At 37.5% G+C, this 144,179-nt stretch overlaps 5 protein-coding genes across 11 annotated transcripts; 1 reads left to right on the top strand and 4 right to left on the bottom strand.

Annotated features, from left to right (window-relative positions):
• Window positions 1–44,344: 44,344 nt before the first annotated feature.
• Window positions 44,345–47,936, bottom strand: LOC114161001 (thymidine phosphorylase-like). The gene is made up of 3 exons (XM_028044002.1): window positions 47,906–47,936; window positions 44,749–44,872; window positions 44,345–44,682 (listed from the first exon to the last, which is right to left on the bottom strand). Exons 2-3 carry the CDS (start codon window positions 44,864–44,866, stop codon window positions 44,360–44,362), a joined length of 441 nt encoding a protein of 146 aa, XP_027899803.1. The 5' UTR covers window positions 44,867–44,872; window positions 47,906–47,936; the 3' UTR covers window positions 44,345–44,359.
• Window positions 47,937–50,070: 2,134 nt separating this feature from the next.
• Window positions 50,071–95,832, bottom strand: LOC114160679 (SH3 and multiple ankyrin repeat domains protein 3-like). 6 transcript variants are annotated; one of them, XM_028043374.1, is made up of 28 exons: window positions 95,561–95,831; window positions 86,285–86,653; window positions 73,113–73,284; window positions 72,934–72,973; window positions 72,770–72,865; window positions 71,208–71,279; window positions 71,018–71,126; window positions 70,447–70,598; window positions 70,248–70,377; window positions 70,059–70,096; window positions 69,839–69,955; window positions 69,683–69,760; window positions 69,214–69,280; window positions 68,127–68,349; window positions 67,882–68,057; window positions 67,173–67,286; window positions 67,015–67,090; window positions 66,415–66,497; window positions 66,044–66,168; window positions 65,838–65,970; window positions 64,553–64,633; window positions 64,411–64,428; window positions 63,021–63,151; window positions 62,178–62,271; window positions 60,216–60,776; window positions 59,061–59,351; window positions 56,177–57,467; window positions 50,071–55,826 (listed from the first exon to the last, which is right to left on the bottom strand). In XM_028043374.1, exons 3-28 carry the CDS (start codon window positions 73,247–73,249, stop codon window positions 55,232–55,234), a joined length of 5,028 nt encoding a protein of 1,675 aa, XP_027899175.1. In that variant the 5' UTR covers window positions 73,250–73,284; window positions 86,285–86,653; window positions 95,561–95,831; the 3' UTR covers window positions 50,071–55,231. The 6 variants fall into 6 exon arrangements, with proteins under 6 accessions (XP_027899175.1, XP_027899173.1, XP_027899176.1 ...); XM_028043372.1 differs by having other exon boundaries at window positions 72,770–72,973; XM_028043375.1 differs by lacking the exon at window positions 72,934–72,973.
• A 10,674-nt stretch (window positions 95,833–106,506) lies between these two features.
• On the top strand, window positions 106,507–116,055 carry LOC114160680 (bestrophin-3). Its single transcript, XM_028043377.1, has 13 exons — window positions 106,507–106,921; window positions 108,242–108,336; window positions 109,062–109,149; window positions 109,641–109,786; window positions 110,109–110,263; window positions 111,421–111,498; window positions 111,614–111,766; window positions 112,389–112,469; window positions 113,855–114,006; window positions 114,117–114,207; window positions 114,824–114,942; window positions 115,024–115,284; window positions 115,683–116,055. Exons 1-13 carry the CDS (start codon window positions 106,770–106,772, stop codon window positions 116,047–116,049), a joined length of 1,938 nt encoding a protein of 645 aa, XP_027899178.1. The 5' UTR covers window positions 106,507–106,769; the 3' UTR covers window positions 116,050–116,055.
• Window positions 116,056–116,865: 810 nt separating this feature from the next.
• nots (nothepsin) lies at window positions 116,866–122,855 on the bottom strand. Its single transcript, XM_028043378.1, has 9 exons — window positions 122,717–122,855; window positions 121,811–121,991; window positions 121,154–121,271; window positions 120,833–120,951; window positions 120,547–120,746; window positions 119,674–119,799; window positions 119,439–119,583; window positions 118,433–118,531; window positions 116,866–117,345 (listed from the first exon to the last, which is right to left on the bottom strand). The coding sequence occupies exons 1-9, from the start codon at window positions 122,770–122,772 to the stop codon at window positions 117,172–117,174; spliced, it is 1,218 nt and encodes a 405-aa protein (XP_027899179.1). The 5' UTR covers window positions 122,773–122,855; the 3' UTR covers window positions 116,866–117,171.
• A 5,211-nt stretch (window positions 122,856–128,066) lies between these two features.
• On the bottom strand, window positions 128,067–137,918 carry cct2 (chaperonin containing TCP1, subunit 2 (beta)). 2 transcript variants are annotated; one of them, XM_028044180.1, is made up of 16 exons: window positions 137,795–137,918; window positions 136,409–136,483; window positions 136,229–136,294; window positions 136,030–136,141; window positions 135,437–135,513; window positions 135,256–135,368; window positions 134,220–134,422; window positions 134,041–134,141; window positions 132,848–132,975; window positions 132,185–132,288; window positions 131,951–132,070; window positions 131,303–131,431; window positions 130,725–130,828; window positions 129,273–129,372; window positions 128,364–128,505; window positions 128,067–128,285 (listed from the first exon to the last, which is right to left on the bottom strand). In XM_028044180.1, exons 1-16 carry the CDS (start codon window positions 137,795–137,797, stop codon window positions 128,255–128,257), a joined length of 1,608 nt encoding a protein of 535 aa, XP_027899981.1. In that variant the 5' UTR covers window positions 137,798–137,918; the 3' UTR covers window positions 128,067–128,254. The 2 variants fall into 2 exon arrangements, with proteins under 2 accessions (XP_027899981.1, XP_027899980.1); XM_028044179.1 differs by having other exon boundaries at window positions 136,409–136,484; window positions 137,799–137,912.
• Window positions 137,919–144,179: the final 6,261 nt, after the last annotated feature.

Here is a 144,179-nt window from a genome sequence, read left to right as displayed (position 1 = left end):
AAATGACACATGCTACACTATGACGTCAAAAATGACACATGCTACACTATGACGTCAAAAAACGACACATGCTACACTATGACGTCAAAAAACGACAAAAATGACACATGCTATACTATGACGTCAAAAAACGACAAAAATGACACATGCTTTACTATGACGTCAAAAACCGACAAAAATGACACATGCTACACTATGACGTCAAAAATGACACATGCTACACTATGACGTCAAAAACCGACAAAAATGACACATGCTACACTAAGACGTCAAAAATGACACATGATACACTATGACGTCAAAAACCGACAAAAATGACACATGCTACACTATGACGTCAAAAAACGACAAAAATGACACATGCTACACTATGACGTCAAAAATGACACATGCTACACTATGACGTCAAAAATGACACATGCTACACTATGACGTCAAAAATGACACATGCTACACTATGACGTCAAAAATGACACATGCTACACTTTGACGTCAAAAAACGACAAAAATGACACATGCTACACTTTGACGTCAAAAAACGACACATGCTATACTATAACGTCAAAAAACGACAAAAATGACACATGCTATACTATGACGTCAAAAACCGACAAAAATGACACATGCTACACTATGACGTCAAAAATGACACATGCTACACTATGACGTCAAAAACCGACAAAAATGAGAAATGCTACACTATGACGTCAAAAACCGACAAAAATGACACATGCTACACTATGACGTCAAAAATGACACATGCTATACTATGACGTCAAAAACCGACAAAAATGACACATGCTTTACTATGACGTCAAAAATGACACATGCTATACTATGACGTCAAAAACCGACAAAAATGACACATGCTATACTATGCCGTCAAAAAACGACAAAAATGACACATGCTATACTATGACGTCAAAAATGACACATGCTATACTATGACGTCAAAAACCCACAAAAATGACACATGCTTTACTATGCCGTCAAAAAACGACAAAAATGACACATGCTACACTATGACGTCAAAAATGACACATGCTATACTATGACGTCAAAAACCGACAAAAATGACACATGCTACACTATGACGTCAAAAATGACACATGCTACACTATGACGTCAAAAATGACACATGCTATACTATGACGTCAAAAATGACACATGCTATACTATGCCGTCAAAAAACGACAAAAATGACACATGCTATACTATGCCGTCAAAAATGACACATGCTACACTATGACGTCAAAAATGACACATGCTATACTATGCCGTCAAAAAACGACAAAAATGACACATGCTATACTATGACGTCAAAAATGACACATGCTACACTATGCCGTCAAAAAAACGACAAAAATGACACATGCTATACTATGACGTCAAAAATGACACATGCTATACTATGACGTCAAAAACCCACAAAAATGACACATGCTATACTATGACGTCAAAAACCGACAAAAATGACACATGCTATACTATGCCGTCAAAAAAACGACAAAAATGACACATGCTATACTATGACGTCAAAAATGACACATGCTATACTATGACGTCAAAACCCACAAAAATGACACATGCTTTACTATGCCGTCAAAAAACGACAAAAATGACACATGCTATACTATGACGTCAAAAATGACACATGCTACACTATGACGTCTAAAACCGACAAAAATGACACATGCTACACTATGACGTCAAAAATGACACATGCTACACTATGACGTCAAAAAACGACAAAAAATGACACATGCTACACTATGACGTCAAAAACCGACAAAAATGACACATGCTACACTATGACGTCAAAAACCGACAAAAATGACACATGCTACACTATGACGTCAAAAATGACACATGCTACACTATGACGTCAAAAAACGACAAAAATGACACATGCTATACTATGACGTCAAAAACCGACAAAAATGACACATGCTATACTATGACGTCAAAAAAACGACAAAAAATGACACATGCTACACTATGACGTCAAAAAACGACAAAAATGACACATGCTATACTATGACGTCAAAAAACGACAAAAATGACACATGCTATACTATGACGTCAAAAAACGACAAAATGACACATGCTACACTATGACGTCAAAAATGACACATGCTACACTATGACGTCAAAAATGACACATGTTATACTATGACGTCAAAAAACGACAAAAATGACACATGCTATACTATGACGTCAAAAAGCGACAAAAATGACACATGCTACACCTATGACGTCAAAAAACGACAAAAATGACACATGCTACACTATGACGTCAAAAAACCGACAAAAATGACACATGCTATACTATGACGTCAAAAATGACACATGCTATACTATGACGTCAAAAACCGACAAAATGACACATGCTATACTATGACGTCAAAAACCGACAAAAATGACACATGCTACACTATGACGTCAAAAACCGACAAAAAATGACACATGCTACACTATGACGTCAAAAATGACACATGCTACACTATGACGTCAAAAAAACGACAAAAAATGACACATGCTATACTATGACGTCAAAACCGACAAAAATGACACATGTTATACTATGACGTCAAAAAAACGACAAAAATGACACATGCTACACTATGACGTCAAAAAACGACAAAAATGACACATGCTATACTATGACGTCAAAAAAACGACAAAAATGACACATGCTACACTATGACGTCAAAAATGACACATGCTATACTATGACGTCAAAAACCGACAAAAATGACACATGCTATACTATGACGTCAAAAATGACACATGCTATACTATGACGTCAAAAACCGACAAAAATGACACATGCTACACTATGAACGTCAAAAACCGACAAAAATGACACATGCTATACTATGACGTCAAAAAACGACAAAAATGACACATGCTATACTATGACGTCAAAAAACGACAAAAATGACACATGCTACACTATGACGTCAAAAACCGACAAAAATGACACATGCTATACTATGACGTCAAAAACCGACAAAAATGACACATGCTACACTATGACGTCAAAAACCGACAAAAATGACACATGCTACACTATGACGTCAAAAATGACACATGCTACACTATGACGTCAAAAAACGACAAAAATGACACATGCTATACTATGACGTCAAAAACCGACAAAAATGACACATGCTATACTATGACGTCAAAAAACGACAAAAATGACACATGCTACACTATGACGTCAAAAAACGACAAAAATGACACATGCTACACTATGACGTCAAAAATGACACATGCTATACTATGACGTCAAAAAACGACAAAAATGACACATGCTACACTATGACGTCAAAAAACGACAAAAATGACACATGCTACACTATGACGTCAAAAATGACACATGCTATACTATGACGTCAAAAAACGACAAAAATGACACATGCTACACTATGACGTCAAAAAACGACAAAAATGACACATGCTACACTATGACGTCAAAAATGACACATGCTATACTATGACGTCAAAAAACGACAAAAATGACACATGCTACACTATGACGTCAAAAAACGACAAAAATGACACATGCTACACTATGACGTCAAAAAACGACAAAAATGACACATGCTATACTATGACGTCAAAAACCTACAAGAATGACACATGCTACACTATGACGTCAAAAATTACACATGCTACACTATGACGTCAAAAATGACACATGCTACACTATGACGTCAAAAATGACACATGCTATACTATGACGTCAAAAAACGACAAAAATGACACATGCTACACTATGACGTCAAAAACCGACAAAAATGACACATGCTACAGTATGACGTCAAAAACCGACAAAAATGACGCATGCTACACTATGACGTCAAAAACCGACAAAAATGACACATGCTATACTATGACGTCAAAAACCCACAAAAATGACACATGCTATACTATGACGTCAAAAATGACACATGCTACACTATGACGTCAAAAATGACACATGCTATACTATGACGTCAAAAATGACACATGCTACACTATGACGTCAAAAATGACACATGCTACACTATGACGTCAAAAATGACACATGCTACACTTTGACGTCAAAAAACGACACATGCTATACTATGACGTCAAAAATGACACATGCTACACTATGACGTCAAAAATGACACATGCTATACTATGACGTCAAAAATGACACATGCTACACTATGACGTCAAAAATGACACATGCTACACTATGACGTCAAAAATGACACATGCTACACTTTGACGTCAAAAAACGACACATGCTATACTATGACGTCAAAAAACGACAAAAATAACACATGCTATACTATGACGTCAAAAAGCGACAAAAATGACACATGCTATACTATGACGTCAAAAAGCGACAAAAATGACTCATGCTACACTATGACGTCAAAAAGCGACAAAAATGACACATGCTACACTATGACGTCAAAAACCTACAAAAATGACACATGCTACACTATGACGTCAAAAACCTACAAAAATGACACATGCTATACTATGACGTCAAAAAGCGACAAAAATGACACATGCTATACTATGACGTCAAAAAGCGACAAAAATGACACATGCTACACTATGACGTCAAAAACCTACAAAAATGACACATGCTATACTATGACGTCAAAAAGCGACAAAAATGACACATGCTAAACTATGACGTCAAAAACCTACAAAAATGACACATGCTACACTATGACGTCAAAAACCGACAAAAATGACACATGCTACACTATGACGTCAAAAATGACACATGCTTTACTATGACGTCAAAAACCTACAAAAATGACACATGCTACACTATGACGTCAAAAACCGACAAAAATGACACATGCTACACTATGACGTCAAAAAACGACAAAAATGACACATGCTATACTATGACGTCAAAAAGCGACAAAAATGACACATGCTATACTATGACGTCAAAAAGCGACAAAAATGACACATGCTACACTATGACGTCAAAAAACCTACAAAAATGACACATGCTACACTATGACGTCAAAAAACCGACAAAAATGACACATGCTACACTATGACGTCAAAAAGCGACAAAATGACACATGCTACACTATGACGTCAAAAACCGACAAAAATGACACATGCTTTACTATGACGTCAAAAACCTACAAAAATGACACATGCTATACTATGACGTCAAAAACCTACAAGAATGACACATGCTATACTATGACGTCAAAAACCTACAAAAATGACACATGCTACACTATGACGTCAAAAACCTACAAGAATGACACATGCTATACTATGACGTCAAAAATGACACATGCTACACTATGACGTCAAAAACCGACAAAAATGACACATGCTACACTATGACGTCAAAAATGACACATGCTACACTATGACGTCAAAAAACGACACATGCTATACTATGACGTCAAAAATGACACATGCTATACTATGACGTCAAAAAACGACAAAAATGACACATGCTATACTATGACGTCAAAAAGAGACAAAAATGACACATGCTACACTATGACGTCAAAAACCGACAAAAATGACACATGCTACACTATGACGTCAAAAATGACACATGCTATACTATGACGTCAAAAAACGACAAAAATGACACATGCTATACTATGACGTCAAAAAGCGACAAAAATGACACATGCTACACTATGACGTCAAAACCGACAAAATGACACATGCTACACTATGACGTCAAAAACCGACAAAAATGACACATGCTACACTATGACGTCAAAAACCGACAAAAATGACACATGCTACACTATGACGTCAAAAATGACACATGCTACACTATGACGTCAAAAACCGACAAAATGACACATGCTATACTATGACGTCAAAAACCCACAAAAATGACACATGCTATACTATGACGTCAAAAATGACACATGCTACACTATGACGTCAAAAATGACACATGCTACACTATGACGTCAAAAATGACACATGCTACACTATGACGTCAAAAATGACACATGCTATACTATGACGTCAAAATGACACATGCTACACTATGACGTCAAAAATTACACATGCTACACTATGACGTCAAAAATGACACATGCTATACTATGACGTCAAAAATGACACATGCTACACTTTGAAGTCAAAAAACGACACATGCTATACTATGACGTCAAAAAACGACAAAAATGACACATGCTATACTATGACGTCAAAAAGCGACAAAAATGACACATGCTACACTATGACGTCAAAAATGACACATGCTTTACTATGACGTCAAAAACCTACAAAAATGACACATGCTACACTATGACGTCAAAAAACGACAAAAATGACACATGCTACACTATGACGTCAAAAATGACACATGCTTTACTATGACGTCAAAAAACGACAAAAATGACACATGCTATACTATGACGTCAAAAAACGACAAAAATGACACATGCTACACTATGACGTCTAAAACCGACAAAAATGACACATGCTACACTATGACGTCAAAAATGACACATGCTACACTATGACGTCAAAAAACGACAAAAATGACACATGCTACACTATGACGTCAAAAATGACACATGCTTTACTATGACGTCAAAAACCTACAAAAATGACACATGCTATACTATGACGTCAAAAACCTACAAGAATGACACATGCTACACTATGACGTCAAAAATGACACATGCTACACTATGACGTCAAAAATGACACATGCTACACTATGACGTCAAAAATGACACATGCTATACTATGACGTCAAAAAACGACAAAAATGACACATGCTATACTATGACGTCAAAAAGCGACAAAAATGACACATGCTACACTATGACGTCTAAAACCGACAAAAATGACACATGCTACACTATGACGTCAAAAATGACACATGCTACACTATGACGTCAAAAAACGACAAAAATGACACATGCTACACTATGACGTCAAAAACCGACAAAAATGACACATGCTACACTATGACGTCAAAAACCGACAAAAATGACACATGCTACACTATGACGTCAAAAATGACACATGCTACACTATGACGTCAAAAAACGACACATGCTATACTATGACGTCAAAAAACGACAAAAATGACACATGCTATACTATGACGTCAAAAAACGACAAAAATGACACATGCTACACTATGACGTCAAAAATGACACATGCTACACTATGACGTCAAAAATGACACATGTTATACTATGACGTCAAAAAACGACAAAAATGACACATGCTATACTATGACGTCAAAAAGCGACAAAAATGACACATGCTACACTATGACGTCAAAAACCGACAAAAATGACACATGCTACACTATGACGTCAAAAACCGACAAAAATGACAAATGCTACACTATGACGTCAAAAACCGACAAAAATGACACATGCTACACTATGACGTCAAAAATGACACATGCTACACTATGACGTCAAAAAAACGACACATGCTATACTATGACGTCAAAAAACGACAAAAATGACACATGCTACACTATGACGTCAAAAACCGACAAAAATGACACATGCTACACTATGACGTCAAAAATGACACATGCTATACTATGACGTCAAAAAACGACAAAAATGACACATGCTACACTATGACGTCAAAAACCGACAAAAATGACACATGCTACACTATGACGTCAAAAACCGACAAAAATGACACATGCTACACTATGACGTCAAAAATGACACATGCTACACTATGACGTCAAAAACCGACAAAAATGACACATGCTACACTATGACGTCAAAAATGACACATGCTACACTATGACGTCAAAAAACGACACATGCTACACTATGACGTCAAAAAACCGACAAAAATGACAACATGCTATACTATGACGTCAAAAAACGACAAAAATGACACATGCTACACTATGACCTCAAAAACCGACAAAAATGACACATGCTACACTATGACGTCAAAAATGACACATGCTACACTATGACGTCAAAAACCGACAAAAATGACACATGCTACACTATGACGTCAAAAATGACACATGATACACTATGACGTCAAAAACCGACAAAAATGACACATGCTACACTATGACGTCAAAAAACGACAAAAATGACACATGCTACACTATGACGTCAAAAATGACACATGCTACACTATGACGTCAAAAATGACACATGCTACACTATGACGTCAAAAATGACACATGCTACACTTTGACGTCAAAAAACGACAAAATGACACATGCTACACTTTGACGTCAAAAAAACGACACATGCTATACTATAACGTCAAAAAACGACAAAATGACACATGCTATACTATGACGTCAAAACCGACAAAATGACACATGCTACACTATGACGTCAAAAATGACACATGCTACACTATGACGTCAAAAAACCGACAAAAATGAGAAATGCTACACTATGACGTCAAAAAACCGACAAAAATGACACATGCTACACTATGACGTCAAAAATGACACATGCTATACTATGACGTCAAAAACCGACAAAATGACACATGCTACACTATGACGTCAAAAATGACACATGCTATACTATGACGTCAAAAACCGACAAAAATGACACATGCTATACTATGCCGTCAAAAAACGACAAAAATGACACATGCTATACTATGACGTCAAAAATGACACATGCTATACTATGACGTCAAAAACCCACAAAAATGACACATGCTACACTATGACGTCAAAAATGACACATGCTACACTATGACGTCAAAAATGACACATGCTATACTATGACGTCAAAAATGACACATGCTATACTATGCCGTCAAAAAACGACAAAAATGACACATGCTATACTATGCCGTCAAAAATGACACATGCTACACTATGACGTCAAAAATGACACATGCTATACTATGCCGTCAAAAAACGACAAAAATGACACATGCTACACTATGACGTCAAAAATGACACATGCTATACTATGACGTCAAAAACCGACAAAAATGACACATGCTACACTATGACGTCAAAAATGACACATGCTACACTATGACGTCAAAAACCGACAAAAATGACACATGCTACACTATGACGTCAAAAACCGACAAAAATGACACATGCTACACTATGACGTCAAAAACCGTCAAAAATGACACATGCTACACTATGACGTCAAAAATGACACATGCTATACTATGCCGTCAAAAAACGACAAAAATGACACATGCTACACTATGACGTCAAAAATGACACATGCTATACTATGACGTCAAAAACCGACAAAAATGACACATGCTACACTATGACGTCAAAAATGACACATGCTACACTATGACGTCAAAAATGACACATGCTACACTATGACGTCAAAAATGACACATGCTATACTATGACGTCAAAAATGACACATGCTATACTATGCCGTCAAAAAACGACAAAAATGACACATGCTATACTATGCCGTCAAAAATGACACATGCTACACTATGACGTCAAAAATGACACATGCTATACTATGCCGTCAAAAAACGACAAAAATGACACATGCTATACTATGACGTCAAAAATGACACATGCTACACTATGCCGTCAAAAAACGACAAAAATGACACATGCTATACTATGACGTCAAAAATGACACATGCTATACTATGACGTCAAAAACCGACAAAAATGACACATGCTATACTATGCCGTCAAAAAACGACAAAAATGACACATGCTATACTATGACGACAAAAATGACACATGCTATACTATGACGTCAAAAACCCACAAAAATGACACATGCTTTACTATGCCGTCAAAAAACGACAAAAATGACACATGCTATACTATGACGTCAAAAATGACACATGCTACACTATGACGTCTAAAACCGACAAAAATGACACATGCTACACTATGACGTCAAAAATGACACATGCTACACTATGACGTCAAAAAACAACAAAAATGACACATGCTACACTATGACGTCAAAAACCGACAAAAATGACACATGCTACACTATGACGTCAAAAACCGACAAAAATGACACATGCTACACTATGACGTCAAAAATGACACATGCTACACTATGACGTCAAAAAACGACAAAAATGACACATGCTACACTATGACGTCAAAAATGACACATGCTACACTATGACGTCAAAAACCGACAAAAATGACACATGCTACACTATGACGTCAAAAATGACACATGCTACACTATGACGTCAAAAACCGACAAAAATGACACATGCTATACTATGACGTCAAAAACCCACAAAAATGACACATGCTATACTATGACGTCAAAAATGACACATGCTACACTATGACGTCAAAAATGACACATGCTACACTATGACGTCAAAAATGACACATGCTATACTATGACGTCAAAAATGACACATGCTACACTATGACGTCAAAAATTACACATGCTACACTATGACGTCAAAAATGACACATGCTATACTATGACGTCAAAAATGACACATGCTACACTTTGACGTCAAAAAACGACACATGCTATACTATGACGTCAAAAAACGACAAAAATGACACATGCTATACTATGACGTCAAAAAGCGACAAAAATGACACATGCTACACTATGACGTCAAAAACCTACAAAAATGACACATGCTACACTATGACGTCAAAAATGACACATGCTTTACTATGACGTCAAAAACCTACAAAAATGACACATGCTACACTATGACGTCAAAAAACGACAAAAATGACACATGCTACACTATGACGTCAAAATGACACATGCTTTACTATGACGTCAAAAAACGACAAAATGACACATGCTATACTATGACGTCAAAAAACGACAAAAATGACACATGCTACACTATGACGTCTAAAACCGACAAAAATGACACATGCTACACTATGACGTCAAAAATGACACATGCTACACTATGACGTCAAAAAACGACAAAAATGACACATGCTACACTATGACGTCAAAAATGACACATGCTTTACTATGACGTCAAAAACCTACAAAAATGACACATGCTATACTATGACGTCAAAAAACTACAAGAATGACACATGCTACACTATGACGTCAAAAATGACACATGCTACACTATGACGTCAAAAATGACACATGCTACACTATGACGTCAAAAATGACACATGCTATACTATGACGTCAAAAAAACGACAAAAATGACACATGCTATACTATGACGTCAAAAAGCGACAAAAATGACACATGCTACACTATGACGTCTAAAACCGACAAAAATGACACATGCTACACTATGACGTCAAAAATGACACATGCTACACTATGACGTCAAAAAACGACAAAAATGACACATGCTACACTATGACGTCAAAAACCGACAAAAATGACACATGCTACACTATGACGTCAAAAACCGACAAAAATGACACATGCTACACTATGACGTCAAAAATGACACATGCTACACTATGACGTCAAAAAACGACACATGCTATACTATGACGTCAAAAAACGACAAAAATGACACATGCTATACTATGACGTCAAAAAACGACAAAAATGACACATGCTACACTATGACGTCAAAAATGACACATGCTACACTATGACGTCAAAAATGACACATGTTATACTATGACGTCAAAAAACGACAAAAATGACACATGCTATACTATGACGTCAAAAAGCGACAAAAATGACACATGCTACACTATGACGTCAAAAACCGACAAAAATGACACATGCTACACTATGACGTCAAAAACCGACAAAAATGACAAATGCTACACTATGACGTCAAAAACCGACAAAAATGACACATGCTACACTATGACGTCAAAAATGACACATGCTACACTATGACGTCAAAAAACGACACATGCTATACTATGACGTCAAAAAACGACAAAAATGACACATGCTACACTATGACGTCAAAAACCGACAAAAATGACACATGCTACACTATGACGTCAAGAATGACACATGCTATACTATGACGTCAAAAAACGACAAAAATGACACATGCTACACTATGACGTCAAAAACCGACAAAAATGACACATGCTACACTATGACGTCAAAACCGACAAAAATGACACATGCTACACTATGACGTCAAAAATGACACATGCTACACTATGACGTCAAAAACCGACAAAAATGACACATGCTACACTATGACGTCAAAAATGACACATGCTACACTATGACGTCAAAAAACGACACATGCTACACTATGACGTCAAAAACCGACAAAAATGACACATGCTATACTATGACGTCAAAAAACGACAAAAATGACACATGCTACACTATGACGTCAAAAACCGACAAAAATGACACATGCTACACTATGACGTCAAAAATGACACATGCTACACTATGACCTCAAAAACCGACAAAAATGACACATGCTACACTATGACGTCAAAAATGACACATGCTACACTATGACGTCAAAAACCGACAAAAATGACACATGCTACACTATGACGTCAAAAATGACACATGATACACTATGACGTCAAAAACCGACAAAAATGACACATGCTACACTATGACGTCAAAAAACGACAAAAATGACACATGCTACACTATGACGTCAAAAATGACACATGCTACACTATGACGTCAAAAATGACACATGCTACACTATGACGTCAAAAATGACACATGCTACACTTTGACGTCAAAAAACGACAAAAATGACACATGCTACACTTTGACGTCAAAAAACGACACATGCTATACTATAACGTCAAAAAACGACAAAAATGACACATGCTATACTATGACGTCAAAAACCGACAAAAATGACACATGCTACACTATGACGTCAAAAATGACACATGCTACACTATGACGTCAAAAACCGACAAAAATGAGAAATGCTACACTATGACGTCAAAAACCGACAAAAATGACACATGCTACACTATGACGTCAAAAATGACACATGCTATACTATGACGTCAAAAACCGACAAAAATGACACATGCTACACTATGACGTCAAAAATGACACATGCTATACTATGACGTCAAAAACCGACAAAAATGACACATGCTATACTATGCCGTCAAAAAACGACAAAAATGACACATGCTATACTATGACGTCAAAAATGACACATGCTATACTATGACGTCAAAAACCCACAAAAATGACACATGCTACACTATGACGTCAAAAATGACACATGCTATACTATGACGTCAAAAATGACACATGCTATACTATGCCGTCAAAAAAAACGACAAAAATGACACATGCTATACTATGCCGTCAAAAATGACACATGCTACACTATGACGTCAAAAAATGACACATGCTATACTATGCCGTCAAAAAACGACAAAAATGACACATGCTACACTATGACGTCAAAAATGACACATGCTATACTATGACGTTCAAAAAACCGACAAAAAAATGACACATGCTACACTATGACGTCAAAAATGACACATGCTACAACTATGACGTCAAAAACCGACAAAAATGACACATGCTACACTATGACGTCAAAACCGACAAAAATGACACATGCTACACTATGACGTCAAAAACCGTCAAAAATGACACATGCTACACTATGACGTCAAAAATGACACATGCTATACTATGCCGTCAAAAAAACGACAAAAATGACACATGCTACACTATGACGTCAAAAATGACACATGCTATACTATGACGTCAAAAAACCGACAAAAATGACACATGCTACACTATGACGTCAAAAATGACACATGCTACACTATGACGTCAAAAATGACACATGCTATACTATGACGTCAAAAATGACACATGCTATACTATGCCGTCAAAAAACGACAAAAAATGACACATGCTATACTATGCCGTCAAAAATGACACATGCTACACTATGACGTCAAAAATGACACATGCTATACTATGCCGTCAAAAAACGACAAAAATGACACATGCTATACTATGACGTCAAAAATGACACATGCTACACTATGCCGTCAAAAAACGACAAAAATGACACATGCTATACTATGACGTCAAAATGACACATGCTATACTATGACGTCAAAAACCGACAAAAATGACACATGCTATACTATGCCGTCAAAAAACGACAAAAATGACACATGCTATACTATGACGACAAAAATGACACATGCTATACTATGACGTCAAAAACCCACAAAAATGACACATGCTTTACTATGCCGTCAAAAAACGACAAAAATGACACATGCTATACTATGACGTCAAAAATGACACATGCTACACTATGACGTCTAAAACCGACAAAAATGACACATGCTACACTATGACGTCAAAAATGACACATGCTACACTATGACGTCAAAAAACGACAAAAATGACACATGCTACACTATGACGTCAAAAACCGACAAAAATGACACATGCTACACTATGACGTCAAAACCGACAAAAATGACACATGCTACACTATGACGTCAAAAATGACACATGCTACACTATGACGTCAAAAAACGACAAAAATGACACATGCTATACTATGACGTCAAAAACCGACAAAAATGACACATGCTATACTATGACGTCAAAAAACGACAAAAATGACACATGCTACACTATGACGTCAAAAAACGACAAAAAATGACACATGCTATACTATGACGTCAAAAAACGACAAAAATGACACATGCTATACTATGACGTCAAAAACGACAAAAATGACACATGCTACACTATGACGTCAAAAATGACACATGCTACACTATGACGTCAAAAATGACACATGTTATACTATGACGTCAAAAAACGACAAAAATGACACATGCTATACTATGACGTCAAAAAGCGACAAAATGACACATGCTACACTATGACGTCAAAAAACGACAAAAATGACACATGCTACACTATGACGTCAAAAAACCGACAAAAATGACACATGCTATACTATGACGTCAAAAATGACACATGCTATACTATGACGTCAAAACCGACAAAAATGACACATGCTATACTATCACGTCAAAAACCGACAAAAATGACACATGCTACACTATGACGTCAAAACCGACAAAAATGACACATGCTACACTATGACGTCAAAAATGACACATGCTACACTATGACGTCAAAAAACGACAAAAATGACACATGCTATACTATGACGTCAAAAAACGACAAAAATGACACATGCTACACTATGACGTCAAAAATGACACATGCTACACTATGACGTCAAAAAACGACAAAAATGACACATGCTATACTATGACGTCAAAAAACGACAAAAATGACACATGCTACACTATGACGTCAAAAAACGACAAAAATGACACATGCTACACTATGACGTCAAAAATGACACATGCTACACTATGACGTCAAAAAACGACAAAAATGACACATGCTACACTATGACGTCAAAAACCGTCAAAAATGACACATGCTACACTATGACGTCAAAAATGACACATGCTATACTATGCCGTCAAAAAACGACAAAAATGACACATGCTACACTATGACGTCAAAAATGACACATGCTATACTATGACGTCAAAAACCGACAAAAATGACACATGCTACACTATGACGTCAAAAATGACACATGCTACACTATGACGTCAAAAATGACACATGCTATACTATGACGTCAAAAATGACACATGCTATACTATGCCGTCAAAAAACGACAAAAATGACACATGCTATACTATGCCGTCAAAAATGACACATGCTACACTATGACGTCAAAAATGACACATGCTATACTATGCCGTCAAAAAACGACAAAAATGACCACATGCTATACTATGACGTCAAAAATGACACATGCTACCACTATGCCGTCAAAAAACGACAAAAATGACACATGCTATACTATGACGTCAAAAAATGACACATGCTATACTATGACGTCAAAAACCGACAAAAATGACACATGCTATACTATGCCGTCAAAAAACGACAAAAATGACACATGCTATACTATGACGACAAAAATGACACATGCTATACTATGACGTCAAAAACCCACAAAAATGACACATGCTTTACTATGCCGTCAAAAAACGACAAAAATGACACATGCTATACTATGACGTCAAAAATGACACATGCTACACTATGACGTCTAAACCGACAAAAATGACACATGCTACACTATGACGTCAAAAATGACACATGCTACACTATGACGTCAAAAAACGACAAAAATGACACATGCTACACTATGACGTCAAAACCGACAAAAATGACACATGCTACACTATGACGTCAAAAACCGACAAAATGACACATGCTACACTATGACGTCAAAAATGACACATGCTACACTATGACGTCAAAAAACGACAAAAATGACACATGCTATACTATGACGTCAAAAACCGACAAAAATGACACATGCTATACTATGACGTCAAAAAAACGACAAAAATGACACATGCTACACTATGACGTCAAAAAACGACAAAAATGACACATGCTATACTATGACGTCAAAAAACGACAAAAAATGACAACATGCTATACTATGACGTCAAAAAACGACAAAAATGACACATGCTACACTATGACGTCAAAAATGACACATGCTACACTATGACGTCAAAAATGACACATGTTATACTATGACGTCAAAAAACGACAAAAATGACACATGCTATACTATGACGTCAAAAAGCGACAAAAATGACACATGCTACACTATGACGTCAAAAAACGACAAAAATGACACATGCTACACTATGACGTCAAAAACCGACAAAAATGACACATGCTATTACTATGACGTCAAAAATGACACATGCTATACTATGACGTCAAAAACCGACAAAAATGACACATGCTATACTATGACGTCAAAAACCGACAAAAATGACACATGCTACACTATGACGTCAAAAACCGACAAAAATGACACATGCTACACTATGACGTCAAAAAATGACACATGCTACACTATGACGTCAAAAAACGACAAAAAATGACACATGCTATACTATGACGTCAAAAAACGACAAAAATGACACATGCTACACTATGACGTCAAAAATGACACATGCTACACTATGACGTCAAAAAACGACAAAAATGACACATGCTATACTATGACGTCAAAAAAACGACAAAAATGACACATGCTACACTATGACGTCAAAAAACGACAAAAATGACACATGCTACACTATGACGTCAAAAATGACACATGCTACACTATGACGTCAAAAAACGACAAAAATGACACATGCTACACTATGACGTCAAAAATGACACATGCTACACTATGACGTCAAAAATGACACATGTTATACTATGACGTCAAAAATGACACATGCTACACTATGACGTCAAAAATGACACATGCTACACTATGACGTCAAAAAACGACAAAAATGACACATGCTATACTATGACGTCAAAAAGCGACAAAAATGACACATGCTATACTATGACGTCAAAAAGCGACAAAAATGACACATGCTACACTATGACGTCAAAAACCTACAAAAATGACACATGCTACACTATGACGTCAAAAAGCGACAAAAATGACACATGCTACACTATGACGTCAAAAACCGACAAAAATGACACATGCTTTACTATGACGTCAAAAACCTACAAAAATGACACATGCTATACTATGACGTCAAAAACCTACAAGAATGACACATGCTATACTATGACGTCAAAAAACCTACAAAAATGACACATGCTACACTATGACGTCAAAAACCTACAAGAATGACACATGCTATACTATGACGTCAAAAATGACACATGCTACACTATGACGTCAAAAACCGACAAAAATGACACATGCTACACTATGACGTCAAAAATGACACATGCTACACTATGACGTCAAAAAACGACACATGCTATACTATGACGTCAAAAATGACACATGCTATACTATGACGTCAAAAAGCGACAAAAATGACACATGCTACACTATGACGTCAAAAAGCGACAAAAATGACACATGCTACACTATGACGTCAAAAACCGACAAAAATGACACATGCTACACTATGACGTCAAAAATGACACATGCTATACTATGACGTCAAAAAACGACAAAAATGACACATGCTACACTATGACGTCAAAAACCGACAAAAATGACACATGCTACACTATGACGTCAAAAACCGACAAAAATGACACATGCTACACTATGACGTCAAAAATGACACATGCTACACTATGACGTCAAAAACCGACAAAAATGACACATGCTACACTATGACGTCAAAAATGACACATGCTACACTATGACGTCAAAAACCGACAAAAATGACACATGCTATACTATGACGTCAAAAACCCACAAAAATGACACATGCTACACTATGACGTCAAAAATGACACATGCTACACTATGACGTCAAAAATGACACATGCTACACTATGACGTCAAAAATGACACATGCTATACTATGACGTCAAAAATGACACATGCTACACTATGACGTCAAAAATTACACATGCTACACTATGACGTCAAAAATGACACATGCTATACTATGACGTCAAAAATGACACATGCTACACTTTGACGTCAAAAAAACGACACATGCTATACTATGACGTCAAAAAACGACAAAATGACACATGCTATACTATGACGTCAAAAAGCGACAAAAATGACACATGCTACACTATGACGTCAAAAACCTACAAAAATGACACATGCTACACTATGACGTCAAAAATGACACATGCTTTACTATGACGTCAAAAACCTACAAAAATGACACATGCTACACTATGACGTCAAAAAACGACAAAAATGACACATGCTACACTATGACGTCAAAAATGACACATGCTTTACTATGACGTCAAAAAACGACAAAAATGACACATGCTATACTATGACGTCAAAAAACGACAAAAATGACACATGCTACACTATGACGTCTAAAACCGACAAAAATGACACATGCTACACTATGACGTCAAAAATGACACATGCTTTACTATGACGTCAAAAACCTACAAAAATGACACATGCTATACTATGACGTCAAAAACCTACAAGAATGACACATGCTACACTATGACGTCAAAAATGACACATGCTACACTATGACGTCAAAAATGACACATGCTACACTATGACGTCAAAAATGACACATGCTATACTATGACGTCAAAAAACGACAAAAATGACACATGCTATACTATGACGTCAAAAAGCAACAAAAATGACACATGCTACACTATGACGTCTAAAACCGACAAAAATGACACATGCTACACTATGACGTCAAAAATGACACATGCTACACTATGACGTCAAAAAACGACAAAAATGACACATGCTACACTATGACGTCAAAAACCGACAAAAATGACACATGCTACACTATGACGTCAAAAACCGACAAAAATGACACATGCTACACTATGACGTCAAAAATGACACATGCTACACTATGACGTCAAAAAACGACACATGCTATACTATGACGTCAAGAAACGACAAAATGACACATGCTATACTATGACGTCAAAAAACGACAAAAATGACACATGCTACACTATGACGTCAAAAATGACACATGCTACACTATGACGTCAAAAAACGACACATGCTATACTATGACGTCAAAAAACGACAAAAATGACACATGCTATACTATGACGTCAAAAAGCGACAAAAATGACACATGCTACACTATGACGTCAAAAACCGACAAAAATGACACATGCTACACTATGACGTCAAAAACCGACAAAAATGACAAATGCTACACTATGACGTCAAAAACCGACAAAAATGACACATGCTACACTATGACGTCAAAAATGACACATGCTACACTATGACGTCAAAAAACGACACATGCTATACTATGACGTCAAAAAACGACAAAAATGACACATGCTATACTATGACGTCAAAAAACGACAAAAATGACACATGCTACACTATGACGTCAAAAACCGACAAAAATGACACATGCTACACTATGACGTCAAAAACCGACAAAAATGACACATGCTACACTATGACGTCAAAAATGACACATGCTACACTATGACGTCAAAAACCGACAAAAATGACACATGCTACACTATGACGTCAAAAATGACACATGCTACACTATGACGTCAAAAAAACGACACATGCTACACTATGACGTCAAAAAACGACAAAAATGACACATGCTATACTATGACGTCAAAAAACGACAAAAATGACACATGCTTTACTATGACGTCAAAAACCGACAAAAATGACACATGCTACACTATGACGTCAAAAATGACACATGCTACACTATGACGTCAAAAACCGACAAAAATGACACATGCTACACTAAGACGTCAAAAATGACACATGATACACTATGACGTCAAAAACCGACAAAAATGACACATGCTACACTATGACGTCAAAAAACGACAAAAATGACACATGCTACACTATGACGTCAAAAATGACACATGCTACACTATGACGTCAAAAATGACACATGCTACACTATGACGTCAAAAATGACACATGCTACACTTTGACGTCAAAAAACGACAAAAATGACACATGCTACACTTTGACGTCAAAAAACGACACATGCTATACTATAACGTCAAAAAACGACAAAAATGACACATGCTATACTATGACGTCAAAAACCGACAAAAATGACACATGCTACACTATGACGTCAAAAATGACACATGCTACACTATGACATCAAAAACCGACAAAAATGAGAAATGCTACACTATGACGTCAAAAACCGACAAAAATGACACATGCTACACTATGACGTCAAAAATGACACATGCTATACTATGACGTCAAAAACCGACAAAAATGACACATGCTTTACTATGACGTCAAAAATGACACATGCTATACTATGACGTCAAAAACCGACAAAAATGACACATGCTATACTATGCCGTCAAAAAACGACAAAAATGACACATGCTATACTATGACGTCAAAAATGACACATGCTATACTATGACGTCAAAAACCCACAAAATGACACATGCTTTACTATGCCGTCAAAAAACGACAAAAATGACACATGCTACACTATGACGTCAAAAATGACACATGCTATACTATGACGTCAAAAACCGACAAAAATGACACATGCTACACTATGACGTCAAAAATGACACATGCTACACTATGACGTCAAAAATGACACATGCTATACTATGACGTCAAAAATGACACATGCTATACTATGACGTCAAAAAACGACAAAAATGACACATGCTATACTATGACGTCAAAAATGACACATGCTACACTATGACGTCAAAAATGACACATGCTATACTATGCCGTCAAAAAACGACAAAAATGACACATGCTATACTATGACGTCAAAATGACACATGCTACACTATGCCGTCAAAAAACGACAAAAATGACACATGCTATACTATGACGTCAAAAATGACACATGCTATACTATGACGTCAAAAACCCACAAAAATGACACATGCTATACTATGACGTCAAAAACCGACAAAAATGACACATGCTATACTATGCCGTCAAAAAACGACAAAAATGACACATGCTATACTATGACGTCAAAAATGACACATGCTATACTATGACGTCAAAAACCCACAAAAATGACACATGCTTTACTATGCCGTCAAAAAACGACAAAAATGACACATGCTATACTATGACGTCAAAAAATGACACATGCTACACTATGACGTCTAAAACCGACAAAAATGACACATGCTACACTATGACGTCAAAAATGACACATGCTACACTATGACGTCAAAAAACGACAAAAATGACACATGCTACACTATGACGTCAAAAACCGACAAAAATGACACATGCTACACTATGACGTCAAAAATGACACATGCTACACTATGACGTCAAAAAACGACAAAAATGACACATGCTATACTATGACGTCAAAAACCGACAAAAATGACACATGCTATACTATGACGTCAAAAAACAACAAAAATGACACATGCTACACTATGACGTCAAAAAACGACAAAAATGACACATGCTATACTATGACGTCAAAAAACGACAAAAATGACACATGCTATACTATGACGTCAAAAAACGACAAAAATGACACATGCTACACTATGACGTCAAAAACCGACAAAAATGACACATGCTATACTATGCCGTCAAAAAACGACAAAAATGACACATGCTATACTATGACGTCAAAAATGACACATGCTATACTATGACGTCAAAAACCCACAAAAATGACACATGCTTTACTATGCCGTCAAAAAACGACAAAAATGACACATGCTACACTATGACGTCAAAAATGACACATGCTATACTATGACGTCAAAAACCGACAAAAATGACACATGCTACACTATGACGTCAAAAATGACACATGCTACACTATGACGTCAAAAATGACACATGCTATACTATGACGTCAAAAATGACACATGCTATACTATGACGTCAAAAAACGACAAAAATGACACATGCTATACTATGACGTCAAAAATGACACATGCTACACTATGACGTCAAAAATGACACATGCTATACTATGCCGTCAAAAAACGACAAAAATGACACATGCTATACTATGACGTCAAAAATGACACATGCTACACTATGCCGTCAAAAAACGACAAAAATGACACATGCTATACTATGACGTCAAAAATGACACATGCTATACTATGACGTCAAAAACCCACAAAAATGACACATGCTATACTATGACGTCAAAAACCGACAAAAATGACACATGCTATACTATGCCGTCAAAAAACGACAAAAATGACACATGCTATACTATGACGTCAAAAATGACACATGCTATACTATGACGTCAAAAACCCACAAAAATGACACATGCTTTACTATGCCGTCAAAAAACGACAAAAATGACACATGCTATACTATGACGTCAAAAATGACACATGCTACACTATGACGTCTAAAACCGACAAAAATGACACATGCTACACTATGACGTCAAAAATGACACATGCTACACTATGACGTCAAAAAACGACAAAAATGACACATGCTACACTATGACGTCAAAAACCGACAAAAATGACACATGCTACACTATGACGTCAAAAACCGACAAAAATGACACATGCTACACTATGACGTCAAAAATGACACATGCTACACTATGACGTCAAAAAACGACAAAAATGACACATGCTATACTATGACGTCAAAAACCGACAAAAATGACACATGCTATACTATGACGTCAAAAACCGACAAAAATGACACATGCTATACTATGACGTCAAAAATGACACATGCTATACTATGACGTCAAAAACCGACAAAAATGACACATGCTATACTATGCCGTCAAAAAACGACAAAAATGACACATGCTATACTATGACGTCAAAAATGACACATGCTATACTATGACGTCAAAAACCCACAAAAATGACACATGCTTTACTATGCCGTCAAAAAACGACAAAAATGACACATGCTACACTATGACGTCAAAAATGACACATGCTATACTATGACGTCAAAACCGACAAAAATGACACATGCTACACTATGACGTCAAAAATGACACATGCTACACTATGACGTCAAAAATGACACATGCTATACTATGACGTCAAAAATGACACATGCTATACTATGACGTCAAAAAACGACAAAAATGACACATGCTATACTATGACGTCAAAAATGACACATGCTACACTATGACGTCAAAAATGACACATGCTATACTATGCCGTCAAAAAACGACAAAAATGACACATGCTATACTATGACGTCAAAAATGACACATGCTACACTATGCCGTCAAAAAACGACAAAAATGACACATGCTATACTATGACGTCAAAAATGACACATGCTATACTATGACGTCAAAACCCCACAAAAATGACACATGCTATACTATGACGTCAAAAACCGACAAAAATGACACATGCTATACTATGCCGTCAAAAAACGACAAAAATGACACATGCTATACTATGACGTCAAAAATGACACATGCTATACTATGACGTCAAAAACCCACAAAAATGACACATGCTTTACTATGCCGTCAAAAAACGACAAAAATGACACATGCTATACTATGACGTCAAAAATGACACATGCTACACTATGACGTCTAAAACCGACAAAAATGACACATGCTACACTATGACGTCAAAAATGACACATGCTACACTATGACGTCAAAAAACGACAAAAATGACACATGCTACACTATGACGTCAAAAATGACACATGTTATACTATGACGTCAAAAAACGACAAAAATGACACATGCTATACTATGACGTCAAAAAGCGACAAAAATGACACATGCTACACTATGACGTCAAAAAACGACAAAAATGACACATGCTACACTATGACGTCAAAAACCGACAAAAATGACACATGCTATACTATGACGTCAAAAATGACACATGCTATACTATGACGTCAAAAACCGACAAAAATGACACATGCTATACTATGACGTCAAAAATGACACATGCTATACTATGACGTCAAAAACCGACAAAAATGACACATGCTATACTATGCCGTCAAAAAACGACAAAAATGACACATGCTATACTATGACGTCAAAAATGACACATGCTATACTATGACGTCAAAAACCCACAAAAATGACACATGCTTTACTATGCCGTCAAAAAACGACAAAAATGACACATGCTACACTATGACGTCAAAAATGACACATGCTATACTATGACGTCAAAAACCGACAAAAATGACACATGCTACACTATGACGTCAAAAATGACACATGCTACACTATGACGTCAAAAATGACACATGCTATACTATGACGTCAAAAATGACACATGCTATACTATGACGTCAAAAAACGACAAAAATGACACATGCTATACTATGACGTCAAAAATGACACATGCTACACTATGACGTCAAAAATGACACATGCTATACTATGCCGTCAAAAAACGACAAAAATGACACATGCTATACTATGACGTCAAAAATGACACATGCTACACTATGCCGTCAAAAAACGACAAAAATGACACATGCTATACTATGACGTCAAAAATGACACATGCTATACTATGACGTCAAAAACCCACAAAAATGACACATGCTATACTATGACGTCAAAAACCGACAAAAATGACACATGCTATACTATGCCGTCAAAAAACGACAAAAATGACACATGCTATACTATGACGTCAAAAATGACACATGCTATACTATGACGTCAAAAACCCACAAAAATGACACATGCTTTACTATGCCGTCAAAAAACGACAAAAATGACACATGCTATACTATGACGTCAAAAATGACACATGCTACACTATGACGTCTAAAACCGACAAAAATGACACATGCTACACTATGACGTCAAAAATGACACATGCTACACTATGACGTCAAAAAACGACAAAAATGACACATGCTACACTATGACGTCAAAAACCGACAAAAATGACACATGCTACACTATGACGTCAAAAACCGACAAAAATGACACATGCTACACTATGACGTCAAAAATGACACATGCTACACTATGACGTCAAAAAACGACAAAATGACACATGCTATACTATGACGTCAAAAACCGACAAAAATGACACATGCTATACTATGACGTCAAAAAACAACAAAAATGACACATGCTACACTATGACGTCAAAAAACGACAAAAATGACACATGCTATACTATGACGTCAAAAAACGACAAAAATGACACATGCTATACTATGACGTCAAAAAACGACAAAAATGACACATGCTACACTATGACGTCAAAAATGACACATGCTACACTATGACGTCAAAAATGACACATGTTATACTATGACGTCAAAAAACGACAAAAATGACACATGCTATACTATGACGTCAAAAAGCGACAAAAATGACACATGCTACACTATGACGTCAAAAAACGACAAAAATGACACATGCTACACTATGACGTCAAAAACCGACAAAAATGACACATGCTATACTATGACGTCAAAAATGACACATGCTATACTATGACGTCAAAAACCGACAAAAATGACACATGCTATACTATGACGTCAAAAACCGACAAAAATGACACATGCTACACTATGACGTCAAAAACCGACAAAAATGACACATGCTACACTATGACGTCAAAAATGACACATGCTACACTATGACGTCAAAAAACGACAAAAATGACACATGCTATACTATGACGTCAAAAACCGACAAAAATGACACATGTTATACTATGACGTCAAAAAACGACAAAAATGACACATGCTACACTATGACGTCAAAAATGACACATGCTACACTATGACGTCAAAAAACGACAAAAATGACACATGCTATACTATGACGTCAAAAACCGACAAAAATGACACATGCTATACTATGACGTCAAAAAACGACAAAAATGACACATGCTATACTATGACGTCAAAAAACGACAAAAATGACACATGCTATACTATGACGTCAAAAAACGACAAAAATGACACATGCTACACTATGACGTCAAAAATGACACATGCTACACTATGACGTCAAAAATGACACATGTTATACTATGACGTCAAAAAACGACAAAAATGACACATGCTATACTATGACGTCAAAAAGCGACAAAAATGACACATGCTACACTATGACGTCAAAAAACGACAAAAATGACACATGCTACACTATGACGTCAAAAACCGACAAAAATGACACATGCTATACTATGACGTCAAAAATGACACATGCTATACTATGACGTCAAAAACCGACAAAAATGACACATGCTATACTATGACGTCAAAAACCGACAAAAATGACACATGCTACACTATGACGTCAAAAACCGACAAAAATGACACATGCTACACTATGACGTCAAAAATGACACATGCTACACTATGACGTCAAAAAACGACAAAAATGACACATGCTATACTATGACGTCAAAAACCGACAAAAATGACACATGTTATACTATGACGTCAAAAAACGACAAAAATGACACATGCTACACTATGACGTCAAAAAACGACAAAAATGACACATGCTATACTATGACGTCAAAAAACGACAAAAATGACACATGCTATACTATGACGTCAAAAAACGACAAAAATGACACATGCTACACTATGACGTCAAAAATGACACATGCTATACTATGACGTCAAAAACCGACAAAAATGACACATGCTATACTATGACGTCAAAAAACGACAAAAATGACACATGCTACACTATGACGTCAAAAACCGACAAAAATGACACATGCTATACTATGACGTCAAAAAACGACAAAATTGACACATGCTACACTATGACGTCAAAAATGACACATGCTATACTATGACGTCAAAAACCGACAAAAATGACACATGCTATACTATGACGTCAAAAAACGACAAAAATGACACATGCTACACTATGACGTCAAAAACCGACAAAAATGACACATGCTATACTATGACGTCAAAAACCGACAAAAATGACACATGCTATACTATGACGTCAAAAAACGACAAAAATGACACATGCTACACTATGACGTCAAAAAACGACAAAAATGACACATGCTATACTATGACGTCAAAAACCTACAAGAATGACACATGCTACACTATGACGTCAAAAATTACACATGCTACACTATGACGTCAAAAATGACACATGCTACACTATGACGTCAAAAATGACACATGCTATACTATGACGTCAAAAAACGACAAAAATGACACATGCTACACTATGACGTCAAAAACCGACAAAAATGACACATGCTACAGTATGACGTCAAAAACCGACAAAAATGACGCATGCTACACTATGACGTCAAAAACCGACAAAAATGACACATGCTATACTATGACGTCAAAAACCCACAAAAATGACACATGCTATACTATGACGTCAAAAATGACACATGCTACACTATGACGTCAAAAATGACACATGCTATACTATGACGTCAAAAATGACACATGCTACACTATGACGTCAAAAATGACACATGCTACACTATGACGTCAAAAATGACACATGCTACACTTTGACGTCAAAAAACGACACATGCTATACTATGACGTCAAAAAACGACAAAAATAACACATGCTATACTATGACGTCAAAAAGCGACAAAAATGACACATGCTATACTATGACGTCAAAAAGCGACAAAAATGACACATGCTACAGTATGACGTCAAAAACCGACAAAAATGACACATGCTACACTATGACGTCAAAAACCTACAAAAATGACACATGCTATACTATGACGTCAAAAAGCGACAAAAATGACACATGCTATACTATGACGTCAAAAAGCGACAAAAATGACACATGCTACAGTATGACGTCAAAAACCTACAAAAATGACACATGCTACACTATGACGTCAAAAACCTACAAAAATGACACATGCTATACTATGACGTCAAAAAGCGACAAAAATGACACATGGTATACTATGACGTCAAAAAGCGACAAAAATGACACATGCTACACTATGACGTCAAAAACCTACAAAAATGACACATGCTATACTATGACGTCAAAAAGCGACAAAAATGACACATGCTACACTATGACGTCAAAAACCTACAAAAATGACACATGCTACACTATGACGTCAAAAACCGACAAAAATGACACATGCTATACTATGACGTCAAAAATGACACATGCTATACTATGACGTCAAAAACCTACAAAAATGACACATGCTACACTATGACGTCAAAAACCGACAAAAATGACACATGCTACACTATGACGTCAAAAATGACACATGCTTTACTATGACGTCAAAAACCTACAAAAATGACACATGCTACACTATGACGTCAAAAACCGACAAAAATGACACATGCTACACTATGACGTCAAAAAACGACAAAAATGACACATGCTATACTATGACGTCAAAAAGCGACAAAAATGACACATGCTATACTATGACGTCAAAAAGCGACAAAAATGACACATGCTACACTATGACGTCAAAAACCTACAAAAATGACACATGCTACACTATGACGTCAAAAACCGACAAAAATGACACATGCTACACTATGACGTCAAAAAGCGACAAAAATGACACATGCTACACTATGACGTCAAAAACCGACAAAAATGACACATGCTTTACTATGACGTCAAAAACCTACAAAAATGACACATGCTATACTATGACGTCAAAAACCTACAAGAATGACACATGCTATACTATGACGTCAAAAACCTACAAAAATGACACATGCTACACTATGACGTCAAAAACCTACAAGAATGACACATGCTATACTATGACGTCAAAAATGACACATGCTACACTATGACGTCAAAAACCGACAAAAATGACACATGCTACACTATGACGTCAAAAATGACACATGCTACACTATGACGTCAAAAAACGACACATGCTATACTATGACGTCAAAAATGACACATGCTATACTATGACGTCAAAAAACGACAAAAATGACACATGCTATACTATGACGTCAAAAAGCGACAAAAATGACACATGCTACACTATGACGTCAAAAACCGACAAAAATGACACATGCTACACTATGACGTCAAAAATGACACATGCTATACTATGACGTCAAAAAACGACAAAAATGACACATGCTATACTATGACGTCAAAAAGCGACAAAAATGACACATGCTACACTATGACGTCAAAAACCGACAAAAATGACACATGCTACACTATGACGTCAAAAACCGACAAAAATGACACATGCTACACTATGACGTCAAAAACCGACAAAAATGACACATGCTACACTATGACGTCAAAAATGACACATGCTACACTATGACGTCAAAAACCGACAAAAATGACACATGCTATACTATGACGTCAAAAACCCACAAAAATGACACATGCTATACTATGACGTCAAAAATGACACATGCTACACTATGACGTCAAAAATGACACATGCTACACTATGACGTCAAAAATGACACATGCTACACTATGACGTCAAAAATGACACATGCTATACTATGACGTCAAAAATGACACATGCTACACTATGACGTCAAAAATTACACATGCTACACTATGACGTCAAAAATGACACATGCTATACTATGACGTCAAAAATGACACATGCTACACTTTGACGTCAAAAAACGACACATGCTATACTATGACGTCAAAAAACGACAAAAATGACACATGCTATACTATGACGTCAAAAATGACACATGCTTTACTATGACGTCAAAAACCTACAAAAATGACACATGCTACACTATGACGTCAAAAAACGACAAAAATGACACATGCTACACTATGACGTCAAAAATGACACATGCTTTACTATGACGTCAAAAAACGACAAAAATGACACATGCTATACTATGACGTCAAAAAACGACAAAAATGACACATGCTACACTATGACGTCTAAAACCGACAAAAATGACACATGCTACACTATGACGTCAAAAATGACACATGCTACACTATGACGTCAAAAAACGACAAAAATGACACATGCTACACTATGACGTCAAAAATGACACATGCTTTACTATGACGTCAAAAACCTACAAAAATGACACATGCTATACTATGACGTCAAAAACCTACAAGAATGACACATGCTACACTATGACGTCAAAAATGACACATGCTACACTATGACGTCAAAAATGACACATGCTACACTATGACGTCAAAAATGACACATGCTATACTATGACGTCAAAAAACGACAAAAATGACACATGCTATACTATGACGTCAAAAAGCGACAAAAATGACACATGCTACACTATGACGTCTAAAACCGACAAAAATGACACATGCTACACTATGACGTCAAAAATGACACATGCTACACTATGACGTCAAAAAACGACAAAAATGACACATGCTACACTATGACGTCAAAAACCGACAAAAATGACACATGCTACACTATGACGTCAAAAACCGACAAAAATGACACATGCTACACTATGACGTCAAAAACCGACAAAAATGACACATGCTACACTATGACGTCAAAAACCTACAAAAATGACACATGCTACACTATGACGTCAAAAACCGACAAAAATGACACATGCTACACTATGACGTCAAAAATGACACATGCTACACTATGACGTCAAAAAACGACACATGCTATACTATGACGTCAAAAAACGACAAAAATGACACATGCTATACTATGACGTCAAAAAACGACAAAAATGACACATGCTACACTATGACGTCAAAAATGACACATGTTATACTATGACGTCAAAAAACGACAAAAATGACACATGCTATACTATGACGTCAAAAAGCGACAAAAATGACACATGCTACACTATGACGTCAAAAACCGACAAAAATGACACATGCTACACTATGACGTCAAAAACCGACAAAAATGACAAATGCTACACTATGACGTCAAAAACCGACAAAAATGACACATGCTACACTATGACGTCAAAAATGACACATGCTACACTATGACGTCAAAAAACGACACATGCTATACTATGACGTCAAAAAACGACAAAAATGACACATGCTACACTATGACGTCAAAAACCGACAAAAATGACACATGCTACACTATGACGTCAAAAACCGACAAAAATGACACATGCTACACTATGACGTCAAAAATGACACATGCTACACTATGACGTCAAAAAACCGACAAAAATGACACATGCTACACTATGACGTCAAAAATGACACATGCTACACTATGACGTCAAAAAACGACACATGCTACACTATGACGTCAAAAACCGACAAAAATGACACATGCTATACTATGACGTCAAAAAACGACAAAAATGACACATGCTACACTATGACCTCAAAAACCGACAAAAATGACACATGCTACACTATGACGTCAAAAATGACACATGCTACACTATGACGTCAAAAACCGACAAAAATGACACATGCTACACTATGACGTCAAAAATGACACATGATACACTATGACGTCAAAAACCGACAAAAATGACACATGCTACACTATGACGTCAAAAAACGACAAAAATGACACATGCTACACTATGACGTCAAAAATGACACATGCTATACTATGCCGTCAAAAATGACACATGCTACACTATGACGTCAAAAATGACACATGCTACACTATGCCGTCAAAAAACGACAAAAATGACACATGCTATACTATGACGTCAAAAATGACACATGCTACACTATGCCGTCAAAAAACGACAAAAATGACACATGCTATACTATGACGTCAAAAATGACACATGCTATACTATGACGTCAAAAACCGACAAAAATGACACATGCTATACTATGACGTCAAAAAACGACAAAAATGACACATGCTATACTATGACGACAAAAATGACACATGCTATACTATGACGTCAAAAACCCACAAAAATGACACATGCTACACTATGACGTCAAAAATGACACATGCTACACTATGACGTCTAAAACCGACAAAAATGACACATGCTACACTATGACGTCAAAAATGACACATGCTACACTATGACGTCAAAAAACGACAAAAATGACACATGCTACACTATGACGTCAAAAATGACACATGCTACACTATGACGTCTAAAAACGACAAAAATGACACATGCTATACTATGACGTCAAAAATGACACATGCTACACTATGACGTCTAAAACCGACAAAAATGACACATGCTACACTATGACGTCAAAAATGACACATGCTACACTATGACGTCAAAAATGACACATGCTACACTATGACGTCAAAAATGACACATGCTACACTATGACGTCAAAAATGACACATGCTACACTTTGACGTCAAAAAACGACAAAAATGACACATGCTACACTTTGACGTCAAAAAACGACACATGCTATACTATGACGTCAAAAACCGACAAAAATGACACATGCTACACTATGACGTCAAAAAACGACAAAAATGACACATGCTATACTATGACGACAAAAATGACACATGCTATACTATGACGTCAAAAACCCACAAAAATGACACATGCTACACTATGACGTCAAAAATGACACATGCTACACTATGACGTCTAAAACCGACAAAAATGACACATGCTACACTATGACGTCAAAAATGACACATGCTACACTATGACGTCAAAAAACGACAAAAATGACACATGCTACACTATGACGTCAAAAATGACACATGCTACACTATGACGTCTAAAAACGACAAAAATGACACATGCTATACTATGACGTCAAAAATGACACATGCTACACTATGACGTCTAAAACCGACAAAAATGACACATGCTACACTATGACGTCAAAAATGACACATGCTACACTATGACGTCAAAAATGACACATGCTACACTATGACGTCAAAAATGACACATGCTACACTTTGACGTCAAAAAACGACAAAAATGACACATGCTACACTTTGACGTCAAAAAACGACACATGCTATACTATGACGTCAAAAACCGACAAAAATGACACATGCTACACTATGACGTCAAAAAACGACAAAAATGACACATGCTACACTATGACGTCAAAAATGACACATGCTATACTATGACGTCAAAAACCGACAAAAATGACACATGCTACACTATGACGTCAAAAATGACACATGCTATACTATGACGTCAAAAACCGACAAAAATGACACATGCTATACTATGCCGTCAAAAAACGACAAAAATGACACATGCTATACTATGACGTCAAAAATGACACATGCTATACTATGACGTCAAAAACCCACAAAAATGACACATGCTTTACTATGCCGTCAAAAAACGACAAAAATGACACATGCTACACTATGACGTCAAAAATGACACATGCTATACTATGACGTCAAAAACCGACAAAAATGACACATGCTACACTATGACGTCAAAAATGACACATGCTACACTATGACGTCAAAAATGACACATGCTATACTATGACGTCAAAAATGACACATGCTATACTATGCCGTCAAAAAACGACAAAAATGACACATGCTATACTATGCCGTCAAAAATGACACATGCTACACTATGACGTCAAAAATGACACATGCTACACTATGCCGTCAAAAAACGACAAAAATGACACATGCTATACTATGACGTCAAAAATGACACATGCTACACTATGCCGTCAAAAAACGACAAAAATGACACATGCTATACTATGACGTCAAAAATGACACATGCTATACTATGACGTCAAAAACCGACAAAAATGACACATGCTATACTATGACGTCAAAAAACGACAAAAATGACACATGCTATACTATGACGACAAAAATGACACATGCTATACTATGACGTCAAAAACCCACAAAAATGACACATGCTACACTATGACGTCAAAAATGACACATGCTACACTATGACGTCTAAAACCGACAAAAATGACACATGCTACACTATGACGTCAAAAATGACACATGCTACACTATGACGTCAAAAAACGACAAAAATGACACATGCTACACTATGACGTCAAAAATGACACATGCTACACTATGACGTCTAAAAACGACAAAAATGACACATGCTATACTATGACGTCAAAAATGACACATGCTACACTATGACGTCTAAAACCGACAAAAATGACACATGCTACACTATGACGTCAAAAATGACACATGCTACACTATGACGTCAAAAAACGACAAAAATGACACATGCTACACTATGACGTCAAAAACCGACAAAAATGACACATGCTACACTATGACGTCAAAAATGACACATGCTACACTATGACGTCAAAAAACGACAAAAATGACACATGCTACACTATGACGTCAAAAACCGACAAAAATGACACATGCTTTACTATGCCGTCAAAAAACGACAAAAATGACACATGCTATACTATGACGTCAAAAATGACACATGCTACACTATGACGTCTAAAACCGACAAAAATGACACATGCTACACTATGACGTCAAAAACCGACAAAAATGACACATGCTACACTATGACGTCAAAAACCGACAAAAATGACACATGCTACACTATGACGTCAAAAATGACACATGCTACACTATGACGTCAAAAAACGACAAAAATGACACATGCTATACTATGACGTCAAAAACCGACAAAAATGACACATGCTATACTATGACGTCAAAAAACGACAAAAATGACACATGCTACACTATGACGTCAAAAAACGACAAAAATGACACATGCTATACTATGACGTCAAAAAACGACAAAAATGACACATGCTATACTATGACGTCAAAAAACGACAAAAATGACACATGCTACACTATGACGTCAAAAATGACACATGCTACACTATGACGTCAAAAAACGACAAAAATGACACATGCTATACTATGACGTCAAAAAACGACAAAAATGACACATGCTACACTATGACGACAAAAATGACACATGCTACACTATGACGTCAAAAACCGACAAAAATGACACATGCTATACTATGACGTCAAAAATGACACATGCTATACTATGACGTCAAAAACCGACAAAAATGACACATGCTATACTATGACGTCAAAAACCGACAAAAATGACACATGCTACACTATGACGTCAAAAACCGACAAAAATGACACATGCTACACTATGACGTCAAAAATGACACATGCTACACTATGACGTCAAAAAACGACAAAAATGACACATGCTATACTATGACGTCAAAAAACGACAAAAATGACACATGCTACACTATGACGTCAAAAATGACACATGCTACACTATGACGTCAAAAAACGACAAAAATGACACATGCTATACTATGACGTCAAAAAACGACAAAAATGACACATGCTACACTATGACGTCAAAAAACGACAAAAATGACACATGCTACACTATGACGTCAAAAATGACACATGCTACACTATGACGTCAAAAAACGACAAAAATGACACATGCTACACTATGACGTCAAAAATGACACATGCTACACTATGACGTCAAAAATGACACATGTTATACTATGACGTCAAAAATGACACATGCTACACTATGACGTCAAAAATGACACATGCTATACTATGACGTCAAAAACCGACAAAAATGACACATGCTACACTATGACGTCAAAAATGACACATGCTACACTATGACGTCAAAAATGACACATGCTATACTATGACGTCAAAAATGACACATGCTATACTATGCCGTCAAAAAACGACAAAAATGACACATGCTATACTATGCCGTCAAAAATGACACATGCTACACTATGACGTCAAAAATGACACATACTATACTATGCCGTCAAAAAACGACAAAAATGACACATGCTACACTATGCCGTCAAAAAACGACAAAAATGACACATGCTATACTATGACGTCAAAAATGACACATGCTATACTATGACGTCAAAAACCCACAAAAATGACACATGCTACACTATGACGTCAAAAATGACACATGCTTTACTATGCCGTCAAAAAACGACAAAAATGACACATGCTATACTATGACGTCAAAAATGACACATGCTACACTATGCCGTCAAAAAACGACAAAAATGACACATGCTATACTATGACGTCAAAAATGACACATGCTATACTATGACGTCAAAAACCCACAAAAATGACACATGCTTTACTATGCCGTCAAAAAACGACAAAAATGACACATGCTATACTATGACGTCAAAAATGACACATGCTACACTATGACGTCTAAAACCGACAAAAATGACACATGCTACACTATGACGTCAAAAATGACACATGCTACACTATGACGTCAAAAACCGACAAAAATGACACATGCTACACTATGACGTCAAAAACCGACAAAAATGACACATGCTACACTATGACGTCAAAAATGACACATGCTACACTATGACGTCAAAAAAACGACAAAAATGACACATGCTATACTATGACGTCAAAAACCGACAAAAATGACACATGCTATACTATGACGTCAAAAAACGACAAAAATGACACATGCTACACTATGACGTCAAAAAACGACAAAAATGACACATGCTACACTATGACGTCAAAAAACGACAAAAATGACACATGCTATACTATGACGTCAAAAAACGACAAAAATGACACATGCTACACTATGACGTCAAAAATGACACATGCTACACTATGACGTCAAAAATGACACATGTTATACTATGACGTCAAAAAACGACAAAAATGACACATGCTATACTATGACGTCAAAAAGCGACAAAAATGACACATGCTACACTATGACGTCAAAAAACGACAAAAATGACACATGCTACACTATGACGTCAAAAACCGACAAAAATGACACATGCTATACTATGACGTCAAAAATGACACATGCTATACTATGACGTCAAAAACCGACAAAAATGACACATGCTACACTATGACGTCAAAAACCGACAAAAATGACACATGCTACACTATGACGTCAAAAATGACACATGCTATACTATGACGTCAAAAACCGACAAAAATGACACATGCTACACTATGACGTCAAAAACCGACAAAAATGACACATGCTACACTATGACGTCAAAAAACGACAAAAATGACACATGCTACACTATGACGTCAAAAATGACACATGCTACACTATGACGTCAAAAATGACACATGCTATACTATGACGTCAAAAATGACACATGCTATACTATGCCGTCAAAAAACGACAAAAATGACACATGCTATACTATGCCGTCAAAAATGACACATGCTACACTATGACGTCAAAAATGACACATACTATACTATGCCGTCAAAAAACGACAAAAATGACACATGCTACACTATGCCGTCAAAAAACGACAAAAATGACACATGCTATACTATGACGTCAAAAATGACACATGCTATACTATGACGTCAAAAACCCACAAAAATGACACATGCTACACTATGACGTCAAAAATGACACATGCTTTACTATGCCGTCAAAAAACGACAAAAATGACACATGCTATACTATGACGTCAAAAATGACACATGCTACACTATGCCGTCAAAAAACGACAAAAATGACACATGCTATACTATGACGTCAAAAATGACACATGCTATACTATGACGTCAAAAACCCACAAAAATGACACATGCTTTACTATGCCGTCAAAAAACGACAAAAATGACACATGCTATACTATGACGTCAAAAATGACACATGCTACACTATGACGTCTAAAACCGACAAAAATGACACATGCTACACTATGACGTCAAAAATGACACATGCTACACTATGACGTCAAAAACCGACAAAAATGACACATGCTACACTATGACGTCAAAAACCGACAAAAATGACACATGCTACACTATGACGTCAAAAATGACACATGCTACACTATGACGTCAAAAAACGACAAAAATGACACATGCTATACTATGACGTCAAAAAACGACAAAAATGACACATGCTATACTATGACGTCAAAAAACGACAAAAATGACACATGCTACACTATGACGTCAAAAAACGACAAAAATGACACATGCTACACTATGACGTCAAAAAACGACAAAAATGACACATGCTATACTATGACGTCAAAAAACGACAAAAATGACACATGCTACACTATGACGTCAAAAATGACACATGCTACACTATGACGTCAAAAATGACACATGTTATACTATGACGTCAAAAAACGACAAAAATGACACATGCTATACTATGACGTCAAAAAGCGACAAAAATGACACATGCTACACTATGACGTCAAAAAACGACAAAAATGACACATGCTACACTATGACGTCAAAAACCGACAAAAATGACACATGCTATACTATGACGTCAAAAATGACACATGCTATACTATGACGTCAAAAACCGACAAAAATGACACATGCTACACTATGACGTCAAAAACCGACAAAAATGACACATGCTACACTATGACGTCAAAAATGACACATGCTATACTATGACGTCAAAAACCGACAAAAATGACACATGCTACACTATGACGTCAAAAACCGACAAAAATGACACATGCTACACTATGACGTCAAAAAACGACAAAAATGACACATGCTACACTATGACGTCAAAAATGACACATGCTATACTATGACGTCAAAAATGACACATGCTATACTATGCCGTCAAAAAACGACAAAAATGACACATGCTATACTATGACGTCAAAAACCGACAAAAATGACACATGCTATACTATGACGTCAAAAAACGACAAAAATGACACATGCTATACTATGACGTCAAAAAACGACAAAAATGACACATGCTATACTATGACGTCAAAAACCGACAAAAATGACACATGCTATACTATGACGTCAAAAATGACACATGCTATACTATGACGTCAAAAATGACACATGCTATACTATGACGTCAAAAACCGACAAAAATGACACATGCTATACTATGACGTCAAAAACCGACAAAAATGACACATGCTATACTATGACGTCAAAAATGACACATGCTATACTATGACGTCAAAAATGACACATGCTATACTATGCCGTCAAAAAACGACAAAAATGACACTTGCTACACTATGACGTCAAAAATGACACATGCTATACTAGGACGTCAAAAATGACACATGCTATACTATGCCGTCAAAAAACGACAAAAATGACACTTGCTACACTATGACGTCAAAAATGACACATGCTATACTATGACGTCAAAAACCGACAAAAATGACACATGCTACACTATGACGTCAAAAATGACACATGCTACACTATGACGTCAAAAATGACACATGCTACACTATGACGTCAAAAATGACACATGCTACACTATGACGTCAAAAATGACACATGCTATACTATGACGTCAAAAATGACACATGCTACACTATGACGTCAAAAATGACACATGCTACACTATGACGTCAAAAATGACACATGCTATACTATGACGTCAAAAATGACACATGCTATACTATGACGTCAAAAACCGACAAAAATGACACATGCTATACTATGACGTCAAAAATGACACATGCTATACTATGACGTCAAAAATGACACATGCTATACTATGCCGTCAAAAAACGACAAAAATGACACTTGCTACACTATGACGTCAAAAATGACACATGCTATACTATGACGTCAAAAATGACACATGCTATACTATGCCGTCAAAAAACGACAAAAATGACACTTGCTACACTATGACGTCAAAAATGACACATGCTACACTATGACGTCAAAAATGACACATGCTACACTATGACGTCAAAAATGACACATGCTATACTATGACGTCAAAAATGACACATGCTACACTATGACGTCAAAAATGACACATGCTACACTATGACGTCAAAAATGACACATGCTATACTATGACGTCAAAAATGACACATGCTACACTATGACGTCAAAAACCCACAAAAATGACACATGCTACACTATGACGTCAAAAATGACACATGCTTTACTATGCCGTCAAAAAACGACAAAAATGACACATGCTATACTATGACGTCAAAAATGACACATGCTACACTATGCCGTCAAAAAACGACAAAAATGACACATGCTATACTATGACGTCAAAAATGACACATGCTATACTATGACGTCAAAAACCCACAAAAATGACACATGCTTTACTATGCCGTCAAAAAACGACAAAAATGACACATGCTATACTATGACGTCAAAAATGACACATGCTACACTATGACGTCTAAAACCGACAAAAATGACACATGCTACACTATGACGTCAAAAATGACACATGCTACACTATGACGTCAAAAACCGACAAAAATGACACATGCTACACTATGACGTCAAAAACCGACAAAAATGACACATGCTACACTATGACGTCAAAAATGACACATGCTACACTATGACGTCAAAAAACGACAAAAATGACACATGCTATACTATGACGTCAAAAACCGACAAAAATGACACATGCTATACTATGACGTCAAAAAACGACAAAAATGACACATGCTACACTATGACGTCAAAAAACGACAAAAATGACACATGCTACACTATGACGTCAAAAAACGACAAAAATGACACATGCTATACTATGACGTCAAAAAACGACAAAAATGACATGCTACACTATGACGTCAAAAATGACACATGCTACACTATGACGTCAAAAATGACACATGTTATACTATGACGTCAAAAAACGACAAAAATGACACATGCTATACTATGACGTCAAAAAGCGACAAAAATGACACATGCTACACTATGACGTCAAAAAACGACAAAAATGACACATGCTACACTATGACGTCAAAAACCGACAAAAATGACACATGCTATACTATGACGTCAAAAATGACACATGCTATACTATGACGTCAAAAACCGACAAAAATGACACATGCTACACTATGACGTCAAAAACCGACAAAAATGACACATGCTACACTATGACGTCAAAAATGACACATGCTATACTATGACGTCAAAAACCGACAAAAATGACACATGCTACACTATGACGTCAAAAACCGACAAAAATGACACATGCTACACTATGACGTCAAAAAACAACAAAAATGACACATGCTATACTATGACGTCAAAAACCGACAAAAATGACACATGCTATACTATGACGTCAAAAAACGACAAAAATGACACATGCTACACTATGACGTCAAAAAACGACAAAAATGACACATGCTACACTATGACGTCAAAAATGACACATGCTATACTATGACGTCAAAAATGACACATGCTATACTATGCCGTCAAAAAACGACAAAAATGACACATGCTATACTATGACGTCAAAAACCGACAAAAATGACACATGCTATACTATGACGTCAAAAAACGACAAAAATGACACATGCTATACTATGACGTCAAAAAACGACAAAAATGACACATGCTATACTATGACGTCAAAAACCGACAAAAATGACACATGCTACACTATGACGTCAAAAATGACACATGCTATACTATGACGTCAAAAATGACACATGCTATACTATGACGTCAAAAATGACACATGCTATACTATGACGTCAAAAACCGACAAAAATGACACATGCTATACTATGACGTCAAAAACCGACAAAAATGACACATGCTATACTATGACGTCAAAAACCGACAAAAATGACACATGCTATACTATGACGTCAAAAATGACACATGCTATACTATGACGTCAAAAACCGACAAAAATGACACATGCTATACTATGACGTCAAAAACCGACAAAAATGACACATGCTATACTATGACGTCAAAAACCGACAAAAATGACACATGCTATACTATGACGTCAAAAATGACACATGCTATACTATGACGTCAAAAACCGACAAAAATGACACATGCTACACTATGACGTCAAAAACCGACAAAAATGACACATGCTATACTATGACGTCAAAAATGACACATGCTATACTATGACGTCAAAAATGACACATGCTATACTATGCCGTCAAAAAACGACAAAAATGACACTTGCTACACTATGACGTCAAAAATGACACATGCTATACTATGACGTCAAAAATGACACATGCTATACTATGCCGTCAAAAAACGACAAAAATGACACTTGCTACACTATGACGTCAAAAATGACACATGCTACACTATGACGTCAAAAATGACACATGCTACACTATGACGTCAAAAATGACACATGCTATACTATGACGTCAAAAATGACACATGCTACACTATGACGTCAAAAATGACACATGCTACACTATGACGTCAAAAATGACACATGCTATACTATGACGTCAAAAATGACACATGCTATACTATGACGTCAAAAATGACACATGCTATACTATGCCGTCAAAAAACGACAAAAATGACACTTGCTACACTATGACGTCAAAAATGACACATGCTATACTATGACGTCAAAAATGACACATGCTATACTATGCCGTCAAAAAACGACAAAAATGACACATGCTATACTATGACGTCAAAAAACGACAAAAATGACACTTGCTACACTATGACGTCAAAAATGACACATGCTACACTATGACGTCAAAAATGACACATGCTATACTATGACGTCAAAAATGACACATGCTACACTATGACGTCAAAAATGACACATGCTACACTATGACGTCAAAAATGACACATGCTATACTATGACGTCAAAAATGACACATGCTACACTATGACGTCAAAAATGACACATGCTACACTATGACGTCAAAAATGACACATGCTACACTATGACGTCAAAAATGACACATGCTACACTATGACGTCAAAAATGACACATGCTACACTATGACGTCAAAAATGACACATGCTATACTATGACGTCAAAAATGACACATGCTACACTATGACGTCAAAAATGACACATGCTATACTATGACGTCAAAAATGACACATGCTACACTATGACGTCAAAAATGACACATGCTACACTATGACGTCAAAAATGACACATGCTACACTATGACGTCAAAAATGACACATGCTACACTATGACGTCAAAAATGACACATGCTACACTATGACGTCAAAAATGACACATGCTATACTATGACGTCAAAAATGACACATGCTATACTATGCCGTCAAAAAACGACAAAAATGACACATGCTATACTATGACGTCAAAAATGACACATGCTATACTATGACGTCAAAAATGACACATGCTATACTATGCCGTCAAAAAACGTCAAAAATGACACATGCTACACTATGACGTCAAAAATGACACATGCTATACTATGACGTCAAAAATGACACATGCTACACTATGACGTCAAAAATGACACATGCTATACTATGACGTCAAAAATGACACATGCTATACTATGACGTCAAAAAACGACAAAAATGACACATGCTATACTATGACGTCAAAAATCTACAAAAATGACGCATGCTATACTATGACGTCAGAAATACATTAAAGTTGCAAATAAAAAAATGATTAAATTTATTTTCAAAGTAATAAAATAAACATTTTACTGCCTAAAATAACAGCATTCCTTTAATTAACACTTGATTATTTGTAGCAAAGGATTGAAGCATTTCTGCTCAGATTATCATCTCTGCGTTGGGCTGATTTGGTGATTTATTGTGTTCTTTTGGATTAATATTGAATAATTTTATTATCAAAAGGAGTTCAATTGTTTTGTAAGCTAAAACTGTTGCGCTTGGAGTTTTGGGTCAAACTTATTTTGAAGGTTTTTTCCCATCTTGTTTTGTACAGTTTTGGCTTAATTACAGTTCTGAACTTGTTCTTTTAGTAAATGACCTTTTTTGAGTCTCCAGTTACCGATTAGTCGATTACAAAATTTGTTATTTCAATAACCAATGAATCACAATTAATTCAATTGATCGTTTCAGCCCTAGTTTAAAGTCTACTACATGAAACGCCAGAGTGACCAGAGTTCCCTCATCAGTGCTTCCCCTCCCCCACCTGTTGCCTACCCTAAATATAAAGTGTCATTAGAGGAGAATAAAAAGGAAGGACTCCTTATTGAATCGTTGTACCAGTAACTATTTAAGGTTTTCCAGTAAAAACGCTGAGTGGGTCCAGGTGTTACCTTACAGCCACAAGCCGCCAGCGCCGGCGCCAGCACCAGGCTCACTTTGTCCCCCACCCCTCCTGTTGAGTGTTTGTCCACCATCAGCCTCTTCCAGTCGTCCGGCCACCTCATCACCTCCCCAGATACCATCATCCCCCAGGTCAGCGTGCGAATCTCCGCGGCCACCATCCCTCGCTGCCAGATCGCCATCAGCATGGCCCCTTAAGGCAGAGGCAGAAATGAAAGCCGCTCGGCTTCAGTTTGGCTCTGAATCGAGCCGTTCCTACCGATCTGGCAGTCCTGCATCCGTCCGGTTGTTACAGACTCGATGAAGAATTTGATCTCCTCATCGGTCAGCTGACCTCCGTCCCTCTTCTTCCTGATCAGATCTACGATGGACGGCATGGCGGCCTGGAGAAACACGAATATTCAGCTAGAATATTTACGCTTGGATGTGTTTATTGAGGCAACACCAACTTTTTATTGAGTTTTAATTGGGGCTGAATGATCAAAGAATGACATTATAACATAATAAAAACCTTGAAAATGTTAATTTTACACTATTCCCTAATATTACAAAGTAGATGAGCTAAAATAATGTTTTCCATTTGTCAGATTGTAGTATTGTTTTGAAGTGAAGTTTATTAGTATAGCACATTTCAGCAACATGACAATTTAAATTGTTTTACATGATGAAAACATAGATCATTAAATAAAGAGAAGTTATAATCCAGAATTAATATATTTTCTAGTTATATTGGATCAAATTCAGCTCTAAATAAATGGTGTTTTTAGCCTTAATTTAAAGGAACTCAGTGTTTTGGTTGTTTTGCAGTTTTCTGGTCGTTTGTTTCAAATTAGAGGAGCATAAAAACTGAAAGCTTATTCTCCATTTTTGGTCATTTATTTAATCTCTTTTGGTGATTAAATAAATTATTTTTTTAACTGAATTGAATAGAAAAAATACTTAAATTTAGTTGGTACTACTACATAAAAAACAATCTAGTTTTTGTGTCTAAAATGCAGATTTGTCTAGTTTGAGGCTCTTTAATTCAAAAATGAATAAACTTTATCATTTAAGTGCTTGTTAAAAAGTCACACAGACGGTGTTGTTGCACAACCCGCCCTCTCTCTCTCTACTTCCTCTGGGAGATGTGCTACCAGCTCTCCATCTAACGGGTGAAATGAGTTTCCTAAATCTGCTGGGATTTATCCAGAACTGAAGTAAACTCTGTTTAAGCTGGTTTCGAGAAACGATTCGCCTGGTTTCTGACGGCCAACATCCAGGTGTCCCACCCTTCTTCCCCCTGTGAATTAGCCAGACTGAGCAGCCTACAGCCAACTAGTTTCACAGAGCACACCTGTTAACGGTCGCTCGTTCTCTATTTTACAACTTGCATTTGTTATTGAACCAGGTAGGTTTTAGTGACTCGGGCGAGTCCCAAGGATGATGTTGTACATATGGGTTACCAGCAACCTAAAAACATTTTCCACTTTTTCCTCTCCAGAATCAAACATCAGAGCTATTTTACAACCATCAAAGAACCTTAAGGTGACTCATTAACTGAATGTCCACAACATCTTTTAGATTTTCTTTATGCTAAATATTTTATTAGTAAGGCATTTTTGCAAGGGTCAGTACAGCTTAATTCAGTAGCAGAAATAATCAAATAAGTAAAATCAATCATCTAGTCTATCTTTCCCTACTGCTGACACTGAGAACTAAAAAAGGGAACCTTAGAGAGAGAGACGGACGGAGTTTGGTGTTTCGAACCCCAGACCTGGCCTGATGATGAAGAAGGTGCTGCAGCAGGAGGAGGAAGTTGATCGGTGAAGGCAGGGATCTCTGTAGGTCTGATGAGCTTCTTCTCCGCATGGATGGTGAGGTCACACAGGACTTGGTGCTGGCAGGAAGAGTCTGAAGCTCCTTTCATCTTGTCTCACAATCTTCCGGGTCCGTTGAGATGTAGACGCGCTGACCTCATGGAAGGAAGGCACCAGTTCTTCTTCTTTGTTCTTTGTCTTCTTCTTTGTTCTTTGTTCTTTGCTTTTATCTTCATCTTTGTCTTTGGGGTCTGAACCCAGCTGATGAGAGAAGTGCGATGTGAAGGTTGTGGGCCAGACGGGTTGGTCCCCATGAGCAGGACAGTCTTCGGCTCTGTGGCCCCGGCTCTTCTTCAGCTGCAGAGTTCTTTGTCCATCTGGATCTCGGCTTGAAGCTGCTTGGAGGATCCAACCAAAGGTTCCTCTTTTGGTGCGTTAGCATTGGCTAGCACTGATGCTGTGTTTATTTCATTGACTGTCTGATCAGACAGATGATCTCATATCCATCACTGTTTTACAGACATTATGTCCTGATGTCTGTGCTAATGTCTCAGGGTTGCTCAACCTCCTACATCCATTACCTGCACAACCTTTTCTTTGAAAAGTTTAAGTTGTTCAACAATCTGTTTCCAAATAAGGCGTTGATCATCTCTGCTCTCCTCTTAGTTCCCCTTTTTCCCTTATCCTTTCACCTACCATCTACCTCCAACATATCAGTGATGTTTAATTGCAGTTACACCTTTTTACACCATTTCAAGTTCAATGTCAAAATCACATTTAAAATTTCTTTAGCTTCTCTGATTTAGCATTCATTTATAATTTTATGATAACCATGACTTATTAGTTACTGTTATTATAATCTTAATGTGAGTTATTACAGATGTTTCCTGAGAATCAACCAAGAATAATCCATGATTCTAATTATTTGATACCAAAGATTTTTACTTGTTTTACTTCTATTTCCACAAATGTAAGAGCAAGTATTCTTACAAGTAAACCAATATTAATATAAGTATTTTACTTTGAATTGTATTCAATTACTCAAAATGTTTAGACTTTATTCTTTAAAACTTTCATGCTTTGAAATAAGGAATAGTCTCAGCTATTTTTATAAATCTTCACTCTGGAAACCTACTTCCTCTTTTTCCAGGAAACCTGCTCCTCCTGTCTCATGTCTCTGTCTGACTATAATTTCTTATGATTAAATAGACAAAAGAAATACAATTAAAGCAAAGTTTGCAGGAAACAAAAACAACACACACAACCAGATTGATCTTATTGAAGTTTAAGTCTACTGTTGGGTCTTGATGTCACTTGTGTGATAAATTTTAAAGGTAACTTTATTTATTGTTACTGTTAAATTAATTCTCCAGCATGGGGAAGTGGGATGATCTCGGGTTTTCTTGACAACGGTAAATCATTTAACTGAAAATCTGCAGATTTTCTGCCAGTTTATTGTCTCCTCAGCAGTAACAACTTTTTATTTTACTACTAATCTTCACCATCATTAACCAACCAATAAAATCTGCTTTAAATTGAGAAATAAATTATTTAAATGTAGCTCTTAGCTGGTCATAAAAGTCAAAGTGAGTGAGGCGTCGCGCAGCAGATGGATCCTACCTGTTCTGCAGTCGAAGTGGCGTTGACCTGTTGGCAGAATGACCCACCTGCAGGTCGGGGCGCCGTCAGCCAATCAGAGAGCAGGGGGAGGAGCCAATCGGTTTACAGGAAACTCCTGGGTCAAGTTGAAGTTCATGTTGTGGTTATCTCAGTTTTGTTTGCAGACTGTCGTGTACCTTCATGTCAGGATATGCAGTTTGGAGAAAAACCAAACTAACTCGCTTTAAAAACAACGAATAACAAGTTCATACAGAAAACTTCATAAATCTGACCAGAATATTTAAGATTTTACAGAAAACTTCATTAATCTGACCAGAATGTTTAAGATTTTACAGAAAACTTCATTAATCTGACCAGAATGTTTAAGATTTTACAGAAAACTTCATTAATCTGACCAGAATATTTAAGATATTACTGCAACTCTGATAATTAATATCATCAGGAGTTTCTTGTTCTGTTTTATTCAACTTTTCTGTCCCAGGATTTTCTTAAGTATATACAGAAGAAAGAAAAGTAAAATTAATCCATAATTTTAAAGGTAAAGGGCAATTTTACTTTTTAAAGCACATTTTCAGCAACAAGGTAATACAAAGTGCTTTACAAGAATTAAAAGAAAATACAAACAAAATAAACCAAAGGAAAGAAAAAGAATCTGATGTTGATCTAAACTAGGTGCTCCTGTTCAGGGTTGGTAGAAAAGTATCCTCTGGTCTGATTCCTTTTCTGGGTTGCAACTATAGGAGTCTATCTGCATAATAATCTAAAAATATATCTAGTATAATATTGGTCTAAATAGTGAGTACAGTATCTAAAAATATAAGCTAAAGAGTGACTAAACTAGAGTCTCTGGATTCCAAGTTTGTTCCAATTCCTTTCTGGGTTAAAAGTGAGTACTCCACAGTTTCTAACAAAATAAAATAAGAAAGAGGAAAGGACACATTAGAGCAAATGGCAACATTCAGACAAAACACAGGTATGAGTGACATCAGGGGCCATGAAACTACGTTGCTCAGAAGTCCGATAAGATGTTATTATCAAGGCATGTCCTTGGGAGCGCTCAGCTCCACAGCTGCATGGATAACAGGAGGTGGGAAGGAGCGTTATGTTTACATATCTTCAAGGATTGGAGACATGCAGCCCTTCCAAGGCAACACGGGGAAAGCCAATTCAGATACAGAATGTCTTAGGTCGGGTAGATTATGAATTTCAATCTTCCCTAAAGTCTCTCCGATACATCTCAGTTCCCAATTATCCAAATTAGTTTGGTCGTTCCACTGAGCCGAAACTAGCAACTTCTCCCAGATCGATTCCATCCTGTTAGTGAGTTTTGAGTCCTCAGCTGGGCTGCGAGTCTCAGCGAGACTCACATCTGACTCTGTCCCCACTCTGTCCGCTAGTTCGACCAAATCCGTCACAAATCTGTCGATAAGCCAGGTGTCCGCAAGCTCCAAACAGCAGAAATCCTGTTATCATGAATAAATCCAGGGTGAATCCCGCCGGGTGTGTCCCTGCAGGGCAAGAGGCTCTCCTGTGCCCAGTCTTCTCATCGAGAAAATTTGAGCAATTGCATTGCTGAACTGCTTTCAACAAATAAAAATGAAAAAGCAATCAATAAAAAAAGAGGTAAAATTATGAAAAAAATTGTCCTGCTTCAGAAATGATTTACCATGACCAGCAGAGTTAGTCTAAAGTAATTATTTAACTTAATGTAGGGAAGTTGTGCTGGCTTTAATGAGCCTATAATAACCTTCCTAAAGAAAAGAAACTGATTATTGATTGATTATTTGGGTCAGTTTCCTCTGTAAAGTCGGACCTTTTTATTGTTTTCAGGAATTTGCATCAAACAAATAGAAAAATAACTTTTTTACTTGATTTTTTAAATAGTTTCAACATTTGTATGACATTTTTGTCTTTATCACCCCATATTTTATCAGAAAAGTATAAATTATAAATATAGATTTTATTTTAATGTAATAATTCAAGAATATGCAAAAGAAAATGCTCAGTTTGCATGAAATTACTGCTAGTAACTAAAGGTTAAATAAAGTATATAAATCCTTGAAAAATGCCACTAACCACTAGATAATCTATTAGCATTAGCATCCGTCACCAGAATTCACGCTTATTGGGTCTTATTTTGAAAGAATCAGACAGGAAGCCAGCGCTCAGTTTGTAATAAATGACGGTTTATTATAAAGATTACAATCTGTCAAAGAGCTCATCAGCTGTCATTGTATGCTCTCCGGAGCTTAGAAAAGAGAAAAACTGCACGTACACGCACGCCACTCACTCCAGAAGAAACCACAGACATACTGTAAAAAGAGGAAGCTAGAGAGGAAGAGGAGGAGGAGGAGGAGGAGGAGGAGGAAGGATTTACACGCAGGTTCAGAGATCTCAGCCGGTCAGCAGGAAGCAGAAGAGTTTTCCTGATCGTTATTCCGTCTTTTTCCAGATTTGTCCTGGTTTTCATAACTAGTTGCTGATCTGTTAGCGATCCCTGTTTTAGTTTAGCCTCACTCTGCAGCGCCCCCTGCTGTGAAAATCTCCAAAATAACCAGTTATAAACAACTCATAAAAGCACATATACTGTAGTATAGATGAGCGGAAACCAGGAAACTTTATAATTCATGAATTAAAACGGATTAACATGGTGGATAATAAAAATAAACTGAAGCAGTTTCAGTTTTGCCTCAATTTGTTCAGGTTTTCAGCTTCACGTCTCAGATTGGATATATTGTAGATTTTCTAAAGTCACTTTTTATACATAATTTTTGGTTCATTTTAGCTTTCAAACTATTAACTAGATCATAATTAATTCACTATTTTTATATTTTGTTTGGTAAAAGCAAAATTAAAAGTATTTTCCACCTCATTCTGCAACAGAAATATTAAATTATGTTTTTCCACAAACAAAAATATATATATATATTTCCTCGCCTTAATTATTAGCTGAAAATGAATTTATCAGCGCCCTCTAGTGGCTGAAAGTTGTAAAAACGATTTGAAAACAATGTTTTGCATTTATGGGTTTCCTGTTTTAGTATTGGATTTAAACTTTAAAAAACTTTACAACATTTTGACGCGTTTCCTGTCATGTTTCTGAATCACAGCGAGGCTGAAAAACAATTTAAATTAAATATTTATTGGTGTTTTGTAACGTTCTAATTTTTACCTGCTGGACCAGAACTTGACCTCTGACCCGTCCAGTGTTTTTTTTCACCAACAGCTACTCTAACAGATATTATAAAGGCTTTACTCTAATATAATGTTTTGCTAATAGACTGTACATTCTGCATTTCAGGGGTTTCTATAAAATATTGGCTTTGTACAACTTTGGGATCATGATTGTAGCTCGGCAGAAGGACTGAGACGTGTTGTCGTGGTAACAGGCACTGAGCATTGATTGTGATTCGGGGGGGTTGATCCATATGGGCGGTGTTGGTTACAAGAAGTTTTAACTGGGGCCTCGGTTCCCACCAAACTGGTTCCAGTTCAGATTCAAAGACTAAAACCTGCAGGATGTTCCTGGACTTCCTGATGTGTAAAATCTGAGACGCTCACTGAAAACTTTCCAGCATAGTGCTGCGTTCACAATTTACAAGCTTTCGCCTGTTTGGGAAAAGATTTTAAAAGATATTAATTCCACGCATCCTTAAAAAGTCTTAAATTAATTTAGAGTAAAGAAAGTTGATCTTAAATTTTATTGTGTCTTTACCATTTAATTTTGTATGTAGTTTTGTTTTATTTTTTTGTTCTTGATGGACTTCTCTATCTAGCAAACATTTGAGTTGTGCACAAAGATCTTCAGCGGTTTAGCTAAGATACTCTTGGTAGCAAGCTAGCTAGCATTTTTTGGGTCCATCATTAGTAGTTTGCTGGATGTTTGTTTTTGCTACTGGCTCACTTTTAAGTATGATATATTTATTCCCTACGTTCGTTGTTTTTTCTGTCTTAAATTTTATTCTAGCTGGCATTTAAAAAGGTCTTTAAAAGTCTTAAATTAGATTTCCTGACACCAGCAGATAACCTGTGTTTTATGGAACATAACAACTGACAGCTCATTATTCGTGCATCTATTGTTGATTTATACCAACAATATTCTGGTGGCACACGGGTGTAATTACACTGCAAACCTCATAATATAGGGAATTAATGATTTGTGTGGGGAAATGTTGCCTTGAAGCCATTTTACTGGCTTAGTTTTGGATTTTTACTATATCAAAATCTAAATATTTTGCTAGTTTTATACTAAAATAGGATTTCAGTAAATAAAACATATTTAACGGTTATGATATAATAGCTATCTAAGCTAGGGGCTAATAATACAGTTTAATTTGGTAAGGTTTTATTTAATTTGCTTCAGCTAAAAGATTGAATATATTAACTTAAAATTAGGGCAGCACTAAAGAAACGGCTAGGATTTACTTGATTTTTGGAGATTGGCAATCAATTGATACTTAAACAAGAAACCAATCATATCCACTGATCTTAGATGCAGTTGATATATTTAATGATTTTTCAGACAAAAGAAATTTTTGCATCGGCTTTTTTTTGGCCAGGCTTTTTAAAACATTGGTTATCGGCCAGAAACTGAGTCGGTGCACCATTATTTAAAATAAGTTGGAATTTGTCATAATTTGTGGGTGTTACATTTAAATACTAACGGTCCAAATTATAATTTTTTTATTTAATTTTCCACTTTCTAACAAAAAAATGCTCAAAAAATAAACCAAATTTCAGAAAAATTATCTTTTTTCTCACGATCGCCCCAGAAGCTGTTCAACATTTTAGTAGTTTTGGTTTTCTTGGTCGTATCAACGGATATGTGGATGACCTGCATCAGAAGATGAGCTTAAAGGAACTACCACTGGGGCCAGTTTGGTGTTTTTAGAAAGACGTACTGTTTCTTTAAGAGCTCCTGTTAATCAGGATGGACCATAAAGTGCAACAAGCATTAATTAGCTAAACATCAGGAACTGAACGACATGTGAAACTAATTAATTTATTAGCTTTATTAAAGCAGCTCAGATGTTTTGATGTGAACTGCTTCAGAACTTTTAAAACCAGTAATTTAACATTTCACTGCAGCTTTGTGCTGGAATAAGACACTATATATTCGTACTTATATATGTTTTATGTACACAATATAATTTATTTAACTATAGCTCTGAACTATTAAATATTCCTTTGGAAGTTGAGTGTATTGGAACGTTTTCAGTGTGGTTCATCAAAGTCTGATAATATATAAATCTAACTGCTGTAAACATGTAGCTGTTTTTTAACTAAGTTCTAGTTAAATTTTCCTCTTTATTGGCACAAAAATTGACCCTGTTCAGGGTTATAAAAACTTACAAACATCTGGATGCGACGGTGTTCCCGTTTGCCTGTTTTTATGTTTGGATTCAACTCCACTTATGGCAGGGAAAGCATCCCGTATATGGCAGGGGAGGAAACTCCTTTTATGGCCTGTTCCCGTGCGACCTTGGTCAGGCCGTTGTGATGGTTTAGTTCCTGGCTGGGATGGGAAGATGCATGAGGAGGAGGAAGGTAGAGTCTGTACAGATGGCTTTGAGCAGATAGCACCGTGTACAGTTAGCCCTCAGAAAGCAGGTAAAACCCTGAAACACACCAACGCCACCACGTCACACTCATCGACAAATCATCATGAACCCCAGAGCCTCCGCCGGGAATTCAACTCATTGTCAAATCATAACTACACATCTGTTTCCAGACGACTAAAAGCTCTGCACGGCATCACCATTATTATTATTGTCATTATTATTACTTATTGATTTATTCTAAATGATCCATTAACATATGAATTCATGTTTGAAGTAACACAAAACTTTATGAGTGACATTTGATGGGGGGAAAATCACAACAGCCAAAAAAAATAATGTCCCAGAACTTTCTGGATCATTTAGATAAACCGGCATGGATCGGCTCATGGATCGGCTCATTGATCGACTCATTGATCGACTCATTGATCAGAACTCTGAGTCCAACTGCGACTTTTACTAAAAACATAAGAAAAGAAACATGTTTATTGTGATTAAACTGATAAAATTCTAACAGCCAAAAGTTAATCTTTATTTGCCTGTTTTCATTGTTTTCTGTTATTCAACATGTTTTGATATTTTTTGATTTTGGTTTAAAGTTTCCATAAAAACAAGTTTGTAAGCCTGAAATTTCCTCAAATTTAAGATTCAAAATGTGTTTTATTTTTTAAGGCAGCAACTAACAATTATTTTCTTAGTTGATTATACTGACAATCAATTAAACATCAGAATAATCGATTATTCTGATGATTGATCGGTTATTCATTTGGCAGAATATCATTGACGTCTACCGATTAATCGTCAAAATAAAGCGATTAATCAGGAAAAAAAATACACATTCTTCAGATTATCCACTGAAGCCTTTTTATAGAATATTAGAATAAATTATGACATTTCTTTTTTAAAATAAGAAAATAAAGAGTTTATTGCCTAAAATGCAGTAACATAGCTTTACTTTAGTGAATTTGAACCAAACTTCTACTGATGAGTTTTAGTTAAATTTATATTTTTGTGCAGTTTTAGCTTAATTATTGCTGTGAACATGGATTTTCACCAATTGGCCTTTTTTTGAGTTTATATTCTCCAGTTAATCGGTTACTAAATTAGCTGCTGATTATTTCTATAATAAATTAATCCAGTTAATTGTTTCAGCCCAAATATTTTAGTTTTAGTGGGAAAAGTGTGGAAAGTTGCCAATGTTTGAATTAAAGAACCACAAACTGGACAAATCTGTATTTTAACCAACTAAAATCAGGATTTTTTCTCCAATTCCTCTGAAATATAATCATGTTTATATTTGTTGTTTATATTGTACGTTTATTTTGGATATTTAAAATGTCTTCCAGTGTTAAATGTTCATCAGAATTTAATTTTCTTGCATTTTTATGCCATTATTGTCATATTAGTAAAACATGATTATTGATTATGGCAATAACGTCTGGGACAATTTATCGTCTGGGTCGGATCTGTGTTGATCGGACTTTCATGAAAAGATCGGCTAGATGTTGCATTGAGACAAAAACATTGAATTTGGGTCATAGTGTGGACGTGAATTGTTTGCTATGTGAGTTGCAGGTCAGAGGTCAGAGCTGCTGATTAAAGAGCTGATGAGCCAAAACGTTTCTGCGATCTGGCATCAACGAAACCGGGGCGGTTCTGTAATGGCTGAGATAGTGGATTAAAGAGATGGCCCGGGGTCTGACTTGAGGTCAGGGGTCGTGAGGTCAGAGTTCTGGACGCCTAGAGGTGACTGGTTGGAGGCGATGGGTCAAGTGGAGCTGTCCAGTAACTGTCTGAGGGCCCTCTCGATGTTGATGCGGTGGCCCAGTCTGGTGACGCCCAGCTCCACGTAGTCCTCCTTGGTGAGCGCCGGCAGGTGTGAGCCTTCGATCTCGTGCTCCTGGAAGCGCTGGCGGTGTTCGGCCAGGCCCATGCTCTCCAGCCAGTCGCCCACGTCGTACTTATTCCACAGGTTGAGGGGCCGCTGCCTCCAGGGCCGCAGGGCCAGCAGGGGCCCGCTGAGGACCGGGGAGGGGCAGGGCGAGGCGTGAGGCGAGGGCGAAGGCGAGCGGGACCTGGTTCGTGCGCTGGCGCTCCTCATGACGAAACGGACCTCCTTTGGTTCCGACGGCAGGCTGAGACTTGAAGACTTGAGGATGGTCAGACCTCGACCAGAGCTCAGGTCGGGCCGCTCGGAGCAATGCGCCGGCGAGGAGCCCAGGCCCATGGACCGGTCTGAGGGGGAGGGAGACGGGGACGGACTTCGGCGGGTGACGGGGTAACGACTTCCTGGGCGGACCGTGTAGCTGGCGCCGTATCCTCGCTGGGAGATGGTGTGAAGTTCACCGAGGCTGGAGAACAACCTGCAGGACATCAAACAGGAAGTCATTCAAACAGTTTCCTTATTGGACCATCGGTGACCTTATTGGACCATCGGTGACCTTATTGGACCATCGGTGACCTTAATGACCTACTGGTGTCCAAGAAGGATTCCAACTGGTGTGATTATTCTTACTCATGCTTGTAAACTTGTTGCTTCAGAACTGAAGAAACCTTTCAGAGAAATAGTAAAACTTCTTCAGCGTGTTGTTGAAGCATATGAAAAGTGAAGTTATTCAGTGTTTAGTATTGATGTAAAGCTTGATTTACCCTCTGAACCGACTGCACTTCTATAAACCCATTTAGGAATACGGTACCAGGCAGTTGAACGTACCTTGCGCCCCCTACAGGAGACCTGCGGCCTGGGTCCAGTGGACTTGGTTCTTCCCCCAGAGAGTGGCTGTCTTTGTTGAGCAGCTGTAGCCGATTGGCCAGGTCCAGTCCCGACCCGGCCCGGCCACTCAGCTCCAGGGCGGACGCCGAGCGGGCTGTCAGATCCACCGCCGACCCGGAGCTCTGTCCTCCCAGTGCCGCCGGTCGGCCGCCGCCTTCATCAGGGCTGAACCCGCGCCGCTCGTCGTCTCCGCCCCCCCACAGCTTGGACCGCCTCTGGAACAGGTAGCGAGGCTGCCGGCTGCCGCCGCTGGTGGGGGAGGAGCAGAGCGGGGAGGAGGGGGAGGAGGAGGCGGCGGAGGGGAGGAGCTCGCTGTCTGACGACTGCTTTAGCAGCGGGTCGCGCAGCACGGAGCGGCCGCGGCCGATCGGCGACCGCAGGCGGGGCTTCAGAGCCGATGGGGAGGTAGCGGAGGGGGAGGGGGTGGGGTGAGCAGCAGGGGGGGAGGAGGGAGAGGTCGGGGCGGGGGGGGACGCCAGCGTGATGGACGGAGGGAGCGAACTGGGGGACAAGGAGCTGTCATGGAGACGCTCGTCACCTCCTTCTTCCTCGTCTCCTCGCTTCACCAGGGACTCCGGGCCGCTCTCCCCTCCCCCCTCTCCTCCTCGCCGTGGCAACAGGGACAGGGAGGTGGGGGGAGGCGGGGCAGGGGAGCTGGCAAAGGCGGGGGGCGGAGTCACCAGGCCGATCCTGCGCAGCTCCTCCCTGGTTTCCTCGTCGCTAGAGGACAGCAGGGCAGGTGGGAGCGTCACGGTGTAAGCCCCGCCCTCTTCCTCCGAGCTGCCAACCGTGAGGCTTCGCCGCCGGTCGATCAGCGCCGAGTGGCTCTCATTGGCCAGCGCCGGCAGAGGGGAGGGTCTCCATCGTTCGGGGGAGGGAGCGGCGGGTGACGTCACCCCCCCCTCCGTCTCGGGTCGCTCCACCTGTCCGTCGGGGAACAGCGGCGGCGTGATTCGCTTGTGCCTCAGCTCGGGGCTGGTCTGAGGCGTCGAGTGTTTGGTCCGCTGCTCCGGACTCGTCTGAGGAGAGGTGCGCTTGGATCGAGGCTCGGGGCTGCTCTGTGGGGTGGTGAACGGCGTGCGTTTGTGTCTGGTCTCTGGACTGGCAGCCGGGGTGGGGACGGGCGTGGTGGAGGCGGAGGAGTGTTTGATTCGAGGCTCGGGACTCGGCGTTCGGGCAGTGAGCGCTCGCTCTCTCGCGGCGAGAGCCAGTGCGAGTGGAGACGATGGATCTGAGGAAACAAAACACGGGGAAACGTTTAATCAGGACTGGATTTGAATATCACATATTGGTGAGAAAGCAGAGCTGGATTGTTTTCTGAGCTCCATTTTGTCTGCATCCTGTAATCTGTTTCAGTTGGCCTTTATATTTATGGAGTGCATCAAGGCAGTGTCCTCGGTCCCATTCTGTTTTTGTTTTTTTTTTATTTGAAGCTCTTCTATGAATCGATGGCAGAGCCACTAAGGAGAACTCCACCTGGTGAAGAACTTGACAATATTTACTATATTAACTAATATAAGTTAAAATTACAAAACCTAAGTAGCAACATTTTTTATGGGTCTTTAAGGATTTTTTGCCTTTGCAAATTGAGTACAGATGTAGTTATATGTTTTCCTGTTGGAGGCGCTATTGTAAAGCAGTTTTGCTGTTTCTTCACTAGCAATAGAAAACATTTTTCCAAACTCGGTTTAAAATATTTTTTACATTGAAAGAACACAAGATCTTACGAGGTGCTTTTGATTCAGTTTCTAGTTCAAATATCTTAGTTTGTTCTTAATTCAAATGTACAAACTAAAGTAAACATCGGATAATACTTGGAGAGGTTTTGCGTTTTTACAGTGCAGTATTTGAACATACGCTAAACCTACATTTCCACGGAAATGTAGTTTTAGGGAACCATCAATGTTTTTTGTAATTATTTTTAATCGAGTTACACAACAAAAATCAAAAATGTTTATCGCTAATCGTTTGAGGAATTCTTATGGCCTGTACTCCATGATTAGCGCCACCTACAGGTCTGGTGGAGTAAAACAAGCATTTTATGTTTTCTGTGTTTCTGTGGGGATGAAAACATTTCTGGAAACGCTTCCATGTGGACAGAGTCTAACGCCGCTCAGCATTAAACGTTAAGGACATGTTTTAAATTTAAAAAGAAATAATAAAAAAGTTTTTTATTTCTTAATACATATATATGTTTTCCTCAAATCCCTCACACTAAAACTATACGGTCAATCATGGACTGAAACAAGTAGAGCAGGTGTCAAACTCATGGCCTGGGGGCCAAAACCGGCCCACCATAGTTTTTTTTTGCGGCCCTTTAGACTCATAAGTAGAACTTTGAAATTACATCAGTCAAATCAAAGCAGTTTTGATCTGCTGCCAAATGTCAGTTCCTCCAGTTTTTCTGCAAAATCAACAGATTGTTGCAGGTTTTTTTGTTTTATTGTGCATAATTGTGTTGTGAGTTTATTGCAAATTTTCCACAAAAATTGGTAAAAACCTTTGGGTTTAAGTGATGCTAACTCCCACCTGCAAGTGGTGGTACTTCTTACTTTAACGCCGCTGCTGCCTCGCCTTAATTGATGTCAAGTTATAGACTGTGACCGATAAGCGGAAATATCATAAATATTTCTACATTAACTCCACAAAACTGATTACAAAAATGACAAAAACAATGAAATCCTGGAGGAAGTGATAAATGTGAAAAGATGTTAAATATTATTTAATTTACTTATCAAATGCAGAGACTTCTAACATTCTATACCACCGGCTCTTTAAGAACATTCATGACCTTGACGTGACCCAAAATGAAAATGTGTTTGACCTAGAGGTTTCCCCGTCAGCGGGTGGAGGAAGGTGTGCGGCGTCGGTGATGGCGACAGGACCGGCGCCGGAGGCGGAAGCTCGCCCAGGTCGTCCATGGAGTGGCTCTGGGTCAGGAGGGGCGGAGCCTGGCTGTCTGACCCCGCCCCCTCCACCGACAGGAAGAGAGAGGAGCGGCGACCCTGAACCCGGGCGCGCTCGGACAGAACCTGCTGCTGGTACAGCTCGGCTCGGCTCGGGCTCATCAGTCCACCGCCGTCGGGTTTGAACGGATCGTCTTTGATCCCAAGACCTGAAAGGAAAGAAACTGGACTGATTCTGAACAGAGAGGCGGCGCAAACATTTCAGTTTCCTGCTCGGAGGTTTGACCTTCAGGCGACCTCAGGATTCAGAGATGAAGATGTTTAAAGTGATGAGGAAGGACAGAATCACCAAACGTTCACAGTTTGAACAATTTAATGACCACAGTGCAACAGAAAGTATTAGCAGGATACATTTAAGCCAGATTAGAAAACGGCCTATTTAAAACATGTTAGCATAACGGCTCGTTGCATTTTCTGTTCGAACGCCTCACTAAAGTGCTCTCACATTTTATCGCATTACAGCCGTAAACTCTGCCGGATTTATGCAACAATTTCTAACCATAAAGAAAAAATAAGCATTATTTTCAGGGATTCCTTCAGAAAACCTGGTGCGAGGGGGCGCTAGAGCACCACCGTGTTTCCAATTAATAACCGGTTAATCCAAATATTAAGCAGATCAGCCCTTCGCTGTTTAGATGCTAAAAGTATTTTTTAGCTGCAGGTGATTCGTTTGCTACAAATGATGCGTTCGCTAAAGGAATGCTGTTATTGCACTTTAGGCAATAAAATGTTTATTTTCTTACGTAAAAAAAAATTGAGTTGCATATTTTCTCATTTTTTAATGTATTTTTAATATTATATAAAAAGGTTTAAGTGGTTAAATGAAAAATGAGCAGATTGATCCGTGGGAATCATGGTTTTGTTTCTTAACGTCTTCCTGTTGGTTTATCTCTTTAAGAGTTTGTGGGTGTGAATACTTTAGCCAGGCGCCGTGACCTCTGAAGGTCGCGTTTTCTACTCTGGATGACGAACAACACAGTGAAGTCAGACAGATGATGACGGGCGATGCTAACCCTGCTCCTCAACAGGAAGTTGTTTCAACAGAGGAGACTTCCTCCTCTGGGGCTTGTTGGGCGCAGCTTGATGTCCCACGTTGGCGTACGGGTTTTCTATCGGTCGTCCCCGGCGACGGGAGAGCGGCGAGTGTCCGAGGGCGGTGCTGGTGCTGTGGATGGACAGTGTGGAGGTCTGCGTGGCGGTGTGGAGCGCGGCGCCGGCGGCGTGTCCGTCGGGCTGTGGCGGTGGTGGTGGCGTGTCCTGCAGGATGATCATGGACCGTGCTTTGCGCTGGCGCTCGGCGTGGGCGTGGCTCCTGGCGTCCGACAGCTCCTGCAGCCGCGGCTCCGCCCCCGGCTTGAAGCTGGAGCGAGTCAGGCCCTCACCTCGGGCCGGCGGAGGCGGCGGCAGGAAGGACGGCGGCGGGCCGGAGTCGAAGAGGTACAGAGCGGAGGGGGACGGCGGCGGGGGCGGCGCCGTCTGAGGAGGCGGCGGGATGGAGCCGTCCGTCAGAGATGAGCTGCGAGGGAAACGGCTCTCGTGGATCAGAGCCGAGATTCTGTCGTCGTCCGGGGTGCCTGTCGATGTAACCATGGAAACGGGAGCATAAACAGCTGGGAACCGCAGAGAGTGAATTTTCCCCTCCCCCTCCAAATCTAACAAAAACTGTGTTACAAGTTTATGCAGCAAAAAAAAGAATTGTGCTTCTTCAATGTTAGAGATATTTATGAAAATGTTTCCAGAGGTCATGAAAGGTCAACATCAATGTCTTCAAAAGAAAAGCAGCACAATTTAAATTTATTGCTGCTCAAACGTAGATTCGTTGATTGATGCCAAAAAAGTTTACATTTTGAAAAAAAAATGAGCGGGGATGTAGGGGTGGTGGTTGACCTCTGACCTCTGGAAACAGTTTTATTAATATCTTTTGAAATAATGGCAGCACAAATTAACATTTTTGCAGAACAAACGTTTGTAGGGCTGTTGCAAACGAATATTTTAGTAATCGAGTAATCTATCGATTATCCTTACGATTAATCGCATAATCAGATAAAAAAAAGATAAAATAAAACATTGGTAAATCTAACAGCAGTATTACTATCGCATATCAATATCAGTCCAATTTTTCACATTTGAGCTTCCCTAACAATTACTTCTCTGTAGTCTAGAAAATTAACTTGTAACAATAATAGCTCAGTTTCTAAGTTAACCTGAAGAAAAGTTATACAAAGATTTGAAATTATATTCAGTGTAATAATAAAGAGGCAGGCTATTATTAAAAAATTGTTTATACTCCAGGTTTTCGTTCATGTTTTTATCTTCAGTCAGTTTAATAGATGAACTCTCACCTTGCCCAGACATTAATAGCATTTGTGTTCATGTTAGCGACGGGATTTGACACCTGCATTCGTCACACACAGAAACATCTACCAGGTAAGTAACGTCACGATGCTCTTCGCCACCCACTTGTTGCACCCGGAATGATATGAAATTTATTTTCGGGTATTTTGATGAAAGCTACGCATCTAAAGCACAGCCGCCCCCAGTGTTCAGTCTATCAGCTCACCTTTATAAATAATCCCGCCATTCGCTGAGCCAGCGGCTCCGGGAGGAGAAAAGCTCCCGTCATTTTAAGGATGTTTATTGGTCCCCCAAAAACGGCAAAAACCCAGACATTATCATGAATCAGTAAAATCCTCCCAGGCTGAACTTAAAAATTGGATGTTATGCTGCTAACTCTTAGCTTTTTTCCACAACTCAGGCGGAAGTGAGAGTGCAAATAAAGTCCCGGCTGGAACACGGTGCCTAAATAATAAAACATAATATAACGAGATTTCGAGGCTGATAAATTTTCCTCGAGGAATTTTAATAATCGAGGGACTCAAATCACTCGATGAATCGTTTCAGTCCTAAACGTTTGACACCATTTTTGGAGAAGGCGGGGAAACGCCACTCAGAGGCGGAGAGTTGACGGGTCTCACCGAAGCTCTTTGTTCTGGACATCCCTCTGGGCAGCGGCATGGTGCTCTTCTCCGGGGCGGAGGGCGGGACCAGACCCTGGCGCTCAAACAGAGACTGCAAACACAACACGCTCTTTAGCTCCCCCACTGGAGAAAACTGGAACTGCTGCATTCACACAGCACGTCTTGATGCTTAAGTCACATATTTAGCTGAAATCAGATTTTTTTGCATGGTTTTTCTCATTGATATATATTACTGGCTTGGACAGCACTGATTAGCCGCTGTAGCTAATAACCAACAAGATTTATCCCAGAAAAGCTCGGTGGTAGAGGTGCGATGGCAGTCCTCCAGCAGCCTGCTGTGTTTTTGAGTTAAAAAATGTTTAAAGTTGACAGAAATTTTTTTAATATTTAAGTATGTGTTACTAGAAGAAATGATTAATAATATCAAAACCCTAACCATAAAATCTTAAAAAACGCAAACTTGAAAAAAAATAAAAAGTCAAAAAACATTTATCCTTTATCCGTGATTTGTCACTTTATTCGCTGACGTTGTTAGCATGTAGATCAGTAAAGACAGAAAGTATTTGGTTTCAGTGTATAATAAAATCTTTAATAAAGTTTAGGCTGGCAGGACCTAAGTATAGCCTGGTGGCCCGCCAGGCTGATAAAACACTGAGGGAATCCCTGAACCAAGGTTATTCGCTTTTTGTTAAAAATACCAAAAGCAGAAAATTATTTTTATTTCTGCGTAGTTTGTTTTGTCAGTCATGGGAGGTTAAATAGTTCATGATTTCTGTTTGTTTTGGTGTTAGAATCGTTCATCTACACGTAGAGTCGCTAATCGTTTTCCGCTCGTCTTACGTTGATCTCTGCCTGCGTGATGCGTCGGCTCGTCGGCCGCTGCTTGACCGTCGCCGCCCTGAAGTCGTCGGTGGGGCGGGCCCTCAGAACCACTTCCTGTTGACCTCCGGCCAGCATCTCATCTAGTTTCTCTGCAGGAGGAGAAAAAGATCAACAAATTGGAGGACAAACACAGAAAACCCGACGAATGCAACAGAGACGCCACCACAGAGCGACTTATCGGGGCCGCAGAAACAAACATGGCCGACGGCGACTTCCCTATTGTTAAACCGTGAAGTGATTTTCTCAAACGAAAATCTGTTTGAATTTCAGTTCTAACATAATTAGAGCTGTCACAATAAATCATGATAAATTACTTTCACTTCTGATTATTAATATTTTTTGAAGGACAATTTTGTTTAGAAAAATTTCATAAACCATTTTATTTATGGTTTTAGTGATTTTATTTATTTAGTGTTCAGACTTACATTTTCTTTGAGAAATAAAACTTGCATTATTCTAAACTTCAGCATTGTTGGACCATCTGGTCTGTTGTGGTACTGCAGGTGTGACCTTTGCCCTCTGGCGGTTGTTGCTGGTTCTGTGGTTTTAGCAGTTGAATTTAGATGCATTCAGATGCATTTTTAAAATCTTAATTCTCAGTTTCTGTGCTGCATTTGAGGTCTGATGAAGCACACAGATGTCAGCTGTGCTTTAAAGTAATTTATTTTCCACTACAGTGAGAGAGAGCAACACGTTCAGTGGATAACAGGAAGGTTGGATGGAGCTTTTTGCTTAAGAGTTGTATGGAAAATACTTGATTTAAATTCTGCAGTTTTCTGCAGAATTTATTAATTTTTTGAGCAGAACTGCTTACTTTTTAAATATTATGACAAATGCATCATTGATCCTAAGAAAAAATTTTAATTTTGTTGTAACTTATTTAAAAAGGGGGCAGGAAAGATCTCCTGTTACAGCGAATTTGAAGGAGCCTCTGTTTTTCAATGGTGTAATTGCATTGTATTTATTTTCCTTATTTTGCTTTTATTTGGTGCTAATAGAAAGTTCACAAACACCCAGGAATATTTACTAAAATAAAGACAAAAAATGAGGAAACGGCATGTTTTATTAAAATAATGTTTAATTTATTGCTGAACAGCTAAAAAAAAAAACTGCAGTTCTCAATAAATGTGTCAGAACCGTTGGGTCGGTTCTGAATGATTCTTCAGAAATGTTTGGCTGCGGCTCTGAAACGTCACAAACACCAATCAGAGATGCACAGCGTAGCTCCACCTCCAGGTGTTTAAATCTCAGGCTCTGATTGGCTGAGAGGAGGAGAACGCTGTGCATCCCGAACATTAAGACACAGAACCTGACTAGAACCACACTGAGTACCACACAAGTGACTCACCATAACGGCGCCTCCTGGCTGCAGACAGAGCAAACGTCAGCAATAAAAACCATCAGACTGATCAGTGTGTTTTTAACTCTGAGATGGTTTTTAAACTCTGGTTTAAATAAACTCTGTTTGTTTTTAACTCTGAGTTTCTTACCGATCTCCTCCAGGTCGGCCGTCATGGACTTGGACCGCAGCGTCAGCGACGTGCTCGGGGCTCGCTTCGGAGGGGGCGGGGCTACGAGGTAGGAAACAGGAAGCTACCATGACTTGGTTCAACAAAGCCAGACTTTAACTGTCCCTTAAGTCCAAACGGGTTTTATGTCCTGACAGAAGTTACTGTTAGTTAGATATTTTATTTAGTTTTAAGGTAGCTTTATTTTAAGGTGGAGAGCCAACAGATTGAATTACCGTATTCTCTGGACTATGAGTTGCTTTTTTTGACTCTTTCCCTGTCCGTGTTTAAAACCCATATAAAAACTTGTTTTTCATTATTTGACTTTCAACCCATTTTTATTACTTTTAACTGTGAAACTGTCACTTTATAGTGTTTTTGATTCATTATTGTGTGCTTGGCTTTGTGACTTTTTTTGTTTTTTATTAGTGTGCACTGCAAAAATATAAAATCACACAAAGTATTTTTGTCTTGATCTCAGTACAATATCTTACTACACTTGAAAAAAGATAAAACCAACTTACAAGCAGCTTTTCAGTAAGTTTTAAGTTAACATTTCAAAAATATTAATTCCATTGGCAAATTTGTCATAAAAAATAGTTGCCAATGGAACTAGAACTATTTGTCAATATTCAACAATTGTTCACTTCAAAGTTCTCATGTTTTGCAGAAAAGTTACTCAACTATTTTTAAGGGCTAGACAAAAAAACTCTTGGTAAGATTTTGAGTTTTTGCAGTGCGCTTACAAACGAACCACACCACCAGCCAATCAGAGTATTCCTTTCAGTTGTGTTTTCTACAGTAAAATCCTGAAATATTACCTCAGATAAACAATGTAAGTTTACCTAAATGCTCCCAGTCTGAAGAATTGAAGCATTTTTTTTTAATCTTACTGTTTTATTTTGTAGTTTCTGATAATTATTCTGATTTGCTGGCTGTGAGAGATTTAAAAATACACATCGATAGTTATTGTTGGTTCAGAAAATGGCAACAAATGAAGTCATGGAAAAGTGACAAGTTGTTGGATAAATCATGTTGGCTTCATCTTAATATCTGAACTGTACCTTTAAGACGAACCTCTGATGTCAAATTCAGTCACATTAATTTTATGCAGGAGGTTATAAAAGCAAAACTCTGCTGTGTGACCTTAATAACTTCAGGAATTACAGTTTAATCTGTTTCTGCAGCATAAAACCACCTGCATTTACAAACATTTTACAGAACAAGTGAACGTTGTTGCTGAAAAGCGACGCATCAGCAGCTGCACCTTTCTTCCTGATCAGGTTTGTTTCTGACTTCCTGGAAACCGAGACGACCTTCATCAGCAGGCGACTTCCTCCCTGTCGGATCAGAGAGACGACCTGGCGGTGACCCACCTTCACCACGTCGCTGCCGTTCACCTTCACATAGCAGAGGTCAGAGGTCAATCTCAGGAACGGTTTAAATTCGACTGGCGGATCAGCGACCTCTCACCTCTATCAGGAAGTCTCCGGTCCTTAGCCCCGCCCTCCAGGCCACGCCCCCCTGATCCACCGACTCCAGGTACTGCAGAGCAGGAAACGCCGGCGTGGGAGCAAACTCCTCAATGGGCGTCTCAGCTGGATAAAGGTCAAAGGTCAATGAAAACTTTACTTTAGTTACTTTTGTAACTTCAACATTAACTCTATTGTAGAGGAGTTTAATCAACAGCTTTCCAGCATTGACTGGAAACCAGTGCTGCCATGTGATCACGGCTCTGTGGCTGTTATGCAACAACACAACGAGGAGTTTTCCTCTCTAGGTTTCAGATTAAAATATCTGTGTTGGTTTCTCCGTCCAAACACCCACCACTCCTCCGTTTCTACCTTTAGCTCCTCGCAGGACGAAGCCGAATCCTTCGCTTTCTCTCTTCTGCAGCACGGCCGTCTTCTCCTCGATCACATAGTCACTGGAACCAGATGCAGATTGGAGAAAACAACTGAGATTATTTGGTAATTCAGATTACTGTCCTGTAAATAAATGATTGCCTCAACTTCGAAGGTCACTTTACAATTTGTTCTTCCATTTTAATTTCAGATATATTTATAGCCATATAAATATTGACTAGTAAATATTTATATGGTTATGTGGAGTATTTAAAAGCAGGCAGTATCTTCCCTGTTGGAGGGATCGATGCTAACGATCAGAAACCATTTATACTTAAGATTTATACCTCTGGTTTTCTGAGGAAGCTGTCCTGCTGTGTTTAGACTAAAGTTGGTTTGAACTTTAGGTTCTGACCAGAACAATAATCATCAGTAAGATGGAAATCAGTAAACACACTGACTGCTCAGAAATACTCCACAGAACCGCAAAGACTCAAAGCAGGCTTTGACCGAGGGTCAAATGTGTGTTAGGTCTGAGTTGGAAAAGACTAACTAGTCAATATTTATGTTTGACGAAAACATGCAGTTCCTGAATCTCACCTGTAGGAGGTGTAATTGTCGTAGGAGCCCACGGTGTAGTGTCTGAAGAGCCGCTTCGTTCGGTCCTCTCTCGTCTCTGAAACACAGACATTACATGTTGGAAGCTGCTGGGAAGGAGATGGGGGGCCAGCAGAGGTCAGGGGTCATCGGGTCTTTACCCAGTCGCGGGTCGTATTGTCTCATCTGGACTTCCTCCACGCAGTCGGCAGGAAACCAGCCGGTTCTGCCCTTCACCGTTCCCTCCCAGAAGCCTCCTTCACCAATCGACAGCACTGCAGACACAAACCGGGTCAGAACCGGCCCAGACAATAACTGAGTGGCTTTACTTTAGTATTTACTTGTTGAAAACTTATGACTTTCACTGCGCTACATTTCAAAGACAAATATTAACGGCGTAGAGTTTTTGTAGCGGAGTGGTTCTACATGTCAGGTGGTTTCAGCAAGTTACAAAGTTCTGTAGAAACACTCAAAGTATAATTTATACTTTTGAATACTTAAAGTACTTTAACTTCAGTAAAGTTTTGACTCAGCAAAATTTATTTGTGGTAAAAAAGACTAAACAATGAGTATCAATAAATAGTTCCCAAAATTCTGAACAGGAATTGCTGTGCACCACGGAACTGCCATCTTGGTAGGTAAGCGCAGCGTAAAGCATAGCTGAACCATCATGGCTTCCAGACCAACAAAAAGGAAATGTATATCGGGGAATGAAGTTATCCCGATCAATGATAAAATTATTGTTTTGAGATTGTTTACTGTTGCTAAGACAGTCAGTTACAGTTCCTACCAAGATGGCCGTCAGCTACAAAGTTCCTGGAAGTGTTTTGTACTCAAGTACGAGAGTTGAGCAATTTGTCTCCTACTGACCTTTGACCCGCTCGCCCCTGTGCAGCTGGATTTCTCCAGACCCCTGGGGTACGTGGGACCGTGTGGCGATGAAGGTGCGCCCTGGCACGGCGCTGTAGAGCCTCCTCTTCCTCATCTGTGGCGTGTGGGGGGGTGAAGAGGGGGGACTGGTCTCCGCGTGGCCCCCCCCACCGGGGCTGCGGGGCGACACACCAGTGAGAGGCGGTGGCCGGACCGCAGCGTGGTGCGGGTGCAGCGGGGCGTACCTGAGGCGGCGCGGGTGGCGTCTCAGGGAGTGCGTGTGCGAGTCGTGATGCGTCTCCAGGCTCTGGAGGGAGGGGCCGGGCGAGGAGGCGGGGCTTTCCAGGGCGTTGTCGCTGGCAGAGCGAATCAGAGAGCGAGGAGACGACAGGCCGTTCCCGGCAGGGGTTCTGTTGGCGCCGACCCGGCGGCGCTTGGTATAGGACGGGGTTTCTCTGAAGGGAACTACTTGGACACATGAAGACACACAGAGTTCACCTCAGCAGCAGCGCCAGCAGGAAAAACGCCACAGACATTTCATTTTAGATTTTATAAGTAATTATATTTCATATTCAAATTACTTACAATATCACAGTTAATTATATATGTTTTAGCAATTTTATATTGCTTATCATTTGTATTTACTAAAATTAAACTATTCTATGCTATTCTTTTTTTATGTGATGCAAGATTTAATTTTTACAATAAAAAAATATGATTAAAAGTATGTATGCATGTGTGTATATACATATAAATACAGTATATATAAAAATCAGAGTGAATAATTAAGAATTATTCATTTAAAATGTTTGGGTTCTCAAATGAAACCAAGTGTAGAGCAGCTGAAAAGCCTTCATCATATTAAAACAGCATTAGGCCACTGTAGGTATATTAATAAAATAAAAGAAAAACTTTTATAAAGGAGTAAATTTCCGCCAAAAACTTTGAGAATAATTTGGAATTTTCTACAAAAAACAAAGCAAATCTTAAACTTTTCAAACTAAGAAATTCCCTCATTTCTGCTATAAAATTCTCAAAATTTCAGTTTTTGACAGAAACATACTCTTCTTATTTAGCTTTTTCCTACCTACAAAGTCCCTAACGCGCCGCCATATTGGATTAGATTCTGTTTCACAGCCATAAAAAGGACCAATTCAAACTGTTAATTTTTTTAAAGCCCAGAATCTGATGAAACTTTTAAACATTTTGTTGCCATTTAGTTCTGCTGAGATGTTAGAAATGTGAAATTAAACCAGAAAGTTTCTTTAAGCGATAATTAATCTGCGTCTGGGTGTTTTTTCCAGCCTGACTCTGAATTGTGTTTAAACTCACCAACATCAGAAGTTTTGTGGATCTTGATTATTTCAGCCAAATCAAAGTTCCCCGCGATGATCGCCACCTGAACACAGACCAGAGGATTAACAATTAGTGAAGAGATTACATGTTTATTAAAAATAAATCTATTTGGTTTGTCTTTTAGCTAAAATTGATCATTATTAGCCAAGCATTATTTTATCAGTTTGCTTCTATATTTATCTTATCTGCCTGGTTGGGTTTCCTCTTATTCACAGATTTATAAATATATATTTTGTTTTTTTGGAGGGGGTGTAAATTCTGAGCGAAAGAAAGATTTGGGTCGCTTTTATTGAAAAATATATTTTTTTAAAAATAAAAGTTAAAATATACAGTATACATATATTATATTCATTTTCCAATAAAAGTGATTTATGTATGTTTTTCCAAAAATAAAGACCTAAACACATATAAATATATGAATCTATATTTTCTGTTTTGTTTTCACCTGAAAGGCCGTCTGGTTGTTGTAGTTCTTTATGTCCTTGTTGGCTCCTCTGAACAGCAGAACTCGGGCGCAGCTGTCCTGCAGAACCGACACCAGACATGTCAATGCGGCCATGTGACCGGGTCACACACATACCGGCGTGTGTGTGTGTGTTACCTGGTTGTACAAGGCACACAGGTGCAGCGCCGTGTTTCCTGAGGCATTCTGGGAACTCATGTCGGCACCGTAGAACAGCAGGTGCTCCAAGTGCTGCACGTTGCCATAGCGACACGCCTGAACACCAAAAAAAAAAAAACACGCCCACACACAGGGAATCAGAACTGAACAGAATCAGTCATCAGTGGAGCAATGGTGTGTGTGGGTGTGTGTGTGTCACCTGGTGGATTTCCTGCCACCCGTTCTCATCAGTGATCCCTGTAACCATGGCAACAAAAACACTTTCAGCGACAAAGTGCTGTTTTTTTTTACAGATAAATCATCACTAATAGTGTTTAAGCAGCACAGAGGTCATTCCCTCACACACACACACACACACACACACACACACACACCCCCGCACACTCACCGATGGTGGCGTGGTCCTGCAGCAGCAGCTCGCAGCAGTAGGGGGCGCCGCCCACCATGGCAGAGTGGTAGAGCGGAGTCAGGCCTCTGCTGTCCTTGTAGTCTGGCGACGCGCCGAGGTCCAGCAGCGTCTATGGAGTCAAAGCGCAGGGTCAGAAGTCGGGTCGGGACCGGGCCGGGGGCCGGGCGGGCGGACTCACCGTCAGGGCGGCGCTGTTCCTGCACAGAACGGCCCGATGCAGAGCCGTGATGCCATCTCTGGTTCTGAAGTCCAGGTGGGCCCCGCCGCTGCGCAGAACCTTGATGAGCTCACAGCTGTCCTCCAGCTGGACAGCCAGGGTCAAAGGGCATTCTGGGGGGGCAGGGAGAGTGTCTCTCTTAGCAATCAGAACCGAGTCGACCCAACACCGACACAGATCAGAGTTAAACGGCTCAAACAGAAAAAAGCTGAGAATCCAGAGAATTTCTAACATTTTCTAACAAATTTCAAAGTTTGTGTTTAATAATCAAACTAAAATTATAAAATAAAAAAAACTGTATGGAGACAAGTTTTTTTTTATATTTACATGTAAACATGAATCAGAATAATAAATTAAGAAAGATTCATTTAGAAAGTGTTAATGTAATGAACTGAAACCAAAGCCTCCAAAAAGTCAGAGAATCAGTTCAGAGACTGCACTGTTCAAATAAGGAATCGGTTCAGTGAATCTGATTTCCATTCTATTTAAAGCTTTATTTATAACAAGGCGGTGGACAGACAGTCCGGCTCACCTCCGCTGTCCGAGTCGTGGAAGTTCGGGTCCAGGCCTTTCTCCAACCATTTGGCCACTTTCTCTGCATTCTTCTGGTGAACATGTTCCATGAATCGCTTCAGATTGGCCTGAAACATCAAAACATTCGGTTTGAACAGTCACCATGGCAACAAACGCAGCCAGAAGTCGCTGTCCGAGCCGTTTGCTACCTTAGTGTGAAGCTTTGCCAGCTGTTTGTCATCAACGTAGCTCTGAGTGTAAACTCGTCTCTTATAGCGAAACTGAAACAGAGAGAGCGCAGATCATGAAACCAGAGTTATTTAACGGATCCTCGTTAAGCAGCAGAACCTGACGTGTTAACGAGGTCAACCAGACAAACACAGGAGCTGCTAAGGAAACTGATGCTCAGAGAAACACAACGAGGAGAACTGGGAACTGAACTGAGTTTTTTCCCCAGAGGTTCATTGAATTGTTTGAGACGCTAATGAAAAATTTCTGACATTTTAAATCTGAGAACAATCGAAACGCTGCTTTCAAGCAGAAACGTTTGACCCCAGAAAGTATTGGTAGTTTTAGCTTCACCATAATTCCCCGTTTGAATTTTTTGTTATTTTGTTGTGTTGTTTTCTTTTAAAATTACAATTTTATTCTCGTTATATTATGACTTTATTTTATTAATTGAAAAAAAAATCTTAGCCTGATTCTAACGTTGTGTCGTAGAGTTGACATGAATTCAAAGTGCAAATAAACAGAATCTGTCAAACAAAATGGCCGCCCTGTGGTTGATGAACTATGGAGACCCAGTGAATGCATTGGTGGGAAAAAAAAATCCTGATTTTCCAAAAATTAAATCTTCAAAAATAAAAAATTTGATTGATCGCCGAGTCACAGGAAATATGTTACATCTTTAATACCAGCTGTTCTTTAGCAGTAAATGACTCTGAATGAGGCAAAAATCTAGTAAATATTCAGAAAGTTGTAATAATTACAAAAATACATTTGCTTAATTGAAACACACCAATTAAAAAATAAAAAATCATGTTTTTTGCTAAAGTTTTTGCTTTAGGATTATTTGGTTTTTCAGCCGAAGCAAAACGCTTTTTTCACGTCACAACAACAGATGGATTTTACTACTGGTGAAAACGTAGAAGAAGACAACAGGAAGTAGTCGTCTTCCTGATTTGTAGGTTTTTTGTTGTTTTCTCTCAATGTGCAGCTGCACATTTCACACAGTTTATAAAACGTTGTAATTGTAACGCATTGAGTTCATAGCGCTTCAGTAAAATGGCCGACTACAATTTCCCTAAAATGCCACATTAGATTCTCCCAAGTGTAAGGAGCTTGTCGCTGAATAAGCCCGACGTCTCTTCCAATCAATCAACCAATCATCAATCAATCAATCAAGGTTATTTGTGTATCACATTTCAGGAACAAGGCATTTCAAAGTGTTTTACATCATAAAAACACAAAAATAATGTCATAAAAATAACATATAGTTGACAATTGGGGAAACCACATTATTACATTTTGATGAGTGCTATCATTAATACATGTGGAATATTTTGGTCAATGTTTAACTTATTATGGTTCAAAAGCAAATCAAAACTTGGTTTAACTCTTGATTTAAATTCTGATTACCGGTAGATGAATTATATTTGAATTTGTGGCTGCCTTTATTTTAGTGACTTATCACATGAACAAGCTTCTTCGCGTGTGATTTAATTTGATTTCACATTTAAGGGAAACGTTGGTGATGGTAAGTCTGGTTTACCTCCAGATACGGGATGGGAGTGATGTTGGGCAGAGGATACTCCTTCAGCAGGCGCTCCTCGTCCAGAAACTTTCCGGCTCGGCCGTTGAACGCCGGCTGGAAGAGACCATAGTTCAAAACATCCGACAGAGACTGAGTCAACGTCACCAGAACCCTCTGCTTACTGGTCCAAACTGGTAACTCTGGGTCCAACCGCAAACACTTCTGAGAGAGCCGGAGCCAGAGAGACAGACAGACAGGGGGGGACGGACAGAGAAAGAGACAGGACGGACACACAGACAGGTTTGTGTTGTGTTTCATGATCCACGCTTCGGTCCGCGCTGGCGCCCTGTGCGCGCGTTACCGTCTGCTGCAGGTCCGGGATCCCGATTCGGACCACGACGCTGTTTCCAGAGGGCGGGTCCTCCCCGTCGTCGTCCCTGGCGACAGCAGAGCCTGTTGGGTTGCCGTTAGTAACCGCCTGTTGCCGCGGGCGATCATGTTTGGTGTCAGCGGTCGGACTCAGAGGCATGTGGCTGGAGGTCAGAGGAAAAACTTTATTTATTTATTTACAGTTTGAAATGAACATGTCACATGTTGACAAAAAATATAAATGAAAAGGTATTGGAATTTTAAAGACCAAACTAAAAAAAATTTAAATAAATACCATAAATACAAATTAACAAAATCAGGTGAAATAAACATTTTTCCAAATAAGTTTTGGAAAAATGGAAAAACAAAAACTTTTTGCTGAATTTCTGGTTAAAATATGTTTGTTTCTTATTTAGTGGGTAGAGAATCTAGACATTTTCCTCAAAAGTAGAAAGTAGTGTAGTAAAAATACTCCTAAAAGTAAATTTTTTCCAAAAAGTTACTCAAGTAAATGTAACTAATTACTGCCCAACTCTGACTAAACCATAAGAAACTAAACAATCAACCATACTTCTACATCTTTAAACACAAATTAGAAAATTTGCAAATGTAAATATAATAATACATAAAAAGATATCTTTCAGAAATTATAAAGCAATTTACTGACTCAATATATTTGATAGTTTGTTTTAAAAGTGACAGTTGATTTACTCTCTTTGGTTTCTTCAGACAGATTTGTTCCATAAAACAGAAATACAACTTTCCATTTGTTTACTTCTGAAAAAAAAATCCAATCATCTCAAATGATTAACACAAAATATTTTAATAGTCTACCAAGTTGTGAAATTTCATTAATTTTAAGTAAAAACTTTACCTAAAATAACTTGCCTAATATTAAAATGTTTCATTTATTTCATCAACCAGGGTAAAAAAAGCCCTGTTGTGAAGCCGTTCTGATTCCAACATAAATTAATGATGAATCACAATAAAATAGTTTTATATTCAATATGTGGAGACAGACATGACTCTGAAATCCTCCCACAGATATTTTACACCTCATCTGGTCCAAGGCGGCAGGAACCTCCAGTCTGACCTCCGGACGTCGCATCACTTCCTGTTTTTCACACTCAACAGTTACAGTTTAAGCGGCGTCGCTTAAACTGGCCAGAAACATTTCCATTTATACGAGTTTAAATAACCTGACTAGGGCAGAAACAATTAATCTGATGAAATGATCAATCGTTAACTGGAATATGCCGACTGTAAAAAATAAAATTTCCTGACAGAACAACATACTCAGAGCAAAAACTGAGCCTAAAATATTTAAATTTTACATATAAGATGAAAACAAATCTTCTTGTCTATTAATATAGACAGACAGTTTCATTAATATAGGCAGTTTAAATTTCTATTTAAAAAAAAGCTTTTGATAGCTTGCTATCAAAATTAGCTTCAAAACTAAAAAGAGGACTTTTTATCTAAATATTTAGTTTGCTAGCTAAATCATTCTCTTCCAAACTAAATATTTAGCTTGAAAATTAAATACTTTAAAAACTAAATAATTTTCTTCCAAATATTCAGTTGATAGTAAAATTTTTACCCAAAAGTATATACTTAGATTTCTAGCAAAAAATATTTAGTTTGAAAACTATTTAGGTCTCAATGAAATATTCAACTTCAAACTAAATATTTAGCTTCAAAAATACATATTTAGCTTTCCAGCTAAATAATTAGCTTCCAAATTAGCTAAATATTTAGTTTGAAAACTACACTTTCACTAGCTAAATCATTAGCCTCTACACAAAATATTTAACCTGTTAGCTAAATATTTTGCTTGCTTATTAAAATTTTGTTTGAAACTGTGACATTCATAAATGAATCAATAACATGGTTAAAAAATGCTGATGTTCAAAAATGAGTTGCCTTTTTTTTTTTTAAATTATGTAACAAGCTGAATAACTGCAAAATTGTTGCTGTTAATTTTTTGCAGTGCAAACAGCACTCCATAGCTTCCAGATGATCCTGATGAAATAAATGCTGAGCAGGGAACTCAGATTGATGCAGAAGTTGGAGCTACCCTTCAGCTACTTTGTAATTTGCTAATAAAAGCTAATTTGCTGCAGGTTTCCTTTGACGACAGAGTTTGGAGCCGCTGCAGTCGATGATGTTCCAACGAAAACATCCCGTCTTTTAATTATCGTTTTCTATTAATCTCCACTGCTGGTAATTGCTAGCTTGCGCGGCGGCGATGTCGACGGAGTCAGAAGTTTGTTTGGGGCTCCATCACAGCCGGGGATGAAAGCGAGGCAGACGGGGAGGCGAGGCGCGAGTTGTCATAGAAACTGGATTAGCAGGGAATCCTGTGCTAACCTCTCTGTCACCATATGTGTGTGTCTGTGTGTGTATGTGTTAAAAACTCCTGATCTACATGCTCACTGTTGCCATGGCAACACGGTTGAACAATTTCTCAGTACCTGCTGACTCGTTCTCTCTCTCTCTCTGTCGACCCACTAAACTGCCTTCTTGTCACAGCAGGATCAGCCAGATGTGAACAAATTCATCAGCAGTTATCGATTTCCAATATCAGATCAATATCAAAGGTTCTTAACAATGTGAATAAAGTTTTTAAGCAATTTGTTTTGGCTGCATTTACCCAGAATGCCCTGCGACGTAGCCCACTTCCTGCTTTAAGTCAGAGTAAAAACTTTTCAGCGCAACGAATCATCCCAGTGAGGCAGCCATGTTTACAGATGAAGGCCATTAATGGATCGTATCCAGGGGCGAAGCAATAATTATGAGTGAAGGGTGACGTGTCCCCCCTCATATCTGAAAAATATTTGTTTTTGACCTCACCACATTTACAGTAAAATATTACCACCTTCAGCACTATTTTTATTACTTTGTCAAAGAATCCATTCCTGATACAACAGTAAAACTTCACTTCAGGTCTTTTACCTTTCAGCACACAAATAACTTCATCAAATAAAGGGACAAGTTAGGAAAAAAAAAAAAAAAAAACGTTGGAAACTTTGTGGACAGAAGGGAAATGCTGTCATTTACATTGTGACAGAGTCCTAGCTAGCACAGATGTCACACCTTCTGTTATAGTGTCACCTACCTGAGACTGATGTGAGCGCATCTATCTATGTGAACAAAGAACAATACGTGTCCTGTAGCTCTATGTCTGTGCTTGCAACTAAATGAGTCTCACTACCGGTCAGGCCTTTTTCATCCAATTATATCAAAAAATGGCACTAAGCATTGTCAAACAAACCAAACCCTTTAAAAAACCTGTTCCCATACTCGCCTGTGGGGGCGCTGCACCAAGAACTATTGAAGGAAACGACACAAAACCATCAAAACGACACTGAGCGCAACATCAGATTTGAGCAGTTTTACGATTTCCCTTTCGTCTTTGATAAAAAACTACGATCCATTTTTCCCTCTAGCGCTGGACTAGTACGTTTGTTTTGGTTGTATTTACCCAGAATGCCCTGTGCTGTAGTTCACTTCCTGCCGCTGACCGATAGGTGTTCACATATGCATTCAAACCGCGCCGGAGTTCACTTCAACCGAACCAAGACCGAGACTCACTAGTTCACTTTTTTCAGAGTCGTTGCTCTTGTGGACGTTGGATTTAGTTTTTTACATTCTCCTTTAGTAACTTTTCATTTTAAGATTAAAATAAGTGATGAAAGTTGAATGAAATAATCTTCCTCTGGAGTTCTTTCAGCTCTTCAATCAGCTTTAATTCTTATAGAAAAGAACAATAAACAGTGTGTAGCTGAGAGTTGGAACTGTTTCTATTTGAGTTTTATCCCTTTAATAAATAATAAATCTGAAAACAAGTAATCTTTTCTTAACTCTTATCAAATGAAGAGAAATCTCTGCATCCAGTTTTCTTTAAACTCTGTGAGATTGACCTTTACCCGAAACGAAGTGGTCTTTTCTGGGTCGTTTATCTCCACGCCCCATTTTGTGAACTTCTTCCCAACATCCTCAGGAAACCGAGTCGTGCAGTTTGGGGATCAGAAGACAGAGTTTGCATTTTCCTGAGATGAAATATCAGCCGGCTCCGTGACCCCAGCAGCTCTTTAACTCATAATGATGATTGAAATTTGCAATAAAAGCCAAATCCCCAAACACATTTCAAGATGATTTTCAAAGCCTGCAGAAATGAGGCGAGGGGAACCGAGCAGCTAACTGGAGTCACTAATGACCTCAACATCATTTCTTTCATCCCAACAGCTTCTGACATAAAGATGTCAATACTGCACTGGTTTTACCTAAAAATATAAAAATCTCAGCTTTTTAGAAAGTTTTTGTAAAACTAAATGACTAGTACTTGTAACCACTTGTAACATTTTTTCTCTAAATGTCAGTTTCTGATTAAATTTGATAAAAGCTAATCCTAAACTTCTAGAAACGCATTTCAGATATCAGAACAGATAAACTGGAAGAATGAAAGGAGTTGGTTAAGGACAACAAAACAAGCAGGGATGAACTCCAATCGGATTATTTGTGATTATTCAATTATAAAAATAATCATCAGCTAATTTAGTAACTGATTAGTCGTGAATTGAAGTATACAGACTCAAAAAAAGTACATTTTCTGAAAGAGTGAGGCATTCAGAGCAGTAACTAAGGCAAAGCTGTACAAAACATTTACATTTAAAATAAAAAAGAACATCTTTGTACGTAAATATGTTCAACCCAGAACTCTTGGAGTGATAGTTTTAGCTTCACCTGGTTCGAATTCTGCAAAAAAAAAAAAAAAAGAAAAATCACATTTTGCTTTCCAATTATCATTCAATTATTCCAGAAATAACCAACAGATCAGCAGAAAGGCCTGAGCTTTTCACAGGTTGATGCTAGAAGGATTTTTAGCTGCAGATGCAACAAATGATCAAGTGTTCACTAAAGGAAAGCCGTTTAGACAATAAAACATAAATTTGAATGTGTTTATTAACATATTAATGTTTCAAAAAAAGGTGTAAGTGGTTAAGCAGAATGTAGCAAATTTTTTTATGTGATTAATCAATTAATTGTCAAAATAACTGATTACTAAAATAATCCCTAGCTGCAGCTGTGTCTATATGCATGATGTTGTAGATGTTATTACACTGTGGGGGGGAAATCAGCTGAAATAAGTTTTTAAATTACCAAAAATAATGCAATTTATGATCACAACTTTATAATAATTCTTGGATATTAAGTTTACGAAAGTGTACAATCAATTCCTCCAATTTTAGCCTCTCTTTAAAATAGAAAGACATAAATTATGTTTTCCTCAAATATAAAAGTCTGCAGTTTCAGATATTCAATAGGAGGGATTTCTAATTTTGATCCTCATGATGCAAATTTGAGGTGATCATCAACTATTGGTAAAAAAAAAAAGACGATAAAAGCTTTTTGTTTTGCAAAATGTTTTGGTTCTGCAGTGAAAACATCCTTTGGAGTTTCTGCCATCTGATTGGCTGGTTAACATTCATGTAAATTAACAAAAATAATTCATCTGTTGTTTATTCTGACGATAAATCGATTAATCGTATATTTAAAAAAATGTAACATTCAAAAGATATTTCATTTAGCCACTTAAACATTTTTATACAACGTTAGAAATACATTAAAATATGCAAAAAAATTAAAATCCTTTATAAAATAAGAGAAACATTTTGTTGCCTAAAATGCAATAACAGCATTCCTTTAGTAAATATGAACAAAGTGAAGCAAAACATCACTGGAGAAGTTTTGGTTAAACATAGATACAGACAAAAGTGTTGTTTTTTTTTTCTTAAATTCAAAATGTATATATTTTTGTACAGATTTAGCATAATATGTTGACTTTTTTTTAGCAATTTGCCTTTTTTGAGTTTATACTCCAGTTAATGATTAATCATTTAGTAAATTTGTTTGCGTTAATCACGATTAATCAGATTAATTGTTTCAGCAGAAAGTTTCTCCTTTCAGATATTCCAGCTGTCGGTTCTGGTGTTCATTTCAGTTTCCCTACGATAAACACTGGAAGAGGAAGCCATTCCAAAGCTTTGTTCTGCTGCTTTTGTTCTGAAGTATCACAGAACCCGTGTTTACGTCCATTCTGTCCACCTCCAGCCTCAACAATTTTCTCTTTAATCATTTCAGAGCTGAAGGGTTTGATTTTCAGCCTCCACTTCTCAAAGTGCTTCACATCCTCCAATCAGAGGCTGTGAATCATCTGCTGGCATTTATAAAACCCTTCCTCCTCCTCCTCCTCCTCATCCTCGGCTGCTCGATCGGACCTGCAGCGGTCCAGTCAGGCATCACTGCAGCTCAGACAGATGATGGTTCCTTTTGTTTAGACAGCAGCCCCCTGACTGCCCACTGTCCAACAGAAAGCATTTGTTGTTTCCTCTTTGTGTTTATCCTCACCTGTTTTCACCATGTTGAACTGAGTCACTGCTGACTCAAAACAAATCAACACAAACAGGTGAATAAAAACAAAAGCATCCAATGAAATCCAGTTTTTCACTGGCAGCTTCACCTGAAAGGAGCTTTGTGACGGCTGTTCAAACAGAGATCTGAGTCAGACTCCTGTTCACCAGAAAGGTGAACCAACGATTAATTCAGATTATGTTTCATCTGGTAGCATAATCGTATCTGGTAGCAACTTTATGTATCTCTGTGGATCAGGAGCACCCAGAAAAACCTTAAAGCCTCTGGATGGAGAGCTGAAAATAAAAGGAAATTAGATTAAAGATGGGAAATAACAGCCAGAATCTGTGATTAGCTAATCATCAATAGCCTCTAGAAAAACATCAGCAATTATCTTAGAATAGCAACCGCCTCTGTAATGGTGCAGCATATTACTGTAGAAATTTTTCAAACGTGAAAACAAGCATAAACGTTTGTTTGCTCACCATTCAAATCTTATGTGACTGACATTTTTCATACCTGAGCCTTTTAAAGCCATTATTAGCATCAAATGTTCATTTTCACGACTTGTATAAGGTTTATACCACATTTGTTTTTGACTATTGGTCGTCATGTTCATGCAACATATTATTACTTTAATGTGACATTAAAGTAATAATATGTTGCATTTCACAGGCTTAATGATTAGCATTAGCTTCAGCTAATATTTTATATGGTTAGTGGTTTGGCAATTAATATTCTTGTTTAGCCGATTAGTGGTTAGTGAACCAACTATTTGGTTAGCTGTAATATCTACTGCTTGTTTTAGTACAAACAGATATTCTCCATTACAACTTTGGCAGCCATTTTGAAAAATGGCCACCATGAAAAGAAGATCAAGAAAATATGTATAATATGTATGATTTTACACCAAACACATTCATCTAATAGCTTACGTTAGTGCAAACAGAAATTCTCCATTATGACCATAATGGCTGCCAGATAAGGGAAACAAGATCAAAATCATCTTCAAATATGGCCGCCATCTTTTTACAAATATTGTCAGAGTAACATTTGTTGTTTCTGTCCACTTGAGGTAAAGTTTAAAACTTTTTGACAAAAAGGATCTAGAGTCAGCACACAGGTTCAGTAATTACAGCTGGAAGCTAGCAACCTGAACCTTCAGAGCCACATAAAGACGGTTACAAAGTCGGCCTTCTATTACATTAAGAGTTTTCTGTTGCTGCATCAACCTTTCAGACCTCTCAGGTCTTCCGGTTCCAGAACCAGAATCAATCATGGAGAAGCAGCATTTAGCTTCTATGCACCACAAATCTAGAACAAACTTCCAGAAAACTACAAAAGTGCTGAAACACTGAGTTCCTTTAAATCTAGACTAAAACCCCGGTTAGAGCTGCCTTTGATTAGAGGTTACTAGAACATTTATAAACATATTTGCTGATCATTTTTATGATGTCTTGACAAAATGTAATGTTTAATTCTTGTTTCAAAGCTCCGTGAACTGCCTTGTTGTTGAAATGTGCTTTACAAATAAACTTGATGCAAATGATTTTAAAAACGTGATGCAAATATTTAACGGCATCACGTAAAAGCTCTCTTTTTTATTGCAATGGTAAAATCTAAATTAATGGGAGAAATTCTAGTATGTTTCGTTACATTTTTATAGATATTTTGTGGAAATTGTATTTGTAGCTTTTTGTTTTCAGGACTGAATGATGTAAATCCTCAGAGCTGCTGAATTTTAACCAACAGAAGCTGAAAGAGGAAGCAGCGCAGCTTCTCTTCTCCTGTTTCTTCTATTTTCTGCTCTCATTAGCTCTTCTATTCAAGCCCTTTCCTGCAGGCTTCAGACCCAGTCGATGGTTTCAGCGTTTTATGCAGAAGCTGCAGCTTCTTTCATCCTTATTCCTGCTGCTGTAACTGTGAATGGGTCCTCCAGGTACCACTCAGTGGGAGCAGAAGCACAGCGGTTCTTTCCCTGCACTCATCTCTGCAGAGCGCTTCGTTACATAATGTCTCCTCAGACCTTCACCGTTCTTTCGGGAGAGAGCGGATCCAGGAATTTTCAGAGCTTCAGATGGTCGTTCTGGGAATGAAAGGTGAAATTCTTTGAGGATTAGATCAGCGGGAGGCTCGGTCCTGAAATAACTCGGGGTCGCCATTGATCATTTCCAGCTTTTGTCCTGGGCAGAGCCGTTGTCCTCCCACACAGCCTGAACAATGCAGCAGCTACGCTCTACAGCTGGATGTGGCTCTGCGGGGCTGAGAGGATGTTTTAACTGTCTGTCACACAGTTTGGAGGAATAAAAGTCAAAAATATGATAGCAGATCACTTCCTTTTGTTTTATAATAATTCAAACCTCAAGTTCCTGTCTATATCCTGCTGCCAAAATCCCAAATTTGTCTTAAAATTGTACATATCAGCCAGAAGAATCCTCCAAATAAGGAAACAAGCATAAAAGTTACTGGTTTTCAAAATGGCTGCTCTTTTAAAGCAACTATTGACATGAAATGTTACTTTCACAACTTTTCATGTTATGTCACATCATATGTTTTTAACTTTGGTCATCATATTCAGACAACTTTAGAGTAATAATATGTACCATTTCAAAGACTGAGCAACAGTAGTCTTAATGGTTAGAGTTAGCTTCAGCTAACTATTTGGTTAGCTGTGCCAACTACTAGTAATATCTACTGTTTATTTTAGTGCAAACAGATATTCTCCATTACAACCATGGTGGCCATTTTTTAAAAATGGCTGCTCATATCTTCTTCAGAGGTTTCAAGCATGGAAACACCCTTAATTCATAAGCAACCTAATAAAATGTGTTATAAATAAGTTCCAGTAAATTCAAGCTTTCCAAACCCAGAACTAAATAATCGTCATTTGTCTTCGATCATTCGTTGCACACAATTCAAAAAGACGTTGGTGTTTGATAAAAGAGAAATCCACCACCAACTGTCTTCACAGGGTCATAAAACGTGACTGGGAGGGCTGACTGTTTCTGTACAGTAAGCGAACCCTTGTAAAGACATTTCCTCTAAGAAGTGTAAGGATTTCTGCCAAGAATAAATGTGAGAAGAAATGTCCCTCCACGTTGCTCTTGTATAATTCAGAGACAAAATGTTCCTCTTCAGTGTGAAGAGAGTCTGTGTTTCCAGCTGACAATCATCACAGTCTGGCAGTTTCACACGTCAAGCAATCAGAATAAAAAAAATAAAAAAGAATCGGCTTCACAACCTCAAATGCAAATGATGGGTTTTACAGGCTCAGAGTGAACGAGACAAACCCTTTCAGTCTGTGAGCTGCATCTATATTTTCTAGGAGTCTGATTGGCATTAAAGAAACCTTAAAGAAACAATTCAATGTGTGGAATATTCCCAATTTTTGACCTAATATGCTTCTTTGAAAAGGTTAGGATAAGTCTATGGTCTATACAAAACATGTCCATCACATTATCTCCATAAAATAATTATTAAATAATGAGATTTTATTCTGCTCACTTTAGAATGAGTTGTTTTAGGGCCTCCAGTCACTTTAAATCCAATAATTTTCTACTGGCCACGCCCACCAACTGAACGTTTACACTCAGACTTGGAAAATAGCTGCAAACTGAAGCTTAATTATACAACCATACATTTTTGAAAAGCAGTAGTGGAGCCTCCTGCACAAACAACAAGAATGTAGCAAGTAGTTTCTGGATGGTAAGTCGACAACAAAACACTTCGTTTTTTTCCAGCAGCCATTGTACAGTGCACACTGTGATAAAACCAGCTGACCAAACGTGCTAACGGGCGGAACTCTGCCGGGGTTGCTAAGTAACGGACTGGGCTTTGCTGGAGTTGCTAGGTAACGGGGACGCGCCTGCTGATCTGAAACATTAAATTCAAAAGGTTTTTGAAATGGCTCAATTTTTTGACACTAAAAAACGTCAATTTGTTGTCAAAAATCGGCAATAACAGAAGTACAACACGTACAAAATGTGAATTCTGCATAATACGTCTAAAAACATGGTTTTTAGAGCATCATAATAATCGGGGCGTCGTTAAGATTGTTGAAGGGGGAAAATTGGTATGTGAACTAAGTATCACTGATAACAGTTTATATATTTAACTTTTGGTACCTGGAACAAGGATGTGGAAAAACAAACAAGAAAATGTTTTACTCCAGAAACGTATTTCAAAGACTAACCTTTAACAATTGTTAAAGGTTAACAAATGTTAACCTTTGCTGGAGTAGCATTTGTAGCTAATGCTACTCCAGAACCTCCTATTTTACTAAGACATAAATAGATAAAGTACATTTTTCTTTGCTTCTTAAAATATGGAAAATACAAGAGAACTTGCCACTCTTGATCAATATTCCTCAGAAATTAATGGCTACAAGGTCATAGTTACTGGCACTAAAGCACGCCATAATTACAGCTGGAGCAATAATTAAGTTTAAAACTGGAACATGACAAACAAAACCAGAACCCAAACATATTCCATCTGCATGCCTGCTGTAACAGAGCTTTCAAATGGGTGAATTATCTCCTCAGCATCTCATTAAGCTCTCTGGAGGCCTGCTAATGCATCAATTATTTGATAAGGGGGGCTGAAGCAGGTGAACATCAAAAACATGACAAACACCGCAGAGGAATGAGATCGGACACCACTGATCTGGAGCATACAGGAATCTCTCTGTACACTCAGATGCTGAGAAACATCTAAGAGCTTTCTCCTATTACTGTTAGCAGGACACCAATACTTGTAGCACTGCTCATTTTCTGCTCTAAATAAATGTAAAAGTTCAGTTTGGAGGATTTTCTTTTACTTTTAAACATTCAATGTGAGATTTTTCAGGTATAAAATATAATTTTATAGTTTTTTTACTGATCTTTACCAGGAGTATTAAGTAGTAGCTGTACCTTTTAATCAGTTTACCACAGAAACACTGTGAGTTAACTGCTTTAAGTTGGTGAAGATGAAAGTTTTGTTGTAGTTTGAGCACAGAGAAGGCTATGAGGCATGTTTTACTCTGATAGGTTCATTTCTATGCCGTTTATGACCTAAACGATCCCAGGATACAGTCATACAGCTCTGGCATAGTTGGCGTTTTTATGCCACTGAAAAGGATTTTCTATTCAGGTGTTTCAAGGTCTGTAACAACGTACCGAACTACGATGAGATGACTAATGCTGCAATTTTATGGTTTTAATAAGCTGAAATGTTTGAAGGCTGCCACATTTATTTACAAGGACAAACAACTACACAATGGTGACTAAATTTAACAATGAAAAGGTAAATAAAAGGAACTAAATTCAAACTAAAAACAAACAAACCAGAAGCTCTGGCTCAAAGAGAAGAGTCTACAGAAACAATTAATTACCGATTTGGGAGAAGGGCACAATTAACCTTAATTAAAAACCTAACAAACAAACAGTAATTGATGAGCTTCCATTTTAGAGCCTCTTGATACCCTGAATTTAGTCCTGTGGAGGAAATTCATGGTCCCTATTATTTGCAAAAGAGGTAAATCAGACTGAATCCAGTTCTAAAGCCTCTGCACTTTTAATATTGACTCTTGAACTTCTAGGACTTAAGACACAATTAGAATATAGCAATCAAGATTTTCTCCATTTCAAACTGTTGTTTTTTTTTTTACACATATTGAAACAACTGAACAAATATTTGTGATACAGTGAGTAACTACCATGTCTGAGTTTTCTGTGGATCTAAATCTGAAGATATTAAGCATATTTTTAACGTCCACCTAAAGACCTCGGTTTCTGTTCGGTTGAAGTGAACTCAGTTCGAATTCATATGTGAATGCCAAGCGGACTGGCGGCCGCTCCAAAAGCAGGAAGTGGACTACAGCGCAGGGCATTCTGGGTAAACACAACTAAAACAAATTTGCTAACCTAGCGCTAGCAGAAGAAATGGGTCCTGGTCTTTTACTGAAGACAAAAGAGAAATAAAATCCGATGCCACTCCATTTTTGTTTACATTTCATGAAGAAGGAAGTTGCACTTAGAGGTTTTTGTGTCATTTCCTTCATTGGTTCTTGCTGCAGCGCCTCCACAGGCGAGGAGGGAAACAGGTTGTTCAATTAGTTTGGATTGTTTAGATATAGTACAGTGTGAAAGAAAACAGCAGCAGCAGAAAATGGAACAAATTTAGCAATTTTGGTCCCCAATCAAACCAAATCTACAGGACTATCAGGTGTGAAAACATCCTAAATGACTTGAAGTTGGAAGTTCAATGCCTTGTACACAACCTATGAATGGAAAACTAATTATTTGCTGGATTGTTGTGGAAATAGTTTAGACTGCAGCTGGTTTGAGGCATTTAAAGTATGCTGAGGTGAGCTTAATCTTCATCAGTGCAGACAGAATGTCTGCATTGCGTAGCATGACATTATGTAATCTTATTATTCGTCCTTGCTGTGACATTTGAGAAGCTCTTGTGGTAATTTTTCAGTAGTGGTGAATACTTGACAAAGCTTCTGATCAAACTGCTAATGCTACTGTGTCACAAGAACAGAGAGATGCTGATGCATAATTTACTTAAAGCTGCAAATCTTCCTGCTCTACTGAAGCAAGATATGCAACAGTGTGATAAAAGTATAAAATTCACCCTAACAGTTTAAAGTTTATTCTGTTAAAATACCCGCTTTTAAAATAAAAAAAAATCATTTTATATCTTTTAGGAGAAATAATAAACAGATTCTTCAGAGCATGTAGATGAAAACCAGTAAGATCCACTCACCTATTGTCAGCAGTCCCATCAAACTTTTCCACAGGACTTTACCAATTTCCACTGATCTCTTCTGGCTTGTTGCGGTTCTCAGATTCAGCCAGGTGTCTTGTTTGGTTCTGGTCCAGTCTGATGATCCAGTTTCCAGCTTCTATTGCCTCTACGCTTTGTTATAAGTGTGGGCGTCGGAAATCTTGAGTTGATGAAGTTAAAATTTCATGAATACTTCTTTAATACTAGATGATGGAGTTCCTGTGGATGTTGTTGTTCCTCTTGGAGAATAAGGCTTTGGTAACCTTCAAGAGTTTTCTTCTGTATAATAGTTGAGAAGTAACAGGTCTCAGGGTTTCAGATTGTTTTCAGAGAGCTGCCCTGCCCATCCTGTAGAAAGGGAGGAAGAGTGGGAGGATGTGGGTGGGAAGTAATGGAGAGGAAAGCGAGGATATAGAGGAAGGGAGGAGAGGAAGAAGAATTGAAGGGTTAGAATATGAAGGGTCAGTTCAACTGCTAAAAATCTGTTTTTAACAAGTTTTCAAGCTGAGCAGAACTACTTTACTGAACTCTACAGTAGTGCAGGTTTACAATGGGCTTTACTGAAATGTTAGAGTATATATATACACATAATTTTAATTATTAAAGCACCAAAGGGAGGTTATAAATTCCCATAAAGAGATGACATGGCCATGCAGTGACAGATGCACAGTAAGACACACAACAAAGAGGTATGACAGAAACAAAAGAAAGAAGAAAGATTTAAAAATGCAACAATTTGTCTCTAAAGACTCAAAACTGCCAAAAGATAAACAATAAAAAACATGAAAAGATCCAGAACAAAAGAGACACAATGGCAATCAAGAGATTCAGACAAATTTACATGGATGGGTGGTTGCTTCAGAGACAAATAACCGCAGAACTACACCAAAACCTATCTGCTAATGGGATCGAGATTATATCCATACACACAATAGGTTTGGTTTTGCAATTAAACATATTGACACACACTTTAACAGATTTAAAAAAAAAGTTTACTTTTAGTTTTATAGATGGACTGTTGTATAGATGGATGAATATTTGAAATCATTAGTGGCTGTCAAGTTAGATAGATTATTCATGTTTGGATGTAGATAAAATGCATGAATTTATTTATTATTGTGCTTAAACATTTTCCTGCTAATGAGACTAGAGATTGAAATTAGGTAGCTGGCTATAATCTTATGTATTTACATGGAACTGTTCTTTAATATAGATTGTCCCATTTTTAAAAACAAACTTGAACTTGCTTGGATGAATGGTAAAAAATAAAGTACATCCAAGTAGCAAAATAGATTTCACAATGTCATTATTAATTAAGAAGTTGCTAAACATTGTAACTATGGCTGCACAAAATGTGAAAATATTGTGATGATTTCCATTGTGATATCTGCCTGTTTTCTTCTTTCCTCTCTTCCTAATCTGTGCTTCCATCACTCCATGACCTTCAGCATTTTGGGTAATGTCATTTCTGTCTGATGTCTGCAACTGCCTAAATATTACACTAGCATGAAAAATACTTATAACATCTAGAATATATTAGTCGTCAATTATTGCACTGAAAAAAGCCCTTTGTTATTTAAATTTTGAACAAGTTGATATTGCGATGATGATATATAAGCTAAAACAATCCCAAAACACTAAATATTATGTAAAACCATAATACTTTCTTTTTACCATAATTGTAAATAAGGATGTTTGAAAGTATATTTTAAGCTATTTATGGACAAATGAATGTTGTATTGTGCTTCTAGTTATTTCAGGAACTAAATAAAAAAATTGTGAACATATTAAGAGTATTCTGGAAACTCCAGAGTTTTTATAAAATCAGTTTGAAAAGAAATCCCAGAAAAATAGAATAATTATTAAGTTGCCAAATTTTCTGATTTAACGGCTTCATGAGAAATTTTCAGTCACAACAACTTTTACAAATTGGGGCTGTCAATCTGTACTGTGAGGATTGTTTTTTCAGTCAGTGAAATTTAAAAACTTGTTGCTTGGAATCTGCTAATTAGTGACAAACTTCTATAAGGCTGTTATACAGCAGATACAGCTACAGATATTTATGTCCACTTATGTTGAAGAGTAAATTATGTTTATCTCGTCTTTATCTCTTTTAAGACCAAGGAGAAATACAACATTACATATTTACTTCTTATATTACATGAAAGTATTTAACTTTTGATATTTTCAAAACTTCTATGAGAACACAGTATAGAGAAAGGAAATAATAACTGCCTTTGGGAAAGCCTCTTAGCTTATGTTAGCATACTGGCAGGCAGTTGGTTAGTCGCTAATTGCTAACAGCATGCTAACCAGCTGGTCTGTGTGGGTCTGGTTATGAAAGTAAAATGTTTCCACAGCAGCGCAGACAGCAGGAGGACATATTGGAGACAAGAAAACAACTGAAGAAAAAGAACCTACTTGACAATGATTAGAAGTAGTTCCTGTGACTCACACTTCCTATTTCCTGTCTCGGTTGCCAAGGAAACGGATGTTTGGCAGGAAAATCTGGGAAGCTGTACAGCACTGATAACAGATACACTTTGTGAGGGCCCTCACTGTCTAAAACCTGAGTTTGAATCAATAAAAAGCCCTGTGATGAGATGAGGACCTGCTATTGCATATGAAATTACAAGGTCCCCACGACAGGGTTATACAAGTACACACACACGCCAACACACACACTGTTGATGTTTCTAAAATTTTTAATATCTAAATATGACGTCAAATATAATACAAATAATACATGATATACAATGCAAATGAGCAACAGGGTTCCAGATGTGGCTAGCACCGTTAGCCTTCAGAGTTTTCTTCAGATTATTTTAGGCAGCGTTTTTTTCTGCTTCCCAACCTCTTCACTGGAAACCGCCTCCCTCTAACCGTTGCCAAGCCTGAACAGGCCGTTCTTATATACTCATAAACCAAAAGAACAAACTTCACTCAAAGATGTTGATACAGTAATGACTGGAGTGATCCAAGCCAAGGCTTTCGTCTTTATTGTAACAAAGGCTGACGGCTGTTTCAGAAAGACGCCAAGCAAGCCTCTATGTGTGCAACGTCGTAAATAATCACAAACAAGCAGAGTATATCAGTTGGCAAAGAAAATCCTGGCTGAGCTACTCCACATTCCTAAGGCCATAAATCTAGAGGTCCAAAAACAACAATTAATTTAGTAAATAGGGTTTCAGTAGATGAGAAATAAAGTAAAAGCATCATCTAAACGAATGAGCAAAAATGTATAGTTTCATCGAACTGTTTCAACTGCAGTGGAAACTTCTCTGTCTTTGTCTCTAACGAGCTAATATGATCAGATTATAAAGTCATAATCAGACAGTGAAGTTTATTTTCAAATCTAGTGGCGCGGCTCAATTAAAATTTTAAACAAGTTCAAGTAAGGCTTCTTTTTAAAGCAATTCTAAGTCTGTTTTCTTTGTTTATTTAGTGTAGCAGATGAACTAAGACAGAAATTCCTGCAATGACTAAAACATATTTTAAGGCCAATTAAAGCAGCCTACCATTTATTCTTTTGTTGTGAAAACAACTGTCTGTCTTATAAACTTGGTCTGTGCAAAGATTAGTCTGAATTTATTAATATACAAATAAACACCAATAATAATAATACAAAATCAATCCAATATTGATGATAAGTAGCACACAATAATCATGATAGTACATTTTAATATCTTTACATGCTAACAGTAAACTGGACAATAATGGCGTCCAGGGGAAATTTCTGCTTACCAAAAAGAAAAGTCTGTTTCATATTTGCCAAAAACAAATAAAAAATATTTGTTATTTGCCAAATAAAATGTAACTTTTTGTCACAAAAGTGTAACATTTTAGAAAGTCTGGCGTAAAACTAACAGCATTTCAGAAAAAGAAAGAACCCACATTGAAACACATTGGTGGTGGTGTGATGCTATGGGCCGCTTTGGGACCAGAACAATTTGCAGTAATGAATGGAATCATGTAAGTCATGTAATGGAGTCATGCCCAGTTATTATGCTTAGGGGTTAATTACTTTTTCACATAGAGACTGGTTGCTCCTGGCAGCTTATTGTTCCCTTTATTAAATTAAATAATATAAAAATGGCTTTCTGTGTTCATTTTGGTATTAAAATTAGTTGGAACAATTATTTGAAATAATTAAGTGCTTTCAAATACCAGAAAAAGAAACTGGATCAGGGAGTTATCAGTCAGACCAAAGAGGCAACCATGGTTCATCACATAAAAATACTTTATTATACAACATTTTGTATAAAAATGTTTTGCAAAAGTGACTAAAGTCATTTTAAGTTTTGTTAAACCAACAGTCTGTCTCAGCAGTTTGGAAACAGTGAGCTTCTGTTGTGGCTAAATTCTTTCTCTGTGTCTGAGCCAAATGACTGCAGCTGCTTTAACGTCACAATCTAGATACAAAATGTGCTTTCAGTAAATTTTTTCCAAACTAAGTTGTAGGGAAATTAACTTAAGATGGGTGGTAGTGCTTGGCTTTTTAAAAATCTACAAATGCTAAATCTAAGACAATTAAACAGATGAAATCTTGATTAAAAGTTTATTTTCATTTCACTGACTGTATTCATGCATGAAAATGAAACCTGGATTCTTGAGTGTCTCATTCGCAGCAGGAACAAACCTGTGCAGCTGCCGTCAGAACACCAAACATGCATTTCATTGTTACGTGTGAACAGGATGTGTCTCTGTGCTGCCTTGTCCATCACCATGGAAACCAATGGCAGGAGCAAATAATATTTGCTGTATTCTCCCCCATGATAGACACTCTGTCTCGTCAAGTTTCTCACACACAGCCGAGAAGACAGAAACTAAGGAAAATCTGCTCGATTTCCTCAACAATCATGGCGGTGGTGAACAGCGACCCAAACGGTGCGACTTCACAACAATCGAGAACAAACCGACAAACCCGAGTTTACAGGAACGAGGTGTTCTGAAACACAACGCCGATCTCAGTTCATTCCTACAGACAGATAAAGTCAATCGCACTAACATTTTCATCCAGATGAATAAACCATCTGCTAACTTCACCTTGACTTTTACATAAAAGAGTTTCCTGGTGGTTTACGCTCAAGGACCAGATTCACTGCATGACTCAGAAATTAGCTGAATTACATCAGAACAGATTGAAACGAGGAACAAATTAACCAACTAACTAACTGACTAAAGTGAGAATAAAACATGCTGACAGAAATCCTTTTGAGGAAAGTATAACATTTATATAAAACATGCTAATTTTGACACGCTAAAAGCCAAAATTGCTCTGAGCATAAAATCTCAAAACAAAGAGTATTTATTTTTTTTTTTTTTTTGCAATGTGTCAAAAAAAAAAAAAGGATTTCTCATAACTAATTGCCTGTAAAAATTATTCAACCTTTTGGATGTTTTACTCTTTAGTTGCTTTTACAAATCAGTCATGATCAACTTCTTGACAATTAAAATAGAAAGTCTCTTTGTTTACAAAGTGAAAATTGATTTCTACAATATGACAGTTAAATAAAAATATGAAACATAAAATAAGTCACTAAATAGAAAGTCATTCTCTTTAAAGTGATCTGTGTCTCCAGTGATGTTTTTTGGAGAAAATTAATTTTCCAGCAAGACAATGACTGGAAACATGAAGCTACACAGAAATGGTTTAGAGGCTCTGGTGTGGCCTATTCAAAGCCCAGACCTGCTCACAGCTGAATACTAAATACTGACTTTACATTCACTTCACAAATATTTATGCAACCACTTATTTCAGGTGGAATGTTATTGAACTGTCAGACTTCATTTTCACATTAAAGGTTTTTTTTGTACAAGTAGAAAAGTATTTGGTAAAAAAAAAAAAAAAGAAAGTCTACTAAAGTACTGAGTAACTATTCAAATTATAAATCATTTAATATTTTTAAAATTACATCAGACGGTCAAAAATATAAAGTTGAGTGGCAATGTTGGTATTTTAAGGACAAAAATGACAATAAGTAACAAAAACTAGCAAAATCAGGCATAAATAAATTTTCCTAATCCATTTCTTTCAATAGAAAACTTATGAAACTTTAACAGAAGCTGCAGTTGTGTCTGTCTGGTGAATTTCTGGTTAAAACATGTTTTTCATTCAGTGGGTAGAAAACCAAGAAACTACTTAAGATCAGAAATACTTCAAAATAAAGTTACTCGAGTAAAAATACTCCTAAAAGTAATTTTTTTCCAAATAGTTACTCAAGTAGGTGTAACTGAGTAAATGTAGGCAGTTACTATCCAACTCTGTTGCTGTCAAACCATAAGCAAGAGTTATAAAACCATTTCTAAATAACCTGAAGTTCATCTAGGATCATTCAGTTAAATCAATGCTTCTGTGTTTGGGTTCAGTTTCTGTTCAATAAATAATAAAGTGGAATTATGCATCCAAGACTGGAGTTGCTTTAAATAAACAATAAATGCTCAATTTGACTGTTTTTGATGCATTTTGTTGTATAAGTCGTAAATTAAATGCCTAAAGAAAATCAGTTTTTGAGATGCATAATGTGTTCAAAAATGTTATTTTGAAGCTAGCAGACATCGTTTTAACCCATCGGTTATGAAGTTATGTTTTAGGTTCTGAGATGTTTGTTTATTTAATTTAGTTTTAATGTTTGCCGTTTGTATAAGCGATGAAAGACGACGCAGACAGCATGAACTAGTTTCAGAGCCTTCACAAACTCCCACAGCTGATCGTCTTCCTACAGAATCTAAATTTACATTCCTCCACTTAACATCCAAGTAATGTTTCAAATAAGCATGAAACATTACTCATGGGTCATAAATATCCTGAACTGCCACCAGCTCCTCCCTTATCTGAAATTGTGTGAATCTCCACAGTATTAAAGATTCAAGTTCAGTAAAAAAAAAAAAAAAAAGGCAGATTTGATGCCACATCGTTACATCATTGAAATTTCTCTTCCAGCAAGTTTTCCCAAAGATTTGCTGAGGACAAAATCACCAGCTGAATTTATTTACACAGTTTTAATCAAGCTGTTTTGTGAAGTGAATGAAATCCTGACATCTGTCTGATTGCATCAAATTAGGGTTACACAGTTTTCAGAGCAAAATATTAACATTATCTAAAATATTAAAGACCAGACAGTCTTGCTATCAAACTATGAGGATTAGCATCAAAATAGTGGAAAAATTAAGAAATTAAAGCTGTTAGTTTTTATACATTTGGTCTCCTGTATGAAAATATAGTCAGTTTTTCTGTTTGTTTTGGTATTTTGCTGTAAATTCAATCTAAGATAATAAAAAAATGCAATTAAAAGAATAAAGTTGTAAAATTACGATAATATTGTCATACAAAAATAAAGTCATAAAACTGGGAGCATAATACTGACTTAATTCTTGTATTATTTTGACTATTCTTGTCGTATTGTGACTTTATTCTCATGTCAACTTTATTCTTGCATTATTTTGACCTTATTCTCAAAATATTATGACTTTATTCTCATTATCAGAACTTTATTCTTATTATTTCAAATTTTTCTTAGTAATACTTCTCTAATACTTTGTCATACTGGTGACATCACGTAAGGTTCAACTTTTTTCCTGTTTACTTTTAATCAAATTTAGTTTTCAATCCTATTAACTTTTATTTTGTAGACTTGCAGAAAATGATTCCAGGAAAACTGGTGACAATAAACAAACATTAACGGATAAAGATGAGCAGGAAAAATCACATTTCATTAATAAAGTCTCTTGGTGATCATTTTAGGAGTCACTGAAGTTAAACTAACTTAAATACACTGCTGGGATGTTTTAGCCATTTATTGGCTTTACAAATCAACAAAAATGGTTTATTTGGCCAAAAACCAACTTTTAATGCCAAGGGAAAACTGATTTCTACAAGTAAATAAAAATATTCACATGATATAAGTGAACTTCTGCATTTATGCATCCAGGATTTAATCCTGATCTTTAGTTCAGCTTTGGTTGATTCATGTTGGTTGAAATGTTTGTATTGTTAGTTCTCCATTTTAAGCTTTAATTAATTGCTAAAATGTTGTTTTTTTAGTAACTGACCCATTTTTCACAGATCAGAGATGGAAGCTCCAATCTCTGGCCAACTGATGATCTCCGGTTATCCAAAGCAATGAAATGGCCATTTTATTCAGTGTTTGTTTTTCGTCATTTCAGAATCATATTTGGAGAAGTTGGAGTTAAATTTAAATCAGCTGAAAGATTAAAAGTACAAAAAATTACCAGAAAGACAGAAATTTCTGTTCTGGTTAGAGACAAAATATGGAACCTGGAAAAAACAAAAATGGCAAAGATGGAAAGATGGGTAAAGCGACGGACAGACGGATGGGTGGATGTATGGATTATTGGTTGGATGAATAAAAAATGGATGGATGGATGGACGGATGGATGGATGGATGGATGGATGGATGGATGGATGGATGGATGGTTTTTTGGGGTAAAACATGTTAATCTTTCTTGGAGCCTCTGAGTTTCTCAACACTGGAATCGGATCTTGCATGTGAAAATGGAGCGACCCGGTTCTGGCCCATCACCAGTTTAGAGCCCAGGACAAAACAGAACCAGCGTCAATCTGGACCCGGAACAACTTCAGATGAAAAATTCATCCCACCAAACAAAACTTCAACTTCGGTAACAATTCTGATTCCAGACGAAACCTCGATCTTTGGCAGCAAGTTTCCAAACTCAACACGAGCAAATTGCCCTCCAGGGCAACAACGGGGGCAACTTCCTGTTCCTGTTTGCTTCTGTTTTATCTGAAGGGGGGCAGATTGCTCCTGTAGATGTCAGTCTGAGATTACAGCCTACACACTCACTGCTGAGGTTATGTAACACACACACACGCACACACACGGGACAGTGAAGTGATGCTGGAGGAAACAGGAAGAAGAAATAAGAAGGAGAAAAATCAAAAAGAGAAGAAGAAAAAGAAATAATGAAATAAATGATTGGGGAGGAAAACTGGAAAAATGAATGAGGATGGAGGGAAAGGAGAAATGAAACCCAGAGAGTTTGGATGGAGAACAACAGAAAAAGGTGAAAAGAAACAAAAACTGAAATAAATGAAACAAAAATGAAGAGATGGAGAAAGAAAACTCGCAGACAAGAATAATGAAAATGGAAAAACGTTCAGAAAATGCAGTTTTAAAGTTAGAGAGCGACAGCAGGTGAGTGGCGCACACGCACCTACACGCCCACACACACACAGTGTGAGGGGAAAACATGCAGAAAGCTGCAGAGACTCACCCTGAAGATCAGCGACTAGCTCTCCATGATGGAAAAACTGAACATAAAAAAACAAAACGAGAGATGGAGAGAAGAACCGAGGAGGAGGAGGAGAGGAAGAGGTGAAGGAGGATGGAGAAAAGAAGAGGAAGAGGAGGTGGAGTATCCGGAGACGTGGAGGGAGAGAGGAGAAGAAGAAGAAGAAGAAGTGGGAGAGGCAGGACGAGTGGAGGGCTGCTAGGTTCAGCCCACACACTGCCAGCATGACACACACTCTCTGTGGTTCTGCGAGTGTGTGTGTGCGCGTGTGTGTGTGTGTGCACGTCATCTCCCACTCCAATGCGTGGGTTAGAAAACACACCTCTCTCTTTCTCTCCCTCTTTTTTTCGCTGTAAGCTGAAGAGAGAGAGAGAAAGAGAGAGAGAGAGAGAGAGGAGCGGAGGAGCAGTCCCATCACCATGGCAACGGTGCAACTGGGATTCAGGTTCCAGCCAGCATCAGCACCAGAAACACCGGCGCCGGCATCACCATCATCATGAACCTGATCCGAAGATTTATTCGTCCAAAACTCAAAACAAAACGCTTCGGATTCAAAGATTCTTTCAGCTTCCACCAATCGGATCGCACGTGGCCGGAGTCACGTGACTCGGGGGTGTTTTCCACATGTCAACCCCCCCACAACCCCCGTTCTTTCTGCGCTGCAGTGATGAGGCGCCGTACTGTACAACACCTCCATTCATGCCGCTGCCTGCAGCAGCTACAGTGTTCAGACTGAAGGAGCAAAAATTCATCAAAAAGTTAATCTATTCCAGACACTCAGCTCAAAAATCAAGTTGGTACATACTGTATATTTATTACAGCAAATAAAAACACAAAATCTCAGGAAATCAGAACATCACATAAAACCAATAAAAAATATTCTTAAGGCTGAAATGTTGCCTGACAAAGTTAAGTGGAAGGAAAAACTGTGGTAGAAAACAGATAAGAGAACACAGACCCATTTTCAAGGTAAGTTTTCAAACTTTCCACAGTTTACAGACAAAAACGACACAAAAGAACTGAAAAAGGTTGATCAATTCTTTATTTTATATAAACATATAGATATTTAATATTAATAAGACATTATTAATAGCTAATAATCAATTTATATATATAATTTATTATATATTTATATTTTATATTTATTGGATATAAAATTATATATATATAGATATCTATCTACCTATATATATATTTAGATAGATAGATAGATAGATAGATAGATAGATAGATAGATAGATAGATAGATAGATAGATAGATAGATAGATAGATAGATAGATAGATAGATAGATAGATAGATAGATAGATAGATAGATAGATAGATAGATACTGTATATATCTGTATATAAATTATTGAGTATTAGCTATTAATAATGTCTTGTGAGAGTATTCTACAAAGTTTTATGTTTTGAGATGTTTCTCATACACCCTAAACGTCCAACTGGTCTGAGAACAAAACACTAATTTAACAAATAATTCCCCAATTTCAATAATTTTGTTTAATATATAAAATGATTAATAAGTCACTGAGCCATTAGGGATAATAAATATTAATAATCCAAACAAATCATGTGAAAGTAAATAACCTTCCTGCTTCAATTAAATGTTAAAAACACAAAATACACGAAAAGTAAAAGAAAATCTCTAAACAAATTTCTGTTTCGCACTGCAGTACTTTATAACCACTTCATCTAATTTATAATGCAACAAAGCAGGAAATTTATCTTTAATACTGGTTTAAATATCAAAAACATTTCTGTATTTTTACCACAGGAATCTTTATTACTGCTTCACAGAAATCTATTTAAACTTTTAGAGCTAAGCTGAAATCTGGAAGTTTGTTTCCGACTGAAATCAGGCTAATAATTCATGGAAATGTTTTGGTGCAGTAGCTAAGAAACGCAAAATATAACCAGAGTAAAAGTTAATGAGGTTTAGAGGCTGAAAAGCAAAACGTTGGACAGAATCCAACTGCAACTGACAGAGAGAGAGAAGGAAAGGAGGGAAAACCAGACAGGCGAAAGAAAAACAGTCAAAGATTGAAAGAATGACAAAGAAAAGGACCTAAACAAAAATAGAAACAAAGAGAAAGAACAGATGGAAAATCAGAAAGAAAGAAACAGAAAAAGAAAACATCAAAAGAAGTACAAAAAGACAAGAAAACAGAAAGAAAAACAGACCAAAAACTGTCAAAGATGGAAAGAATGACAAAGAAAAAGAAAGAAAGAACAGGTGGAAAAGCAGAGAGAAAAAAGGAAGGCAGAAAAAAAGAAAGAAAAATGGACAGAAAAACCAGCCGACAAATGTAAAGACAGAAAGAAAGGAAACCAGACAGAAAGAAAGAGAGAAAGAAAAAAGGAAAGAAAGAACGCAGAAAAAAACAGATGGAGAGACAGACAAGAAAAGCAGAAAGAAAGAAAAACAGACAGAAAACTGGACAGAAAGAAAGAAAGTCAGGAAGAAAAAAGAAAAAGACAGAAAGAAAGAACTGAGTTTATAGCAGTTTGTCTGTGATTAGATATCAGTGATAGATAATATTTGATCAGAGGTTCAATCATAAACTCCATGTTGGTAAATAAACTTTGATTTCTGTGCTGGCTGCTGTGATGCCTGTCTGAAATGACAGTTTCTGCATAAAGTGAAGGAAACAAACATCCAGTCAGGCGATCGCTCTGCTGCCGAAGGATCAGACGTTTTGGTGACTCAGCAGTTAAACCTGTAATCTTCAGCTTCCCTCCTCTACTTCTGCCAATACCGTTTGTAGACGAGAACCGACTTAAAATCTGCTTTTGGTGAATAAACAGCGGGAGCAGATGGAGTTTAAATGTTCTGAATGGGTTCGTCATCCGGTCACATAAGGACGCTCCGCAGCCTCTGCTGCTTCAGACTGCAGCATATTTCTGTGGGATAACATTCCCAATGTGTCAGATTACAGACTGTAATAATGCAGCGAGCCGGCCAAAAACACAACGAGCCCACGGTCCAATCACAGCTCAGCGAGGAGTACAACCTGATGATGTCATCAAGGAGGTGGAGCCTGTTTACCGGTCGATTAATCAATTAATTGTATAAAGAAATATCACATTCTACAGATTTTCCTTTCACCACTTAAACTTTTTCCACACAATATTTCAAATATATTAAATGATTGTAGTAAACAAAGGATTTGATTCCTTTTTAAATCAGAAAATAAACATTTTATTGTTTAAATGTACTTTAATTGAACCGCACAAAACTAAAACTAAGTAATATTTACAGAGAGGTGTTTTTATCTTAAATTCAAAATGTATAAATATTTTGTACAGTTTTGGCTCAATTACTGCTCTGAATATTTTAGTTTTTTGAGTCTGTATACACCAGCTAAATAATTGATTAGTAAATCAGTTGACGACTATTTCAATAATCAATTAATTACGGTTAATCCAATTAATCGTTTCAGCCCTAATGCAGATCAACACAAATTAGTGCAGAAATTGAGGGAAATTATATGTAATTTTTAATACTTATGAAGATCTGAAAAGTGTGGTGTGCATTTTATAGCCACCTCATGTTATAAACTTATAACTCAATCATCTTCGAACATCTAGAGACAGAACGTTTCATCTCTTCTTCTCTGCAACAGTCTCTAAGGGATGCAAGTCCAGACTTTGACTGGGCCATTTGATAAACCGTCCCATCCAGTCTCTGGTTCTTTGTTCAGGGTGGTTGTCTCCATCCCTGTCTCAGGTTTTCTCCAGTTCCAACAGGTTTTCTTCCAGGATTGTCCTGGATTTAGCTCCATATCCAAAGTTTCACATGTAGTCTAAAAAGTTACATTTTTGTATCCCTGTGACAATAAAAAAAAATAAAAATCTTCCATGCGTTTACTATGTCCAGGTTTTTCCAACTCAAATACTATTTAAGGACCTTATGAATGTAATTTAAGACACATCTCCAAAGAAATGTACAAATCCAGCCAATTTGGGAATATTTGGTCTCGGTTTGGCTGAAGTAAATTTTGGCGCGGTTTGAATCCATATGCTAATGAAAGAGAACCAGAGACCCCTCCAAAAGCAGAAGGCAAACTATACCACAAGGTATTCTGGGTAAATACAATCAAATCAGACATGCTAACCAGCGCTAGCTGGAGAAACGGCTTGCGGTCTTTTACCAAAGACAAAAGAGAAATCCTACAACTGGGAAAATCCGATGACACTACACCTTTATTTGCATTTCGTAAAGGAGGACGTTACGCTGAGTGTCTTTTTCAGTGGTTCTTGGTGTAGCGCCCTCACAGGTGAGGAGGGGAATATGCTTTCCAAAAGGTTTGGCTGGTTTAACTCAGTGCAGTATGAAAGAGAACAGACTGAAAATGTAACAAATGTTGCTACTTTGTTCCCCAATCAAACCAAATATACAGGCGGATTTACAGTAAAGGACACTGGATACAAATGCAAGCCACACTTCTGAGATTTTTATTTCTAAATAAAAATGGCAACTGTGTACTATTTGAGTTTTATTTCACAATTATCCACTACTTTGTGTTGGTGCATGACAAGAAATCTCAAAATAAAATAAAATTCAGAGGTTATAATGTGGCAAGGCTGAAGGGGTGTGAAAACTTCTGGCTTTTTATACATGCAGTTTTTTCCAGTTGAAACTTTTTCCACCAGGTAGGATGGAAAGCTTTGATGATTGTGGAATTACAGCGCCTCCTGTTGGATTGAAGGTAATCAAACAATAACATTTAATTAGTCAATTTAGATTGTGATTAATCCAAAAACCTACAGATTTTAATTTGCGTTTACTTTCATACAAAAAATGTCCATTAAAAGCTTCACTTTTAATTATATTTAACCAAATAGTCTTTCTATCTGGTTAAATATTCATTTATTGCAGTTCTAGTTTGACAACAAATCCCCAGCAGGAAGGAGATCATTTTAAATTTCCTTTCAGTAGAAATCAAACTGAATATTTGTAAACATGACACAAACTGTAAAAAAAACAAAAAAAACCCCAGAATGATTTCAGAAACGTTTATTTAGAAAAAGAAATCAGGACATTATATGAATGTTTCCGCCTAGTTTTTACAGATCAGCACACACAATACTAACATTTTACTGAAACTCTTGGATACTTTGTTCACTGTAATCTGATTACAATGTAACTGTGATGCTTTAAGCCTCTTTTTGTCCCTGCAGTATCAGGTCCATGTACGCTCCGGTCACCAGATGGTCCTCTGAGATGCCCAGCTGCTCCATCAGCTCCACAGCCACCTGGGAAACAGGAAGCAAAGCAGGTTTTCATCCTCTGGAAACAGGAAGTGTTGCAGCAAAAATGTGCATCTAATATTTATTTTAAAAATCTAAATCTCATTCTGGAGATGATTCTGCATGAATAGCAGGAAAGAGAAATAAAAGCAAGACAAATATCTGAACACATTTATAGAAAAGTAAAAATTATTAACAAATATTTTAGTAATCCAAAACAAATTGGCATATTTTTCATTTAAACACTTAAGCGTTTATACAACATTAGAAATATATTCTACAAATGGTAGAAAATGGTTAGTAGAAAGAAATGTCTTGTTATAAGTAAAACAATCTGCCAATGTTTAGGTACTGACGTGTTTTAATTTCTTTTTAAACAAAAATGTAAAAACATCTAAAAATGTAAAAACATGTAAAAATGGCTCCAAATGTAAAAACCCAAATGTTTTGCTCCATTTACCTGCTGTCCTTCATCGACGCTTTGCTGCGGCCGCATCACCACCTGATAAACAGACACATTCCTCCATCAGCAGGTTCACATTCCCGTGGCTCTGGGTTGATCTGCACACCTGTCTGAGGCGCACCTGTTCATCTCTGACGCACAGCGTAGTCGCTCAGCACCTCCTCTCACTGTCTCTGCTATAGTTACCGTGGAAACGCTCGCAACGCTTCGATGACAAAAGGCTTTTCTGATCCAGTAGCAAAATTAGTAGAGTACGCAAAAATTGTACTCAAGTAAGAGAAGCGCTACTTCAACATATTTTTACTCAAGTAAAAGAAATTACTCAAGTAAGAGTAAAAAAGTATTTGGTAAAAAGTATTGAAGAACTGATCAAATTATCAATCATTTAATATTTAAAAAGTACAACATCAGATGGACCAAAATACGAAGTGGAAATGTTGGTATTTTAAGGACAACAGTAATAACAATTCATATGAGCAACAAAAAATAAAATCAGGCAAAATACATTTTTTCCAAATCAGTTTCTTTCAGTAAAAAACTTATGAAACTTTAACAAAACCTGCAGGTGGTTATAAATTTTCTGGTTAAAACATGTTTTACATTCAGCGAAGCCAGAAATTTTACTCAATTACAAGTATTATCATAATAAAATTATTCAAGTAAAAGTGAAAGTACAGCGTAGTAAAAATAATCCTAAAATAACACTTTTTCAAAAAAATCACATAAGTAAATGTAATTGAGTAAATGTAACTAGTTACTACCGAACTCTGTTCAGTAGTTTGATTCTTGCAGCTTGAAAACTGATTGGACGGTTTTACTGAGTCGTTGTGTTTTAAATCAGAAGTGTGTGTGTGTGTGTGTGTGTGTGTGTGTGTGTGTGTGTGTGTGTGTGTGTGTGTGTGTGTGTGTGTGTGTGTGTGTGTGTGTGTGTGTGCTGACCTCCAGCTCCATGAAGTGTCCCAGTCCCTCCACTGTGTCCAGGTGGACTCTTGTCTGACCAATCAGGAACAGCCGCCGCTCCTTCCGGACTTCACCTTTAACTCCGAGCGCTTCCGACAGCACAACCTGCAGAGCACATCGTTACTACCGCCATCATCATCATCATCACCATGTTTACGCTGTAAGGGGGCGGAGCTTCACCTTCAGGCTCGGCGGGTCGCTGGTCGGGCTGATGGAGTAGCGAGATAGTTTGGGTCCATCGGTGTCTGGACGCTCGTAGAAGATCAGCTGACCCGATCCGTTCTGAAACAAACAAACTCAGCATTTTTCTCTCTCTTTACACTGCAAAAACTCAAATTCTGACCAAGTATTTTGGTCTTGTTTCTAGACTTCTTTATGGTCTTGCAAAACTAACTTGCAAATAGCTTTTTAGAAATAAATCATTTCTTATGATGAAAACGTACTAGTTCCACACTGGTCTATAAATCTTACCTAATTTATACACCAAAAATACTTGAAATATTATAACTCTAAAACATCATTAAGGAATTATTGACCTAAAACAAGCTCTTATATCTTGCTGAAAAGTTGATTCTAAGTTACTTTTGTCTTATTTCAAGTTTACTAAGATATCTGAACAGAAACTAAACCAAACACAGTAAGATTTTGTGTTTTTGCAGTGTACAGAGCAGTATTTCAGTATTGATCTGTAATTTCCTCCCATTTTTCTTCTAACCTGTTTTAAAACCAGTCTGGGTTCACTGCAGAGATAAACAGATTTTTACCAAGCTACTCTGGTTCTGCTCGTACCATCAAGTCCCGCAGCTTCAGTCGTCCTCGGCTGCAGTTGAAGAAAGTATCGTGCTGGTGTATTATCGTGCCCTCTGATTGGCTGAGCTGGGCGGCCATCTTGGCAAACTCCTCTGGGTCGCTCACTTTGGCCTTGATCTCCACGTTGGACGGCATGGCTCTACTGAGCATGTGCAGAACAGACAGAAAATGAAACCTCAGACTCATGCTTATTGCTAACCTGATTCAGAAACGCACCAGTTAATTTTGTCTTTGTCCAGGAGTTTGTAATTGTTAAAAACTATTATTCCATATTTCTCATATGGAAGAATAAGAAGCAATTATTTTATCTTACAACTTGTTGAGCAAATATTCATTAATAATTCAGTTATTGGAGAAAACCAAAATGTTATTGACATTTCAGAAATCTATCAAAACAAAAAACAACTAATATTTGAGTCCGCAGTAATTACAAAACAACTGTATTGTGTCTAAATAAATATCAGCCAAAATCAGGTCAGGAGGGGTAACAACTCCAGGCATTGTGTCTTTCCTTTAAAATGTAGATTTTCTGGGTTTTTAAAACACATTTTCTATGAGATCGAAGCATCTTAAACTGTTTGTTAATTATTTGTATATATATATTCTCAGTAGTATTCCAGAAAGATAAAGAATATTTTTTTAAATTAGCCAATTTAAGTAAAATTTTGTTGTAATGGAAAAGGAAGAAGTGTAAATGCTACCATCTGCTGGACTTGAATGAGATTAGGTCGGAACTTGTATACAGTTTTCTTTGACATCTAATTTTCTGATTCTGATACAGTAAAATGTTCACTTTTGTCTTTCAACACATAAGGAAAAAAAACTGCTCAAGGTAGTAAAATACAAATCAAAGAATCAATTAGTTTTTCAGCTTTGATGCATTAACAAAAAGGGAAAACAAACATTCAATAAAAAATAATTATAGCATTTATTAGCTAATTGTCTATCAAAGAAAAATTGGCCAATTTTCTGGTCTATTGATTGGTTCATTCTCTATCATTTTAACCAATTCATTCTGAAGCTAGGATGCAGCAATAACTACAACATGCAGAAGTAATGCCAAATTTATCTACATGCATTCGGAGACCATTTTAAGTAAATATCAAACTGCCTTTGCCTGTTGTGACGTCACCCACACAACTGTAAATACCATCATAATTCTACATCCAGTTTGTGCTTTATTTATTTAATTCTGACCAGATTTACTTCGTAACTCAACATAAATATCAAATTTTTCCACTGTAAGTACATGTAAATCTGGTCTTTTCAAGTTTATTTCTCCTTTAACGGAACTTCTAATTACAAGACTGTAATTTGTTTCATAGTTTTAGCCTGAAAAATAAAATGTTAAAGCTAAAGTCAATGATTATACATTTATAATATTAAGTAACTAATCTAACGATAGATTTATTCATATATCGCACAGGTAGCAGATGAAATAAGAACGCCAGATTTTCTCACTAAAATACAGCGAAACGTCGAATTTAAAACAAAGATGGCGACCTAACGGTTAGTTTGACGGAGTTATAAAGCAACAGAGAGCACAAAAAGGTTAAATAAACGATGATTTAATGAAAAGGATAGTCTGTTATAAGGTTTTATTCACATTTAGTGTTCCTACCTGCATGTGCTTCCGCAGTTGCTTTCTAGCGTCTAATTAACGCTTGATTTTACCGCGGGATGCTGCCTCCTCCGGCTCGGAGCAGCGGCGCAGACCTGAGATCAGCTCCCTGAGAAACGGAAGGCAGAGGCGAGGCTCCAGAGACGAGACCAAACTGACCGGAGAACAGCGCTGAGGGTGTGACTCGAAATGCGTCAGTCTGCGTCACTTCCTGGAACGGATCGAGTAAAGATAAAAAATACTAAGATGTCTCACTCCTCAAATATTTACAAGCGCTTTTTCAAAAATAAAATGATCACATTAGGCTTATTAGTTTGGTGTATAAAGTTAATTATTTTTGATTTTATTTGATATTATAGAGTTGTTGATACATATTTTAATCATATTTGTCTCCATCACAATTAACTAATCCTCCTTATTCCATATAATAATAGGTCTTTTTGTCATCTCGGTAAAATAATTTGAAAACTGCTCTTTGAATTTATGTAGCTACTCATTGTCTAATATTAAATTTAGTTTGATGATCTGGAACATGAAGTTGTGGCATTTTTTAAAAATATGTGTGAATTGACACATTTTTTTAGGAACTATATCAACAAGTACTCAAAAATCATAGAAATCATGGAAAAACTTTAATATTTTTCATCCCTCATACTAGAAAGTGAAACTCATCTATTACATACTGCAAACCTATGGCACACAAAATGAACTATCTAATTTATTTACCCATAAATCCATGTCTCAGAAAATTTGAATATTATTTTGCTATAGTCTATTCATACAAAGTTGAGTGAAAGGGGAAAAGTGTGGTCAAGTCCAAAGTCAACAATCATCCTCACGTAATATTTACATGTTGTTTTTTTGAGAAATTGAATTTTGACTTTCTATTTACAGAAACATGACTCTGTTTCAAACTGTCCCAGTCTCTGCTCTTTGGGACCAGAGGTGTTTTTTGTTGTGTTGCTCCTCTTAGTAACATGATCTGTGAAGCCTTTTTAACATTCACGAGTCTAATGCGTCATCAGGCACCTTTGCGACCTTTCACCTTTGTTCAACAATTTCGCTGTCAGTATCATTTATTTACTTCTAAAACCAAACCAGAGAATTTGGGCCACTGGAAAAAATAATGGAATTTGAACTCTTTTTTTTTTTCTCAGAACTCTGACTTTTTTCTTATAATTGCCAAAAAAAAATTCAGAATTCAGAATTTTTTTTCTCAGAATTTCAACTTTTTGTCTCTGAATTCTGACCTTTTTTCCCCTCAGAATTCTTTTTTTTTCTGGTTTTTAGCTTTTTTCTCAGAGTTCATTTTCTCAGAACTGATTTGCTTGCAGTGTTCTTTTTATTCTCAACAGTCCGACTTTTTTTCTTAGAATTCTGACTTTTTCTCAGAATTTTGACTTCAAAGTTTTTACCTTTGATTAAAGATTAAAGTCAGAATTTTAAGAAAAAAATCTGAATTCTTGTTTTTCTGGAGCCTAATCTTCTTGCATAGAGAGCTGTAACAAGTGCCAGAAGACAAAACACACAGTATGTTGACTAACACAGCTGCTATTCTTCAAATAACCACTAGATGATGGTAAATTCCAACTAGAAAAATGAACAAATTGATGCTAAAAACATATTTTATATTTTAAACATTTAAAACTTCCTTTAGCAGCTTAAGTACAGCCACTGCCTCTAACCAGCTGCTTTCATCTATTTTCTGCCACTGACTGTGTTTCTGTTTTTGCACGTTTACCTCCACAGCTGTCTATGCCAACACACACTGCTGAAACATGACCACATTTAGCCCAGTGGCTCATCAATATAACCCACAGTGTGTGTGCTTGTGTGTGTGTGCTGCCTTGCATTACTGGGCAACTGGACAGCATCATGATGAAGAGAAACAGGAGCGAGAGAGAAGGGGTTGGGTTGGAGCAAAAACAAATCTGGACAGCAGCCTGATGGAAAGCAGCTCTGAAACGGAACTGAAGATGATTGTTTGGATTAATTTTGCTGCAGTAGTCTTAAGTAAACAGGAAATAAGAGTCATGAGAAGCTAGTGGGAGCGTCAAAGTCCTGAGGATTCAGGTTGCCGTCTCAGGATGACCGTCACTTATTCCAGTAAAGTACCCAACGCCACCTTCCTGAGTTTCCACCGGCTGCTGCTGCGCTGGAAGGGGAGCATCTACAAGCTGCTGTACCGGGAGTTCATCCTGTTTGCTCTGCTCTACACCGTCCTCAGCCTCGTTTACAGGTCACACACTTCAAAAAACTAATTACACACTTTAAATAGACGAAATAAACTGTCATAAAAGCATAAAAGTAATATTGTGTTTGCACTGTAGCTGCGTCCGTGTTTAACAAGCTTTAGTTAGGGTCCAAAAGTCTCTGTCAGGTTTATTTTGTGGCTCAGATGCTGAAATGTAAAGAAATCTAGAAAAAGTATGAAAATTTCTTGATCCTGAGAAATATCTGGATCATCCTCTGCTGATTGGCTGCAGTATCTCATGCGTTCAAATATTTTACAAAAGAGCTAAACAAATGATCAAAAACGTACTGGTATTCATGAAACTGGTTTAAATTTCTTCATGTCACAATTTGAGTTTTCTGAAAAGTGTGGCATGCATTTGTATTGATGAATAATTACAAAGATTTTGACGCATTAAAAATCTTAATTAATGCAATTAGTTGTTGTTTTTTTAATATACAAAAAGTTCAGGAACTTTTGTATTCATACGTTTCTGGTACGCCAGTAAGTCTGTCGCACAAGTGACATCCACTAGCAGCTGCTTCACTCGGGGCTCATTTTTGCTTCTAAAATCCATCTGATTGGACGCTCAAAAAAACTATTATTGTGTTCAAGTTGTGCTGACAGAAGTTAGCCTATTGGTGAACCTATTCGGGTCTAAAATAGCATCTCAATGCTAAACATGTAGCAGCAGCACTGACGTCCCCAATGCTAATATTAGCATCCACATTTCTAAAGGAGTTCCGTGAAAGTTCAGAGGTTCCTAAAACACTTTGCACCAATGTGATTTCTAAATATAACAGATTAAACATATTACATGTATTTGATCTTGAGCTCATGTCTATTTATTCAATAATTTAGCAGAAAATTTTATTTTTTAATTGGAAATGTAGCTAATTTGTGTCAATACATCTTTTGTGATTAATAACAGGCATTGCAATTAATTTGATTACAAATTTTAATCAAGTCCCTCCACTAATTTGCATTGAAGTCTCTTTTCTGTCTCTTCTATGTTGTTGCATGTCTGTATTATTGATCAATTCATCAACATAGGAGCTTTTCCATCAAGTATTTAAAGCCCTGAAAATGACTGAGACTTTATTAGGAAGTGAGAACTTCAAAAACTTCAGATTATTTTGTATTTAAAAAGAGTTTCTCTACAATAAATCACATAGTTTGCTAAATTTGGTCAGCTACTGAAGAAAAACTGGCAGCACAAACATCCTGCAACAAAACTGTCTTCCTTTGTCTCAGTTATTGTTGTTTTCGCTTTAATTCAACAAACGTTTCTGTTTTTTCCCTGATGGCGTCTTCTCCGTCCTGCAGACTCGTCCTCTCAGAGCAGCAGAAGAGATTATTTGAGAAACTTTCCATTTACTGCGACAGATACGCCGAGCAGATCCCCGTCACCTTCGTCCTGGGTATACGTTTGCTTCCCAAAATCAATTTTATAGGGAGTTTTATTAATATGATATACTATATGTGTTTATAATGTTTGCATTTTCCATCCAGATAGAACTTTTAAAAGAAATTAGTTTTTCTTTCTTTCTAAATATTGACAAATATGAGCTATATTTTTGGCTTTCTATGGGTTTTTATGTCCTTTATTAATTTGGTCATTATTATTTTTGTATATGTGGATTAAATGGGGAAGAAGAAACATCGTGAGTAAATTTTAAGTCAGTAAGACTATTAGAAATATTTCTGCTCAAATACGGACATCAATTTCATCTGAGTTGTTGGACATCTTGTTCCACAAGAATGAAAAAATGGGCACTTTGGCGTAAGAAGCACAAATGTCTGAAATTTACCAGCATGTTTTGTGCTTCCAGAGAAAGCAGAGCCGTGCAGAGACTGATGGGGTTTTGATTGCCTCATTAGCAGAGTACTAATGGAAACAGATCATTAAAGAACACAGAAAACTAAAAGCAGGATGAGTTTTTCCTCGATTTTGTTCAAACTCATTCACTCTGGCACTGTGGATGTAACATGGATGCCTTCGCCAAAATAAGTTAAAGTTTCTCTTAGGTGGTTGCTATAAATTAATAAAAAATATAATTAGTATTCTTCCTACTTTAAAATTTTTTTTAATGTGTTCTACTTTTGAGACAGGATGAGGAATCTGAGTATTCTTTGAATTTTTTAGGCTTTTATGTCACTTTGGTGGTAAATCGATGGTGGAATCAGTTCGTTAATCTTCCCTGGACAGACAGACTCATGTTCCTCATCTCCAGGTAAGTAAAGGTGCGCTCACACCACCAACCATGTTTAGTGCTCTTTGATAAAAGTCCAGTTCATTTGTCCATGAGTCTGATTCATTTCGGGAGGCGTGGATGCAAAATTTAACCAAATAAGCTAATTCTGGTCAGTCTACATGCCTCGGTCTGGGCTCAATTCTGGCTTCACTTCAACCAATCGAACCAATGGACGCATTGGCTCGAATGCAAACATTGCAAATTTGTCTGGGTAAATAAAACCAAAACAAACACAAGAAACCAGCGCTAACGGGAGAAATGGCTCCTGGTCTTTTACCAAAAACAAAAGAGAAATCCTCCAACTGCTAACATCTGACGCCGCTCTTTTTTTGTATCCATTTTGTGTAGAAGGAAGTTGCGCTCAGTGTTTTCAGAGGTTTTTAAATCGTTTCCTTCAGTGGTTCTTGGTGCAGCGCCCCCACATGGCAGTTATTTCACTTCATCGTGTTTGTTTTCTCTGCTTCCTTTAGTTGTGTTCGCGGTAAAGATGAATACGGACGCCTTCTCCGACGGACGCTGGTTCGCTACATCAACCTGACATCGCTGCTCATCTTCCGCTCCGTCAGTACGGCCGTCTGCAAGCGATTCCCAACCATCGATCATGTGGTTGAGGCAGGTGTGAAGCAATTTGTTTGGATTATTAATGTTTGAGTCCAAACTCAAAATGGTGAATGACAGATGAAGGGTTGCATCTTTCCTGGTTCTGTCTGTTCCTGATGAGGCATTTGAGATCGGCTCGTTAATGAGCAATTAGAGCAGGACTGTCAGCAACAGATTAAATTAAGAGTTGAAATCTCAGAGGCTCCACAACACAAAGAAAATTCAAATGAGTCGGTTGATTTTACAATAATTAAGTTTCGAATCAGAGGTTGATTCTCTTTTCAAAACATCAACATCCAAAGGAGAAAGTTTGGTTAATGCATTCCTTTCATCGGCAGGTTTCATGACTCCTGAGGAGAGGAAGGTGTTTGAGAACGTCCGTTCTCCTCACCTGAAGTACTGGATACCTGTTGTCTGGTTCTCCAACCTGGCATCTAAAGCCCGGCAGGAAGGACGCATCCAAGACAGCATCGACCTGCAGAATATTCTGAACGTGAGATTAACTCTGTCAGAGCGTCGGTTGAGCTTTTGATATCTTTTAATCGCCAATGCCTTAAGGCCATATCCACATAAATATTGATATATAAAGCCAATATTTCAAAATCCCCAGAAGTTTGTTAAAGTTTGACCTATATAAAAATTGAGAAACATCCAAAAATGACCGTTTGGTCCAAAATGGCTGACTTTCTGCTGGGTTTAGGGAATACCTCCGAGAGATTTGTTTTTCTTGTTTCAAAGGATTCTGCCTATGTACCAAATATCAGCTCTCTATCTCACGTTAGGGGGCGCTGTAGAGCCATTTAGATATGCCCATTTTTAATTACACTAAGTTATTAAAATTTCACTCAAATTTGGCCAAAACCTTATGAGTTTTAAGCTTCCAGAATGTCACTTCTATTCTGTCAAGAATAATATTTAAAAACATTTGGATTAAAATAGGTTTTGGCTGCATGTTCTTCGTAATAATAATGCTAAATACAATCAATAATTATTTGAATAATTATTTGATGTCTTTTGATCCAATTATTAGTGTGATTTGCAAAAGTAAAACTAGAAAACAGAAATTAATTTACATTTGTTTAAGAGAATCATTCTTGCTAAATCTGCTAGAAACCACAGAACCCAGAACCTATACAGATCCATAAAAAAAAATTGGTATAAAGTATTTAATTGTAAACTTTATAATCCTTTAAACTTGCTAAATTCCTAAATAATTCAGCTAAAACTATAAATAAGTGGCTCGAACATGTTACAAAAAAAGCATCTTTTCACTAACGTCTGAAATCAAAAGAAATAAAATGCGTATGAATAATAACTTTCCAAATTTACTCAACAAAAAGTACCAACATGCAGAATTAAACGTTTAATGAGTTCTTCGTTTTAAAACAGATATTGATGATTTACCAGGATTTTAAAAACTCTTTCAACATTACATTTGAAAACATTATTTTTGAGATAAAAAGCTCTACTGCAATCACAAACCCATTTATATCCCACGTAGCGACCACAGAAACCAGCAATGTGGGTATAATATGACCCTGGGTTTGCTCCAGAGAGACGGATGACGGCGTTTTTCCACTTACTGTATCAGCTTACAAAAATCTGAGGTCTGTAGCTGGTGACAAACAGCTGCTTCCTGTCTGTGCTCAGGAGATGAATCTGTTCAGGACGTGGTGTGCGACTCTTTTCGGCTATGACTGGGTCGGCGTCCCGCTGGTTTATACGCAGGTCAGTCCTGAAAAACGGATGCAGCTCGTGTAATCTCATCAGGGGTAATCACTGTAACCAAATCAGAGCTCTGGGTGGGATGCACTGTTTGTGAAATCCGTCTTTCTGTCTTCAGGTCGTCACTCTTGCTGTCTACACCTTCTTCTTCGCCTGTCTAATTGGTCGGCAGTTCCTCGACCCTACTCAGGGTCACCCCGGCCACGACCTCGACCTTTACGTCCCCATCTTCACCCTGCTGCAGTTTTTTTTCTACTGTGGCTGGCTTAAGGTTTGATAACAATTCCTTAACTACAGGTTGTAAAAATAACCTTGAATCTATGACTGTAAAGTAAGTGAAAAGTTTTAAAACTAAGAAAACAGAATTAAAATATGCAAGATTTGCTAATCATGCTAAGAAACTAGTCAGGGTTAGCGCGAAAATTAGTGTGCTAACTCTAAAACACTAATTGTAAACATTTCTTCTGCTATTGCTAACATACTCTAAAATCATATTTAATGAAAGTTAATGCTAAAGCGCAAAATTAAATGACACATGTCCTCAAAGAGGCTCAAATTTTCATTACACGCCTACCCAAGTTGTTTTCGCTTCAGAAAGTTAGCTTAGCTTACAGCATATTAGTGTAATTGTGCCCACTACTGCTGTACATTAATGTGCACAATAATGTAAAGCTGTTGTGTTGAGATATTTCGCAAATGTCAAAAAAATGTTTAAATGACCAGATGCTATGGCCTGGTTCTAGGCTTTCATACCTACTTTAATCTAAAGTAAATAGATTAAAAAAGAGATAAAACTAGCCTTGATCTGTTAGTTTTCAGCACCAGAGAAGCCAGAAAACAACCAGAAAAAGTTTGTTATAAGTCTGAATCAAGTGATATTTGTATTTTCTCAGGTAGCAGAGCAACTGATAAACCCATTTGGAGAAGATGATGATGACTTCGAGGCCAACTGGATCATTGACAGAAACCTTCAGGTCAGCAACTTTAAAAAAATAAAATCTTAATAATATCTTAATTATTTTCTGCCCAGTAGGAGGCAAAAGATGGCGGCATTTGTCTTTATTTTACTAATAATGTCTATCAGGGAGAAAACAATTGGAAACAGGCTTGATTATTAGCTAATGATGTCGGTGGGTTATTATGGGATGTTAACGGCTCAGAACAATATGTTTATGTTCGCTGTAGCTTCATAATAATGACCACATTAATGTTTCTTCAATTTAACGCTGTATTAAATTACTTTGCCTCATGTAAGAACAAAATAAACGTGACTTACCGCCGACAATTTCTCGCTGCTAAGCTAGCGGCTACGTTACAAGGACACTTCCTGCTAAGAATATCAAAATAAAAGCGCTTCCAGTTCAGTTCATTCAGATTTCTTTACTTTCTGGAACAATTTGTCTCGTTCATGTTGTAATTTAGAGAATACCGAAATTCAAAATTAATTAACCAAATTTTTTGTTATTCAGCATAAATGCACATTTTTATTGGTGAATCTCAAATCTGACCAGTTTTCTAATATTAATCAACCTTTAGCTGTTTTTTTTAAAGGTAAATAAGTTATTAAAATAGAAAAAAATGTCTATCAGTAAATATTAAAAGGTATTTATTAAATGTTCATGCAATAATCTAGGCTTTAGAACAAATGGTAGGTTTTGATTGGTAACTAAAGAGCTAAATTGGGGACATAAAGTCTGTTAAAAAGAACAAAAAGTAAAATGAAAAATTATTTTGAAACGGCAAAAAAAGTTTTAAACTAAAACATAAAAGTTTTGTAACTGAACAAAATTATGCTGAAAATAAAGATTTGAATCTGGAAAAAAAGCATATGACATTTTTAAAAAAATGTTCAAAACTAATTTTCAGACTCAAGTTTTATTTCAGTTAAAATTTTTGTCTTTATGGCCCCAATTTAGCTCCATAGTAACCTACTAAGCAACTTAACATCTCAACATGGTCTACAAGACTTAAATAGGAGTTACTTTACTACTACATCCCAGTTCTGGTTTATTTTCAAACTTTAATCAGTTTTGGGCACAATATTTAAATTAACTATAAACTAAAAATACATAACAATAGCTATTTATAATAGGACAAACCCATGTTTACAAAGTTATCAAAATAAATTAGATAACTTGGCATTGTCTCTGGAGAACTACTCGTTTTGTTTTTTTCATTTTCTTTTTACTTTCTTTGGAAACTGTTTTGTAACATGCTTTTTTCTGAAATTAATTTTAGAAACTAAACAGAGTTTTATTTAATCTGGAACATAAAAACATATGTGCATTGTGAATAATCTTCAAACTTCCTGAAAAGGAGGAAAACGTTTGGTTCAGCTTTGGCTCACCTGTTCCTCCAGGTGTCTCTGCTGGCGGTGGACGAGATGCACATGAACCTTCCTCACATGACCAAAGACGTTTACTGGAACGACAGCGACGCTCGTCCGCCGTACACTCTGGCTGCTGCAGATTACTGCATCCCCTCTTTCCTCGGCTCCACCACCGACATGGGGTCAAATTTACCAGCATAACCCTTCGTTCATTATGTTTATACGTCGATTTGGAGAATAAGTGAGTTTATGTCCATCATTTTAACAAGGTTTATATGCATAATTTTTGCAGACTTTCTGACATCCTGCAGCTTGACGAATGTGAGGTTTCAGACTGTCGACCACAGCAGCAGGAGCCTCTGCTGACTCGACGACAAGAGTCGGTAAAGCTACGCCTTATGTTTTATAATATTTTACATCTTCTTAATTATTTTACCCTAATATTAGGAGTGTAGAGAAAATATAAGAACAGGAATGTGACTAAATGTGTGTTTTTCTAATACATTTAAGGCTTAATGGGAAAAAAAACAAGCTACTAAAAGAAAAAAAACAGAAGAAAATACAATCTTTTCCAATTTAATTTCTGCTGAGGAATAAATTTGGACAGCCTCACATTTATACCCAACTAAATGATAAACAAAATAAAAAATTGGTGTCTACCATCTAGAGAGCATAAATAAACCATTAATATTTAGTTTATGATTCTTTAGATTTAAAAACAAGATCGTGTTGGATCTGGAATAATTTACACAACAATCTAACTACTTTTTTGTTGTTTACTTAAAGCACCAATGCTTTGTTGTTAAGCAGGTAAAAGAACTTCTTCTTTGGTTCTAAAGTCCTTTTGACTCAACAATTTTGGTCCAAAAAAGTTTTAATACCCCTGATCTATGCTTTTCCTTTGCCTACCAAGATGGTGGTTCAGTGGTGAGGATCACTTCCTGTTCAGACTTGTGGGAACTGAAGAATTTCATGTGATTGTTGTTTCATTGTTTTCAGGTTCTGGGTCGAGTCCGACGCTTGCTCAGTGTTCAGGAACCTCCTGACCTCCGACATCCTCGACCCGTCTTCAAGCGGCACAGCAGCGACGCAACTAGCAGCTTCTTCCTGGACTTCAGGTATCGGCGCCTTAAACACAATCCGGTAGTAATATTCTGATGTTTTTCATGGTTTTAATTTTTCTGGTAAAATTCTGTCAGGGGGAACGCAGGCTCGGCGGACATGGTTCCACCCTGTTCCTTAGCCATCCCTCCATCATCTCTGGACACCCTGTCCACCTTAAGGGAGGTCAACAGCAACCCGCCGTCACCTGAGAGTTCATCCTCAGTTGTTTTCCCGCGGCTGGTTGTCAGCCCGCCATTGTTCTCTGATGCCTGTCACAATGGGGACTCTTTTGGGAAACATCAGAATGGTCTGGATCACTCCCCAACTGAGGAACAACCAAACGTGGAAACTACAAGGTGACCATTGATTCAACTGCTGTAGACATCTTCTGGTAATTTCACCAAAGTCTGGCTAATCAAGAAAATCTCACGAATACAACATGAAGTAGGTGAAAAGATTTTGAAAATAAGTGTTTCCTGCCCTCCTCTAAAGAAATCCAAAAACAGGTCAGATGATTGACATCCGTCTGAAGAGGAAAGCCATTACGAAATCCTTCAGACTTTAGGGAACCACAGTAACCGAGTTTTCATTGACCACATAATTACGCCATTTGATATTAAAAAATTTTCACTTAAGTAAACGTATTTGAGTAAGTTTAGCTAATTACTACCCAACTCTGAAAGGTTTAAATACTTTTTTAAAAAATACTTGTAGCTCTTGTGTGTTTTATTGCTCCAACTCTTTCTATCTTCAGTATTTCTAGGACCGACTCCATTTGTTGTTCCCCAACTCAACTTGGACCGAAGGAGTTCCGCTGGACAACGGTCACCGTGAAGAACCGGCCGCCAACCAGGCCGCGGGGCCGGCAGTTCTCCCTGCAGTTCTCCCGGCAGAGCTCCAAGGCGTCGATCCGCAGCCTGCCGAGTCCCAAAGGCCTGGGGCGCCGGAGAAGAGGCCTGGGTCGGCATCAGTCCCGCAGATCGCCCAGTCCGACTGCCAACACGCTCCAACTGCCAGAACCGGATTACGACGGCGAGTTCCAGGGAACAGTGGGAAACGAGGACGATGAGGAGGAAATGGACCAGAACGACGAGCTCAAAGACGCAAAATCTCAGCCGTAAAGTTTGGATTAGAAGAGAAAATGGAGAATATTTCGTTCTTTGAAAAATACTGACCTCATTAGGAGAATTTGAGGAAAGGAAAAGAGTATTAAAATACAAGAGATGGCAGTAGTGCAACATTGATGGATGCAAGCTGCCATCAAAAACTGGAGAAGAAGAAGAAAACGAAGACAGCTGGATTCTGGTTGTTTGAGGTGCTAAACGTGGTTTTGATCCAAATCCTGAGCTAAAAACACGGACCTGGCAACTTCCAACAATTTATTTCAGAGTCAGGAGTTTGAGTTTGGTTGGCCAGTTTGTTGTTATAGGCGGATCTACTGCATTTCTTGCCAATTTTTCTAATTGGGTCTTGATGGGTACAACGGGGTACTGGAGCCATTTTAGATAGAAAAGAAAGGAGCACATTTTCACCAAAAAAAAGTTTTTTCTAGAAAAATTAAATTTCAAATTCAAGAAATCTGGATTTTTCTAGAAAGGTTCTGAGATTCATCTAAAAATGTCTGAGTTTTTTCTCAAACTTTCAACTTTTCAAGATTTTTTTTTTAGAAACATTCTGAGGTTAATCACAAACGTTGACTTTTTTTCTTGCAAATTTTAGACCTTTCAAATTCCTAAATTTCCATGTTTTTTCTAGAAATTTAAACGTTTTTTACTGGACATTTACTCCTTTTTTAAATCTAAAATGCCCAATGATGGGTTATATTGAAGTTGCACGAAAATTAAATAAAAACACAAAAGTAAACAAACCAAATTAGGAATTGGTGATCAACACAAAATGAACAAAGCATAAAAGTAAACAATAAAAGAAAAGACAAGCAGGTTTATGGTTTTTAATCTAAATACACATTAGATGACAAGATGGAAGCTAAATTAGCCGCCAACAGCCCAAAATGTCATCTTCATGGTCGCCATCTAGTGGTCAAAGGCAAGACTGCAGTCCTCATTATTGTGACTGAGTGGAAAGGGGAGCAAACCTCACAGCTGTAGTGTGAATATTGGTTGTTTAGGAAACTTTAACATAAAAGATAAATGTCCAGATTTATCTTAAAAATAAAACTTCAGCCTGTTTCATGAAGAGGCACAGAAAAAGTTATTATCTCCTCGTGCCAGTGGAAGTACTCATCATTCGGTGGGGTGTCTGGCATGTGCAAGCCCGATCCGGTCCAGTCCTCTGTCGAAGATGCTGTAGTACTCAGTCAGAAATACATCTCCCAGAATCCACAGCGGGCCTTCAGGGGAAATGATGTCAATGGCCTCGAAGCCGCTGAAACACAGATCCTTGTTGCCATACGCCTCCTGACGGCCGCAGGCCAACAAGGAAGAGGATAAAAACTGATGTTCATCACAAATTATCACTTTGTTAAACATGTGATGTTGGAGGCTTAACTTTTTCATTTTACTAAACTCTTGCTTTACGCAGCTTTACAAATTTATTCTGCTTTCATGAAGAAGTACTAAGTGGATTTTTATTCGTTTTTCATAACAGAATAAAGTTGAAATGTTGAGAACAAAATGGAAATAATATCTTTAATAAAAGGCAGAATGTTTAAACTGCAGTTCTTTCCAAACAAGATGTTTATTTTCTAAAAATATAATTTCTCTGTTCATTTGCACGTAGTAGTTTTAGTTTTTGCTTTTTAAGTTAAACGGTTTTTTCTCATAAACAGTTTATTTTCTCATAATGTTGAGCTTTTTCAATATTTTTTACTCATAATTTAAACTTTTTCAATATTTTTTTCCTTATAATTTTAACTTTTAATTTTCTCATTTTAAATTTTTCTCATAATTTTGATTTTTTTCACATATTTTTGTTGTAGTTTTCTCCTTTCTCATAATTTTGTCTTTTTATTAATAATTGTAACTTTTTTCTCATTAAATTTTTTTAACTCCAACTTTCCTCTCATAATTTTGACATTTTCCCCCATAATTAAATTTTTATGTTGCTTTTTTTCCTTTTTTAATTTTAAACTTTTTCTCATAATTCAAACTTTCTCTTCTAAATCATACTGTTTCTGTGTTTTTGTCACTCTTAAATGTTTCTAATCATAAAACATATTTTAAGAATTTGAATATAAACAAAAGACAATTTTCAAAAGCTAATCTTATTAAGGGAAAAACTGTTCAATCCAATTTTTGTCAACAAATAAAAGCTTGGCAAAAGTTGCTTTGTTCTTTTAATTTAAGTTGAAAATTGCATTTTATGTCTACTCTTCTTATCTCTGCTTGATATTAACGTCAAAATTTGACAAAAAAGCAAGCAGGAGAAATCATTAAGGGTTTAAACACCCAAAAAACCATTTAAACAAGCAAACGTCATCAGCAAAGAACATGACAACCAACAACAAGCTGAAGTTTCCATCAGCAGAGCAGACGGCGCCCTTACCCTCCTAACATAATGCTCTGCTGTCAGCGTGTATTCCTTCCCACCCAGGATGAATGTGACTTGAGGCAAACTGGACAATCGGGCACAATCGATGAGAAACTGAAACAAACAAAACATTTCTACAAATTAGTAAACAAGCTAATATGACTACATTTAGCTAAGTTTGATAAACAAAAGCAGATTTTCTTCAATGTTCTTCAGAGGTTCGGTAGAGAATAATCAGCATCATGCTGTGGGACGACACACTTTAGATTAGAGAGGAGGTTCACCTTCCTGCACGATAGCAACCTGAAACATGTAGCCAGACATAATGTTTAAGTAAAAGCTTATCTATGTTTAAGAATGGCCTACTCAAAGTATGTATCTAAATCCATCTTAGAATCTGTGAAAATTTAAAAAAAAATTTTTGCAAAATGGGTGAAAATTTCATTGTGTAGATGAAAAAAGCAGGAAAAGAAAAGCCTCAAAATATCTGAAACTGTGTTGACCCAAGTTGAATTCAAAGGCATGCCACACTTTCCAGATTTTAATTTGTAAAAATAACCTAAGATCCCAATAGAAAATTTGGAATAAAAAACTTGGAATTTTCTGGGTTTCAAAAGTCAAAAATATATTTGATTTTTGAAACTTAGAAAATTTCAAAGTTGAAAATTTTAGAACGTCTTGGCGACCAAGAAAAAATATTTTTCTTGCAAATTTTCGACTTTTAAAATTCAGATATTTCTTTGTTGTTGTTTTTTTTTTGGGGTGGGGTTAGAAAATTTCAAATTACTCTGAAAATTTCAGGGTTTTTTTCTCACAAATATTTGAAATTTCCACATGTCTTCTGGAAAATTTCTGAGATTAATCTGAAAATTTCAAACTTTCTTCATGCAAATTTTTGACTTTTGATACTCAAATTTTAAAGTTGGTTTGGGAAAATATTTTGAGATCAATCTTTAAATTTCTGAGTTTTTTTGTTAATACGGCGTTGTATTATGCCCACGCTGGGTTTCAAGAGCCCCACCTCTCCGACATTTGTGGGCGTGGCTCCAAGCAGCTGCTGCAGACTCAGGATCTCATTGGTCGGTCCCCCAATTAGGGAGGTTCCAGTATCAATGATGGCATGACATCCACGGCTACAGAAGGAGCTCACGCCTTGCACCGCCACGCTGAAACAAGACGGCCATGTTTATTTTCTGCAGCACTTACATTCTTTACTGACACCTAGTGGCAGCAGAGCGTAATGCAGCTTAATTTACCTTTCCATCTTAATCTGCCAGTATCCTTTTGCGGTGACAGGCAGCCAGTTGATTGGTCTGTTGTACATCGCTTCATCTATTCCTCCCAGCAGCAGTTCTCCTTCTGGATTGCTGGTCCTTGTTCTCCTGCAGAAACAGAGAAAAGTTTCACTAAATACGATAAATCGCAAATAAAAACAAAACAAGTGCTTAAAAAAACACCCAGTAGTTAGTTTTATCAATGTTCATGTTTTTTGGTGTCTGGAAATTGAGTCGTTTCATAAACCTTCGTAATATTAAGTCACAATCTATGGGCACTGCACCGTTACCTAGCAACCCCAGCAGAGTTCCGCCCCTTACCTAGTAACCCAAAGGGAGATCCAGCATATTTGATCAGCTTGTTTTACCGCTGTACAATGACTGCTGGAAAAAACAAGTGCTTTGTTGTTGACTTACCTTCCAAAAACCACTTTCTGTATTGTTGTTGGGTGTGCAGGAGGCACCACTTCTGCTTTTCAAAGACGTATGGTTGTATAATTGTGCACCAGTTTGCAGATATTTTCACATAGAAGTGTAAATGTTGAGTTGGGAGGTACTAAGTATCTTTATCTAAAACTGATTTTATGCAAAAATGTAATGATTGTTTTATTTGGCTCATGCATCCTAACTTGTTCATAGTAGGTGACCTTTAAGACCTGTCATGGTCTTAAAGGTTCCTGGTGTCAAACATACCATAAACCAGAACTCAAGGTAAGACCAATCAAATTATGTACATGTAAAATAATAGAGATTTGTCTAGGAAACCCTTCAATCACTACCTTATTGGTAAGGAAAGCCATCTTCAACCAACCACCCAACGAGCCTTTTGAGGATCTAAGCAGGTGTAAATTGTACCTGCTGAGGTAGAAGGAGAATACCGGCTGGTCCACTATCTTCTGAGCCAGCATGTTGTCAAAGACGGGATTTCCCATGATCTCTGCCAACGATTGGTAGGCCAGTCCCAGAACGCCATCAAACTTTGCCGTCACAAAAGCAGAACCTGGTTCGTACACGGATTCGCCAAACTCTTGGTTCAAGATGGTCATTTCCCCGATCTGGAACAAATCACATCCGGAAGAAATGCAGAAAGTTACTCTCCAGGTTGAACAAACATCTCCGCAGGTCAAAACGGACACCTGACCTGCACTGTGTCTCTACCCATTACTCCCATCAGGTGTCCCGATCCGTAGTGGATCCCAAATATCCGTCCGTCATGGTGGAAAGTTGTGGATTCGAAGGCCTTGAAACGTCGGTGCAATGCTGCAAACAGACAGGAATGCTCTCAGACAGGACACTACAGTGACACACAGACCTTGAACTTCTTATCAGTTTGCAGCAAACTACACCAAAGTCATGCCGTCCTGACCAGAATACATCCATAATATTAGAAGATATCCTGGTACAGATTCTTTGGTAGACTGTGGGGACTGCTTAGCTCCACGGTGTGTTTCTGATGGCGTACCACAGGCCTGGCTGACGCAGTACGATGACGGGACCCAGAGGTCGGCCGATCCGGTGTCAAAAATCACAGAGAAGTTCTGCGGCGGAGTCCCCACGCTGATTTCACCGTAATACTGAGCCTAGGACACAAAACACCAGAATTTACTAAGTAAAACCACTGCTACTATGCTAATACTTTGCTTAGCTAATGCTAGAGTGCTACACCAGCACAGTATTTAGCATATGCTAATGCTAAAGTGCTACACCAACATGTTATTTAGTGGAAGCTAATGCTAAAGCAATACATCAACACGGTATTTAGCTTAAGCTAATGCTAAAGTGCTACAACAACGCGGTATGTAGCTGGTTCCAACTTTTAATAAAGTTTTTAAATTTAAGCTTTTAATCAAACAATACTTTATTACCAAACTGTGCAGTTTGAATGCTAAGCACTTAATTGAAATTCAAGCATTTTCAAAAATTTCAAGAACCCTGCAACAAAGACAATGCTTTGGAGTGAACATCATTTAGTCCTGGACTTTGACTAGGCCATTGTAACGCATGGGTAAGCTTTCATTAGGTGTATTGAATTTAGTTTAGCAGTGTCGGTTTTCAGGTTCAGAAATATCTCCTCGTTTTGGTCTGCAACATAAAAACTCTAAGCAGTTGCTTCTCTTACATCCATGAAGTTGTAGATCTTCTCACTGGAGCGTCTGAGTCGGAGGGACGGCGTTCCGGGTGGGAAGCACTGAGCGTAGCGGCGGTTAAACATGTCCGGCCTGTGGTCCTTCAGGAAGTTCTCCAGCAGACCCTGAGTTCTCAGCTGAGCACGGATGGAGGGAACCCGCCTCAAGGGAACCCTGAGGTGATAAAACTTTGACTAGATCAGGGGTTCCCAAACCAAAAATATGTAAAGAAACATCAACTTTCTAATGTTTTTTATTCACTATTCAATAATTATTACATCATTTAGCACAACTGTTGCCTTGTATTATCTGATTTTAGTGGCTCTGTCGCCATGTTATCAGTTAATATATTATGACTTTACTACCAAATAATAAATGTTTTCATCAAAATCTCCTTTTTTGATTACAAGAAAATATATTTTATATTAATCAAATGAAATTGTGTTTTATTTATACAGTTGTTATGGCTTTTGTAGCAGAGTTGGTCTTTTTTGTTGTAAACTTTTACATTTATTGCTTACTAAGCTAGCTGGAGAAGCAAAGCAGTTTGATGAATGAATCAGAAATAAAATTTAAATCAATTATTTTATCTTATAATATATATTGGGGGGCAAAAAAGATTGAATAAGATAAAACAAAAAGTATGATAAAAGTTTTTACAGATTTCTATTTTTTTTTTTAATCTGTGACCCCCTCATCGCCTCCTGAAGCCCCCCAGGGTACTGCGCCCCCCACTTTGAACAACACTGGATCACTAAAATCTGCATTTTCTGTAAAAAATAAAATAAAATAAAGAGATCCCAACTCTTTTAGTTTTAGATATTTTAGGGGGAAGTATTAATCTTGATTCACCTCATTTGTAAATTTGTGGCTGAATAAGAAGCTGTTGTTTGTCCTACCTGACCATCGCTGAGCCCGTCCACGTGGACAGCAGCAGGAGCAGCAGCCTCAGCATGTCGGTCCGGGTCGCAGTGACAGACTGATGGGCAGCAGAGGTCCTAGAGGTTTATCAGAGCTACTAGCTGCTCTGATTGGATGTCACAGGACAAGCTGAGCTCCTCCTTCAAACTGCACTCAATCCAGCTAAATATTTCAACACCAAACTTCACTCAGAGATAAAACATCTTTCTTGATCAAAATTAAAAGGTTCAGCAACACTGGCGCTTGTTTTAGGCACCGTTAGCTAAAAAGTTAGCTAAAAGCACTAATCATAAACATTAGTTCTGCTAATGCTAAAGCGCTACACTAACATTGTATTTTGTGGAAACTAATGCTAAAGTAGGAGACTAAACTCTGCCAGCTGAAGGAGGAACAGCTTATCCTGCTCTCTCTGGTCCTCACTGATAACTCTGGCAGCCAGTTATTTTTAAAGTCACAGATTTTATAGTTATATTTACATTATTGACATCTTAACTGGATTACTTCAAACCTAAGGACTGGGGGATTTTCTTACTTTTATTTTTACCTTACTTTTCTTCATCTCCAAGTTGAATCAGGACAAAATGCCTCCGGCCGACCCCAAGGACATTAGCAGTATTATACAACGACTTCAGTCTATAGAAATGAAGATTCAACAGCTGGAGGTGAACTTTGAGATCAACACTAACTGTGGAAATGAAACAACTCTTCCTCAAATCAACAGAGAGGTTGTACGCCTCGCATCAAGCAGCTCACCCTGGAACGCTCTGGGTGCCAAGCCGAAGCAAACGTCTCACCGCAGATCCGATGAGGCGACTGACAGGGAGAACCCCTCACCTGGACGAATCAGCGTGGCCGGCTCTGAGCCGAAACCCACCTTCAACATCAACACCTGCTCCACCAAAGAAAAACAAACAAGCAGCTGCAACCAAAACGGTTCCACCGACCCCGCTCCCAAGGACAGAGCGACCAGCCCGGGCCTCAAAACATTCTGACTCTGTGGGAATCCCACTGAAAAACAGATTTTCTTCACTCCAGCCTGAGCCTCTGAGTGAAACCTCACCTTCAAACATCAACAATGAGGCAAGACCAACACATCCACCCCCCAAAGCCCCAAAGGACAAAGCGGCTACCAGGAAAACGAAAGGTATGCCAAAAGTGCTTATTGTTGGAGATGAGGCAGTAAATGGAATCAGTCACATTTGCAATCCCAAGAAAACGAGAGTGATTTCTTTTCCTGGTGACAATAAATCTTTTGAGTATCTTGGTATTGAGGTTAAAGGCCACAAATGAACTTTGACTGTAACTCTATACAAAACTCCAACTTTTGTGGAAAATTTCTTTACTGACTTGAATGAGCTTCTATCTCTTATATGTATTGATTATGATTGTTTAATAATCGTTGGTGATTTCAACATTCATGTTGACAACCCCCAAGACAGAGGGGCAAAAAAGCTCTAATATTTTAGAGACTTTTGGTCCAACACAACATGTCAAACAAGCAACACACACTCAAGGACACACACTGGACCTGGTTATCAGTAAGAGTGTGAATATTTCCAATGTCTCTGTAACTGATGTCGCCCTGTCGGATCACTTCCTGTTATCTTTGAAAGTTCTTTATCTTTTAACCCACTTGGACAAACAGCAACCATCACAAAACGTTCTCTCACTGAAAACACAGCAGAAACTTTTAATCAAATCTACTCTTCTTCCTCACCCTTAATCTGTAATGATGTAGATAAGTTGGTAAATGATTTTCAGTCTAAAGTTTCAGATATTATTGACTCCATTGCCCCAATTAAAGTGAAGGTTGTGTCTGGTAGGAAGAAATCTCCATGGAGAAAACCGATCCAGAAAAATAACTTAGCCAGAGCTAAATGTGTTAACGAAGCAGTTTCAAAATTAGAAAAGATGCTAAAGCGCTAACTTACCTCTCCTACTGGCGCATTAGCAGAAATGATCAGCGATGTACATCCACATGGATTTAGGAGAATTTAGGAAAAGGGCAGATGCATCCAAAAATTAAATTTGATTTTCCACAAAATGGAGGTCGACAACATCTCTGAATACGAGTTCTGATTGGACGATTAAATGGTTGAATGTTGAACTTCTTTTGCCTGATAATAAACTGCCAGCCATAACAATTTCTGTCTTTTTTTGTCAGTTAATTTAAAAACATCAAGTAAATCTTTAAGGGACTAGCAGATTAAACTAATCTGTCTTCATTTTAAAAAATTACTTTGCAAAGTAGCAAAAATTAATGAGGGAAAAATGGATCCAGCAGCAACACGTATGGTTCAAACAAGGACAAGCGAAGGAAAATGTACATTTGTGTTTAAGGTGACAAGATTTGAGTTTTTGAGTTGTTTTGGACGATGAAAAAACAATTTTCCTTCAGTAAAACCGGACCGTGTGGTCAGCTTGGTTTTGTAACATTATATTTAAACTTTGAGGTCTTGGTCACTCTGACCTGAAGAGGAATATTGTTGCATCACAGAGAAAACTTCCTGAAGCCTCTGAAACTGGAGTTATGATGGAGAAGAAAACATCATGCTGCACAGATTTTGGTTTGATTGTTTTAAGCACAACAGAAAATAACAGCACCTTTATTTTTGAAAGGATTTTTAGTAATCTAGATGTATTTCAGGAATTACTTGATGTCTAAAGTTCAGGTTTCATTGTGTAAACTGGACCAAACTGCAGGCCTGCAAGTTAAAATTAACTTCTAAATGTTCAGCTGGAATATTTGTTTGGAAACTTTATCAACCGGACCTATTAGATGTTTATTTTATAGCTGTTACACAAGTAAAATAACTCAGAACCTGAAACGATTATTGGAAACTAAGATTTTAGGTCTGTGAAATAAGACAAAGTACTAAAAAAAAAGAAAGAAAGGGAAAGAAAAGGATGATTTACAGTCAAAAATGTTTAAAGTTGAAATTTTGCTTAGCCATTACAAATTTTGACAAACATTTCAGGAAATGTGCAGCAGATTTTTTAAAACTTACATTTGTGGAAAGTTTGTGGAAATCAGCATTTAGACACAAAAATAAAAACATCCATTAATTTTTTTTTGCATTTATTAGTGATGTCCAAATAAATTAGAATATCATCAAAACAAATTAATTCAGAAATGTCTTATGATCTACACCACTAACAAAAACTGACAATTAAGCACGCAAGCAATTAAATTGTCGATTAATTGCGTATTAGATTGAAATTAGTTCCGTTAGATTAACTAATAACGTCCGCTTAGACCACATGTGTCAAACTCAAGGCCCGCGGGCCACATGTGGCCCGCTACGTCATTTTATGTGGCCCTCTCCCCCCACCACCGTTTTACGGCCCCATTGATTGACTTAAAATAGGTTTTGAGCACGAATTGACTACAAACTACATCTCCCATAATGCCGTCCGATTCTTACCAGCCAACATTACGGCTTCTCGCCACTAGAGTGCAGCAGAGTCACCTCAAGCTGATTATTAATTTTCCCAGCGAATAAAACTGAAACATCGACAAGCTAACAAGCTAAAGAGCGAAGTTCCGTGATGTTTCAATCGAGGACTTTTACCGTCTACTGCCCCTGATTTGATGCCACAGCTTCGACTCCACGCAGCTCGTGTTTTGTCCATGTTTGGAAGCACCTATCTGTGCGAACGGATGTTTTCAATAATGAATTTAAACAAGACCAAGACCAGATCGCGCATTACTGACGAAAACCTACACGCCGTTTTGCGGATTGCCACAGAATAGAACTAAAACCGGACATGGACGAACTGACCAGGGGAAAACGGTGCCAGACATCCGGCCAGAAAACATTGGTAAGCACGAACAAACTAAATTTAAATATAATGAATGTAAAACCAAAACTCAGTATACTGGAATATGCATATAGTTTATTGATTTTGCTTGTGTTTTGTTTATTTACAGAACACAACACAATGAGGATGTGTGAGTTGGTGACAGGCTGAAGAGGATCAGCGTTGTGTTCAAGGACAGGCAACGTCACCTAATTGTTTGGTTCTTATGTGAAATACATGTTCGTTGTGTAATAAATAACGAAAAAGTTTTGTGAATGAAGTTGAGAGTTAATATCAAAACTTGTTTTTATTCTTTGTCTGTTTATCTTTAAAGCAGACAAAGATTAATTTTCCCAGCGAATAAAACTGAAACATCGACAAGCTAACAAGCTAAAGAGCGAAGTTTAGCTGAGCAGTTTAAAAATACTGAGCATATTTTTAAACTGCTCAGTTTAAAAATATTGTAATTTTTAAACTGAGCAGTAATTTTACATCCATGCAAACTCAAATGTAATATTTAAAACTTGAATACATAAAATCAGTTATTTAACAATATGAGGTGTTGTTTAATTTATTGTTAACATTGTATTTTCATACATTTATGCTAGGGTTGCCCAAGTCTAGTTTTCCAGACCTATCACTGAAACTTTAGATGTGTTCTTTCTCTAACACACCTGGATCATTGACTCATTCATAGGCCTCTACAGAACTGAGTTGCTGCTAATGAGGGAAGTCAACTTTTTGTCCGGGGTATGTTTTAGCAGGGACATATCTAAAAGTTGCAGTCTGGAGGACTGCACTTGGGCATTCCTGATTTATACGGTCAATGTGGCCCGTTGAGGGTGGCCAATATGCTGAAGTGGCCCTTGGTGAAATTGAGTTCGACACCCCTGGCTTAGACCTTCTTTCATTGTTGTAGGTTGGCCGCCATCCAGTAGAGGGCGCCGCTGATCATTTTTACGCGATACAAAATTAAAGATGGCGGCGTAGTTAAGCCAGAACGGAAATAAAAATGGTCGAGTCCGGTGGTATGTAAAAGTAACTTAATGCGGTTCTATTTAGAAATGTAAACACTCATAAAGCTCCTTACATTTCCATATTTTACGTTTCTGCACAGTAACTGAAGAGGTTCCCGTTTTGTTATATTTTATAAATGTCTTAAGTTTAATAATGTCTATTGAGTCAGTATTTAATACAGCTGACAAAATAATGTTAAAATTAAATGTTTTTTAAATTCAGTATATTATAAAACATTTAGCTCCTTATGTCATAGGAAGACATTCATACAAGAGAAAAGTGAGGTTTTTAAGAAAATGGCCACTTAAAATTAATTATTAGTCCATAACACAGGAAGATTTGGACACAAAATGTCACTGCTAAGGACCTGGCCACTTAGAGTGCTGCAAACAGAAAGTTGAGTGGAAGGACAAAAAGTAGACATGCAATAAGGATAACCGAAGCCTCAAGTTTAATATTTTAACCATCAACGCGCTGCACCAAAAACATTTCACTCACAAGAGGCAGAAACTTGAGCTTTCGTTTTTATTTCAGTAAACAAAAACAACATCCAAACTTCCTTATCTAAATGTTTGACAGCAAATTGTAGCCAGATATCTGCGGCGCTGCGATGCTAACGGGAAAAAAGAAACCGTCTGGATTACACAGAGGTGATAAATAAATCTCATCCGTCTCCTGTTTGTCGTCTGAATCCTGGTTCAGCAGGGGTGATGGTCGGGGACTCTCTTCCTGTGGGAACAGTCAAAGTAAATTCAGATGAGGTGAATAAATGGGAGGAAACCGTCTGCAGATTAGTGAGAGTCTCACCTGGGAGCAGCTTTGATGATGTTGTCGACTCTGAGGATCATCTCCGCCGCCTCGGAGGCGCTCAGCAGCATCTGGCGCTTCACCTGGAACGACTCGGTGATTCCCAGAGTCACCATGTCGCCTATCGAGCCTTCGGACATGTCTGCCGCAAAACCAGGAGGCTCACACAAAAACTCAAGGACTTTTCAAGCATTTTCAAGGTAATTTTCCAGCACAATACAAATAAGCTAAAAAAATAAGCGTTTATTACTGTTATTAATTTTTTGTGGTAATATTTCACATATTAGAGCAAGGAAAAGGAAACTAAATTAAATGTTATGTTTTGACTAGTTCAAGATCAAAACACTAATTTAACAAAAACAACCCCTGATTTTAACATTTCAGATATAAAATATAAGATTATCAATAAGTCATAGTTTACATTATGTCACTGAAAAGAGGAAAAGACAATGTAAATAATAAATATATTTATTTAAAACATTCATATATTTGGTCATACTGTATTAAATCCCATCAGTTTATATTTAAACAAAAATATGTTGTATTGACCAGTATCAGGTTATCAGGTTAGTTTAGCCGACTTTTTCTTAAATAAAAAAAATAAGGGAATTATTCCAAATATAATTTTACAAAAACATAAATAAACAAGCAAACTAACGTTGATTTTTAATTATTTTGAATCGATTTAAAACTTCCAGGAGTCGAAATTTTGATTCTCTATAAACTTTATTTTTTTCTGCACCTTTAATAAAGAATAATAAACATTTATTAAATTGAAACAACCTAAATAAATCTTGTTGAACTTACTGCTGAATTTAAATAATTAAACAAAATACAAAGAAAGTTAGCAAACAAATATTCGATGGTGTTTTTGACAGAAAAATAGAAACAAGCTGCTGGTTCTCTCACCAAGTCCATATGTGGTTTTGTTCTCTTGGTGTGCAGCTCTCAGTTGAGCCACCAGGTCGGCGCTGTCGTATCCGGCGTTGTCTGCAATGATGGTTGGCAACTAAAGAAGAAAACAGGGAAAAAAAGGGAAAGATGTTCAGTTTGCGCCAGAGGTGTGACCAAGTCACTGAGTTGCAAGTCTCAAGTAAATCTCAAGTCTTTGTCCTCAAGTCCGAGTCAAGTCTCAAGTCAGGAACCTTTAATTTCAAGTCATTTCGAGTCGTTTTTATTTTATATTTTTTTTATAATTTGCAATTATACATAAAATTCCAATAATAGACCATTTGTTCGTTTTAAAATATGTATTTATCTCAAATGATAGAACATGTGTAGCTGAACACAAAGTATAAAAAACATTTTTAAATTGGACCACTTTATTGCCCAGTTCTGTTAAACTTGATATTCAATAAAAAAAGACGAAAATGCTGACATTTCCACAGCACAATACAAAGAACCATAACAGCAGTTTTTTCCTCTTTTCTCTGACCTGTCAAAATAATATATTGTCAATATAATTTCCCAACGTAGATGTCTTCAAATACACCAACCATCCTTAGATGATACTAGACCCGGCTCATCATCATGATGGGACACCCTGTGTTCAGGTCCAGAATCTGCTTTCTGTTCCGGAGCCCCGCTCACTATCCACCGGCTTCCTGAGCTAACACGGTGCACATTATTTGTGGAGGCATTTGAAGGACCGGATTTATGGTAAATAATCACCAATTTAACCCGGAGTACACATGCTAACACGAAGTTAGCTAAAGTCAACTATCTTACAGCAAAAGAAAAGCGCCACCTACCGATCTTTGTGAAGCTTCAAATGCCGGACAAAGTTGGACGTCGTGGCATCTCCATCCGATATTCTCTTCTTGCATGTTTTACAAGTTGCAGTTCGTTTTTTAGTCGAAAGTTCATAACCTACGTAGCCAAAAGAAATTACTCGCGGAAGCATATTCGAGCTGTTATTTCGTATTTCGTTCCCTGAGCTCTGCAGCTTTGCCGCGTTTTTTTAAACGTCCAAATCCTGTTAATTTGATTGGTTGTGCTGCAGCTACGTACACATACATACATAAGGAGAGAGGAAAACCATAGTGACGGTCTGCGCATATTGATACGGAATGAGTGACATTAATTAATGACGCAACTTTATAAATAATGTGTTTTAAATTTTAAGACTTTGAGTAAAAAGTATAAAGTCTTTTCAAGTAAACAGCTTCAAGTCGAGTCAAGTCCCAAGTCAATGGCATGAAAGTCAAAGTCAAGTCCGAGTCTTTGAGCATTTTTTCAAGTCAAGTCTCAAGTCGTGATTTTAACGACTCGAGTCTGACTGGAGTCCAAGTCATGTGACTCGAGTCCCCACCTCTGGTTTGCGCAAGTTTTGATGTTAATTTTTAATAGAAACAAACGCACCATCCTGAGCGCTTTGGCGAATGACTCCATGGCAACCGCTTCCTTTCCTGGCGTCCTATTGGCCAAATCGCTCACCACCTTCGCCATCAGCATCTCAGAGCAGCCTGAAGGGGGCGACAACGAGGGTATGAGGGCAATGAGTGACAGAAGCTCCTCAGTTCTGAATGAATCCCTTGAATTTTAATAAAATCTCATAAAAAAAAGTCCAGATTTTCCTCCAGAAGTTTGAATATATCCAGGAATCTGGACTAATCCTTCAAAAAATTTGCCATTGGGTTTCCATAGTTACTACTGGTGCCATCTTGTTTGACAAGCGTGTTTTACAGCTTCTATTTATTTACACTTTGAATTCAGGTATGACAGAATGTTAGAGCCAGGATACATTTTTTATTACAAGAATAAAGTTATACGACAATATAGTCAAAATAATACAATAAACAAAATTCTAGTATGTGGCACTAATTATCCATCATACAACTCAGAGAAAAGGTGATTGAAACAAAGATCAATTAAAATTGGAAATCCGTTTTAATCTGAGGTTTTATTTTTAAAAGGCATCTGGGATTTTGTCACTGTACCTCCTCCGTAGACGGTGCGCGGCTCCTTCACAGTCTGAGCCAAAACGCAGAGAGCGTCGTGCAGCGAGCGCTCCGCCTCGTCCAGGATCTGCTGCGTCGCTCCGCGCAGGACGACGGTGCAAGCCTCACCTGGGAGGAGGGGCGAGTCGAAGGTTAAACTCTCACTGACTGATATCTACAGCGAAGGTGTCACAAAACGGCAGCTTCAATCTGCATTAAGGTGGTCAAATAACGTCACTGTATGGAACAACAAAAGTGCCCTAAAACATGAAAACCTTTTTAATTTTAGGTTTTACGACAGGAATCCCAAAAAAGTCTCCACATGAATTAGTAAAATTTTAAAAACGGCACTAACTGCGTTTAATAATTATATTTAAATCTGAAATATTTATTACGGTTACTTGTCATGCATTTATCATTAAATGTACAATCCAAAAATTTGATTTATACAATAAAAATATGTAAAAATGTAATACTTACTCCAATAGAAACATAATGCTTCAATAAAAATAAACTTTTACTAAGACTAAAGTCTCAAACCACGAATCCAAGTGAAGTTGGAAGACATTTACTTTCTCCAATCAAATGTTTTTTTCTCCCCTGAAAGAGAAATCGTTTCCTTTCTGAAGAGGATTCGTATGTTCGTACCCATGGCAACCCCAGAGAAGTGGAGGAGCATGTCCTCGCCGATCATCACCTCCTCGATCAGCTTGCAGTGACCGAGCTTCACCATCTCCGGGTGGTCGAAGGTGGAGGTGATCTCACCGCCTGCGGACACGGATCCATCAGAACCGGAGCTCAAAATCCGCCCGGTAACCGCAAATAAATCCATTTACGAACCGTCTGACATGACGGATAATCAGAGGTGAGGATGAAACGTACCTGTGACGAGAGCGAGGCGCTCGACGCCGGCGAAGTCGGCGTGCTCGATGGCCATGACTCCAGCCTGAGCGAACAGCTGCTCTGGGTAGTTATAGATCAGCTGCCTGTGGCAAGAACAGAAACATCAAGTATTTACACCCCTGGCTCTCATGTAAGTGGTTTAGAAATACAAACTTCTGTTATTTTATTAGGACCAACACTGGCTGCTGGACCATAAAACTGCACAAACTAAATTCAGTAATGGGAAATCACCACTGTTGATAACGATTGTGAACCAGGATTACGTCATTTTCACTTTATTGAAATCAGCGCATTTCCCAAAACTGCAATGGCGATTTTTCTTGCATCAGGCAAGTCGACATTAGCAGAATATTAAAGTTCTGCGCAAATTTGTAATGGAAAGCTACCAGCTGAGTATCTACTGACCGAAAAATGTGCAAACTGGAATTACCAAAGAAACATTGCTTCATGGAAACAGGCGAATTTAGAAAAAACTAACAACAAAAGCTGATTTTTAAAAAAACAAAACATTTTTTGTGTTAGAATGAGGTGTTTTTTCTGTTAAACTGCGATTTAAACATGTTTTTAAATCCAAAACAACATAAACGTGAAACGACATGCTGCGGTACCTTTGACCTCTATCGCCACCCTGAGCGTTTTTACCTGTTGATGAAGCAGTTGATGCCGTGCTTCAGGATTCGGTCGACTTTCTCCTTCATCTTCTGCTTCTCGGCTAGCTCGATCTCCGCAACCTTCGCCGTGGAGTCAACGCGAACTCTGGAGCCGAAGATCTGCCCGACGTCAGAGCAGAACAAGAAATTAGTTCTGATAGATGGAGCGACTAATAACGCCCACTTAGACTTTTAGTAGTGTAGTTTGGCCTCCAGCCAGCAGAGGACGCCACAGATCATCCATTAGCGGAGCCAGTTGATACAAAAACAAAGATGGTGGACCCATACAGAATGGGAAAGAGAAACGGCCAGACAGAGTTCGTTGTGGGGTATGAAACGAACTTTATGCGGTTCTGTTTTGAAATTTAAACACTTGACAAACTCTTTAAGCTTGTGAGGCGTAGCGTCAACCTCTCAACCAAACTCAATCATTTTAATTTGCATGATTTATCCTTTTTCTCTTTCTACCAAAAATTGGATAATAAAAGTCTTCAGTCTGATGTTTTAATCTCAAACTTTTTTTAAAGGACAACTTTGTTTACAGATACTTTATGATTCATTTTATTTGTTGTTTCTAGTCCCAGTGTGAAAATGTTCATTAGAATGTAAAATTTATTGATCTTTGAGAATGTGTTCCTGCGTTATTGTATTACTGGAAAATGGTCTCAAAACCACAATATTATCGCAATAACTTCTGGGACGATTTATCGTCCAGAATAATTTACTATCATGGCAGGCCTACCAGTATTTGACAGCTGACAAAAATATTGATAAAATATTATATACTTTTTAAAAAGTCAGCATATCCTGACAAATGTTGCCCTTTATGTTAGGAGGACGGTCAGCTTTCTAGAGAAACTGCAGGTTTTTAAGAAAATGGTCGCTTATCAATCGTTAGTCGATACATAAAACCAATCAACTTTAGACCAACTCAAATCGATAATTTGTATCCCTATTGGATATTAATGAGATTGTCTTAGAAAAACAGAGTCTTTAGTCAGAGGTTTCTTCAAATTCGCTGCAACACAGACTGCAACAGCCACCACCATCTACAAAAACTAAATTTTGAATTAAAATGAGTTGAAACAGGATTTAATTTGCGTTTAGGATCAGTAAAGTATTTCTGAACTGAATGTTTTAATTGACTTTAGATGTTGTGCGGCGCTGATCTGGAGCGTTTTCTACCTTGATCTTGTCGGTGTCCATGCCGGTGTTGGCGATCAGAATCTTGACGTTCTCCATCCTCTTCGGTTGGTTCACCCCGATCTTCTTGTCCAACAGGAAACCTAAACGGGTTCACCGAAACGTCACAACGAGCCAATCGTACAGCAGAGCCCCCTCCGTCCGCCTGACGTGAGCCTCACCTTCGTCCAGGTACGAGTCGGTGAGGCTTCCTCCCAGCTTCTTGATGACGTGGATCGCCTCCAGGTTGCCGGAGCCTTTCAGCCTCATGATGGCGTTCACCGCCAGCTTGGAGAAGTGGTCTTTGTGGTGCGTCAGCAGCTTGGACGACAGCGTGGTGCGGGCGATGTTCAGCAGGTCCTCCTGGAAGCGGTCCGGGTCGTTGCTGTGGAGACCAAACAGGACGATCATGGGAAATTTGTTTCATGAGCTACAGGGGTTAAATTAAGTTTGAAGACAACGCTAAATCTATCATGTATTATTGTTGTGAATTTTTTATGGTAGTACATGACCAACTCAAATTTAAGACTTTAAGACCTTTTCTAAGACCATCATGAATAGAATTTAAAGACATTTTTAAAAATTTGATCAGAATTTGAGACTTTTTAAGACCATTGTGAAAGAAATTTAACACTTTGCAAGCTTTTTAAGACTTTGACATGTAAAATGTTTAAATTTAAATGTTTTAAATGTTTGAATTTAAAATGTTTAAAGACCATTATGAGTAGAACTCAAGACTTTTAAAGACCTTTTAAGTTTTTTATCTGAATTTAAGATGTTTAAGACCATTATGAATTGAGTTTAAGATCTATATATCCAGAGAAATGTACAAACTTCGTCCAAGCAACTGGTGATAAATTTGCACTGATCCATGATTCATGCAAAAAATAAAAGCAAGCTAGCTAGCTACCAATGTATGTTAGCATCTAGTTAGCGGTAGCCTCAACAGGCTTGAGTGACGGAACGAAGTGAAAATATCTGAGTGTGACTCAAATTTTTTCTTGACAAAAATGTCGCAAGAAAAAATAAAAATAAAAATGGAGTGCAAGATTAGACAATGCAAAATTGTGTTTTTCGTCATTAGTGGAATATTTTTATTCAACTGGAAATAAAGTTTTGACTCAAACATATACAGAAATCAGTTTCCAAACCTTGAAAACACCTGATTGAAATTCAAGCATTCTCAAGGATTTCCAGCGCCTGTGGATGTTTTCTGACCTGTGGTCGGCAGCTGCCTCCCTTAGAGCCTCCCTGGCCGCCTGAGTCGCCTTCCTCCAGCCTGAGATGATGGTCTGAGGGTGGAGCTTCCTGGCAATCAGAAGCTCTGCCTCCTGAACCAGGAAGAGGAAGATTAAGTGGAAGGAAAATCTCAGCTGCCTCCCAGTAGTACTGTATTTACCCTCAGCAGCTCGGCGGCGAGCACAGTGACCGAGGTCGTCCCGTCTCCGACTTCATCGTCCTGAACCTTCGACATGTCTGCAGAGAAATTACATCAGTTTGGCTCAATGTTTCAGGCGCCGCCTCATACGAACAAACAGCTTTTAAAGTTAAAATGTAACCAGCTGGTTAAATGAAACAATTTCCCAGGTCAGAAGGTCAATAGCAAGTTTTTCATTTAACTCAAAAACAACTTTTATAGTGAAAATAAAAAACTAAGCATGAAGGAGAGAAAAACAGGGGGTGAGTGAAGAGTTGGATGGATGGACGAGCATAATGATAGACGGTTGGATGTACAGTTGGACGGATGAACAAGCAAACGGATGGTTGGATGCACAGTTGGATGGATGGCAGGATGAACAATCATTAACAGAACCAGATGTAAAAGACGAACGAACGAATTAAAAGAATGGAAACAACTTTCAGACGACAGGAAGTGGAATAAAGTTCGGAAACCAAAATTATTTTCACGACACTTAAACAATCAGAAGCTGCTTAACATCAGGAATTCAGAGAAACCCGTTTCTCTAGGAGCAACGTTCGGTTTCCACCCACCAACAAGAACCTTGGCAGCCGGGTTGTCGACGCCGATGGCCTTCAAGATGGTCGCTCCGTCGTTGGTTACCGTCACCATGCCGCCTTTTGCTCCACTGATCAAAATCTTATCCTGCAAAACAATCAACGCACGTTATTCACCACAGAAAACCGATGGCATATTTATGAATAATAGCTCCAGGTTTTTTAGGCGACTCACCATTCCCTTCGGCCCCAGAGTGCTCTTCACCAGATCGCCAATGGCGATGGCGCCAACGAAAGACGACTGCAGATTAAAAAAAACCCCAAAACAACCAATAAATTATCATTTCACCCATTTATTTAAATGCCAGAGAGTAAAATGATGCTCCAAAATAAACATTTGCTCAAAAAACCCCACCAGTCGTGCAGTTTCTGCTTTTTCTTCATCGGCTCCGTGTTTGAAGATGCTGACCGGGGCCATGGATAGGGACGCCTGAGGAAGAGGAGGCTTTGAATTAACAAATTCACCGCTGATCTTCTTCAGCTCAACATGTAAATTATTTCATTTTATCAAATTTTATGTGTGAAAACAATAATGTTTAATATAAACACAACAATTCATCAACTGATAACTCAAACTGGTAAATTTTCACCCAATGCTGCTACATGTAATTTTTTCTGTTAGAATGAAATTTTGGTCAATAAAAGAAACAATTACCTTATTAACATAACTTTGGGGGGAAAAAAATTACTATTTTACCTCTTGGTTATATTGTTAATTTATGACGGATATCTATAAGAAAAATTTACTGTTAATGTTTTCTTTAAATATATAGAAAACTTGAAATAACAAACAAAACCTGTTTAAAATGATGACAAATAAAAAAGATTAACATATAAAAGGGACTTTCATACATCATCATGATGACATTGAATAAGCTGCTGTTTTGCTGTGTATTTCAACAATGGAGTAGTTTTCTGAGTTACGTAGCTAATTTTCTCTTTATCTGAATAAGTTTATATGCATTTCTGCTCCTTTTCATTTATGGTTTCTTGTTGTTACATAAACTATTCATAATTATTTAATCGAATCACTGAAATACAAATAAATTGGGATAAAATGCAGTGAAAAACAATTTTTTGATCCTTTAGGGGGCTACAATTATAGACACGAGGTGTGGCCACAACTTTTATTTTCCGAGTCCATGTGAACGCAGCAGCAGCAGCAGCTTAGCCCCGCCCCTCTGGAAACCGCTAGAAGCTTTAACATTAATTAAAAAAATAACACAAAAGCATAAAATATCATGAACACACAACACTAATAAATTATAATAAATTGAGTTGTTTTTATCTCTCTGTCAGCTCATGCTAGTCAAGGTCCAGTTCTTTATTCCTGACAGATTTATTTCGCTCATTTGTTCCTGAATGAGCCACAAAAGAGCAGCGCTGAGCTAACTAGCATGCTATAGGCCAACAGGGAAGAACATAACCAACCACACTGAAAATAAGACTAACATATGAACTTAGAGCAATATGTTCGCAGATGTAAACCCGACAGCTTTGCCGCAGTTGAGTAACTATAAAACTTAAAACACAGCCGTTAGCTTTTAGCCGCTAGCGCAGCCACACCGCCCCATGTGCCTGCTCTTCACCGGTTTAGCACATCCTGCTAAAATACCGTTCAATTACCTCAAAAACTACGGAAAACAACTCCGGGACCGATTAAAAATCTGCTTAGCGGTCCGTTACTGTAAAAACTCTCATCTTAAGATCTGAAATGAGTTTAAATAAGAAGAAAACTCACCATGATGTCTGTAATTCAAGGGTGGAAGCAAAGCACGCACACCGAGGAAGGGCTGGACGTGACCGTGACGCAAAGACGCATCTGCGTGATGGTGCGTTCAAAGTACATAACGGAAAAAAAATCCATCGTACAGCTAATTAGAATTAACATACCTTTTGTGATATTACATGAAATTTAAGAAGATCTTCATACTTTTAAAGATGTTTAAATACTTAGTTGACCTACAAATTAAGATACATTTTAATATTATGGAAACACATTAACCTCACTGGGATCCACAAGCCTTTTTTCCTGAAACAAAACCGATCAAATTTCCCTTTAACTTCAGTGTGTTGCTAAATTCTCAGTGATTAGGCTAAATAGTTTCAGTTCTTGTAGTTCCAGCATGAGGAAACTGAAAATAAGTGACAGAGATAATGAATAAAAGTGGTACGTGTATAAAGCCTTGTGGTAATTTAATTTGAATCCAATCATATTCTTTTTGAGACAATTTAAACATAAGTTTAATTTTTTACATATATAAATTGCAGAGTACCGACAAATTGTAATGAAGTAAGAGTAGCAATACTTCAACATATTTTTACTCAAGGTATCCGTCCAAGAAATTACTCAAGAGTAAAAAAGTATGTGGTAAAAAGTTAACTCAAGTACTGAGTATCTGATCAAATTATCAGTCATTTAATATTTAAAAATTACATAAACACAGACAGTGTAGAAAAAAATACTCAGAAAAAATTACTCAAGTAAATGTAACTAGTTACTCCCCAACTCTGATAAATTGCCAAAATCCAAAAGTGAGTCCAATTCTCCATGGTGGAAAACCACATTTGGTGTTTCCTCTCATCCACTCAAAGGAGCTAAATGATTGAGACACAAGTGAGCTGAAAATGTCACATTTATTTCCTCATGTGGTATTTTAACTTCTGATTTTGCATCATATCTTCCTGCGCCTCCTGCCGTTGTGGCAGGAAGACTGGACCGGGAGGCAGTAGATGTGCATGGGAAACTTCCTGAAGTAGCTGCTCACCCAGGGTCTGCAGGAAATCACAGGAAACTCACTTCATGTAAGTGACTTTTATGAAAATGTATAAAAATTGAAAGCATTGTTGATGCGTGTTCAGCTCTGTGTCTGTAACTACTTGGCCACGCGCTGGCTCAGACTCAGGAAACACAGATTCTGCCACAGTAGTTTGTTTTCCTGCTGACGGACGAATTGAGCTTCCTGCTGCTGCGCAACGTCCAAACGCTGAGACTCCCGCAGCTCTCCTTCAATGTGGGTCAGCTGGGAAACAGCAGCAAGAAAATAAATAAATCCACTCCGTGTAGGTCACCAGATTTCAATATTGGGTTATTATCTACCAAATAAAGGAAAATCAGAATAAATAATTAGATAAAACATCAAATGAATATCAAAATCTGATCTCATAATTTTATTCTCACATCATTTCAACTTTATTCTAGTAACATTATGATGTTATTCTCAAAGTATTTTATTCAATAAAATACTTATTCTCAAATATTTTTATTTGAAAGTGAAAATATTAAATTTAAGAGAATAAAGTTATTATCAATTTTATGACATTTTACCTACAATTTATTAATTACTTTTATGGTTGTGTTTGTAATTATTGTTTTTGTTTAAAAAATACAAATCTTTCCTGTAAATAAAATCTTGGATCTCAATGAGAAAATCTAAAGGTCAAATAAAAAATTAAATATTTATTTAATCTCATATCAAATATTTCCATTTTATTGACATTTACAGTAAATAATTTTCATTCTGACAGTTAAGATTTTTTGTAATTTTTTACGATTAAAACAGAAAAACTTTGTTGATCGCAATTGATTTGTAAAGACAATAAAAGGCTAAAATGTTGAAGGGGTGAATACTTTTTAGTGTTTTTAAAGGTTTCAAATGCAGAATTGGTTTGAAATATCCAAATGTTATGATGTTACAATATACAGCATTGTGCAAAGGTTCTGGGTCATGTCTTGACTGTTTATTTATTCCTTCACAGCAGCCTGAAATAAAGTTTTCATCCTTCACTTGTCCAGATTTTCTCTGTCGGCTGAAGGAAAAAGGACAGAAAATCAACAGTTTCCATAAACATCACCTCCTCTAACAGAGTCCTGCTCTTCTCCAGCTTCCTTGGCTGATCATAAACAGCCAGAGGAACAGAGTTGGACCGAAGCCGAACGTCTCGTCTCTCTGTCCTGGTCACACCTGGTTTACCTGTTCCACCTGTCTGCTGCTGCCGATGGGCGATCAAAGGCAGGAAGCCAGTGCTATCAGACCAGGAGAGAAAGAGAGAGAGAGAGTGATGAGTTCATATTTCACCTCATCGTGTTGTCATCTTGTTGAACAGCATGTGTGTGTGTTGACTGACACTGCTAATAAAACCCAAACACACACAACCGAGTCCTCTCCAGATGTAAACATCAGCAGGAAACAAAAATACATTTTAAAATATTGAATCTGATGGAGCCTGATGCAGTAAAACCTGCAGCATCCTGAGTGTTTTTCTGACATATTTTAACCTTCCAGAGCCACATAAACACAGTTACAAAGTCAACCTTCTATCACCTGAAGAACATTTCTGGGATTAAAGGACTAATGTCCCAAGATCTAGAAAAATTGTCTTTAGAGTTTCCTAACTTATCAGTCAAAATATCAAGCTAAGCCTGTTTTGAGTAAAAGGTCACTGGGGATTTGTGCCCCTACTTACTACGCCATTAAAATAAAAGTAAAACATTGGTTTTGTCCCTACAATTTTCTATTTTGGATATAAATTTGTCATTAAAAATTTTATAGAAAGAGTAACACAAAAAGTATCCATCTGCACCTGTACTGTTTAAACCGTTCCTAAGTTGATCCAAGGGCCACTCGAAACTCCTCAACGGACCGCAAATGGCCCCTGGGCCACACATTGGACACCCCTGCTTTAAATGGGTCTTTTGCGTCAACTTTAACTATGTAGAAAAATTCAAGTAGCTTAAACTAACATTAAAAACAGAAGATTTTTTTTTTGAGAATTAAAATTTGACAAGTAAAATTTAAAAAACTGTCAAAACCCTCACTTTTATTTCCACATCAGATGCATTTAAATCAGCTAGGTTGGAGCAGAGACACTCACTCTAATGCAGAGTTTTGTAGTTACTAGTTACTTTTACTTGAGTAACTTTTGTGAAAAATTACTTCTAGAAGTGTTTTTACTACGCTGTGCTTTGAGTAGTTTGATTATGAAGTATTTCTACTCTTACATGAGTATAATAAAACCCTCTACTCTGATGTACAATAAAACCCAGTTCTCCTAACAGTTTGCCCCAAAATGTCCTAGGAAGCAAATATAAAGGTTGATTTGGTCCCCACAAACAGAAAAACAAACCGAACACGTTTCTGTTTCAGATTTGTTTTCAGATCCATCTGATCAGGGTAATGTATCCCACAGCCGAGATCCGCCGCAGAGTATCACAAACACACACGCTTATCAAATTCATCCGACCCGACCGAGTTTCCGTCGCCGCTTCAGACGGCGGCAGTTCTGCAACACGCCGTTACGAAATCTACCTTCCATTTTCAACGCTTTCTCTCTGTAAACCAGCCGTACAATCCCACAAAACCTCGCTGCGAGACGGTCGGGTGGTCCGATTCGTTTACCTGTGCTCTCTGCTTTCAGATTCCTCCTGGATCTGAGAGAGATGTCTGGCTCCCATCCTGCCCTGAAACAACAAAAACAAGAAACAAACACAAAGGATACAGTGTCAGTTAATTACAGACGGAGACCTGGAGGAGGAGAGAGACTGTTTCACCAGACAACGTTACCGCGGTGACAAGAGACATCTGCCCATCAGTATGGGGGCTGATAGACGATACCAAACACACACACACACACATACACACACAAAGACAGCTGAGTGGAGATTAGTTACCTTTATCCTCTTAGGAACGTTACACCTGGTTTTGTCTTCTTTTATGAGGTTTTACTTCACGGCTGGAGCTGAATTACGGTTCTCCACAAACAAATTAATATATAAAAACACAACATTTCTGCAAGCAGAGGCGATGGCAATCAAGAATTTAACAAGATGTGTATTTTTTATAAAATAAGAATTAATATTTCTGACAAAAAAAACCCACTACTAACTAGAGATTTTGTTTGGCCCTGACCAGATGTCAAGAACGGTACAAATTTGGGCAACAAAAACAAAAATCAGGTAAAGACCCCAAAACTTGGAAATTGTCTGAAGCCCTTTTTATGTTTTATTGAAATACATATTTCATAAAAATGATGTTTTTTGTTGAGCAGGTAAAACAAATAAAATAATTTTAAAAAAACCTGTAGTTTCAATTTGCCAATTTTGATGCCAAAACGTTTGGACACCGCGATTAAATTAATGTTTGTGCAAACATTGATTTAATCTGAAATAATTAGAAATCAGCGATTAGTACTTAGAAACTAATATCCGTATGTCTGAAATATTAAATTAAATCATAAATATCAGTCATCAATCCAAACATCCCCCATATTTTAATTGGTAATTTTACACAGCAATATTATGACAACAAATATTAACAATAATGAACTGAATATTAAACTAGAAAGTGTGCATTTCCTATGAAAATGCAAGTGTGAATGCTGAATGCATTTGGTGAAAATGGCAAAAGCGTTGAAGTCAACTGCTGAAGACTTGCAGAAAGGTAAGAAATCGTCCACACAGTGTGAAAAACCCAGGTAAAAGCCAAAATTAGCTAAAACTAGCTGAAATACTAATGATCGCATCTAGGATGCCACTAGCATGCTGGGTTATAGTAATATATTCCATACTATGTAAAAACAAACAAACTGTAAAACCTAAAATTTGAAAAGGACAGAAACGCCTACAGCATTCACACTAATAACATAGTTAGGTTTGCTGGTACTTACAGGGTCCATTTCTGGTCACGTCTTGTTTCCGTCCAGTAACTCAGCCTTCCTCTCTTCAGACGAGGCGTTTCGCTCTGAGACCTCAGGAGTTTGGCGTTTGTGCTGTTCGTCCTCCACCTGAATTAGTCATCAGTCTGCTAGTGAGTAATCAGCTCAGGTAGATGACATCATTAAGAAGGGAAATACTTAATGTGATAAATATTACATTTACAGAAATCCAGAAATAATTTTACCCAACACTCTCAGTATGATGGTGTCTTATTTTGATAAAGGAATGCTAATAAATTTAATTTATCTTGCAGCATACAGATCTTTAGGTAATTAAGGCCTCATCTTGGATAAAAACAGGTTTTTTGTTGAGACTTCTTTAAAATAAACAAATAAATCAACCTATCAAAAATCTGAGTGGACACAAACATCTAAAGAAATATAAAAATAACAGTAATTACATTATGCTGATTATTTAAATAAGCTATAAGAATAATGAAACAACAAATTTCAAGACCAAAACTCCAAATATGTACGACTGACGGCTAGGAAGGTAACTTCTATAAAAATATTAAACTGATTAAAGGTGACCTATAACTCTGAAAAATGAGCCTTTTCAAAAACTTCCAAAATGTAACATCACAAATCTGTAGGCACTTTCCGTTACCTAGCAACCCCAGCCAGCCAGCCCATTACCTAGCAACCCCAAACCATTCCAACAGTTTGGTCAGCTAGTTTTACCGCTTTATGTACTTTACAAGTGTTTAAATAAAGAAGTGTTAAACTGTCTTTTATATCCAGCTTATTCTTCACTCCTCTTAGTTGTACAAATCTTCTGGTTTCTAAAGTTTAAATTAGTTGCAGTTCTGTCAGTAGAGTCAATGTAAAAAGTGAGAAGTCTGGATGGTAAAAAAAAAAAGCTCTCAAACATCATGCAAAAATGTTAAAAAATGAAAACAACCATGCAAGAACATTTAAAAATATTTTTATTAAAGCAGTTGGGATTCACTCAGCTCATAGAAAAGATTAAGTTAAACACTTTTACATCCATAAATAACTCACGACGTCACTATATCTTTCTTTCAGGTAACCACAGCATTTTTGTATTATTTAGACTCAATCCCATTTCATCCAGTCCACCCAATTGCAAAACTGTGTTGTTGTTTTTTTACATTAGCAGAATATTGTAAAAGTTTTGCGCACTTTTGTAATGGAAATAAAGTTGGTGTTTTCTTTGAAAGGTTTTGTGTTGCTTCCTTCAGTAGTTATTGGTGCAGCGCCGCCACAGGCGAGGAGGGAAACAGGTTTTTCAGAGGGTGTGATTTGTTTGACAGTGCAGAGTGAAAGTGAACTGCAGCAGCTGAAAATATAACAAATGTTGCAACCTTGTCACCAATCAAACCAGGTGTGAAAACACACTAAATTTTGTCTCAAATGTCAGTAAAACTTTGCCACAGGTCAAATTATTTCAA

Source organism: Xiphophorus couchianus, chromosome 17 (assembly GCF_001444195.1).
Source record: "Xiphophorus couchianus chromosome 17, X_couchianus-1.0, whole genome shotgun sequence".
Taxonomy (NCBI): Eukaryota; Metazoa; Chordata; class Actinopteri; order Cyprinodontiformes; family Poeciliidae; genus Xiphophorus; species Xiphophorus couchianus.
The sequence above is the reverse complement of the archived record's forward strand: the minus strand, read 5'-3'. Positions and strand labels throughout refer to the sequence as shown.

Bases quoted from the DNA above. Each gene is read 5' to 3' on its own strand.
- LOC114161001 (XM_028044002.1), bottom strand. From the start codon at position 44,866: ATGCCGTCCATCGTAGATCTGATCAGGAAGAAGAGGGACGGAGGTCAG. The intron at 44,683-44,748 runs GTAGGAACGGCT...CTCTGCCTTAAG, and splicing joins GATGCAGGACTGCCAGATCG to GGGCCATGCTGATGGCGATC.
- LOC114160679 (XM_028043371.1), bottom strand. From the start codon at position 73,280: ATGCCTCTGAGTCCGACCGCTGACACCAAACATGATCGCCCGCGGCAA. The intron at 71,127-71,207 runs GTAGCAAACGGC...TTGATGTTTCAG, and splicing joins TGGCAAAGCTTCACACTAAG to GCCAATCTGAAGCGATTCAT. The intron at 55,827-56,176 runs GTACGTTCAACT...GATGTCCTGCAG, and splicing joins TCTCCTGTAGGGGGCGCAAG to GTTGTTCTCCAGCCTCGGTG.
- LOC114160680 (XM_028043377.1), top strand. From the start codon at position 106,770: ATGACCGTCACTTATTCCAGTAAAGTACCCAACGCCACCTTCCTGAGT. The intron at 111,499-111,613 runs GTCAGTCCTGAA...TTCTGTCTTCAG, and splicing joins TCCCGCTGGTTTATACGCAG to GTCGTCACTCTTGCTGTCTA. The intron at 114,943-115,023 runs GTATCGGCGCCT...AAATTCTGTCAG, and splicing joins AGCTTCTTCCTGGACTTCAG to GGGGAACGCAGGCTCGGCGG.
- nots (XM_028043378.1), bottom strand. From the start codon at position 122,772: ATGCTGAGGCTGCTGCTCCTGCTGCTGTCCACGTGGACGGGCTCAGCG. The intron at 121,272-121,810 runs GTAAGAGAAGCA...TTTGTGTCCTAG, and splicing joins AGATCTACAACTTCATGGAT to GCTCAGTATTACGGTGAAAT. The intron at 120,747-120,832 runs GTCAGGTGTCCG...GATTTGTTCCAG, and splicing joins TGGGTAGAGACACAGTGCAG to ATCGGGGAAATGACCATCTT.
- cct2 (XM_028044180.1), bottom strand. The intron at 134,423-135,255 runs GTCAGAAAACAT...TGGTCTCCACAG, and splicing joins GAGGCAGCTGCCGACCACAG to CAACGACCCGGACCGCTTCC. The intron at 130,829-131,302 runs GTACAGTGACAA...CGCCCCCTTCAG, and splicing joins GCGCACCGTCTACGGAGGAG to GCTGCTCTGAGATGCTGATG.